The sequence below is a fragment of the Jaculus jaculus genome, chromosome 7 (genome assembly GCF_020740685.1).
Source record: "Jaculus jaculus isolate mJacJac1 chromosome 7, mJacJac1.mat.Y.cur, whole genome shotgun sequence".
Lineage (NCBI taxonomy): Eukaryota > Metazoa > Chordata > Mammalia > Rodentia > Dipodidae > Jaculus > Jaculus jaculus.
Window position 1 is genome coordinate 109,994,159 of NC_059108.1, and position 144,179 is coordinate 110,138,337.

General features: G+C 43.7%; 2 protein-coding genes across 2 annotated transcripts; both read right to left on the minus strand.

The window, feature by feature from the left end:
* Nucleotides 1-974: 974 nt before the first annotated feature.
* On the minus strand, nt 975-49,966 carry Atg14 (autophagy related 14). The gene is made up of 10 exons (XM_004649210.2): nt 49,746-49,966; nt 34,468-34,530; nt 31,373-31,415; nt 29,125-29,206; nt 24,049-24,286; nt 22,394-22,623; nt 17,984-18,101; nt 14,577-14,667; nt 14,416-14,501; nt 975-3,701 (listed from the first exon to the last, which is right to left on the minus strand). The coding sequence occupies exons 1-10, from the start codon at nt 49,964-49,966 to the stop codon at nt 3,392-3,394; spliced, it is 1,482 nt and encodes a 493-aa protein (XP_004649267.1). The 3' UTR covers nt 975-3,391.
* Nucleotides 49,967-53,801: 3,835 nt separating this feature from the next.
* Nucleotides 53,802-94,489, minus strand: Tbpl2 (TATA-box binding protein like 2). Its single transcript, XM_004649211.1, has 7 exons — nt 94,439-94,489; nt 90,203-90,609; nt 88,949-89,036; nt 85,039-85,130; nt 77,468-77,635; nt 68,151-68,245; nt 53,802-53,878 (listed from the first exon to the last, which is right to left on the minus strand). The coding sequence occupies exons 1-7, from the start codon at nt 94,487-94,489 to the stop codon at nt 53,802-53,804; spliced, it is 978 nt and encodes a 325-aa protein (XP_004649268.1).
* Nucleotides 94,490-144,179: the final 49,690 nt, after the last annotated feature.

Sequence of the window (144,179 nt, forward strand, 5' to 3'; positions counted from 1 at the left end):
TACACAAGGTGGCACATGCGTTTAAAGTTCAATTGTAGTGGCTGGAGCCCTGGTGCACCCATTCTCTCTATTTGCCTCTCTCCCTAATAAATAAATAAATTAAATAAGCATAAAAACCCACAATTATTATTACTGGGGAGAGATGGCAAAGAGGTTAAGAAGCAACTTGCTCCAAAGCCAAAACACCCAGATTCGTTTCCCCAGAACCCACGTAAGTCAAATACACAAGGTGGTGCATGTATCTGGTGCTCGTCTGCAGCAGCTGGAGGCACTAGTTTGCCCATTTTTCCTCTTTCAAATAAATAAAAACAAAGTATTAAAAAAGTTATTATTTTTGCCAGGTACATGCCTTTAATCCCAGCACTTGGGAGTCAGAGATAGGAGGATTGGTGAGAGTTCCAGGTCACCCTGAAACCACATAGTGAATTCCAGGTCAGCTTGAGCTAGAGTGAGACTCTACCTTGAAAAACCAAAAAACCAATGTGTGTGTGTGTGTGTGTGTGTGTGTGTGTGTGTGTGTGTGTGTGTTTAGTTTTTCTAGCCCAGGCTGATCTGAAATTCACTATGTAGTTTTAGGCTGGCCTTGAAATCATGGTAATCCTCCTACCTCTGACTCCCAAATTCTGTCATTAAAGGCATATGCCACCACACCTGGCTAAAAATTATTTTACGATTTATATAAAGCATTCCAAGATTAGCTCTTATTCTTCCTAAACTCAAAGTAGCAGTAGAAATGAATAGTTTTTTTTAATATTTTATTTTATTTATAGAGAAATAAAGAGGCAGATAGAGAGTATGGGCGCACCAGGGCCTCCAGCCACTGTAAACAAACTGCAGACACATTGGGCACCTTTTGCATCTGGCTTACATGGGTACTAGGGAGTTGAACCTGGGTCCTTAGGCTCCGCAGGCAAGAGCCTTAACCGCTAAGCCATTTCTCCAGCCCCAGAAATGAATAGTTTGAAAAAGACATATTATTAGCAAAGTACTGTTAAAAGATTTATTGCAGTAATACAATAAAAGTTTAGAAAACATTTGTATGACTCAAACCTGTTTCCAAGTCTCAGAGCAAAGGGAACTTCCTGCTCTAAGACACAGCGAGGAGATTCTGACACTCAGTTCTTTTAACAGCAGGACAGCAAGTGTTCTTTCCCAAAGTACACCTGGATCCTAACCAAATTCTGTCCACCATACCTGGTGACATAGTTTCCCCCATAAGCTACTCATGTGCAAAACTTTTCTTCATTATATTCTAGTACATAAGAATGTCTTTTGTAAGACCACTTAAAGCAGCCTACTTGGTGTCTGTGGGGTTTTATTATTACCTTGTTTCAATAAATCATTTTAAAATGGAAACTATGACCAAGTTCTATGGCTTTTTGTTTAAAGGAAAATCATCAGCTTCATTTTTTTCAGAAAGCTGTTTACACATGGCTCTGGCACCTACATGAAAGGGTTAATGAGCAGCAAAAAGAGTAGAAAAAACAGTGGCTGAAATGTAGATTTACAAATATTTACAGGTGGATCCAGTGCAAAATAATGAAACCCAAATATTTCAGCAGTGTAAGCCAGCATGTTGGTGTTCAAGCCGTCAGTGTCAGACCACTTACCCTGACGTAAAGTGAAGTCGACATAAAGTGCGGTACTAACAACAACAAAATATACCCTATCAATCCCTAAATTCCCCACATCCTTGTTTTGTTGTTCTAGACATGAGTTTGTAGCCTCTAGATTCTCTCCTGTAGCTTCTTCTCACTCCATGGTTTCTAGTCGGCTGCTATCTGTGCATCCCACAAGTGGGCAGGAAAATGCAAGCCCAAAAATCATGACGCTAAGCTCTCACAAAGGAGACCCTGGCTTAATGAGCCCGCAAGGGTTTGGAAAGCCTGTCTCTTCCCTAAGCAGAACATTCACAAAACCAGAGAACTTAGGACACCTGGGTAGGAATAAAGTACCTTCTTCAACCCTACCTCAAAGCCCTACTAACCACCACGTACACAACAGCAAAGGCTAGATAGCACCTCGGTTCTGAAGACCAACTGTCAACTATAGTAATTACAAAGAGAAAAGAAGTCAGGGCGTGGCAAACCTCTTGAGTCACTGATCAGAGGTACTATATCATGCTAGTCACACTAAGAAGATATGGTAATAATGCCTGCTAGGAATCTTTTTCATAGGATTTCTTTTTGTAGTTGTTACACAGGATTCTTTGCAGTTATTAAAAACAAAAGGAACTACTTACAAATTTGTACATAATGCCTCTCATAGTTTTCTGTAAGATTGTCATTAAGACATGTTAGCTAAAAGCGATCATTTGGTGAGGGAAAGCTCATGACAGCTGAACCTTCCCTGGGACAAGAATATAGTACCAGCCAGGGGGGTGTTCTGCACTTGGCACAGGCAGTGGCTTCAGAGCCACACGGTTCCCTTAGGGAGCAAGCAGGAGGGTGTCCTACACATGCATGCCATTTCCTAGGCTCCTCAGGAAGAAACTGGGCACTGAGAGGAGGATCAGAGGCCACTCAGTCAAGTGGCTTTAACTTGTGTCCAGGCAAGCATTTTGCTCACAAGGGAATGACTTTAATGACTGATTTTCACTCGCATATATTTCATTCCAAAATGCATACAGTGTGGATGGTAGAAATTCTGAATGAACTTATTCCCTCTCAGCAGACAAGAAAATACTTTAGACATCTCTAAGACATTATTGCAGCTGGGATTTCTTCCATTCACGGATGTGGGCCCTTTAGAAATAAAGACCTTAGCTTCTTTGGTGTGTGGGAAAGAAAACCAGGAATGTGATGAGCTATGACAGAGCAGCACAATGAGATAAGCTTTAAGCTACTACTGATCCCTCAAAAGACCACCCTTCACAAACAAGACCAAAATCCTGGCTCAAAAACCAAAGCTGACAAAATTGTCAAGAAATCAAATATTTCAAATTACTGCTGGCTCTTTGTACAAAAGAAAAGAGCAGAAAAACTCAATTTTAGTCTTTCAGGTCCTCATCACCAAGAGCCACTTCCTTGGGATGTGACCAACCTCTAGAACTTGGTGTCAGGAACAGGCTGAGTATCACAGGACCAGTGTGTTGTGGGGCCTGGCAGGCTTGGGACCCAAAGATATCCAAGGAGAATGTCTCGAACACACTGGCCGGTAGAAGCACGGGTCTCTCTGCTGACACTGGTCTGTGCAGAAGGACGTTTGTGCCCTCTCTTCTATTACCCCAAGCATGTCAGTCACCACGACAGGCCACCTGACAAGCAAGGTGCTTGTCTCCCTGTGGGAAACAGCAAACTGTGGTTTGGCCTCTTTGAGCTCCAGGCACGATCGTAACTCCACCACAGGGTCACCGAGTGCAGTGGGAGGTGGGAGAGCACTTTGTCCACGCTCACGAGCGGTGTCCAGTATAAGCTTTGAACCAGGAGGTCACAGAGGCTGCAGCGGAGGAGATCATCCCACCCGCACTGCTGCTGGAGATGGGTGGGGACGCCTGGGTGCTCTGGCTCTGGGAGACTTCCACAGGCTGGGACGGGATGTCACAGAACCGGGGACTCGGCAGGTTCTCCCAGTCTGTACCCAGGTCAGTTTCCTCGTCACTTACGTGCTCGTCTCCACTCTCATCTGAGTCTCCAGCAACTCCGGGGTCCACAAATTCCATGGACTCCTCGAGGTCTGCTCGCACCTCAAAGGGTCCCGACCTGTATGCAGACAGTGCGGGCTGCTGTGAGACACCTGCCATTCCCGCCAAGACCCCATGCGGCTGCCCTCCCCTCCCCACGCCACGGGGGTCACGGAGGGGGGAGAGCCACTCATCGCACCACTTCTGAATTTGCACTGTGCTCACTTGAAGAGCTGGAATTGAGTTATTTGAGAAAGACGGGGGGGGAGGGAGAGGGAGAGAAAGAGAGAGGGAGAGAGAGAGAGTGTGTGTGGGCATGCCAGGGCCTGTAGCCACTCCAAATGAACTCTAGACACATGTGCCACCTTGTGTATCTGGCTTAGGTAGGTCCTGGGGAATTGAACCTGGGTCCTTTGGCTTTGCAGGCAAGTGTCTTAACTGCTAAGCCATCACTCCAGCCTGTTTTTTTTAAACCAATTAACAGCCATCAAGGTCAGTAATAAAAATTAACAATTACCATACTACACTTCCCATACACTATAACTGTTTTTTTTTTTTTTTCCAAGGTAGGGCCTTGGTCTAACCCAGGCTGACCTGGAATGCACAATGTAGTCTTAGGGTGATCCTCTTAGTTCTGCCTCCCAAGTGCTGGGATTAAAATCATATGCCACCACACCCGGTTATTAATTTATTACTTATTTAATTTTTCTGAGGCAGGGTTTTACTGTAGCCTCAGCTGACCTAGGATTGACTGCATAGTCTTAGGCTAGCCTTGAACTCACAACGATCCTCTTATGTCTCCCTACCAAGTGCTGGGAGTAAAGGTGTACTCTACCACACCCAACTAACTAATGTATTTATGAAGACCATGGATGGGAAGGACGCTCATCCACTGACTTACTGTGCTAGCAGACCAAGTATGACTCCTAATGTGAAACAAGCTCAGTATTCATGGTGTGAACAACAGCACTCCAACAACACAATTCGGACAAAAAAAGACCACTTTGAGTTGGTTCTGGTCCTAGTGTACTACTATGATCCCAGCACTCAGGAGGCTGTGGCAAGAGGACCAAGAAGTCAATGCTAGCTTCCTGTGCTCTAAGCTATACAGCAAGTGAGGCTACCTTGGACTTTGTAAGGAGAATCCTGTCTTTACAAAATAGCCATGTGGCATATATGGTGGCAGACCATGTAGTGCGGCATGTAAGTAATCATATTTAAGAAGCTATGGAGATGCCTTAGCAGTTAAAGATGCTTGCAAAGCCTGCTGGCCAGGATTCAATTCCCAACAACATAGAGTGAGATGGGCATTCACTTGCAGAGGCAAGAGATCCTACATGCATTCATGCACACATGCCACACACACAAAAAACAGTGTTTAAGGGAAACTATACAGATGTTCCCCACCTGTCACAGGGCAGCCTTAAATCATGAACTCTTAACACTGAAATAGTGCACATTTCTGCACTGTATTTCAGAAGAACATTTTTATTTCCCAAAGGCCTCTAATTGCATCCTCCTGGCCAAGTCCAAGAGCCCTTTCTTGTGCCTTATCCTGTGCTGTGTTGTCTCCTGCAGACCACTGTGTCTTCCCTCCCATGAAAAGCCTGTCATGAAGCTGGAGAGATGACTCAGAGGTTAAGGCACTTGCCTGCAAAGCCAAAGGACTCAGGTTTGATTCTCCAGGACCCATGTAAGTCAGATGCACAAGGTGGCTCATGCGTCTGATGTTCATTTGCAGTGGCTAGAGGCTCTAGCACACCATTCTATCTGCCTCTCTCTTTTAAATAAGTCAGCAAGTAAATAAACAAGGAAACAAAACACAGCCAATTTCCCCAGCCCAATAAAATACTTTTTAAAAGCCTGTCAGCTCCTGCTTAGAGTCCGTCAGCCACCCACATCGTGCTCCTGCAGGGACTGCCCCAGTGTCTGCTGAAGTGCAGCACCAAGTCCTGCAGCTGCCCCTAGCTCCCTGCTGGTGCCCCAAGATAAGCACAGGAGAAAGCCTCAGTTCACTCAAGGATTTCACAGATAACTACTCTGGGGAACATAGCAGGGCTGGACAAAAATACAAAAATGAGAAACATCCTGCCATATGTTATGTGTATGATCCAAAACTCCTCCTTGTGTGGCCTCCGAAGCACCTCCCAGGGCAGACCTGGGGCGCAGCAGTGGCCGTCAGTACCTATGCCCCTGACAGCAGCGCTCGATGCTAAAAGTACGCAAGTAGAGATGCCACCACAGGCTGCTCTTCTTGGTCTCCCAAGAAGCAATTTCTTCTTTCAAGAGCCCATCAAAGCAGGGCCTCCCACCCTTTCCAGACATTCACCTGCCCAGTAGCCACTATTTGGTAAGAGTGGAGGAAGTAAGACTAGTGTGTGTGTGGAGGGAGGGGAGGGCCTCTCTCCTTGAAACTTCTCAAATAACTAGTGAGCATGGCGACCCACAGCTCGGCTCTATGGGTTCCTTCTGTTTCCTTCAGGCTCTCTTTAATCTTCCGTCTCCCAGCCCTTCTGCTCTTCTGTGGGAAAAAGGTATGAACTGCAAAGCCATCTTTCCAGATGTTTCTCCTAGTTCCACTGAGCATGCTTGGTCCACTCATCTCCTGAGCCATTCTCACTCCTGATCCATTTTGCACACATTTTGAGTCAGCTTAAGCAGCCCAGAGCGCAAGGTAGCTGGACTCCTTCCCTCTGCCTTCAGACTCCATGGCTGAGCTTCCAGGGGGTGGGAGCCTGGTAGCAGCAATAAGCCCTCTTTCCACTGCTAAGCTTTTAGCCAAGGTCACCTCCTACCTGTACAATTTGGAATTCTGCCTTTCACATAGGCATTTGCCTACCAATTTATATACCTTAGCCCTCCCATGGCACACAAGGCCTGTTGAGCCTGCTCTTAGCTTTTCTTTTTTCTTTTTTATAAATATATATATATATATTTATTTAAGATTTTTATTTATTTACTAAAGACAGAGAGAGAGGGAGGGAGAGAGAGACTGGGCATGCCAGAAACTCTAGCCACTGCAAACGAACTCCAGACGCATGCACCACCATGTGCATCTGGTTTATGTGGGACCTGGAGAACTGAACCTGGTTCCTTAGGCTTTGCTGGCATGCGTCGTAACTGCTAAGCCATCTCTCCAGTCCTGCTCTTAGCCTTTCCAAGAGGACTGACTCAGTAATCTGCTAAGACTCCTGACTCCCAAGGCTCCAGCTCAGGGTCTATTAGCTTTCACTGATGCTCCCTCCCTTTCTTCCTGCCTGCCAGTGCTGGAGCCTCAGCCCATCTTCTGGTCTTCTAGATCCTACCTTGTCTACTCAAAGGTCCTATTAGCATGAGACACGACTGTCTCCAAGTGGCCTCAGGGGTGACTGGTGTCCAGTAGAGTTCCCTGTGGAAACCTCACTGGACTCCAGTTCTTTTCTTGAAATCCCACAGGGCAGAATCTACTTGGTACAGAAGCAAACATTCAATTACCTACTAAAGATGGAAAATGAACAAATGGAAGTTTACTAAAGCAGCCAGTTGGAACAATTTTAGTTCCAATGGGTAACCTGCATTTCTAAGGTGCCTTGGATGTAGGACAGCCCCCAGAGATGCCCTCCACCCACCCAATGGCCCTCCTTCATCACATCTAGGGGAGAGACACAGTTCTTGTCTGGCAACACAGTATTCAGACAGCAGCAGAACTCACTGAAGAATTTCTTGGCCGGGACTGGTGGTGCACGCCTTTAATCCTACCACTTGGGAGGCAGAGGAAGGAAGATCATCGTGAGTTCCAGGCCACCCTGAGACTTCATAGTGAATTCCAGGACAGCCTGGGCTAGAGAGAGGCCCTACTTTGAAAAACAAAACATTAAAAAAAAGACAAAAAAAGATTTTATTTTCCCCGTAATGTCTAGGGAAATAAAGACCATTAAATTTTTTCTCTAATTTCCAGTTTAGTTGAAAAAAAAAGTAGCAACTTTTACTCAAGACCCTGAAGCCAGAGTACTCATTTTCTTATGTGCTGCAGGGAGTTAGTCAATAAAGGCAACAAAATGACCATATGGCTTTGCACAGTTAACTCCTTGTCACATCTTATTTGAAAATAATTATGTTAATGTAGGCACCAGTTTAGTTAAAGAGTTAAAGACTGGATTAGATGAAAACCATCAAGTGTCTGCCTGGGCATGACATGGAGAAGAAATGGAAATCATCCTGACTGGGGATCCAGCTAAAATCCTTAACAGGATAGAGGGACACTGTGAAGTCAGTGTACAGAGGTGTACACAGGAATACACAGGTTGAATTTGTCAGCAAACATCAGAAAAACCCCAAACGAAAATCTTAATAAGGGGGAGAGGGATCTGTGTCTTATATCAAAAATGTACAAAGATTAAAACAAGCCGGGAGTGGTGGTGCACGCCTTTAATCCCAGCACTCAGGAGGCAGATGTAGGAGGACTGCAGTGAGTTCGAGGCCACCCTGAGACTACATAGTGAATTCCAAGTCAGCCTGAGCTAGAGTGAAACCCTACCTCGAAAAACCAAAACCATAACAAAACAAAAACAACAAAAAAAAAAAGATTTAAAAGGCTGTGAAAATGTTCCAGGTTTAAAGAAGGATGGAGATAACTAACATTAACTGACTATAGGGAATCCTGGACTGGAGAGGGAAAAATGTTGTACCAGACATGATAAGGATAGTAGATAAAAACATCACTGTTGAAGTTGCTGAGGTTGATGGCTGCACTGTGGTTCAGAAAATACTAGGCTGGGGAGATGGCTCTGAACCCAGTGCTTGCCATTCAGATATAAAGACCTAAGTATGGATTCTCAGAACTCATGAAAAAGCTGGGCATAGCAGTATGTGCCTGTAATCCCAGCACCATGGAGGCAACAGACAGGAGAGTCTGTGGGGCTTACTGGTAGCCGGTCTCACTGAATCAGTGAGCACTGGGTAAGTGAACGACTCCATCTCAAGCAAATATGTGAACAATGTAAGATGACACCCAATGTCAACTTCTAGCCTCCATGTGCACACAATCACATGCACACATACCACATATGCACAAAAACATAGTATTTGTTTTAGTTTTTTGAGGTAGGGTTTCACTCTAGCCCAGGCTGACCTGGAATTCACTATGTAGTCTCAGGGTGTCCTGGAACTCACGGCAATCCTCCTACCTCTGCCTCCCAAGTGCTGGGATTAAAGTATTGTGCCACCATGCCCGGCTGAAAAATAATCATTTTAAAGAAATAAATATCAAAATATTTAAGGATCAAGAGCTATGATGTAGGTAGGTAGATGATTGATAAGCTGACTATAAATTATATATGGAAAATATTAGCAATAGGTAAATCTAGGTAAAGGGTATATGCAACCCTGAGCTATGTTATTCTTGATTTTTCTGTATGAACTTATTTAAATCAGGGAGAAAAGCATCCTGTCTGCAGAACGGGCTCCTCAGCCCTGATGACCTGGATGGCTGCATCCACAATCTTCTCTAAACCTAGATTCTGAGGAGGCAGCTGTGAGAAAGGGACTTCTGAAGCTTTCCACTTCCTGGCCTGTGAAATCAGATATTACCCAGCAGCCAGCTGTGTACACAGGTCTGAAGGACAGGTTCTTTTTTTGTTGTTGTTGTTGTTAAATTTTAAAATTTTTATTAACATTTTCCATGATTATAAAAAAAAAAAAAAGATCCCATGGTAATTCCCTCCCTCCCCCCTGACACTTTCCCCTTTGAAATTCCATTCTCCATCATATTACCTCCCCATCTCAATCATTGTACTTACATATATACAATATCAACCTATTAAGTACCCTCCTCCTTTCTGAAGGACAGGTTCTAAAGTAAGCTTTGCACTGTAAAGCAAGGCCACAGGAACCTTGTGACTCTCCAAGAAAATTTGACTCCAGGATAAGAGCAAGCCTGGGCCCCTATCAACTCTCCTGGGTACCAATCCTTTCCATTCTCCTGAAAATGAGCTTTGAAAGATAGAAACCTAGCTGGGTGTGGTGGCACATGCCTTTAATCCCAGTACATGTGAGGTAGAGATAGGAAGATCGCCGTGAGTTGCAGGCCACCCTGAGACTACATAGTGAATTCCAGGTCAGCCTGGGCTAAAGTGAGACCCTATCTTGAAAAACTGAGAAAAAGAAACCTGTTTTCAATTGCTTTTCAAAAATTTGTTTAAAGAGAGGGAGGGGGTGAGAATGAATATTGGCATGCCAGGGCCTTAGCCACTGCAACTGAACTCCAGATATTTGTGCTACCTAGTGAGCATGTGTGACCTTGCGCTTGCCTCACCTTTGTACAAATGGCTTTCATGAGACCCAGAGAGATGAACATGGGTCCTTAGGCTTCGCAGTCAAGTGCCTTAACTGTTAAGCCATCTTTCCTGCTCCTCAATCGCTTCTCCTACTTTGACTTCCACAGTGCTGGGATTACAGACAGCAGGACCACACCCAGCTGCATTTCTGTATTCTTGGTGGAGGTTGAAAATTGTTTGACTTGAATACCTTTTGCAGGATCAATTTGAAATCTTTGTCTATTTTTCTAAATTATACTGTCTGCTTTTACCTTATTGATAATGCAAGATTCTAATAGTTTAGATTTTAAACTGTTCTTGATTACAGATGCTATAAAACCTATTTATTGTCTCTTAACTTTGTTAAAAGATATGGCATTTCTTACTAGACTTTAGTTTTTACACAGTAAATGGACTTCTGTGACTAGGAAGAAAGCTCAGTAGCAGAGGCCAATAAGCTAAAAAGGAGACATAAAGGGAAGAGAAAGAGGGGGTGACTTAATAGGATGGTATTGGATATATGTAAGTAGAAGAACAGATTAATGGGGGTGAAAAGGCCTAAGTGAGGTCAGGGAAAGAGACTGAGTAAGGAAAGGTGGAGGGAGGGCTAATCAAAATCTCAGAGTTTGATATAAGTAAGTCATATGGAAACCTACTTTTTTGAACAATGGGACATACAGGAGCCATAGATTATTACTAGAAAATTTTCAGTACCAGGGATGGGATACCTTACAGTGAGTTGTTGGCCAGGGAAGTCCCCAATGCCCCCCAAACATTTACAGGCCATTGCTGAGGTCTTTTATATATATTTAAAAACTTGTTCTTTTATATCATCTGGAACTTATGTTTGTAAGTAGAGTATTCTATGAAGCCAGCTTTTTCCTTACTTGCATGCCAAATAACCCAATGCTACTGAGTTTGATCATCTGATTCAACTTACCACCTTATGACACAGTCTGATAGTTCCATAGGCACAGGATTTGCTTCATGGGGCTTTAGTTTCTTCCCACTGCTCTACCCATTTGTATGCTAACAGCACTTTGGTGATTTGGGTGGGGGGGGGTGGAGAAGGATACATTTGAGGTAGATCATACTATGCAACCCAGGCTAGCCTTAAACTTTCAATCCTCTTGCCTCAGCCTCCCAAGTGTTACAATTAGACATATCTTGTTTTAATTAACTGACAAAGTGCTTGGAAAGGGGACAACCCCATCCTTCATTATTCTTTTAAAATGTCCTTGCAACTACTTACACAATACCATCATAATAGGAGGAAAAGATCATAAAATCAAAATAAAAGAGAGACTTATTAAGAGGGGGAGGGGATATGATAGAGTAGAGTTTCAAAGGGGAAAGTGGGGCGGAGTGAATTACCATGGGATACTGATATTGTTTACAGTTATGGAAGTTGTCAATAAAAAAAATTTTTTTAAAAGGCTGGGGAAGCCAGGTGTGGTGGTGCACGCCTTTAATCCCAGCACTCGGGAGGCAGAGGTAGGAGGATCACTGTGATTTCGAGGCCACCCTGAGACTACATAGTGAATTCCAGGTCAGCCTGAACTAGAGTGAGACCCTACCTTGAAAACTGAAGAAAAAAAAGGGTGGGTGGGGGGCTGGAGAGATGGCTTAGCAGTTAAATGCTTGCCTGTGAATCCTAAGGATCCCAGTTTAGGCTTGATTATCCAGAATCCATGTAAGCCAAGAGGTGTAAGGGGCCGCATGCATCTGGAATTCATTTACAGTAGCTGGAGGCCCTAGCGTGGCCATTTTCTCTCTCTCTCTCTGTCACTCTCAAATAAATAAATAAAATAAAATAATTTTTTAAAAAGTCCTTGCAGACTATGTTTCTAGCTGAACTTTAGAATCACTTCATCAAAAGCTAGGAAATATCTGCTGCAATTCTCATCAACCTTCTTTTTGGGGGAGAAGTGAAATTCCTGCAATTCTGTGCCTTACCAGCCTAAGGATTTCATTGCCTCAGGCCTCTTTCATTCAGTCCTCTCTGTGTACAGGGCCAAGCAGGCCTTTAAGGAATGCATGTTGGGTAAAAGCCTCATTATTTCTCTCACTGCACAGATGCTCCCCAGCTTAAACATAAACCTGCCAGTTGAAAATACTGTGAGAGGGCTGGAAAGATGTTTTAGCAGTTAAGGCACTTGCTTGTGAAGCCTAAGGACCTAGGTTCAACTCTCCAGGTCCCATGTAAGCCAGATGCACAGGTGGTACATTAGTCTGGAGTTCATTTGCAGTGGCTAGAGGCCCTGGTGTGCCCGTTCTCTCTTTCCCTCTCTATCTCAAATAAATAAATTGCCGGGCGTGTTGGCACATGCCTTTAATCCCAGCACTCGGGAGGCAGAGGCAAGAGAACTGCTGTGATTTCAAGGCCATCCTGAGATTACACAGTGAGTTCCAGGCCAACCTGGGCTAGGGTGAGACCCTACCTTAAAAAAAAAAAATCCAACAACAAACTGTGAGGAGGACTAAACCCAGGGCTTTGTGCAAGCTGGGCAAGTGCTTCACCACGTAGCTACACAGTGCCCTTTTTTTTTTAAATTTTTTTATTTATTTATTTGAGAGCGACAGACACAGAGAGAAAGACAGATAGAGGGAGAGAGAGAGAATGGGCGCACCAGGGCTTCCAGCCTCTGCAAACGAACTCCAGACACGTGCGCCCCCTTGTGCATCTGGCTAACATGGGACCTGGGGAACCGAGCCTCGAACCGGGGTCCTTAGGCTTCACAGGCAAGCGCTTAACCGCTAAGCCATCTCTCCAGCCCCACAGTGCCCTTTTTGATCAGGATCTTGCTAAGGTACATGGGCTGGCCCTCATCTGTGATCCTCCTGCCTGGCTTCCCAAGAGGCTGGATTGGGAATGTGCTACCACAGCCTTTTCAAAAACACCCCTAACATACCTAATTTAACAAACATCAGTTCAGTCTACTCTAACTTAAATGTACTCAGAACATTTATATTAGAGGCAAAAATCATCTAACAAGAAGCCTGTTTTCAAAACGATACGTTAGCCATGTCTTCTCTATGTGCAGAAATGTGTGCACACGCAGATATAAGCAAGAAAAAAGAGTAAGAACCTGGAGCAGGGGTACTTGGATGGTACCAAAGATGAGCCACATCTATCTACGTTATGCCTTTAGAGGCTGAGAAACAAATGTTACCTAGAGAGACCACAAACCAGGCTGGTTTTTGTTTTTTACTCACTTCTGTTTTTAAGCCAATAGATTTCAAACTATTGTTCCAAAATTTCTAAGAGAACTATCAAGCAAACAGTGACCAGACTGGCTCTGGGATGAAGAGAAATCTGTAAAGATTAGTTATGACACACAAGGGCTAGAAAATGCAAAGACAGGATAGGTGCCAGACAGGGTAGAGTGGAAACAGAAGAGAACTTCCAAAAGAGCCTTTGATCTGCAGAGAAAACGCAGAAGGCCCAAGCCCAGGGATGCGGAAATTCTTCTGGCATATTTTACATGGGGAAGATGCTTGATCCCAGTTTTCTCTAAGGAATGAGACTATCCATTGTTTCTTTAGTATAGATCTGCTCAATTTTTGTCCCTTCTATAGAATTTGGGGCTTGAGAAAACTGGATATTGTCTACACACAGAACAACTCTACTTGAAAGAAGTCACAAGGGGAGACAGTCATGAAGCTCCAAGGATTAACAGAGAGTTAAAGGTTACTGAAAGGGCTGGAGAGGTGCCTCAGTGGTTAAAGGTGCTTTCTTGCAAAGCCTGATGGCCCAGGTTTGATTCCCCAGCACCTATGTAAAGCCAGATGCACAAAGTGGTGCAAAGGTCTAGAGTTCATTTACAGTGGCAGGAGGCCCTGGTATTTCCACTCTCTGTTTTTCTCTCTCGTAAATAAATAAATATTTTTTTTAGGGCTGGAGAGATGGCTTAGCAGTTAAAGGACTTGGCTATAAAGTCTGACAATCTGTGTTTGATTCCCTAGTACCCACATAAAACTGGATGCACAAAGTGCTGTATGCATCTGGAGTTTGTTTGTAGCAGCTAGAAGCCCTGGCATGTCCATTCTCTCATAATCTCTCTCTCCCCTAGCAAAGATATACATTAAAATATTTTTAAAAAATTTAAAACAAGGTTGTTGAAGGAGGGAGAGACATTTTCTTCAGTGATGTAGCCACTGATAAGTAGTAACCCATGCTCCTGTAAATAACCCTTAACCTGTGTTCTTGCAAGTAACCTGTATTAATCCCACTGGGTGACCAAAAAGAAAAAATAGACATAAAAATAGAAGGGGGTCTAGGGAAGAGAAAGGTAGTGAAATGGAGACAAGCAAGGGTATGGGGGGTGAATATGAGCAAACTACATTATACAAAAAAGAAATAAATTAACAAACCACATTATACATATGTATGAAAATGTCATGATGAATCACATTACATAATATATGTGCTAATAAAAATAATTTTAAAAAGTACCCACAAAAACAACACTTAGAGAAAAGCAACATACAGCATCATACCTGCCCAGGTGTTCAGAACTCGAACTAACCAGGTACATGAGGTTCCTGAGGGTGTGCAGTGGTTGTAATTGATCTAAATTTACATGCTAGAAAAAGCAAAGAGCTGATTAATACTTTTAAGTACGTAGTGGGTTACAAACTAGTTCACAGTGTGCCCATACCTGAGAAAAACAAAGGTAAAGGATATTGGTGTTCAATTTCTTCACTGCTCGAGTAAATTTCTGCTTGCTGAGATTTTCTCCACAAAATTCACTGTAAAAGAACAAAATTTTAAAGATTTTTTTGAAGAAATTCTGTGTCAAAATGTTCACTTTGAAGAGCATGTCTTACACTACTAGTTCAGTAGAAAATATGCCATGTTCTTTGCCTCCTTAGTAAGTTGCCCTTATCAGAAACTGTCAGAATAAGCTAGTGTCTCCTTGGAGAGCAATTTCATTGCATCTATTGAAGTTACAAATGCATTAATTCTCCAACCAAGCAATTCCACTTCAGGCCTTTATTCTACTCAAATACTGAATGCTAGGGAAACATTAATGTACAAAAGGATTTCCTGAAACATCAGTAAGGGACAGCCAAGATCCTGGTACATGAAGGAAAGAAAAACTGGACAACTGTCAACTTTAAACACAATGACATCTAGGGTCTTCATGGGCTTGGTCGGACCTCTTCCTCGGCCTTCCTTCTTTACAGACTTCTTACCTGCCCCCCCCCCCCCGAACCTGCCTTTTATTTCCTTTTCAAGGTAGGGTTTCACTGTCCAGGCTGACCTGGTGCTCACTGTGTAGTCTCAGGGTAGCCTTGAACTCATCGAGATCCACGTACCTCTGTCTCCTAAAACCTGGGATTAGAGATGTGTGCCACCACTCCCAGTCCTTTGCCTTTTTCTAGCATGCAAATTTGGATCATTTACAATTGGTACCCTCAGGGATCACACCTCCCAGGACTTGGCACTACTCTCACTGCCTGCTGCCTCTCTGCCTGGGCTTCCCACCCACAGATTGTCCTTTCCTCCTTTGAGCTCACATTCTGTCCACTGAAAACACGAGACCTGGCATAGGGGTGGTAGAGCCCTTGCCTCACATATGCAAAGCCCTGGACTCAAGCCTCAGCACCGAAACAAAATGGGGAAAAATAGAAAGAAAATGAAGCCAGGCACAGGGACACATGTCTTTAGTCCCAGCACTCGGGAGGCAGAGATAGAACTGCAGCGACGTTAAGGCCAGCCTGGGCTAGAGCGAAACTCTACCATGAAAAACAAAACAAAGCAAAACTAACAGACAAAAAAAAAAAAAAAAAAGTATGTATTTAAGGTTTACAGCTGAGGAGATGGTTCATTGGTTAAGAATTCTGTCTTTGCTTGCAAAGCCTGCTGGCTTAGGTTGGCCAAGGTTAGATTCCTCAGTACCCATGTAAAGCCAGATGCAAAAAGTGGCACATGCATTTGAAGTTTTGTTTGGTCCTGGTGCATCTATTTATTCATAATTCTCTAACTCTCCTTACAAATAAATGATCAAAAAAAAAAAAAAAAAAAGCCGGGCGTGGTGGCGCACGCCTTTAATACCAGCACTGGGAGGCAGAGGTAGGAGGATCGCCGTGAGTTCGAGGCCACCCTGAGACTGCATAGTGAATTCCAGGTCAGCCTGAGCTAGAGTGAGACCTTACCTCAAAAAACCAAAAAAAAAAAAAAAATAAAAAATAATAATAATAATAAAAATAATAAATGAAATAAAAATTTTAAAAATAAGGTTTTAAAAACTGGACATGCCTGTACTTCAAGCATTGGGGGGGAGCATCAAGAAGCCAAGGTCCTTGGTTAAGCAGCTGAGTTCAAGGCCAGCCTGAACTACATGAGACTCTAGCTCACAAACTGCAAAAAGTAAGGTCTAAGATGACAGGGATTTTGTTGTTTTCAATTCCTAGTGCCTTCAACAGTGTATGACACACAGCAAGAATTCAGCAACTATTCATTAGGAAAATAAATAAAACTTAATGAGACCCTGTCTCCAAAAAGTGGGGGTGGGAGAATCTGTGAAAGTGTACAACACTCAGATATAGCATGGAAGTATTTGTGTTTATAGGAACGAAAGGTAGGTGTGTTTGAAATGCAAGAATAACTGAAGGATGGGAGAAAGGTCTTAATATTAGCTGAGTGGGGCTAGAGATGGTTTAGTGGCTAAGGTGCTTGCCTGTGAAGCCTAAGGACCCATACTCGACTCTCCAGGTCCCACGTAAGTCAGATGCACAAGTTGATGCAAAGGGCACAAGGTGACACATGCATCTGGAGTTCAACTGCAGCAGGAGGAGGCCCTGGCATGCCACTTTTCTCTTTCTTTCATTAAAAAAAATACAAAAAAGTTAAAAAATATGAACTGAGTAGACTATATTTTTAATTTAACTTTTTTTAAAGTATTAAAAGCCTGTTTTTTAAAAAATTTTTTTATTTATTTGAGGGGGGGGGGAGAGAGGGAGGGACAGAGGGAGGGAGAAGGAGCGATACACAGAAATAGGCAAGGGGAAGGGAGGGAGGGAGAGAGAGAGGGAATATGAATATGGACATGTCAGGGACTCCAGCCACTGCAAACGAACTTCAGATACATGTGCCCCCTTCTGCATATGCCTATCGTGGGTCCTGGGGAGTCAAACCTGGGTCCTTTGGCTTTGCAGGTAAACTCCTTAAGCACTAAACCATCTCTCCCACTGTAAAAGTCTGTTTTTTAATGACCCAGTTAAAAAAAAAAAGTAACAGGAGGTTTTTATAAAAACAAAACCCCAACTGTCCCAATTCACTTAGTTCTTCTATGTAAGAATCTGCAGCAAACTCCTGGCACTTCCAGATTTTTCCTTATATTGTCTTTTTCCAAGGGATGGGTTTTCTGTGGTCTTCTCAGATTCCATGTGCAGTCATAATATAATCAATTTATTTATTTATTTATTTATTTGAGAGCGACAGACACAGAGAGAAAGACAGATAGAGGGAGAGAGAGAATGGGCGCGCCAGGGCTTCCAGCCTCTGCAAACGAACTCCAGACACGTGCGCCCCCTTGTGCATCTGGCTAACGTGGGACCTGGGGAACTGAGCCTCTAATCGGGGTCCTTAGGCTTCACAGGCAAGTGCTTAACCACTAAGCCATCTCTCCAGCCCAAAATTTATTTATTTATTTATTTAAATTATTTATTTATTTATTTGAAAGCGACAGACACAGAGAGAAAGACAGATAGAAGGAGAGAGATAATCAAATTTACATACAGTTTTTGTTGATGTTGTTTTTTGTTTTTTTTTTTTGTTTTTTCCGAGGTAGGGTCTCATTCTAGCTCAGGCTGACCTGGAATTCAGTATGTAGTCTCAGGGTGGCTTCAAACTCTGATCCTCCTACCTCTGCCTTCTGAATGCTTTGATTAAAGGTGTGTGCCACCATGCCCGGCTCCACAAATAGTTTTTAAAATAAGAGCCTTAATATTTCTGTCAGACTTTTCTTGGCTTGGTAAATACTAAAACTGTTTCTCATTGGCAAAAATAACACCACCTCAGAAATCAATGATAAAGACATTACTGCTTTCAGTGACTTGCCTGTTGCACAGCTTTTTGGGGAGATTGACATCCAGTATATGAGACAAAATGTTGACCAGCTGAGTGGCATAGCACAAGGCAGCACTGATGGTGTGGGCGGGGTTATTATGCTCCGTGTCTGTGGAATGAAGACAACAATCAGCACCAAACACTTCTAACATCAGCAGAATTAGTCATGAACTAGGACTTTGATTTTTATGATTTCATTACTGATGATTAAGTTTTCTTCTTTCCATATGGTCAGACACATACAGCCCATTGCTTTTTATAAGGTAGAGTCTCACTCCGGCCCAGGCTGACCTGGAATTCACTATGTAGTCTCAGAGTGGCCTCAAACTCATGGCAATCCTCTTACCTCTGCCTCCCTGTTCTAGGATTAAAAGCATGTGCACCACACCTGGCTTCTATTGCCATTTAAAAAAAATTTTTTTTTTGTTTTTCATTTTTATTTATTTATTTGAGATCGACAGACAGAGAAAGAGGCAGAGAATGGGCGTGCCAGGGCCTCCAGCCACTGCAAATGAACTCCAGACGCCTGTGTCCCCTTGTGCATCTGGTTAACGTGGGTCTTGGGGAATCAAGCCTTGAACCAGGGTCCTTAGGCTTCACAGGCAAGCGCTTAACCATGAAGCCATCTCCTCAGCCCTCTATTGCTGCTTTGTTGAGTGGAATGCAACATAAGCAAATAAGCCTAAATATGTCAGGCATAAATGAAATGAAAGTCTCAACTCCTTGCACTTGATAATGTATGACCAAGATAATTTGTCCAACTTTACCCTACAGATAGCTTACACCTGCACTTGGGAGGCTGAGGCAGGAGGGTCACGAAATTTGGGCCAGCCTGGGCTACAATGTGAGCCCCTCTCTGAAAAGTCAACGGCTGGGATGTAGCTTGTGGTAGGGCACTTGCTGGCCTAATATATGCATGGGTTCTGGGTTTGCTCTCTAGCATTAAACAAATATACACACTAATACCTAATTTAAATGTCACCTCCTGGGGCTGGGAGATGGCTCACTGAGAAAAGTGCTTGCTGTGCAAACGTAAGGACCTGAGTTTGGATCCCTAGTATCCTTGTTAAAAACACTGGGCTTGCTACCACACGCCTGTAATCCCAAGACTGGGGTGAGGGAGATGCACCAATAGGTGGATTCCCCCCAAGCAAGCTGGTTAGATAGTCTAGCCAAATCTTTGAGCCCTAGATCCAATGAGAAAATCTATTTAAAAAACAAACAAAAACTTGCCAGGCTTGGTGGTGCATGCCTTTAATTCTAGCACTCGGGAGGCAGAGATAGGAAGATCATCCAGTGAATTCCAGGCCAACCTGAGATACACCCTACCTTGGAAAACAACAACAAAAGCAGCCTGGAGAGATGGCTTACCAGTTAAGGTGCTTGCCTGCAAAGCAAAGGACCTAGTTCAATTTCCCAGTGCCCATGTAAAGTTGGATATACAAGGTGGCATATGGGCATCTGGTGTTTATTTGAAGTGGCTAGAGGTCCTGGTGTGCCCATTCTCTCTCTTTCTCTGCTTTTCTCTCTCTCAAATAAATAAACATTGGGGGGTGGGTGGGACTGAAGCAGGAGTGGTGGCACATGCCTTTAATCCCAGTACTCAGGAGGCAGAGATAGGAGGATCGCTGAGAGTTAGGGGACACCCTAGGACTACATAGTGAATTCCAGGTCAGCCAAGCTAGAGTGAAACCCTACCTTGAAAAACCAAAACCAAACCAAACCAAAACAAAACAAACAAAAAACTGGAAAGGGAGAGGAACTGAGAAAGTCACCCAATGTAGACTACTGTCCTCCACATCCATCTACACACACATGAACATGCAGGTACACCACACATAAAATCATCCCAATGGAAAAGTCCTTTCCTTTGCACCCTGGACCCAGTCCTTAATTAAGAGCTATCTCCTCCCACAGCACTTCCTCTGGGCACTGACTTATTGCCCACCTCCAGGAATAAAAAAAAGGCTATTGGGAGGGCGGGGAGGGAATCAAAGGGTGGAAAACAGTAATCTGGACCCAAACGGCAATGGTACCATAAAATTCTACTTCCTAAAAGACAGACCAAATGACTGAACCTTCACTAGTCCCTTACAGGAAACACCTGAACCACAAGACACTGGAGAGGGTAGGATCAAGACTGACCTAAATCTCCTACATCTTCCTTCCCTCCCTCTCCCCCTCTCCCCTCTATCTCTCTCCTCTCTAACTCTTGTATATTAGTTATCTTTTTCCTCAATTTCTTAGTGGACACTGACCTGTAACCCCCACTTCCAGCTTGGGCCTACAATCCACAATGAGCTTTTGATCAGAGAAACCTACAAGGTTTCCCAAAACAATGAAAGACTTCTGTCAGAGTAATTGATGACCCACCAAAGGCCAGTGGTAAGACCCTATTGCTGAAGACTCCATACACAGCTGACACGTAAAATGGAATGACATGGCTGGAAGCCAGGAGAGAGTCAGTCCCCAGACAGTCAGCGTGTCTAGTGCCAGAAGGCGCTACATAGGCGACTGGGGGAAGTGACCAAGATCTGTCCAAGCAACACATTGTTTAACCTAAGTAGCAACAATTAACCGGATGTGATGCCCACACAAGTGCAATAGTGGTACACAGCCATGGTGAGGAATCAATTGCTCTTGATTTGGCTAACTGATCCACTCAGTGGTACTAGACCCTTAGCTGGAGCTGGGAAACAAGTCAGAACCATACCCAAACACAAGCCCACTCTACAATATCAAGCTACCATCAATCACGGGGTATAAGAGGGCCTACACCTATCAAACTGTCTATCAAAAAAGTAAGTGTTATCTCAATTTTCTGGGTGCTAACTTACTCTCCGTTGGAGAATCTGCTTCTCTTTTCCAGATAGATGCAGATCCTAAGAAGAGATCTGCCCCAACATACCTCAGAAGGGGCCCAACTGAAACTAAGGACAACGGGCGAAATAAGCAAGGGTGATGTTTTCCTGTGAACTGGATACCAGCACAAAGGGGAAGGAGATCAATGCAGAGAAAAATCAACTCCTACTAAATCAGAGAGCCAGAGCCTTAGAGGCCCCCAACACCTCAGCACTGAAGCAGACCAAAAATGAACCCAACATGGCTCAGGGAAATCTTGCGGAAGAGGGGGCGGAAAGAATGTCAGAGTTACATGTTGGGTCATGATTTTCAGAGACATTTATCATACTAATAACTGGGGGCTAACTCCACAATGCACGACCCATTTTCAATAACAAGGAGGGTCTAATGGGAGGGGGTAGATCACAGATGAGCCTAAATAATGGTACCAAAATGCCTGTATTTACTGAAAAGAAAACTAATAAATTAAATTAAAAAAAAAAAAGGCTATTGGGCTATCTTGGTCAATTTGTTATCATCAGCACTTAGCATTGTATGACACAAAGCTCTACTCATTAAATAATTGCTGCCGGGCGTGGTGGCGCATGCCTTTAATCCCAGCACTCGGGAGGCAGAGGTAGGAGGATCGCCATGAGTTCAAGGCCACCCTGAGACTACAGAGTTAATTCCAGGTCAGCCTGGACCAGAGTGAGACCCTACCTCGAAAAACCAAAAAAAAATAAAAATAAAAAAATAAATAAATAAATAATGTGCTGGTGACTGAGTGAACAACACTCCGACCTAGAGATACTGCAGGGATATTTCTACTTCCATTTAGGACTGCTCCAACCATACAAAGCTGAAGACTCAAGTTGGAACTCAACAGTAAGAAGCCTTCTTAAAACAGGATAGGGCTTCACTCTAGCCCAGGATGACCTGGAATTCACTATGCAGTCAGTCTTAGGCTGGCCTTGAACTCACAGCGATACTCCTACCCAAGCCTCCTGAGTGCTGGGATTAAAGGTGTGAGACACTACACTTGACATCACTCTGCTTCATGACTATGGAATCCATGTGAAGTCGTTCCAAGTGCCTGCTGCCTTGCCTTCCCCACCATGAAGGAATAAATATAACTTTGAACTGTATGCTGAAATAAATTCTCTTTTGGGCTGGAGAGATGGCTTAGCAGCTAAGGCATTTGCCTGCAAAACCTAAGGATACAGGTTCAATTCCCCAGTACCCACATAAACCGGATGCACAAAGGTGACACATGCATCTGGAGTTCATTTACAGTGGCTAGAGGTTCTGGTGTGCCCATTCTCTATCTGCCTCTTTCTCTCTCTCTCTCTCTCAAAATAAGTAAATAAAATTAAGAAAAAAAACCCTCTTTAGTCAGGGTTTTTGATCACAGCGAACTGAGAAGTAACTAATACAACAGTCATATAATGCTGTGAATGTACAAAAATACCACTGAACATTGTTCATTGTTATGTAAATTTTACCTCAACTACAGATACACACACACACATATATATTTTCAAAAAATATTTTGTCTCTCACCAGGCCCCTGTGTAGTTTTCTTCTCTTCTACCCAATTATAGTAGGCAGAGTAGTCCCCATTGTTAGGAAGGCTAATCCAAGGCCCTGCAATGCTAATGCTGGTGTCGCCATTGTGATCATCACAGACCCATCTTCCAGAGAGATAGGTTGTCCTCCGGGCTTCAGCAAGCTTGCTCACGGTGCTGGAGGTCATGGCACTGTCACTCTCTGAAGACACATCTGCAGGATCTCTAAAAGCCAGAGGATATAGGGATTTCAGGAAACAGGTTTTAAGGTGGGTATGGTGCCACATGCCTTTAATTCCAGCACTTGGGTGGCAGAGGTAGGAGGATGGCCATGAGTTTGAGGCCACCCTTAGACTACACAGTGAATTCCATGTGAGCCTGGACTAGAGACCTACCTCACAAAACAAAAAACAGGGCTGGAGAGATGGCTTAGCGGTTAAGCGCTTGCCTGTGAAGCCTAAGGACCCCGGTTCAAGGCTGGATTCCCTAGTACCCACGTTAGCCAGATGCACAAGGGGGGGGCACGCGTCTGGAGTTCATTTGCAGTGGCTAGAGGCCCTGGCGCGCCCACTCTCCTCTCTCTCTCTTTCTCTGTCTGTCGCTCTCAAATAAATAAATAAACAAAAAAATTTACAAAAAACAACAACAAAGAAAAGAAGCAGGTTTTAAAGTCAGGTCATGTAATTTCCAAGCAGAGAGAGCACGAAAAAGCGGCACGTGAACACAGAACTTAACTGGAACACAATGATACAAGTAACTGTTCTCCCTCTCCGAGACAAAGATCCCTTCAGCTGTGGCAGGAGAGCCGCACAGTGGGACAGCATGATGCCTGGAGCTAGCTTCTATCGGTAAGGTTCTCAAATTATACCATGTCAAGTTTAAAATTTTATGAGCCCCCTGATATATTCTGCTCATGTGGCTTCAACTACAGATATTTACTGTACCAAAACTAAAACAAAAATAACTCACTAGAAGTAACAACCTCCCCACAACTCTATTTATGAAAAACAATTAGTAAAGAGTGCCATGGTTTCGCCTGTGCCACCACCAAGCCTGGAGGGAGCTAGTCAAGAGCAGCCCCGACACTATGACTATGAGCAGCGGGTGGGACTCCTGTCCTCAACCCCAGTGTGACTGAAGTGACTGAAGGCACAGTATCCAGCCTCGACAGCATCCAAGACAATGAAGAATGCCAGTCACCAGAAAAGGCTAAGCCACTGTCTGAGAGTGGGCGGGCATTAGGTGTTTTCTTGCATGCTGGTTCATGCTTTGTCAGTAATGTGGAATGTTTCAATCTCCATCTAACAGACAAGGAAATAAGGTGTGCAGATTCAAGGATGTGCCTCACAGCACACAATAATAAGTGGCCTGGCCAGGACTGTGACAACATGACCCAGTAGATGGTCCTTGACCAGGAGTGAGTCAACATCACCAGGAAGCTATGTGACAGTGCACATGTGGGCCCTGCCCCTCCACCTAGCCGCCTCCTCAACTCTGTACTATTTGCTGAAGCAGGTAAAACTTAAATTCCATTACCAGGAAAACCAATGACCAACAATAATGCCCAATGAATGAGGTGCTGACGCCTGACAAGAGTACTTCAACTAGAACTTGACCTGTTCCTAGAGTCCAAAGGCTTGCCTACTGTACCTCACAGCAGTCTTCACTTCATCAATTGGGAAGATGACAGAGGTGAGCTCTAGTATATGGGATCGCCGGAGACTCGCCAAACGCTCATAATGACTTCTCAAGTCAATAGTTTTCTTTTCCACCAGCTCACCAAGCTTGCGATTGTGCCTCTGAATCTTCTCCTTTTTCTCTTGGTGCCGCTGGGCTCGACTATAAAGTTTCTGGTTCTTTTCCTTGTTTTTGATGAGGCCTTCAGAATCTAAGATAAACACATCACATCAAGAACTGCCTCTAAAGAAGCCCGCCCCACAAGCACTAGGTGCTGCCCTTCCAGTTGAAGTGTAGAGCAAGGCCTCACTATAGCCAACCACTTCTCAGTTTAGTTCAAGCAGACAGAACTCTTAAAGAGGACTGCCGCTAAACTGACCCGATGTCCCTCTATAACCGTTAGTCCAGAGTTTAGCACAGGAAGTGCCGAACTTTTACCATAAGCACCCAAGAGTATCATGTTGGGTAGAAAGATAACTAATTCAAGTGTGACAAACTGACTGGTGTGATTTTTCTCAGAAATCTCCTAAGTATGTGGGTGTCTTAGGTTATAATCAGGGGCTTGGGTGATCATGAGGATAGGCAACAGAAACAGCCCAAGGCTGGAGCGCAGCAATGCCCAGTAGGTTGGAAACACACATATGATGAGTTATCTGGAGCACGTGAGCCCAGAATGTGATGTACTGCAAGCATTCAAGAGCCTGGCCTGTCGGCCAGGAGAGATGTGCTCTCAGCCTGGGAGAATGAACCTGTGGAGCGCCTGCAGGTTCGGAGCCCGAGACTTGCTGGGGCTGCTGGGCTGCAGTTAAGCTTCAGCTGAGTCAGTCACCTGCCCCCCGACTCCCGCAAAAAGAGGAGGAGGGTGTACACTCTAATCAGGCAAACTCTAATCAAGTTCAAAACCACGCAAATAATTTTTTCCAGGAAAATATCCAATTGATACATTTTAAGCTAGTTTCTGTACTTCAATAAGTTTTTTAACCTGTCAACTGCTTAATCAATCTCTAATGGTCAACTCCTTTAACTACTCTCTGATCTTTTGCAGCTAGGCCTTTCATTCATGCTATCATGATCCTAAGTCAACTCTCACCTCAACTCTGTCCATCTCCATTGTGGCTCAACTCCAAGCTCTGAGGCCCTCTTCACTCCACCTTTTTGTTGTTGTTTACTTAAGACCAGGTCTTGGTATGTAAACACAGGCTGATCTTGAATTTCCATGCAGCCCAAGCTGGCCTTGAACTCATGATAATCCTCCTTTCTCAGTCTCCTCAGTGCTAGGGTTATAGATGTGCGTTATCACACCAGGCCTTTGTCCCCAATCTTTAAATTGATAAGCCAATGCCTAGCAGTTTTTGGTATTTAGGAACATGTTAAGAAAAATAGCTGATTAAAATTTTAAGTTTGCTCCTTACAAATGTGCACATCCAGTATATTTTGTGAACATAGTGAGTGGGAGGATAGGGAAAGAAGGCGAACTAATGTTAAGTAACAACTTCCTGTGCTGCTGCTGAACCCAAGCCTTAGAGAATGCAAGCACAGATAGCCCAGGGGATCACTTCTCCTGTAGCCGAATACTTGGGCACCGTGCCACCCTGCTTCTCTAGCTTATCCATCCTGTGCAATTCCACATCAGCTCTTCATTAGGGATAAACATCTTTTAAGGAAGAGGATACACAATTGCACAGCACATTATGAAATAACTGCTTCTCCAGGCAATGAGAAGTCAAGAATGGGATTTACGAGACATGATGTGAACTCATTCTAGATTTTAAACTTCATAAATACACTTTTCTTCTACTTCTTTGCTAGCAAATAATATATATGCTTTAAAAAGTGAGAGTACAGGCTAAAGAGAAGGCTTAGTGGGTAAGGCACTTGCCTGTAAAGCCTAAGGACCCAGGCTTGATTCCCCAGGACCCACGTAAGCCAGACGCACAAGGTGGTACATGTGTCTAGAGTTCAGTTGCAGTGGCAGGAGGCCCCGATGTGGCCATTTTCTCTCCTTCTATCTGCCTCTTTCTCTCTCTCTCTCAAATAATAAAAATTTAAAAAGTGAGGGTATGGATAGAAGTATCCTTTGTACATGAATGGTGCACTCAGAAGCCATAGACTGTTACTAGAAAAATTTCAGTGCCAGGAATGGGATATTTTCCAGTGAATTGTTGGCTTAAGGGGGGGGGGGTCCTTGATACCCCCAAAACATTTCAGGCCATTGCCAAGGCTCTCGATTTTCCTCCAGAACTAGATGGCAAGACCCTATTGCTAAAGACTCCACATGCTTGGGCTACAGGACACTGAGAAATCAAGCTACTGCTGAGCTGGAGACCTTCTCCCTGTTGACTAGCTGTCAAGAGTGCTGTCAGACTTGGTAAGCAAGTGCCTTTAACTTCTAAGCTATCTCTACTGCCTGGTTGTAGGATTTATCAGAAGCCTTAAAATTTGACAATTATGAGCTAGGCGTGGTAGTGCATGCCTTTAATACCAGCACTTGGGAGGTAGAGTTGGGAGGATCATTGTGAGTTTGAGACCACCTTGAGAGTACATAGTGAATTCCAGGTCAGCCTGGGCTACAGTGAAACCCTACCTCAGAAAAACAAAAGAAGCCAGGCACGGTGGTACATGCCTTTAATCCCAGCAATTGGGAGGCAGAGGTAAGAGGAGACTGCCGTGAGTTTGAGGCCACCCTGAGACTACATAGTGAATTCCCGCTCAGCCTGGACTATAGCAAGACCCTACCACAAAGAAAGAAAGAAAGAAAGAAAGCTAGGGAGGGAAGGAAGGAAGAAAGGAAGGAAGGAAGGAACTCCACCCACCCCCCAAAAAGTTGACAATTGTAAAACCAGAAAGAAAAAAAGAAAAGCCAGACATGTGGTATATTCCTTTAGTCCTAGAACTCAGGAAGCAGAGGTAGGAGGATCACTATGAGTTCAAGCTCACCCCGAGACTGACTAGAAAGTGAATTCCAGATCAGCTTTGGCCAGAATCAGACTCTACATCAACAACAAAACAAAATAAACAACAAAAAACCTGACAATTGCCTTTGGCAACTTATGAAATATGCAAATACAATGTAAAATCAGACTAAAGATATAAATAAGAATGATAAGGGCCGGGCATGGTGGTGCACGCCTTTAATCCCAGCACTTGGGAGGCAGAGGTAGGAGGATCGCCGTGAGTTCGAGGCCACCCTGAGACTACATAGTGAATTCCAGGTCAGCCTGGGCTAGAGTGAGACCCTACCTCAAAAAACCAAAAAAAAAAAAAAAAAAAAAAAAAGATAAAGGGGGAAAGTAGCATCCTGTGCTTCTGGCAAGAGCTACTGAATCTTATGAACATCAAGTTAAGACTCTGCCTCTTGTTAGCTAAGGCAAAAAGGGAAAATATATTTCTGCCTTTTACTCTTATGATGCTAGAATCAAACCAAGGGCCCCATGTATGCAAAATTGTAAACTGAATTACACTCACAACCCTCCCTTTCCTCTCCCTCCTTCCCTCTCTTTTTTCTTTCCTTTTTTTACCCCAAGGTAGGGTCTCACTCTAACAAAGGCTGATCTGAAATTCACTATGTAGTTTCAGGTTGGCCTTGAACTCACATAGCCATCTTCCAAACTCTGCCTCCCAAGTACTAGGATTAAAGGCATGCACCACCACATCCGGCTTCCCTTCCTTTTTTTTTTTTTAGAAAAATTAAAAATATTTTTATTATTTATTTATTTGAGGTAGGGTTTCACTCTAGCCCAGGCTGACCTGGAATTTACTATGTGGTCTCAGGGTAGCCTTGAACTCACAGTAATCCTCCTACCTCAGCCTCAGTGATGGAGTGCTGGGATTAAAGGCGTGGGTCACCATGCCTGGTGATTTATTTAGAGAGAGAAAGAGAGAAATAATAATTTAAAAAAAGGGCAAGCCAGAGCCTTCAACCACATGCACCACCTTGTACATCTATTTGGCTTACATGAGACTGGGGAGTAGAACCTGGGTCCTTTGGCTTTGCTGGCAAATGCCTTAACTGCTAAGCACTTCTCCAACCCACTCTTCCTTTTTTTTTTTTCCGAGGTAGGGTTTCACTCTAGCTCAGGCTCTCCTGGAATTCCCTACATAGTCTCAGGGTGGCCTTGAACTCACAGTGATCCTCCTACCTCTGCCTCCCAAGTGCTGGGACTAAAGGTGTGCGCCACCACACCCGGCTGTCCACATTTCCTTTTTTAAATGAGAAAGACAGCAAGTTACTGAAGGCCTCTGTAATTCTGTGCTTATATAAATTGCTTATCTAATTGTCTTTTAAGGAGAAAGAAAGTTAAGTCCAAGTTCAGCATCCCTGAGCTATGGGACTGCAATGGTGGCATATACCTATAATCTCAGCACTGAGGAGACAGGAGGTTTGTGAGTTTGAGGTCAGCCTAACCTACAAGCAAGACATTGTCTCAATCAACTTGAAATCCAAAATGTTCCAAAATCCAGAACTTTTTCATTGCTGACAGGATGCCACATTTTTAATTTCACACTTAACCTGGCATTAAAGTCAAAATGCAAGCAGACTAAAAATACTTTATAAAAGTACCTCCAATCTACATACATAAGGTATACATGAAACACAAATGAATTTCCTGTTTAGATGGGTCTCAACACCAAATGTCTTATATGTAGTTCCTATTCAAAAATTGTGATCTGGGGCTGAAGAGATGGCTTAGTGGTTAAGGCCAAAGGACCCAGATTTGATTCCCTAGTACCCATGTGAAGCCAGATTCACAGATGCACAAGATGGCAAATGGGTCTAGAGTTCATATGCAGTGGCTAGAGGCCCTGGTGCATCCATTTTCTCTCTCATAAATAAATAAATAAATAAAATATTCTAAAACATTGTAATCTGAAACATATCTGATCCCAAGCATTTTAGACAAGGAACCTGAAATTTTCACCTGCAGTAAACTTTTCCAAGACACCAATGCCTCAACTTCACTACTCTGTCACTATCGCTCTAATGGATCAATCCCACAAAATTCCACATAAGCCCTTTATTAGGGTGAGAAGGAAAAGAAAATGACTTACTTTTCTTCATTTCTTCATTTCCTTTACATATTGTTTGTTTCAGTTGTTCAATCCTCATCTTGCAGGACATTATTTTCCATCTCTTACATAAGTAGGCAACAAATAAAACAAATGTTAGTCTCAAATTATCTACCTAGGATTACTACTTATTTCCAGGTCTATCTTAGGAAATATAATGAGAAAAGGCTATTAGATATATTATGGTTTTTACAACTATGGTATGTTACAAAACAGAAAACACTTCCCTAGCCGGGCATGGTAACCCACACCTTTAATCCCAGCACTCGGCAGGCAGAGGTAGGAGGATTGCTATGAGTTTGAGGCCACCTTGAGACTACATAGTGAATTCTAGGTCAGCCTGGGCTAGAGCGACACCTTACCTCAAAAACAGAAAAACAACAACAACAAAAAATCAAAGGTCTTTGAGTTATTATTACAGGTGTTTGTTTAGAGTGTGTGTGTGTGTGTGTGTGTGTGTCTGTGTGTGTGTGTGTAGGGGCACATGCATGTGGAGATCAGAGGCCAATTTTGGAATGCTGGTCTTCACTTTTCACCTTGTGTGACTGAGACGGTCTCTCTTGCTTTGCCGCTGCAAACATCACACTAACTGGCGCACAAGCTCCAGGATTCTCCTGACTCTGCCTTCCAATGTCTTATACTGTTGGAATTGCTGGTGTGCACACTACTTCTATGTGGCTTTGGGGATCCAACTCCAGTCAACAGACTTGATACAAAGCACTTTTAACCACTGAGCCACCTTCTCAGCAGTTTTCTTTTTTTGGGGGGGAGGAATGGTGGAGGGTAAGGTGGAGGGTAAGGATCTCACAGTGATCCTCCTAATCCTAGCACTTAGGAGGCAGAGGTAGGAGGATCAGCCTGGGACTACAAAGTGGATTCTAGGTCAGCCTATCTCAAAAGCAGAAAAATAATTTTTTAACTGGTGTAGAAAAATGGCTGAACAAACTCTGTATGACCTCCAGATGCCATCACCACCACCAGACTGTCCTCAAACTAAATGATGTGATACTCCTGTGCTAGCAAACCCTCTTATTTTATATTTGCATTCATCTTTTTCTCAGTTTACCTGTTAATTTTGTTTAGCATATTTAATATCCTGAACTTTGAAACTTTTACATACTCTGCCAAAACGCTTTCCACTATGAATTACAAAGATTCCACCCGCCCTCAAATTACACACACACTACTATAGTTTGTTTTTGTATTGTTTTGAGACAAGATTTTAAAAATTTATTTATTTTTCAATTGGGGGGGCAGGGAGGGAGAGAATATTGGGCATGCCAAGGCCTCTAGCCACTGCATATGAACTCCAGATGCATGCACTACCTTGTGCATCTGGCTTTACATGGGTACTGGGGAAATGAACCCGGGTCCTTTGACTTTACTGGCAGATGCCTTAACTACTAAGCCATCTCTCCGGGCCATTGAAGACAGGATTTTATACACCACAGGCTGGCCTTGAACTCCTGATCCTCCTGTCTGAACCTCCCATGTGCTGGGATTATAGACATGTACTATTTTGTCTTTTCCTGTATTTTCTTTTGTTATTTATGTGAGTTTACATTTAACATTTAATCATAAATCTACCTGGAAGTATACATTTATTATGAGTCATTTTTCTAAAAAGGATGGTCCACTGACTTTATAGTCCTATATCGATCCCAGACATATCCTTTATGGAGGGCTCTATAGTTTAACTGCCTATGCTCTATTTCATATAGCTGGATGGAATACTTTAAAAGGCCACACTACAAATATATTTAAATATAAGAATGTCAAATGTGATTTAAAATTTTTAAATACAAAATGAAATTTTTGTTTTTTTTTTGTTGTTGTTGTTTTTCAAGGTAGTGTCTCACTCTAGCTCAGGTTGACCTGGAATTCACTATGTAGTCTCAGGCTGGCCTTAACCTCATGGCAATCCTCTTACATCTGCCTCCTGAGTGGTGGGAATAAAGGTGTGAATCACCACGCCCAGCAGATGTTTTTTTTTTTTTTTTTTTTTTTTGTCTTTTCAAGGTAGGGTCTCACTTTAGTCTAGGCTGACTGAGAACTTACTCTAGTCCCAGGCTGGTCTCAAACTCACAGTGATCCTCCTACTGCCCAGTCAAAATGATTTTTCTAGGCTGTACCAATTTAAAAACATGCAGCTCCAAGTATAAAGAGTATTATTAAAATAATAGTAAAAAATTTTAAAAGAGTATTATTAACAAGTCTTCTTTGGACTTACCAACTGATCTGTTAGCCGTTTTCCTTCCATGGCTTTTAATACTCTAGATAGAAAAGAGACAAATTATTAAAAAGAATTTTTTTTTTTTTTGGTTTTTCGAGGTAGAGTCTCACTCTAGCCAAGGCTGACCTGGAATTCACTATGGGTCTCAGGGTAGCCTCAAACTCATGGAAATCCTCCTACCTCTGCCTCTCGAGTGCAGCACCACGCCCGGCTAAGAATAAAATTTTGTAAAGCTCAAAAGATGTAAATCAGCAGGGCATTTTGGCACACACACTTTTAATCTCAGCACTTTGGAGGCTGAGGTAGGAGGATCATCATGAGTTTAAGGCCAGCCTGAGACCACATAGTGAATTCCAGGTCAGCCTGGGCTAGAGTGAGACCCTACCTCGAAAACAAACACAAATAAACAAAGATGTAAGTCAGGCTGAAGAGGTGGCTTATTGGTTAAGGCAATTGCCTGCGAAGCCAAAGGACACAGGTTCGATTCCCCAGGACCAATGTAAACCAGATGTACAAGGTGGTGCCATGTATCTGGAATTGCAGTGGCTAGAAGCCCTGGCCCACTTATTCTCACTCTCTCCCTGTTTCTTTCTTTTTCTCTCTCTCAAATAAATAAATAAATAATTTTAAAAAGATGTAAAGAAAAAAAAAGTTAATCTTGCCTTCCACCTTGTTTTGAGGCAAAGTCTCTTATTTGCCACTGTTTGTGCCAGGATAGCTTGGATAGAGAGACAAGCCACTGTGACTGGCTTTATGTGGGTTCTGGGAAACTGAACCCACATCTTCATGCTTACACAGCAAGCACTTTGCTTACTAAGTCACCTTTCCAGCCCTCCTTTTGCTTTTGAGACTGGCTCTTACTATGTGCCCAGACTGGTATTAAACTTAAGTGATCCTCCCACCTCAGCCTCCTGAATGCTAGGATTTAATTTTTTTATTAGAGAGAGAGGCAGGTAGTCAGAGAAAGAGAAAGAAAGAAAGAAAAAGAAAAAGAGAGAGAGACAGAGAGAGAGGAAGAAGGGAGGAAGGAAGGGAAGGAGGGAGGGAGGGAGGGAGAGAGGGAGGGAGGGAAGAAGAAGGAAGAAAGCTGGGCATGGTGGCACACACATTTAATACCAGCAATCAGAAGGCAGAGGTAGGAGGATTGCCATGAGTTCAAGGCCACCCTGAGACTATGAGTTCCAGGTCAGCCTGGGCCAGAGGAAGACCCTACCTCAAAAAACCAAAACGAAAAAAAAAAAGAGAGAGAGAAAAGGAGAGAATGGGTGCTCCAAGGCCTCCAGCCTCTGCAAACTTCAGACACATATGTCACCTTGTACATCTGGCTTACACGGGTACTGAGTATTCTAGCCTAGGTCCTTAGGCTTCGCAGGCAAGCACCGTAACTACTAAGCCATCTTTCCGGTCCTAAAATCAACTTAAAAAATTTACATATGTGTGTGTGTGTGTGTGTATGTATGTATATATATATATATATATATATATATATATATATATATATACACACACACAAATTAATATAATATATTATATATATTATATAATATATAATTAATATAATATAAAAAAATATTATATATATATATATATATATATATTTGAGAAAGAAAAAGAAGGAGGGAGGGAGGGAGGGAGAGAGAGAATGGGCACACCAAGGCCTCCAGCCACTGTAAATGGATTCTAGATGCATGTGCCCCCTTGTGCATCTGGCTTATATGGGTCCTGGAGAATCCAACCAGGATCCTTTGGCTTTGCAGGCAAACACCTTAGCAGCTAACCCATCTCTCCAGCCCAACTTTTTAAAAGTAGGTGTTTAGAGCTGGGAATGGTAGCTAACACCTTTAATTCCTGCACTCAGAGGCTGAACTAGGAGGATTGCTGTGAGTTTGAGGTGACCATGGAAATCTGTCTTATGGAATAAAGTTGGCTATGAGAAAAAGCTTCTATAAGTAAGCTAGAAAAATGACTGAGTCAAATACATTTAGGCATTATTTTGATAATGTAAGTTTATCTTTGAGATTTTCATCCATTCGTGAATGTTTTCACAGATCACAGCAAACTTCTTGCAAAGCTTGGATCCCACTACAAGAATCACCAGCTGTTATCAACTGTCTTCACAGGTGGAATGATGCCTTTTACTGGCTTGGTTTGGGAAGGCCTGGCAGAGGAGCCTTGATGAGACCAGAGAGGAAGGCAAGACTTGCAAGGAGAACAGCACAGAGGTGAGAGGCTAATGCCTGCTGTTCATTTGCACATGAATGATTGGGTCAACCTGGGGCAGAAGGTTCTACTGGAAAATTCTCAAATTGCTAAGGTTGCTGTTAACAACTCAGATTCTTAAGTTTCACCCTGACCTGGTACATTTGGAATATCTGAGGAGTCCAAGAATCTGTACTTTTTTTTTGTTGTTGTTGTTTGTTTTTTTGAGGTAGGGTTTCACGTTAGCCCAGGCTGACCTGGAATTCACTATGGAGTCTCAGGGTGGTCTCAAACTCACGGCAATCCTCCTACCTCTACCTCCCGAGTGCTGGGATTAAAGGTGTGGACCACCATACCAGGCAAGAATCTGTACTTTTTTTTTTTTTTTTTTTTGGTTTTTCAAGGTAGGGTTTCACTCTAGCCCAGGCTGACCTGGAATTCACTATGGAGTCTCAGGGTGGCCTCGAACTCACGGCGATCCTCCTACCTCTGCCTCCCGAGTGCTGGGATTAAAGGCATGCGCCACCACGCCCAGCTAAGAATCTGTACTTTTAACTATTATCTCCATTACTGAATTCTTGTAAGAGATAGTTGGAGGGCACACTGCTCCCAACAGATACCAAAGAGAAAGGTAATATGAAGCAGTGAGGTCTTATGGGAGCCACCAGAATCAACACTAACGTGTCTCATCAAACCAACTGCTGTGGGCCCACTTGTCACATACACTGGCAAGCAGCACCAGGGATTTGACTCGTGTGTCCAAATACTAAGTGCCTATGATGTAAGAGTTAGCAACAACCCACGTAGCTGCAAACCACAGCCAACAGGTTACACCCAGTGATGACAGATGACCTCTGCAATAAAAAAAATAAAATGAAACATTTTAAACTTACTCTTTCTGAAATTCTTCTTGCTTGTTCTTAAGTCGGCTTAACCTTTCTTTCTTGTCAATAAATCTGTAAGAAAAAGAAATCTGATTTAAATGTTCCTGTTTTTTAAAATTCAACAAGACTATACTAATTCCTGTGAGTTGATCATTTCTGTGGACTCCTGTGGAAATGCGGTCCACACAGATGCTCACTAAATTCAAAACTTCGACTTTGGGCTGGAGAGATGGCTCAGCAGTTAAAGGCATTTACTTGCAAAACCTGATGGCCCAAGTTCAATTCCCTGGTACCCACATAAAGGCAGATATAGCAAGTGATACATGCAGCTGGGGTTCATTTTCAGTGCTAGGACACCATGGTGGGCCTATACTCTCTCTCTCTCTGTCTGCCTCTTTCTCTTTGTCTCTCTCAAATTAAAAAAAAAAAAAAAACTTTAAAACTTCAACTTTAAATTTATTTCCTGGCTTGTGAAATATGTTTGTATGTTCTTCCCTGTACACACATAAGAACACTAGTGTGAATTTAAAAACAAGGGGCTTGAGGCTTAATTTAAGCTGCTCTCTTCCACAGACTGAGTCCTGGTAACTTTTAAAGTAGTATTTTTTCACTAATTTTGTTTGTCATTGCAGACTTACAAGTTACCTAAAAACATGACCAAAAGGAAGAAGCATTCATTACTGCTATTTTTTTAAGCTTATTAGTATTCTATTCCATTTTTTTTCTAGGTATTCTAGGGTTTAATTTGCTTCTTTTCTCTTTTGGGGGTTGTAATTTAACAAGTTTACCTGCCTCCCTTTTAAATTTAAAATTAATTTAACGGACACAAAAAAGAAACTAAAAATTACCACATGGTGTTTGGATACATTAATGGATTGTGTAATGTTTACATCCATTAAACATACCTATCTCCTCAAACATCATTTATTTATGTTGAAAATATTCCAAGTCTTTCTAGAGTTTTAAAACACACGTGACATAATGTGTTATCTACAATCATTCCACAACTAGCACAGCAGAACTTCTTGCTCCTGTCTAACTATGCTGATCAGTCTTTCCCCGCCTCTTCCTCTCACCCTCCCCAGCCTCGGTAACCACCAGAACACTCTCAACTTCTGTAAGATCAACTTTTTCCTTTTTTGAGGTAGGGTCTTGCTCTATCTCAGGCTGACCTGGAATTCACTATGTAGTCTCAGGGTGGTCTTGCACTCATGGTGATCCTCCTACCTCTACCTCCTAAGTACTGAGATTCAAGGCATGCGCCATCATGCCTGGTTCAAGATCAACATTTTTACATTGTACATATGAGTATAGGATGGTGGGGATACTTGTCTTTTCCACGCCTTGCTAATTTCATTTACTCTGATGATTTCCAGTTCTAAGTATATAATTGGGAAGGCTCATTTTAATATAAACAAATAAAGTTCAGCTGATATGGGATGTTTTCATCATTAGTTTGAAACTTCTAATTTTTCACAAGATTCCTTTCTTATTCTGTAAACTATTTAGAAGTGTGCCATTGCATTTCCACACATGTGGGATTTTCTAGGTAATTTACTGTTAGTGTTTTCTAATTTAATTCTGCTACATGCACAAAATATATTCTGTGAATGTATTTCAGTGTTTGAGACTGTCATGGCCTTGCATTCCCATCCCCACGAAAGTCCTACATGCACCTGAAAGAACATGTATTCTACTGCTATTGGGCGCATGAGTGTATGGGTAAGCTCGGTGACAGTAGCTGACAATGTCATTCACATCCTCTGGATCTGTGCTGCTTGGTATGATTGCCTACTGCACCTAAAACGTGGCTTATTGTGAAATTAGGATTTGAGGGTGAAAGTATGGCTAACATCATGCAGCTGATTAGGAACTAAGCAACACTGGCTCACTATTTTAAAGGAGGGAATGGTAATGTTGCACAATGTAGTAACATGGTATGGAGTCCAAAAACAGGCTTTTGGTGTTTCCTTAAATACTAGCCTAAGTCAAAACAATTTTTTTCCCCCGAGGTAGAGTTTCACTTTAGCCCAGGCTGACCTGGAATTCACTATGTAGTCTCAGAGGGGCCTTGAATTCACAGCAATCCTCCTATCTCTGCCTCCCTAGTGCTGGGATTAAAGGCGTGCACCACCACGCCTGGCAAGTCAACAATGTAACAGAACTATCAGGGTGGTAAAATAATCTAAACAAGTAAGTTTCTAAAATACTTCACTAAAAATGTATACTACAAATTAAAAGTACAAACCAAGCAATAGCATATGTGTCAAAATTATAAACTTATGCTGTGATAGATTAAATGACTGAGATGCGCTTACTTGGCCTACTGGGATAGCACAGACTCTGAAAGTCCCCATCATCGCACAGTGTTCTATGAACAGCACTGGAGTGTCTGGTAACAGGGTCACCAGCATGAAGCAGAATTAGAAACCAGTGTAAAAGGTAACTGAACGTAAACAAGCTCACAGACGTATGCACGGATCAGGCAATCACCATGTGCCTGAAGAACAGAACACAAGCATTCTTCAATTACTAAGAAATACAGCTACATTCTTCTGCCATCGTGTATTCTCTCTCAGACACACCATTTGTTACATGCTTTCACTGCCCTGAGTCAGAAATGAGAAAGAAAGCCAGTTGTGTGGTAGTACACACCTGTAATCCCAGCACTCTGGAGTCTGAGGCAGAAGGATAATGAGTTCCAATCCAGCCTGTGCTATAAGCAAGATCCTGCCCAGGTTTGATTCCCCAGGACCCACATAAGCCAGATGCACAAAGTGGCACATCCATCTAGAGTTCATTTGCAGTGGCTAGAGGCCCTGACGTGCTCATTCTCTTTCTCTCCCTCATAAGTAAATTAAAATAAAATAAAACAAACAAATTTCTTAAACATACAGATGGTAACCACAACAATAAACCAAAGAAAACAAAAATAAACTCAACAAATACTCTGGGAGTCATGACATCCTTCCTTCCTGAAAGAAATTAAAAATAGGTGGTGCCACCAGGCTTAACAACAGGTGACATCAAGGAATGTCACTTGCTCTCTGGGCACACTCATCCAGTCTTGGCATCTTCTGTCCCAATACTCATGGAAATATTGATGACAACACTGGTACTTTCTGGATGTGGTTTCCAGGAAAGACGTGGAAGACAGTCACCACACTCAAGGAGCCTAATGATAACATCTACCTTAAAATAGCATGTGTGGGAGGTGGATTCCTATTTTATGTTCTGCAGGTTAGTTTGTCTCATAAAGCATCTCGTATCTCTTTCTGTGCTGAAACAGAATGATGTACCTCACTCTGAGACAGGTGCACAGCATAGCACTGTGCTAGCTGATACCGTAAGGCTGCTTCTATCAACCCTCCTGAGGAACAGTTATTATCAAAAAGTAGAAATAGTGTGCGATCTTTCCTTTAGGTTTTACAATAATCATTTACTTGAAACGTCAGAAAAGAAAAAAAGACTATGCTCAATCCATTAAACTTACTCATGTTCCCTTTAAGATTCATACCCACTATAGAAATATATACAGTTCTTCCTGTCTACAGTTCTTTGGTTTGCCAGGTATGGTAGTTAATTCTAACACTTGGGAGGTGGAGGCACGAGGACCAGGAGTTCAAGACCAGCCGGGATTACGTGAGACCCTACCTTAAAAAAAAACCTAACTAAATTAAATAAATAGAGAAATCAAATTCTTAGCATTTTTGAGACAGATTATACTCTCTAGGTCCCTTAAACTTGGAGAAAGGGGTGAGACAATGAGCATTAGCAGTTTCCAGATTAGGGGTAAGGAACTTGCCCCAGCCCTAATTTCAACATTAAGTATAGTTAGTAAAAGCATTCATGACAATTTTTGGCTCCAAAAACAAGACAGTGAGGCATCTGAGCTAAGTGTGTAAGCTCAAAGATGAGCCTGGAAAAGTGAGGAGAGCTAGCTAGCTCTTTCTCTCTTTCTTTTTGGGGGGTGGGGGGAGTTAAGGTAGGGTCTCACTCTAGCTCAGGCTGACCTGGAATTCACTGTGTATTCTGAGGATGGCCTTGAACTCATGGTCATCCTCCTACCTCTGCCTCCCAAGTGCTAGGATTAAAGGCGTGCGCCACCACGACTGGATTGCTAGTTCTCTTTTTGTATTGCCAAAGCTCAGCTGAAAACAGGGATAAGGTGCAACATGGTTAATTACATATTTAGAAATGGCTAAAGATCTAAGTATTTTCTGAGGGCTGGAGAGATGGCTTAGCAGTTAAGGCACTTGCCTTCAGAGTCCAAGGACTGGAGTTCAATTCTCCAGTATCCACGTGGAGCCAGATACACAAAGTGGCACATGAACCTGGAGTCTGTTTGCAGTGGCTGGAGGCCCTGGCATGCCCATTCTGTTTCTTTTCTCTCTCTGCTTTCAAATAAATAAATACTAAATATTCTCTGAAATGGGATACTAACATGGGAACAATTACTAGCGATCAAAATGTTCTCCCTTTAATTCTAAATTATGATTGAACCCAAAGCTTCACAAATGTCTATCATATAGTATACCACAGAGCTAAACTCCTGACCCCTTCTCTCTCAAAATCTTAAGGCAGGAACTGGAGAAATGGCTCAGTGGATGGGGATTATCACAGAAGCGTGGATACCTTCAGTTCAGATCCTGGGACCCACGTAAAAACCAGACGCTATAGCAGGCATCTGTATCCCAGCATGCTTACAGTAAAACGGGAGGCAGAGACAAGAGCATCTCTTAGAAGCTTGTAGGCCACTTATCCCGGTGAATGTGACAGTAACCAAGAGACCCTGCTGCAGGCTCAGTGGTTAACCGTGCTTGCCTGCAAGACTGACAACTCAAGGTTGATTCTCCTCAGCACCCAAGTCATGCTGGAAACAAAGTGGTGCACATGTGGGCAAACCTGCTCACTATCAGCAGCCAAACAAGAGAAGCCCTGTCTCAAAAGAAGACAAACACCCTGATGTCCTCCAACCTACACACACACACACACACACTAAAAAAAAAAAAAAAGCTTTTAGGGCTGAAGAGATGGCTTAGCAGTTAAGGTGTTTGCCTGCAAAGCTAAAGGACCTCAGTATGATTCCCCAGGACCCATGTAAGCTAGATGCACAAGGGGGCACGTGCATCTGGAGTTTGTTTGCAGTGGCTGGAGGTCCTTGCTGTGCCCATTCTCTCTCTGCCTCTTTCTCACTCTCTCAAATAAATAAATAAAAATTTGAAGAAAACAAAAAGAATTTTTAGAAAAAGGGACTCTACCTCATGCAAGGTAGAATGTGAAGACTGACATCCAAGGTGGTCCTCTAGTCTCCACATGCATGCCAGGACATGCCTCTCCCCCAGAAGAATTCATACAAGGGCACAGCACCCAACAAAACATGGTCCTTAATCTTGTCAACTGCATGGGATTTAGAACTTGTATGGAAACAGATCTCTGGGCATATCTGTGAGGGAGTTTCTAATTCGGTTCCTTGAGGTAAGAAGACCCCCTGATGTGGCAGCTTCATTCCATGGGTCTGGTCTGGCACTAAATGAAAAGGTGGAAGCAGTCTGAGCAGCAGCATTCACTGCTCTCTGCTTGCTGACTGTGGACTGCATGTGACCAGCTGCTTCTAGCTTTTGCCACTTGGCTTTCCCACCATGATGGACTGATTTTCCTTGAACTATACATCAAAACAAGCCCATTTTCTCTTAAAGCGCTTCTTGTTGGGCATTCTGTTGCAGCAACAAGGAAAAGTGCCTAATACAGTCTGTATCAGGAAGGTACTTTCACTTTTCTGCCAGATTAAGTAGGATATGTGAAAGCCCAGAACATGAACAGAAAACAAGGCACTGATCTGTGTCCTCGCTCCCAAGAGCAATGCCTCCATACTCCTTGGCCAGAGTGACTGAGAAGGAATTGAAAGCATCACTAAATCTGGGTGCGGTGGTGCATACCTTTAATCCCAGCACACTCAGAAGGTTGAGGCAGGAGGTTCATGATGAGTTGGAGGCCATCCAGGGCTAAAGTGAGGCCCTGTCTTACAAACAAAAGAAAAAGGAAAAGAAAAAAGAGCCAGGCGTGGTTGCACACGCCTTTAATCCCTTCAGAAGTAGGAGGATCGCTGTGAGTTTGTGGTCAGCCTGAGATTAACATAGTGAATTCCAGGTTAGCCTGGGCTAGAGTGAGACCCTACCTCGAAAAACAAACAAAACAAACAAACAAACAAAAAAGTTATTTCACTCAACTCACTCTAAATTAAGACATCCTTTAAATTATAATGGGAAGATTTAGTCTTGTTCTAAGATAGTACACAGAAAAATAAAAGGGAGATTTCTGTATTTTTAACAGGGTAACTCTGAATGACACTAACTCTGGATTTTGAAAAGATCAAGTTTATAGTTATAAAGGAGTAATATTGTGGTTTTTTTTTTTTTTTTTTTTAAGGTAGGGTCTCACTCTGGTCCAGGCTAACTTGGAATTCACTATGTAGTAGTGTCAGGATGGCCTCGAACTCATGGCGATCCTCCTACCTCTGCCTCCCAAGTGCTGGGATTAAAGGCGTGTGCCACCACACCCAGCTCCAGGAATAATATTCTGTTTATTGACATGAAGGATATTCATGCCAGGCATGGTGGTGCATGCCTTAAATCTCAGCACTCAGAAGGCAGAGGTAGGAGGATCACTGTGAGTTTGAAGCCATTCCCTGAGACTACATAGTGAATTCCAGGTCAGCCTGGCTAGAGTGAGACCCAATTTCAAAAAACAAAAACAAAAGATGCTCATGTATGTTAAATACAAATAATATTTAAAGCCTGAAAATAGTTTATATTGTGTAGTCTCATCTTGGCATAGAAAAAAAAAAAAGCTCATCTCACAGAAGATGAGAAACTTTCATAATTCTATGTCTAAGATAAGCATCTAAACATTTTAAAATGTTTAAATGCAACATTTACATTCAGTTTTCTAAGAGAGAAGCATTTTATATTTATGATTTTATGGTATAAAAATTCAAAATATAGAGGCTAGTAGTGTGACTCATTATGTACAGTGTTTGCTTAGCATAGGTGAAGTCGAGTTCAGATACCCAGCCCCACGTAAAACTGGGTGTGGTGGTATACCCCTGTAACCTAGCACTTGGGAGGTAGAGAAAGGAGGATCAGAAGTTCAAAGTCATCCTAAGCTACACAGAAAGTTGTAGGTCTGGAACTACATGAGATTCTGTCTCCAAAACAAAACAAAACAAAAAAACCTCCAAAATAGAAATGTCTTTAAATTTGGTAGGCTGTAAGTTGTCATGGAGTGACTATCTCCCAAGGAGGACCCACAGAACAGACTTCCCAGAACCAGGATTCCACTGTTTATTTACTTCAGGTAGGTTGGCCCCAGGGGCGCTCACAAGCATGTTGCAAGAGGAGTGATTACTACAGAATGAAGTTTTCAGTTTTAAAGCACAACTGCACTGAAAAATCAGACTGGAGCCTCTTACCTGGCTCTGAGTGGAATACATCAGTCTTGTTTAAAATACACTTACTTGGGCTTAGTGGTTAAGGCGTTTGCCTGCAAAGCCAAAGACCCAGGTTTGATTCCCCAGAACCCACATTAGCCAGATGCACAAGGTGGCGCACATATCTGGACTTTGTTTGCAGTGGCTGGAAGCCCTGGCGGGCCTATTCTCTTTCTCTCTCAAATAAATAAATAAATAAAAATAAAATACACTTACACCTCTAATCTCCCAGTAGTATCTTTCCCAATGATCTTGACCTCCAAAGCATCACACTCCATTCTGACAGTCTCTAAAAGCAGACCTGGCTCTTCAAGATGTGCCCTCACTGCTCTGCCTGCTACACTCCCGTAGCGCTCAGCTGGCGGCGCCCAGTTCATCACATCAATCCAGTGCCTGCCCTAGCAACAGCACACAGAACATCCCCGGATTGTGCTCATAATTATCTGAAAAGTTTTGGTGTTTGGAAGAGATTTTAGATTATGAAACTCTTTTGGCTCAGGACAGATTTTTAAAACATACAGTGTAGGTATCTTGGGGGTTGGATAAAATCTGAATGCTGGGCCTGGGGACCTTCAGAATCTGGCCAAGTAGCAGATGGAGCTGTCTGGAGAGGTGAAAGCAAGCCCCATCCTGGGAACCCTCTCTCAGCAGTAGGGTAGATACGCCTGAGGCACTGGCTGTCCAGGCTTGTCCCATTCATTAGAGTACTGGTGACCCTCTGAGATGCATCTCGATTTAACAAAGCAGGATGAGCCTCTTTCCTGATATTCTTTTCCACACGTGCACACGATATAAAAAATGTGCAAATGTAGAAGTAAGTTTAAGAATGAGCATAGCCCAGGAGTAAAGTCATCCCCAGCACTGAGCCTGTTTCCTCATCTTTAAAACAGGTTCATACCTGTGGTAGGGAACTGAAATAGTAAATGTGAAAGCCTCTTATAAACTCTGAAAGGATAATGACACCAGTGGAAAACAAAAGTAGCATTTAGCAAATCCATATCTTCTGGGAGTACTAATTAATAAAAAGCTGCATAGGATGGGAGCTAAGATGGTTTCTAAAGGATGTGATAAGGCAAGAAGTAATAAGGTTGATCAATTTCCTACAGCGGAGGGTGCACTTACCCGCAGTGCCTCTGTTCTGCAGGATAAAGCACACAGAAGCGAATTCTCACAACAGGTTTTTCCACTTCGACCAAGTGGCCTGTTTAATTTTCTGGTAACCAAGTCTCTACATACCCAATGCATTTATGTTTATACAACAAAAGCATTAGCAATTGAGCCAGGAGTCGTGTTGCTCGTCTTTAATCTCAGCACTCGGGAGGAAGAGGCAGGAGGACTGCCATGAGTTCAAGGTCAGCCTGAACTATAGTGAGGGCCATCAGCGAAGGTAATGCATCATTCCCAGAAATGTTACTTTATAAAAGCCACATGTTATAGTAAAAAATGTCTTTTTTTTTCTTCTATTCCACTGGCTCCTAAAACCATCAGGCAGACTTCCCGAATTTCTTCAGATCACATCTCCAGTCCTCTTCCTCCACATATCATGAAATGGTAAACAGTTTCTTTCCAGTTTTGCGGGAAAGATTACTCAGTGTATCAGTCATCTATTGCACAATGATGCTATTTTTGGAGTTAGATAAATATATAATCCAGAAAGTATGCTCCTTTGATAAGAACATCAACGTCCACTAGTACAAGATCTAAGGAAAACTGTGTTGGGGAAGTGATTAATGTCATCTCTCATCTTCACTCCTTAAAGAAACACAAAAGGCAGATGAAAAACCAGACAGGAAGGAGATACAGCTTGAGGACTAGAAGCAAGATGGATGAAAGGATGATATGAAAGCATACCTATCTACCTCACTGAACAATGAAAAAAAAGGAGTAAGTTTTGATATTTTTCAATCTATCAGCCAAACTCACACTGTCCACAAAAGTATCTAAAGACACATGCTTCATAACCCCAAAACCTGGGAGGCTAAGGCAAGAGGATCACTATATATTTCGGGCAAGTCTGGACTATACAGTGAGTTCCAAGCCAGTCAAGGTTATAGCATGGCACCCTATCCCAAAACCAAACAAAATAAAACTAAGTTAAACAGATATTATGTTCCCTTCTTAGGAGTCAAAGGACCTAATCTTTTTTGTTTTTCATGGTAGGGTTTTGCTCTAGCCCAACCCAGGCTGACCTGGAATTCACTATGTAGTCTCAGGGTGGCCTTGAACTCACAGTGATCCTCCTACCTTTACCTCCTAAGTGCTGGGATTAAAGGCATGCACCACCACGCATGGCTAAAGAACCTAATTTTTATGAGATATATTGCTTTAATATCTAATATTCCTTGAACCATCAAGCCAATAAACTCCATATGTACATCTAATTTATGAATTAAAACAGAAAAAAATACATTCAGAAAAACTTTGATATGCATTATCACATTTGTGATCCAAGCTAAGTTAGCTAATTTACTGGAAATCAGAGGCTAAACAAAGATTTTGAATTATTCTGTAAGGCTTCATATTTTATTTCCAAGTAGATTTTGATAGTGAAGCTTTCCATGAAGTTATAAGGAAAAGGAGTACAAAAGTAGACACAGAACACAGAATTTTCCACAAATAATGAAGACAGGAGCACAAGCAACCTTTGTCCATGCAATTCCAACCCGATCAGCAGTTGGAGTAAATGCTTGAGAGCAGCAAACTGCCTTTCTCCTCTGTTACGTGCCATACTACTTTGTGCATACTGGCACCCAGTGAGAACCTGATAGCAGTCCTGAGGTTGAAGAGATCCTTTCCCCCTGCTGGACACTGGGCAACATTCCATTAAACAAAGACAAACCAACAAATTACTCAATTCTTAAAAGACACCTACAGCTCAGAAAAGGAACAGATGACAGTGATGTAAGGTTAGCATACTTCTGTGACAGTCCTGTTTTCCTTGAAATTTTTATAATTCCAAATTGTGAATGCTGCCAGGTGTGGTGGCCTTTAATCCCACCATTTGGGAAGCTGAGGTAGGAGAATCACTGACTTCGAGGCCAATCTGGGACTACAGAGCAAGTTCCAGGATAGTGTGGGCTAGAGTGAGACTCTACCTTTAAAAAAATATTATGGATATCTGCTTGGTTGGAAAAGAAATCCACTTCCCTCATTTGAAAATTCACTTTTATGCTCAGAGTGAGCAAAAAACTTCTATGTAAAATTTTGTGTTGTTTGCAATGCTAAGATGAAACCAGGGACCCTGTCCATGCTAGGCAACACTCCACTAAGCCGCAATCCAGGTCTGTGGCCACTCCGTCAACTACATGTCTGTGTGCTTCTCCCTGCTGCGTGCTGATGTGACAGAACAAAACCACGAGTCACACCTTCTGGGACTGGCATCTGGATGCTGGTATTTTGCTCAAATGAACATTGTACATCATGCATGGTGCTATAAGTAAATAAATACAGGTTGAATGTTGTGATTTTGGTCAATGGTGAGAAAGGTAATGGTGAGAAGAAAATTAGGGAAGGCCTCACTGAAGAAGTGACATTTAAGTTCAGAGAGGAAAGATAAGGTGTTAGTAAAGAGGGAAAATGTTCAAAGCATATTCCAATGACAGGAGTTCAGAGGAAGCTCGCAACTGTGGAGTCTATTTCTTGAGAGCTTAAGATATGCTAGACATCATGCTAACACTTTAAAAACATGTGCTTACATCATCACTATCAGAAACCTCTAAAAATTTAGATACATCCACCATTTTCTTTTTAAAATTTTTATTTATTTTATTTGAGGGGGGGTAGATCAAGAGAGAATGGGCATACGAGGGCCTCTAGCCACTGCAAACGATCTCCAGATGCATGCGTCACCTTGTGCATCTGGTTTATGTGGGCACTGGAGAATCAAACCTGGATCCTTTGGCTTCACAATTAAATGACTTAACTGCTAAGCCATTTCTCCAGTTCATCCCCCACCATTTTCAAATTGAAATAAGCACGGGAGAAGTTGATCAAAATCACATGGTTGCCAAGTGTGGTGGTACACACCTTCTAGCACTCAGGAGACAGAGGTGAAGTCTGTGAGTCTGAGGCCAGCCTGAGACTACATAGTGAATTCAAAGGCAGCCTGGGCTAGAGTGAGACCTTACCTCAAAAATACCAAACTCAAGTGGTTGTGGAAGTTGGATTCAATTCAAGTAACTATGACACTAAAACCCACATTTTAAACTCAACTTTACAGCCAAAGTAAGACATAAGAGTAGCCAAATCACATGGACTTTTACCTGCCAAGGTAAGGAAATTAGAATTTATTTTTAATGCAGTAAGATAGTCACTGAAAAGTTTTGAGTAACAGAATGAATCCCATTTATTTTTCTGCTGAGGCTACCAGAACACAGGCCAAAAGCAGGGGTCAGGAGTGTCTGAATAGAGAAAGGCCTGACGATAAAGTCCTAGTGGTGGTCAGGACAACAGGTACACAGATGGAAGAGATACTTCAGACTGAATTAGACTGGGATGATGATTTAAGTAAAGTCCAAGGTAACTCCCAGATTTCTGGCTTCAGTAAGTAGTGGATCAAGATGAAGGATACTGAAACAGTCCAGGAATAGATCTCAAAGGAGGGCCAGATTAACTCAATTCCTTTGATCTTTTCTGTGAAGATAACACAGTGCACCAGAGATTGTGGCTTGCCCTCATACTGTTTACATCTTTGAGTGGGAGACATTAAACAAGTCAACAATCCCTGAGCTATGAGACAGTGGTGCCAGGGGAAACAATAACGTGGGTTAAGTAGGTCATTAGTTGAAGGATTCAAAAGAATCTAATGTATAAGCTGATGCCTGAAAGAAGGCAGCCATGAAGATTTCTGGGAGAGAAGCGTTCTAGGTGGTCGAGTCTGACTGCAATGGCCTGGAGGCAGGAATGTCCTTGACTGACAAGGCAAGGTGGCATAGGGAATAGGTAAAGGAGAAAATGAGACCAGGTTAGAGAAGAATAGATCATGCAGAATTTTGGCTCAGGACTAAGGCTTTTATTTGAGTAAAACAGAAAACCCACAGGTTTGAAGAGAATAGAGGAGGCATGGCTCTGACTGCAGGGTGACATTTATACTAACAGGAGGCAAGGGTACAACAAACAACAATCCTCTGGTGGGTCAGACTGAGTAATGGTGAAAGGACTCAATTTAGGACAGGCTTTGAAGAGTAGATAAGGATTTGTTGATGAAATTAAGCTACCATGGTAGCTTAAGGAGGACTGGAAGATTTATTTTTGGCCTAAAGAAGGGTGGCATTACCATTTACTGGGTTGGGATGAGTTGTGAGGAATAAATTTAGTAAAGTAAAAGTAGGAGTTCAGTTGCCATGTTAAAATGGTGATAATAATTATTACATATTCAAATACAGATGTTGTACAAGGAACTGTGTCCTGGACCTCAGATATAAGACTGGAAGTTTTCAGCACTCTTTTTTTTTGGGGGGGGGGGAGTATAGGGGATCCAGAACTTTTTTTTTTTTTTTAATGAAGTGTCTCATTCTAGCCTAGGCTGACCTGGAATTTACTATGTAATCTCAGGCTAGCCTCATAGTTACAGCCTCAGCCTCCTGAGTGGTACCATTAAAGGCGTGCACCACACCCTACAGGCTCTCTTCTTTAAGAAACAGATGGCATGAGCCGGGCGTGGTGGCTCACACCTTTAATCCCAGCACTTGGGAGGCAGAGGTAGGAGGATCTCCGAGAGTTCGAGGCTACCCTGAGACTACAGAGTTAATTCCAGGTCAGCCTGAGCCAGAGTGAGACCCTACCTCGAAAAAAAAAAAAAAAAAAAAAAAAAAAAAAAGAAATAGATGGCATACTCAAATTCAGCTATATATACATATATATAGTATTTTTATTTGCAAAGACAGAGAAAGGATGGGCACACTAGGGCCTCTAGCCGCTGCAAACAAACTACAGATGCATGCTCTACTTTCTGCATCTGGCTTTATGTGAGAACTGGAGAATCAACTCTTAGCTAGCTGATGGGCAAACAAGTATCTTTGACTGCTAAGCCACCTCTCCAACCCATCAAGTAGACCTATCCACCCTATTCCAGTTTTTTCATAATAAAGCTGGTTAGTGTTTAAAGTTGCCACTGTGGCATTAGTTTCTTTTTGGTTTTCCGGGGTAAGGTCTCACTCTGGTCCAGGGTGGCCTGGAATTAACTATGTAGCCTCAGGATGGCCTCGAATTCGGGATTAAAGGTGTACACCACCATGCCTGGCTTGCATTAGTTTCTAAAGTAATCAAGTGCCCCAATGAAATACAACAATGAACTGTAAAGACTGTGTGACCCCTATCACCTTGGAAAGGAACTCTAACCATGATCAAAGGGCTATTAGGCTTAAAACATCCCTAATCCAGAGACTGTATAGTCTAGTAGTTAAACACACAGGTGTATGGCTTGGGGCTGCTTAGGTTTTAATACTGATCCCTACACCCTGTGTGACCTGGGACAAGGCACTTACTATGCTGGTTCCAAAGAGGTAAGTGGGATAGTAACTTACAGGGTTGGTGTAAAATAAGTGTCTTAACTTTTCTCCTCAAAAATTTAGCTACTTATGGGCTGGAGAGATGGCTTAGCGGTTAAGCTCTTGCCTGTGAAGCCGAAGAACCCTGGTTCGAGACTCGATTCCCCAGGACCCACGTTAGCCAGATGCACAAGGGGGCGCATACGACTGGAGTTCGTTTCCTGGAGGCCCCGGCGCGCCCATTCTCTCCCTCTCTCTCTCTATCTGCCTCTTCCTTTCTGTCACTCTCAAATAAAAATAACAATTTTTTAAAAAAATTAGCTATGTATGAAAACTAAATTGCTGAAACAAAAAATGAGAAAAGACCCTGTAGCTAGTTACACTTAGTTTTCCAACTCTATTAACCAAGGGCTTTGGTTCTCCGTTTAGATTTTTTTCTTTTAAAGTCAAGGCATTTTTTAAAAATGTATTTATTTATTTATTTGAAAGGGGGGGGGGGAGAGGGAGGGAGGGAGGGAGAATATGGGCGCTCCAGGGCCTCCAGCCCCTGCAAACGAACTCCAGATGTATGCGCCCCCTTGTGCATCTGGCTAACGTGGGTCCTGGGGAGTCGAGCCTCGAACCGGGGTCCATAGGCTTCACAGGCAAATGCTTAACCATTAAGCCATCTCTCCAGCCCTCAAAGCATTTTTTTCACAGTTCAACTCCCTTAGCCAAGAGCTTGCAAATCCCCGTTTGAATTTTAAAACAAAATCAAAACACTAAATCCCTAAGGATCCAAAACCATCTTAGGAGGCAAGGAATGAAAAGAACCAGCTAGTCCATTAAGCACATCTGACAAGGTCCGTCTCTAACACAGACAAGCGGGGACCAAACCCTTCCTAATCCCTACCCGCCTTTTCTCTAGAAGAACTACGAGTGTGCTTTCAAAGACAGAAGAGGGTTCAAGAACGCTCCCGAACGGGAGTACGGAGAACCAGGAATCCAAGTCCACAGCAGCGAAGAGGAAGACGTCTCTAGAAAGTCACTATTCATCTCCCCCACCCTCCGCCCTGGGTACCCGTGAAGAGCTCGGAGTCAAACTCCTTCCTCTCAGGTGGGGTGATGGAGGGGGGAACAGCGACCTTCCTTCACCTGGCCCCCAACCCCCACCCCGTCCACTGGCAGCCCGGCGCCGGCGCAGAGCACGCTCTCTCCCTGGGTCGGTCTCCGGGCTCCGCTCGCAGCGAGGGCCCCGGCTCCGAGCCCGGCGTCGCTCAGCCTCCGGAGCCCGAGGGCGAGAGACAATAGAGCCGTGGCGGCCGCCGTACCTCTCCCGGTCGCGGCCGTCGAAGTAGACGAAATCGCCGCTCTGGACGCACTTGGCGCAGGTCAGGCGGCGGCGGGTGGTGTTGCACAGGGGACACCGCTCCACCGCCACGTACAGCCCCTCCGCGTCGTCCACCGAGTCCACCAGGTCTCGGGCGAGCGGCCGCGGCCCGCAGCCAGGAGCCTCGGGCGCCCGGGCTCCCTTCCCACTGGGAGACGCCATGATGGCCTGAGCGCAGGGCCAGTCACGTGGGATTTTGTTTTTAACCAGGTGCATCCTGGGCTGGGGGCGGGGCCTGCGGCCCGGGGGCGGGGCCTGGAGGCCGGGGACGGGGGGCGTCTTTGGAGATAGGGCTGCGCATTGTGGTCCGGCCCGGTGCGGGCGAGAGGGCGGGGTTGGGAATCGAACCCTGGGACTGGGATGTCTGCCTAGGCAAACAGCAGCTGTGGGATCAGGCCAAGGCTGCGAGTCAACGCCTTGAAGTTATGCAAATGATACAGTGAGTGTCCAAGTGTTCTGGCAGAAAGGTATGGGAACAAAATAAGAGAATTTGATACACTAAGGAAGTTTTCAAGTTTGGCTTAAAAAAATACAGGACGGGCTGGAGGGATGCTTTAGTGGTTAAGGCGTTTGCCTGCAAAGCCAAAGGACTCAGGTTCTATTCCCCAGGACCCACGTTAGCCAGATGCACAAGGGGGCGCACACGTCTGGAATTCGTTTACAGTGGCTGGAGGCCCTGGCACGACCATTCTCTCTCTCTCTCTCCCCCTTTCTCTGTCAAATAAGTAAATAAAAATATTTAAAAAAAAACAACTACTTGCTTGTGAAGCCTAAGGACCCAGGTTCAATACCCTAGAACCTACGTAAGCCAGATGCACAAGGTGGTGCATGCATCTGGAGTTCGTTTGCAGCGGCTGAAGGCTCTGGTGCATTCTTTTTTAAAATTTTTTTTTTTAATTATTTATTTATTTAATTATTTGAGAGCAACAGACACAGAGAGAAAGACAGATAGAGGGAGAGAGAGAGAATGGGCGCGCCAGGGCTTCCAGCCTCTGCAAACGAACTCCAGATGCGTGCGCCCCCTTGTGCATCTGGCTAACGTGGGACCTGGGGAACTGAGCCTCGAACCAGGGTCCTTAGGCTTCACAGGCAAGCGCTTAACCGCTAAGCCATCTCTCCAGCCCATGGTGCATTCTTATCTCAAGTAAATAAATTAAAAAAAATTTTTTTAAGACTACAGGAAACAAAGTTGGGTGGGGAAATGGACCTCTGAACTAGTTTGAAGTGGGCTCATCCCTCCACTTAATAGCTGTGGTTTTCTCATGTTTAATGAACACAATTGCAGTGTCTATATAACCTCAAGAGGGTTAAACATGTTCCACTAGGCAATCTTAACACTTTAGTAGAACAATGTTCAAGTCGACGTTGTATCTTTATGAAAGATTTTTCTTTTTTGGTTACTTTCGTCTAGCCTATGCTGGCCTCAAATTCCTAATATTGCTACAATCTCCTGAGTGTTGGGATTACAGTACAGGTGTGTCCACCAACCCAGTGAGAAACTTTAAGGCAAGCCCAACAGATTGGCTTTTTCTTTTGTTGTTGTTGTTGGTTTTTTTTTTTTTTTGTTTTTCGAGATAGGATCTCACTGTAGCCCAGGCTGACCTGGAATTCACTCGGTAGTCTCTGGGTGGCCTCGAACTCACAGCAGTCCTCCCACCTCTGCCTCCCGAGTGCTGGGATTAAAGGCCTCGCCACCATGCCTGACTTGTTTTAATGAGAGAGAGAGAGAATTGGCACTCCAGGGCCTCCAGGCACTGCAGACAGACGTGGACCACCCTGTGCGCATGTGCAACCTTACTTCACCTTGTATGTCTGGTCTACTTGAGACCTGGAGAGTGGACTTTGAGTGCTTAGGGTTCACAGGCAAGTGCCTTAACCGCTAAGCCATCTCTCCAGCCCAAGACTGGCTTTTTCCCCCCCTCTTACTTAGAGAGAAAGAATGAATTGGCAAGCAAGGGTCTCTAGTCACACAAACTCCAGAAGCATCGGCCACCTTGTGCGCATGTGCCACCTACCTTAAGTGGGACCTGGAGCGTCAAACTTGAGTCTTTAGGCTTAGGCAAGCCCCTTAACTGCGAAGTCATCTCTCAAGCCTAAGGAACTGAATTTTGTTGTTGTTGTTGTTGTTTTGTTTCTCAAGGCTGACCTGGAATTCACTCTGTAGTCCCAGGGTGGCCTCGAATTCACGGCATCCTCCTACCTTTGCCTCCTGAGTGCTGGGAGTACAGGTGTGTGCCACCATACCTGGCAAGAAACTGAATTTTAATAAACTGGCCAGGGCCCTTCCTACCCTAAGCCACATTCTAAGAGAATTTGAACTAGGTAGATGACTAGAATTTCCTTTAAGTTTCTTTCTGGTCGGGTAAGGGGGTGGGTGAGATTTATATCAGAGTAATTAGTGATTAAATGCCCAAGTCAAACTGGGCATGGTGGCACATGCCTTTAATCCCAGCACTTGAGAGACAGAGGTAGGAGGATTGTCATGAATTTGAGGCTACCCTGGGACTACAGAGTGAATTCCAGGTCAGCATGGGCTCAAGCAAGATCCTATCTCAAAAATAAATAAATAAATGCCCAAGTCAAAGTCATAGAGGGGCAAAAAGAAGTGGGACTGTAGGTCAGATCATGCTGTGATGGCCTTGATGTCTCTCCAGCTGGGACTTCCCCAAGTCCACCCTAGGACTCAGAGGTGGTGTTGCAGGTAATGTTCCTCTGCTTCAAAACCAAAGTGTAACTTGGCAAAGGACAGGGTCATTTGCCATGGGCCACTCTATCCTCCTCCCTCGCTGGAAAATTTTCCATCCCTGTTATCCATTTTATCCAATCTAGTGACTACAATCTAGTGAGATCTTTCTTCTGAGCCCATTGACCCTTCACCCTCTGTTTAAATACAGTCACATAGGGGATTACAAGAGTGATCAAAAGGCCAATATTTCCCTGTTAGTTTCCAAACCTGAATGGTTCCTGAAAAGGCTTTTTGTTTTTTATGATGCAGGGTCTCTTGCCCAAGCTGGTTTTGAACTCAGGACAATCTTCATACTTCAGCCTCTTCAGCGTTGGGATTAAAGGCATAAACCACCAGATACCCAGCTGACTCCTAAAAGTGTTAAGACTTATTTTTTTAAGTGATTTGAGAGAGAGAATGAGAATGGGTATGCTAGGGCCTTGAACTCCAGGTACATGTGCCACTGTGCATGCAGCTTTACATGGGTACTGGGGAATCGAACCCAGGCCAGTAAACTTTTTTTGTTTTTTTCAAGGTAGGGTCTCACTCTAGCCCAGGTTGACCTGGAATTCACTATGTTGTCTCAGGGTGGCCATGAACTCACTGCAATCCTCCTACCTCTGCCTGGGATTAAAGGCCTGTGCCACGACATCCGGCTTGCAAGCAAGCACCTTTAACCATTATGTTATTTCCCCAGCCCCCTAAGATTTATTTTTAAGTGATAAATAATTTTCTCTGGTTATTTCAGATGAAAGGATTTTTATTTTTTTAAGGTTTCAGACATTGCATTGGCATTACTACAGCAACCTTCACAGTGTCTGTTACCTAATGGTCAGTATTGTCTCTTCAATACTTTAAAGGGAGAAAAAAAAAGGCATGAATTTCTACAGTACCAGGTGTGATACTATAGATAGTATCTAGTTTACACACTTATCTGAAATTTCTACATATTGCTATTTTCCAAGAACACATATTAATGTGTTACATATTTAACAAGCAGACATTAGCTTTTAACCAATGTTTCTCATTCTAACCATGAGTGAAATCTCTCAAATTCTGAAATCAGTTAACTTGCTCCATTTAAAAAACAAACAAACACACTTTTAAGTAAGTGATTTTCCCCATTTCCTAGGTTATTCACATAGAATCACCCTGTAACAAGTCAAAGCATGCTTGACATGCATAATTACAGATAGAAGAACTCAGCTCTTTCTCTGCTGGGCTTATGCTCATATCCAAACCAGTAGAACACCGAGAGGTTGAATAACATACTTAGGCTTTTTTAAAACCTTTTAGAATAGGATAGATATTTTCAAATGCTTCATAGATCTCAGCACGTTCTTTGGCACCTATAAGGAAATCCAAGTTTATATAATCTTTAACAAAAACATACCAAAATTGCCACTAAAATTTTTTGATGTTTTTATTTGAGAGACAGATTGAGTATGGACATGGCAGGGCCTCCTGCCACTGCAAACAAACTCCAGATGCATGCACCACTTTGTGCATCTGGCTTTATGTGGGTTCTGGGGAATCCAACCCAGGCCATTTGGCTATGTAAGTAAGTGCCTTTAACTACTGAGTCCTCTCTCTAGCCCAAAGTATAATGTTATGCCATGTTCATTTATTGTTTAATTTTTTTTTTGGAGACAGGGCTTCACTAAGTCGTTTAGGTTAGCCTCAAACTCATGCCCCCTCTGCCTCTGCCTCCTGAAAGCTAGGATTATAGGTATGTGCCACCATGTCTGGTTTTCTGGTAGCTTTAATATGATGACATCTCTTTACCTTTACCTGAGAAGTGGCATTTCTCTTCAGTAAAGAATCGGGGACTTGGGCTGGAGAGATTTCTTAGTGGTTAATGCACTTGCTTGCAAAGCTTGACAGCCCAGGTTTAATTCCCCAGTACCCACATAAAGTCAGATGCACTAAGTAGTGCATGCATCAGGAGTTCATTTGCAGCAGCAAGAAGCCTTGGAATGTGCATTCTCTTTTTCCCTCTTCTCCCTTTCCCCTTCTCCTTGAAAATAAATAAAAATGTTGTTGAAAAAGGAGCTGGGAGACCATCTCCTAGTCTTACAGGACACGTGCCCTAGAGCACAGTGTGGTACATTTCCACTTTGTGGTGTTGTCTTCAGCCACACAGTGTCCAACAGAAGTATGGATGGAGTGTCGTCTGCACCACACACAGTGCCCAATGGAAGTGTGGATGGAGTGTCGTCTGACTACGCCACACACAGTGCCCAATGGAAGTGTGGATGGAGTGTCCTCTGACTACGCCACACACAGTGCCCAATGGAAGTGTGGATGGAGTGTCGTCTGACTACGCCACACACAGTGCCCAATGGAAGTGTGGATGGAGTGTCGTCTGACTACGCCACACACAGTGCCCAATGGAAGTGTGGATGGAGTGTCCTCTGACTACGCCACACACAGTGCCCAATGGAAGTGTGGATGGAGTGTCCTCTGACTACGCCACACACAGTGCCCAATGGAAGTGTGGATGGAGTGTCCTCTGACTACACCACAACAAGCCCCAAGAGTGACTTCATCAGTGCCTGTGACACTAAGTCACCAGCAAAAAGACTTCCTTTGAGGGCTGGAGAGATGGCTTAGCGGTTAAGCCCTTGCCTGTGAAGCCTAAGGACCCCAGTTCGAGGCTCGATTCTCCAGGACCCACGTTAGCCAGATGCACAAGGTGGTGCATTCATCTGGAGTTCGTTTGCAGTGGCTGGAGGCCCTGGTGCGCCCATTCTCTCTCTCTCTCTCTGCCTTTCTCTCTCTGTCTGTTGCTCTCAAATAAATAAATAATAAAATTAAAAAAGGACTTCCTTTGATCCATTTATCGATAGTTAATATCTTATTTTGCTATGATTAGATTGGGGAAAAGTGGAGCTTTCACTCTTAACATATGAGAAGGGATTAGAGGGAAAAATTGTACCATTGCCAGCCTTAGAGTCATAGGTTTCAGGGGATCTTTAATTATGACATAACTGCCTGAGATAAAAACATGAATTAGTCACTACCTACACAGGACACTAACATAACATGAAGGCAAAATAGTGATGTCATCAAAGTAGAAGACGGACCAGTTAAAAAGAAGGAGTTCAGTGCAGGGTGCATAGAGGAGGGGGACAAAGTACATTTTGTATCTTTATGGAGGTTGTCAATAAAGAGTTTAAATTAATAAAAACACAACTTATTAAGCCCGGTGTGATGGCGCACGCCCTTAAACCCAGCACTCGGGAGGCACAGGTAGGAGGATCACCATGAGTTCGAGGCCACCCTGAGACAACATAGTGAATTCCAGGTCAGCCTGGGCCAGAGTAAGACCCTACCTCAAAAAAACAAAAAACAAACAAACAACCTTACTAATATTGAAAAAAGGTTAATTAGACATGCTACCCTTGAAAATGTCTACCCACGAGGAATATCAGTCTCTATTCACCTTTCACCACCAACCACCACTCCACTCTCTCCACCCTAAAAGTAAACAAGGCATAAATAAATTTTATTTATTGAGATGGGCGTGATGACGCATGCCTTTAATCGCAGCACTCAGGAGGCAGAGGTGGGAGGATCACCATGAGTTTGAGGCCGCCCTGAGACTACATAGTGAATTCCAGGTCAGTCTGAACTAGAGTGAAACTCTACCCTGAAAAACCAAAATAAATAAATAAATCTTATTTATTTATTTATTTGACAGAGAAAGAGGGAGAGAGAATGAGAGAATGGACTTGCCAGGGCCTCCAGCCACTGCAGACAAACTCCAGATGCATGCACCCCCTTGTGCATCTGGCTAATGTGGGTCCTGGAGAATTGAACTTGGGTCCTTTGGCTTTGCAGGCAAATGCTTAACCACCAAGCCATTCCTCCAGCCCATAAATAAATTTAAAAAGGGGGGTTGCTGGAGAGAGGGTTTAGCAGTTAAGGCTCTTGCCTGTGAGGCCTAAGGACCCAGGTTTGAGTCCCTAGTACTCACATAAACCAGATGCACATGGTGGTACATGTGTCTGGAGTTCATTTGCAGTGGCTACAGGCCCCAGTGCGCCAATTTTTTTTCTCTCTCTCTTCTCTCTCTCTCTCTCTCTCTCTCAAATAAATAATTTTTTTTAAAAAGTGCACTGAACATAATGGACTGGTACTTTATATATGTGTGATGATGCATGCCTTTAATCCCAGCACTCGGGAGGCAGAGGTAGGAGGATCGCCATGAGTTCAAGGCCACCCTGAGACAACAGAGTTAATTCCAGGTGAGCCTGGACCACAGTGAGACCCTACCTTGAAAACAAAAACAAAACAAAACAAAAAAAGGATAATGATTGTATTATTCAGCCACAAAAATGAGTGAAAAATGGACACAGGCTGTAACATGAGTGAACTTCAAAAACATGCTAAGAAATGGAACCAGCCTAGATGGTCCCTCCACAGATGAATGGATAATAAAGATGTGGTACATTTACACAATGGAGTTCTATTCAGTGGTAAGGAAAAATGAAATTATGAAATTTTCAGGGAAGTGGATAGATCTGGAATGGATCATACTAAGTGAGGTAACCCAGGCCCCCAGAACGCCAAACACCGCATGTTTTATCTCATACATGGATCCTAGTTGCAAATGTTCAGACTTGTGTGCGAGTTGGAGTAAAAATTGGTAGAAGAGGCCAGTAAGCTAGAAAAGGGCGATCAGGGAGGGAGGAGAGGGGTGGACTTAGGGGATGGTACTGTGTATATGTACCAGATTACTGCTAGTGGAATAGCCTCAGTGAAGTCAGAGGAAAAGATTGAGTAAAAGGGGAGTGGGGGAGAGGGGTAATCAAAATTCAAGATAGTGTAAATAAGCCACATGATAACCTACTTTTTGGATAATAGCACACCCAGAAGCCATAGACTGTTATTAGAAAAATTTCAGTGCCAGAGATGGGAGACCTTCCAGTGAGTTGTTGGCCAGGGAGGTCCCTGAGGCCCCCAAAACATTACAGACTTTTGCCAAGGCTCTTGATTTCCCATCAGGAACAGATAAGACCCTATTGCTGAAGACTCCACTTGCCTGGGCTGCAAGGTTGCCAAGAAATCAAACTGGGACTAAGCTAAAAACCTTCTCTGGGTAGACCAGCCAACAGAAAGCTGGAAAAAGCTGCACTGCATGTGCCTTATGGGAGGTAAAAGCCATCATGCCTTAAGTTTGGCCAGCCAGGCCAAATGACTGAACGGTGCAATAGTGGCATGTCTGTTATGGAGGAAGCCAACTGCTCTCTAACTGGACTAGAGACCCACTCGATGGGAGGGAATACATGCCTGGTACTGAAAACCTAACAAAAAGCCTGTGGTGGGGAGGTCATGAGCATTAGGAGTAATGCCTGCTCTTGTCTGGCTAAATGCATATATTGTACTCACTAAACTGCACTGTAAACACTTTACTTAATGTTCATACCCATATATTAATGCTACTGTCACTTTTGGTTAGAGAAGCTTCTCTTTTCAGATGACGGTGACCAGTGGGATGACCCAAAGGCACCAGAGTGCTGAGAAGACATGACAGAAGAATGCTCAGCACCAAAACATCCCTATCACACCTCCCAAGGCTCAGGGTCCATTGCAGAAGAGGTGGCAGAAAGAATGTAAGAGCTGAAAGAAGGGTAGGACTCCTTACAATGCAATCGACCACACAGAAATTGGCCTTGATATCCATGACCTCACAGTGCCTAGCACTATCTTCACAAGACCCTCATAACAGGAGGAAAAGATGATGACATCAAAATAAAAGAGAATAACAGAGAGAGGGAGAGGATATGATGGAGTGAAGATTGGGAAGGGGAAAGTAGAGAGGACAGGGAATAATGGTTTGACTGTAAGTATGAAAACTATCAATAAAAAGGAAAAAAAATCTAAATCAAGCTGGGCATTGTGGCACATGCCTTTAATCCCAGCACTTGGGAGGCAGAGGTAGGAAGATCACCCTGAGTTTAAGGCCACCCTGAGACTACAGAATGAAATCCATGTCAGGCTGGGCTAGAGTGAGACCCTACTTCAAAAAAAACAAAAAAACAAAAAAAGGCAGGTGTGGTGGTGCACGCCTTTAATTCCAGCACTCGGGAGGCAGAGGTAGGAGGATCACCCTGAGATGACATAGCAAATCCCAGGTCAGCCTGAGCTACAGTGAAACCCTACCTTGAAAAACAAACAAACAAATGAAATGTAAGTCATGGGGCTAGAGAGATGGCTTAGCAGTTAAGGCACTTGCCTGCAAAGCCAAAGGACCCAGTCTCGGTTCTCCAGGACCCATGTAAGTCAGATGCACAAGGTGGCGTGCATATCTGGAGTTCATTTGCAGTGGCTGGAGGCCCTGACATGCCCACTCCTTCTCTCTATCTCTTTAAAAAAATAATTTAAAAAATCTAATTCATGTTCTTGTCCTTTGTACTTCAGGAACAGATTTCAGGGTTACCGATTTCAGGGATGGCTGGCCCAATGCCATATGACATCATTTGGTTCTGTAGGAGCCAGTGCTGTGCAACTTGGTTCTCTGTCTTCTCCAGGACTGGACTCCTGCCAGATGGGGCATTGCATCCCTGGCACCCACACTGTACTACAGCAACTTACACTGGCCAATCCTAGTCTTACCACAAGTCCTAAGTATACCACAGCTTGTTTTCCCCAAATTACATCACAGTTGTGTGCACATAGGTCTAAATCTCACACATTTAAATAAACAAACCCCTCAAGGAATTCATTTTACAGGATATACTAATTTTCTATTCATGGTGGGGAGGTGTCCAACTTTGATTGACAAGGATGTTCCATTCTCTTTCTGGCCTGCAGCCTAGCCATTTTCCTGCTGCCCTCTGACCTGCTCATTTCCAACAGCCACTGATGCTGAGCTGAGTGAGAGGTGTCCTCAGTAACAATGACCTAGTTTCTTAGTCCTTTGTTTTGGAGGAAAATCATTAAACACAAAGCAATTAAGTCCTCCTTACAGTTCATTTTCCTATCCTCAGGGCAAGGCCTCATGGCCAAGTTCCAGTCTGTCTTTTGAAAATATTTCTTTATTTATTTGAGAGAGAGAGAGGGGGGGGGGGGAGAGAGGGAGGGAGGGAGGGAGGGAGGGCAGGCCAGTGCAGATAGAGAAAGAAAGAAAGAAAGAAAGAAAGAAAGAAAGAAAGAAAGAAAGAAAGAAAGAAAGAAAGAAAGAGGGAAAGTAAGTGCACACCAGGGCCTCCAGCTGCTGTAAACGAACTCCAGACACATATACCACCTTGTGCATCTGGCTTATGTGGGTCCTGGGAAATTGAACCTGGGTCCTTTGGCTTTGTAGGCAAGTGCCTTAACTGCTAAGCCATTTTCCCAGCCCTAAATATTTATATTTTTATTTATTTGCAAGCAGAGAGAGAAACAGAGAATGAGAATGGGGGTACAAGGGCCTCCAGCCACTGCAGAGAAACTCCAGAAGCTTATGCCACTCTGTGACTCTGGCTTTACATGGGTACTGGAGAATAGAAGCTAAGTCATTAGGCTTTGTGGGCAAGCAAGTGCCTTAACTGCTGAGCCATCTCTCCAACCCCTAGTTCCAGTCTTTTTTGTTTTTAATTTTTTTATTTTTATTTATATTTGACAGTGACAGACAGAGAAAGAAAGAGGCAGAGAGTGAGAGAGAGAATGGGTATGGCAGGGCTTCCAGTCTCTGCAAATAAACTCCAGACACATGCGCCCCCTTGTGTATCTGGCTAACATGGGACCTGGGGAATCAAGCCTCGAACTGGGGTCCTTAGGTTTCACAGGCAAGCGCTTAACCGCTAAGCCATCTCTCCAGCCCAGTTCCAGTCTTTTTTAAGCATAGGGGAACAGCCAGGAAAGAGGGTTTTCTCTGAGATGTTAATGTCCATGTGCCAGGCACTGTTTCCTGTGTCATGATACTTAGTGAGTAGTTTCTATGGTAACTTGTATTTTACATATATGAAAACCAAAGTGGAGAACTTTGGTTACTCAAAGTCACATGGTCAGTACATTCTACCCCATTAGAAGTCTGATCTCCAGAGTCCATCCTCTTGGCCAACACACCTGCTCATTCTCCAGAGAATTATTGATCATTCCTTCAGCTAACAAGGACATCGGGAAGGAGGTGTTGTGGTAAAGCACACCAGTGTTGTCGCAGACTAAAGAGCTGGGGACGGGACAAGAAGAAGATAGAGGTTTGAGGCCAGACTACTTATGTCCCTTTACTCTGCAGCACATGTAGCCATCTAGCATTGTTAAGGTTCTGGATGACACCATTGCCCCCACTTTACAAGTGAGAAAATAGGTATAACGTGCAATCTCTCAGAACTAACTGGTACCCAAATAATAAGTACCAAATAATAAGTACCCAAACTGGTACTTATCACAGAACTTGGTCTCTAGTGTCCAGCATATAAGCATATAATTATGCCTGATCTTTGAAGAAAAAGATAAAATATTTGCTTTTACTTAGATTGTGCCAGCCGAACCTAGGGAGGCTGTCAATCTTACTGTGGCTAGAGGAAAAACATGCATCCTCAATGTGACAACAGCCACAGACAATAGCCCGACACCTGGGAGACAGTGTAAGCTCAGCCCAGGCCCTTGTCGACTGTCAGGGACTGTGACTGAGAAGGGAAACAGGGCTTCTGTCCTCTGCTCACATGAAATCAGTTCAAACCTTCAGATAGAGCCTTGACATAGTAGCTATAGCTTTGGTCCCTCAAAGGAGGGAGACAGTTTTACTTTGAAAGAATTTACTTGAAAGACTTCGGTACACAGTTCCATGATCCCTCTTCTTCCTCCTCCCTCTTCTTCTCTCTCAAATTCATGGCAATCCACCTGCCTCAGCCTCCTGAGTACTGGGATTACATGTCCAGCCACAATGGTTTTAGGTAGCCACATGTACACTAAGCACATTGGTGTTCTGTACTTTATACCTAAAGAATGGAGTCCATTATTACACTATTTATTTATTTATTTGTTTTGGTTTTCCAAAGTGGGATCTCATTCTATCCCAGGCTGACCTGGAATTCACTATGTAGTCTCAGGGTGGCCTCGAACTCATGGTGATCCTCCTACCTCTGCCTCCTGAGTGCTGGGATCAAAGGCGTGTGCCACCATGCCCAGCTTCTTCAAAGTGAATTTTTAACTTCAACTCTTGACCATTTTCTAGGCAAAAGATATTTGTTGCTGTTGGGGGGACCTTGCTTTCAAAACACCTCTGCAGAGTACTGGCCTGCCCATGGCGCTGAAGGCCATGTGTGGGCTTCTTGTACTATACTAGACACCCCTTACTCAAGCACCCCAACTTCTGTCTAGAGACACAGCTGAAAGAGGTCCTTATTGGTTCCTTTGCTAAGGTGTTTATGTGTTCCAAATTGGGCCTGTGAATTTTTTTTTTTTTTTTGGGTGTTTGGGCCTGTGAATTTTTAAAAATTTATTTATTTATTTATTTGCAAATAGAGGGGGAGAGAGAGAGGGAAAAGAGAGACAGACAGAGAATGGGCATGCAGGGCCTCCAGCCACTGCAAACGAACTCCAGACACATGTGCCCCTTATGCATCTGGCTTACATGGGTACTGGGGAATTGACCCTGGGTCCTTTGGCTTTGCAGGCAAACACTTTAAATGCTAAGCCATTTCTCTAGCCCAGGCCTGTGAACTTTTAAACCCTCTGGAGGTAAGATGAGTCTAGGTACCTAAGATAAAGGAGTAACATCTGTCTGTAAAGTGAGGCAAAACTAACCTGAACCACTTAGCCACAGGCAAAATGGTGTGAGACAGTGTGGGGATAAACAGGTTAAAAACCCCAGTGGATGATCATCCATCACCATAGCTTCTAAATCACAACTTGACTTTTACTTTTGTGATGGAAGCATTTAAATTTCAATTAAAAATAACTTCATCTCAGCTGGGCGTGGTGGCGCATGCCTTTAATCTCAGCACTGGGGAAGCAGATAGGAGGATTGCTGTGAGTTGGAGGCCAGCCTGAGCCTACATGTTTAATTCCAGGTCAGCCTGGGCTAGAGCAAAAACCAACCTGGAAAAATAAAAACAAACAAACAAATAAAACCTTCATCTCTGGGGCTGGAGAGATGGCTCAGCAGTTATGATGCTTGCCCACAAAGCCTAAGGACCTGGCTTCCACTCCCCAGAACCCATGTAAAGCCAGATACACTAAGTGACACATGCATATGGAGTTCGTTTGCAGTGGCTAGATGCTCTGACATGTCCATACACACACACACACACATACACACACACACACAAATATACTTCATCTCCCCCACAAAGGGTATGATCCACACCTTTTTAATAATGAAGAAGTTTTGGGCTGGAGAGATGGCCTAGCAGTAAAGGTACTTGCCTGCAAAGCCTAAGCACCCAGGATCAATTCCCCAGTACCCATGTAAGCCAGATACCCAATGTGGCCCGTGTTTCTGGAGTTTGTTTGCAGTGGCTGGAGGCCCTGATGTGCCCATTGTCTTTCTTTCTCTATCTGCCACTTTCTATAATAAATTTTTATTTTTTTATAAATAAATTTTTAAAATTTTATTTATTTATTTATTTATTTGAGAGTGACAGACACAGAGAGAAAGACAGATAGAGGGAGAGAGAGAATGGGCGCGCCAGGGCTTCCAGCCTCTGCAAACGAACTCCAGACACGTGCGCCCCCTTGTGCATCTGGCTAACGTGGGACCTGGGGAACTGAGCCTCGAACCGGGGTCCTTAGGCTTCACAGGCAAGCGCTTAAACGCTAAGCCATCTCTCCAGGCCATAAATAAATTTTTTACATGAACCTTAAGAATGAAGAAATTTGGGGCTGGAGAGATGGCTTAGCAGTTAAGGCACTTGCCTGCAAAGCTGAAGGACCCGGGTTTGATTCCCCAGGACCCATGTAAGCCAGATGCACAAGGTGGCACATGTATCAGGAGTTCATTTGTAGGGTCTGGGGGCCCTGGTGCACCCATTCATTCTCTCTCTCCTCCTCTCCCCTCTCAAACAAATAAGTAAAAATAAAATTTAAAAAGATGAAGAAATTTTAAGTTTTTCCTATTCTGTGTATTTACTGCAAAGTTTAAAGTAAGTAAGTATATTTGTAAATCTTTCAAATTTTCTGTAAATGATATTCCTTTACTATTATGATTTGAAACTTATACCAAATGCACATGGGGCCATCTACTTTGAGTGAGGGCTATTAACAGCAGAAGATAAAGACATTAAAAATTAAAAATCAGGGCTGAACAAATGGCTTAGCAGTTAAATCATTTGCCTGCGAAGCCAAAGGACTCAGGCTCGATTCCCCAGGACCCACGTAAGCCAGTGCATATGGGGCACATACATCTGGAGTTCCTTTGCAGTGGCTAGAGGACCTGGTGAGCCCATTCTCTCTCTGTGTCTCTCTTCTCTCTCTGCTTGCAAATAAATAAATTTTTTAAAAAATTCTTAAAAAATTTTTTTTTGTTTATTTATTTGAGAGCGACAGACACACAGAGAAAGACGGGGGGGAGGGGGGGAGAGAGAATGGGCGCACCAGGGCTTCTAGCCACTGCAAACAAACTCCAGACGTGTGCGCCCCCTTGTGCATCTGGCTAACGTGGGTCCTGGGGAGTCGAGCCTCGAACCAGGGTCCTTAGGCTTCACAGGCAAGTGCTTAACCGCTAAGCTATCTCTCCAGTCCTAAAAATTCTTTAAAAAATTAAATTTGCACTTATTGGCTGCCTTTTGGGTGCCTGCTAGAGTAGCCATAATCCATTGTCTGGGTCATCAGAAGGGGGAGACCACAGAAGCAAGAGGGAACGGACTGGCAGAACTAGCAGCAAAGAGTGCTGCCTCTCAGCACCCGTCAGATTGTCTGGTCACCCTTCCAGTACCTACTCTTCCTGAGCAACCAACATACAAGGAATAGGACCTACAGCTCACCTCTCATCTGATAAAGGAACAGACCCCACAAAGATGGCACCAGCTGGAGAATGGACAGCTGATGCTGCCCCAAGCCTTAGGGTGGAGACTGGCTAAGCAGCTACATGAAGGAACTCACTTAGGAAACAACAAGCTAGCCAAGTTTTTCTTCCCAGGTACCGACACAATCAAGGACATCACCACCTGGGTCAGGCCTGCCAACAGACAAATGCCTCCTCTGGTAAGGTGCCACCAATGGAGGCAAGGGAGTGGGGAACACAGCCAGGTAGATACTGGGAAGTTGACTTCACAGAGGTAAAGCCAGGTCAGTATGGATATAAATATCTACTTGTTTATGCTGATACCTTTTCAGGATGGGTGGAAGCTTTCCCGACCAAGTCTGAGACAGCCCAAATAGTGACTGCGAAATTGTTAGAGGAGACAATTCCCCACTATGGGTTGCGCCTCAGGATAAGATCAGACAATGGGCCTGCCTTTGTGTCAAAAATCACTAAGGAAGTGACCAAGATTTTGGGGATTAATTGGAAATTACATTGCACCTATCATCCCCAAAAGTTCAGGACAGGTAGAAAGGATGAATCAGACCTTGAAGGAGACTTTAACTAAAGTAACCCTAGAGACTGGCGAAGGATGGGTGGGACTCCTTCCCTTTGCCCTGTTAAGGGCCAGGTGTACCCCTTATGTAGAAGGAATTACTCCATTTAAAATTATATATGGAACCCCCCACATCCTGCCCCAGATGTGTCATTTTTTTTTTTTTTTGGTTTTTCAAGGTAGGTTCTCACTCTAGCCCAGGCTGACCTGGAATTCACTATGGAGTCTCAGGGTGGCCTTGAACTTGCAGCAATCCTTCTACCTCTGCCTCCCAGTGCTGGGATTAAAGGCATGCACCACCACACCGGGTCCCGGATGGGTCTTGAACAGATACCTGACTTTACTAATGAAAGACTTCTTTCTATCCAAGCCTTACAGAGAGTCCAGGAGTCCATTGCTCTGGCAGTCAAGGCTGCTTTTCAGACACACCCTGTTTGCCCCCATCCCTTTCAGCCCTGCGACCTTGGGGTTGGGATGTTGGAAGGGCCCCCACCAGGTCATCCTAACCACTCCAATGGCCGTGAAAGTGTAGGGTACAAAATAGAAGAGGATTAGACTTACTTTTTATGAAACAAGGGGGCCTATGTATGGTTTTAGGTAAAACTTGTTGCTTTTATGCCAATCAGTCAGGAATGATCTGAAACACACTGGCTTTAGTTAGAGAACATCTCAAAGAGAGAACTTCAGAGACAAGCCACTAGTAATTGGTTTCAGTCTGTGATTAGTTGGTCTCTACAATTAACTTCCCTTGTCTCTTCTATTGCTGGCCCCTGATACTGCTGCTCTTAGGCCTTACCATAGGACTCTGCATTAGTAATGCTCCAAGTAGATAGATAAAGAATAGAATAGAGCTGGGCGTGGTGGCCCACGCCTTTAATCCCAGCACTCGGGAGGCAGAGGTAGGAGGGTCACTGTGAGTTTGAGGCCACCCTGAGACTACATAGTGAACTCCAGGTCAGCCTGGGCTAGAGTGAGACCCTACCTCAAAAGAAAAAAAAACAAAAAGAAAGAATAGAATAGAATAGAATAGAATAGAATAGAATAGAATAGAATAGAATAGAATAGAATAGAATAGGATTCTGTTAAACTCATGGTATTGTGGACACAATACACCCCCTTAGATGAAAACACCCTAGACACTGTTCTTCACAAGTCAAGGATTTGACTTAGTGTCATATCAGAGGGGGAAATGGGAAATGGAATGTGAAAGGAATGGGATGATCCCTCTGTGCAATGTACCATGACCTCCCTGTATCTCTTTGTTTCTAAATATCTTTGTGATTACATAGCATAGAATGTTTCTTGCCTCAGTTCTGCCTATGTGACCTATATAACCTTGTGACTTCTTTTAATAGTCCCCCCTTGTTTAACAGTATGTAATTTTGTGGTTTAACTCTCAATCCTGTTTTTACTACATACATCATGTTGTTATTTCCAATAAAAGCTGGCACTCTGAACAGTTCAGGGCTGCATCCTGAGATCCCTGATGGGATGCAGACCTGGTGCACCGGCTTTCTTCTTTTTCTTTCTTTTTACCCAATAAAACTTTGCCTCACCAAAAAAAAAAAAAAAAAAAAAAAAAAGCCAGGTGTGGTGGTGCATGCCTTTAATGCCAGCAGAGGTAGGAGGATCACCATGAGTTTGAGGCCACCCTGAGATTACATAGTGAATTCCAGGTCAGCCTGGACTGGAGTGAGACCCTACCTCAAAAAACCAAAAATAAATAAAGTAAAAATAAAAATAAACAAAAGTTTGAACGTCATGGGAAAGTCTCAACCATTTCCCTTCAAATTTGAAAAAAAAAACCCAACTTTACATAAATACTTGAAAAAAAATTCAACTGGAAAAAGTTATAAATATTGGAAAGAGTAATTAAGCTTTTGGGAAGTGAACAAATCTCCAGGGAAAAACTAGTGAAAGTTAAGTGGGCAAAGGGACAAATTATGCACTCAGTACTTACAAGAAATAACATACTACTTGTTGGATATGTAGAAAAGTCTATTTTTATCTATCTCTGATTACCAGTGGGACTAAAGCAGAGATCATTTTCACTTACAGAATTTAAAAAGTTTTTTTTTTTTTGTAGTTTTTAAAATGCTGCTGAAATTTTGGTAAAAGTTGTTCAGATACATTGTTGGAAGGATTGTGTGATTAGGAGAGCTGTATTGTATATCCCTTTAAAAGAATTTGGCAGTTTGTACTAAGAACCTTGAAAATAGTCATTCCTTAAATAAAAATTCCATTTCTGAGCATCCGTACTAATCATTTTCCACAAGTAAAAATAGCCAAATGTTTGTGCCACTTACAAGTAGCAGGCAGAGCAGGAATGTAGGAGCATTGACAATGGGAGAGTAAATTTGATTCAGTGACTCTGTCAGAACCGGAATCAGGAAATGCAGGCAGGACAGCCAAAGCCAATTTAGCCTGTGATCCAAGAATGACTTTTATAATTTTAAGTGACGGAAAATGAAAGAGCGCTATTATGTGACATGTCTACATTACATGAGATTGCCCATTTCAAAGCCCATTTCTTTGTGTGATGCTCATAACTGCTTCTGTCCTTCCATGGTAGAAGTTCAAACACAGTTCTATGGGTCACAAACCTAAGCATGTCCTATTTGTCCCTTTGCCGAATGGTCCCCAATCTCTGTCTTAGAACACTGTGCAGCCATTATGAAACCTTGATGAAGCCTTTGTGCCAGTGAGTTAAGCTGCATATATTATAATGGTTAATAAAAGGCAGGATACCTGGGCGTGGTGGTGTACGCCTTTAATCCCAGCACTTGGGAAGCAGAAATAGGAGGATCACCATGAGTTCGAGGCCACCCTGAGACTACATAGTGAATTCCAGGTCAGCCTGGGCCAGAGTGAGACCCTCCCTCAAAAAACCAAGATAAATAAATAAATTAAATAAAAGACAGGATGTCAAGATGAAACAAAGCATGGAAAAAGCCTCATTTTGGGGTGATGGATTCCTTTCTATTTTTCATTTTTCCAGTAATCTGTAATAGCAAAATTACCTTATAATGGTGGAAAAGCTATTTAAAGGAAAACAAAGCACACACACAGTTAATGAATTTCATGAAGGACAGTCAGTAATCTTAGAACTTACCTGTCAACACAACTTTTCCAGATACAAAGATAAGCAACACAATTCGTGGTTTTACCATTCTATAAATAAGGCCAGGAAACAGCTCAGGTTCATAGCTGTTAAGACACAAAAGGAAAAAGTTATATATAGAACAATTTATCAAATTTTACAAAACCTTCAAGACCCAGCATATTAAAGCTATATATCACAACAGTTATAAATAAATGCTGTTTTAGTAAAAACAAGTATCTTAGCTAGTATCTTGGATATAGACCCATTTTTTAAAAACTGCAGTACTGGGATTGAACCAAGGCCCTTCTATTTCTATGTAAGTGATCTATCACTAGGCTATAACCTCAACTCTGAATATAAACACTGATGGCAAGAACTGAATTAACTTTTGGTTAAACTAAGCATGGCAGTACATGTCTAGAATCCTGGCATCTGAGGGCTGAATCTGGAGGGCAAACACTTCAAGCCCAGTCTGGGCTACATGATGAGATCCTATGTCAAAAAATGATTTTTTTAAAGATATAGTTTTAAACGTTTTATTTATGTATTTGAGACAGAGAGAGAGAGGGAGCAGGGGGAGAGAGATATATATAGAGAGAATGGGTATGCCAGGGCCTCTAGCCTCTGCAGATGAACACCAGACACATGTGCCACTATGTGCATCTGGCTTATGTGGGATCTGGAGAATCAAACCTGGGTCCTTAGGCTTTGCAGGCATATGCCTTAATCACTAAGCCATTTCTCCAGCCTAAAAAAATATATATTTATTTATTAGGGAGAAGGAGAAAGAATGGGCACACCAGGGTCTCCAGCTACTGTAAATGAATTTGATGCATACGCCAGTTTGTGCAGCTGGCTTTATGTGGGTATGAGGAATCAAACCCAGGTCCTTAGGTGTTTTTTGTTTGTTTGCTTTTTGAGGTAGGGTCTCACTGTAGCTCAGGCTCACCTGGAATTCACTATGTAGTTTCAGAGTGACCTCGAATTCATGGTGATCCTCCTACCTCTGCCTCCCAAGTGCTGGGATTAAAGGTGTGCACCACCACACCCAGCTGGGTCCTTAGGTTTTGTAGGCAAGCATCTTAACTGTTGAGTCATCTCTCTAGTCCTCCAAACTAGTTTTTGTTTCTTTTTAAAAAATATTTTATTGGGGCTGGAGAGATAGCTTAGTGGTTAAGTGCTTGCCTGGGAAGCCTAAGGACCCCAGTTCGAGGCTCGATTCCCCAGGACCCATGTAGCCAGATGCACAAGGGGGCGCACGCGTCTGGAGTTTGTTTGCAATGGCTAGAAGCCCTGGCGCACCCAATCTCTATCTGTCTCTTTCTCTCCCTCTCTCTCTGTCACTCTCAAATAAATAAATAAAAATGAACAAAAAATATTTTATTTATTTGAGAGAAAGAGGCAGAGAGAGAGAATGGGTGCACCAGGGCCTCTAGCTACTGCAAATGAACTCCAGATGCATGTGCCACCTTGTGCATCTGGCTTTATGTGGGTATTAGGGAATCGAACCTGGGTCCTTTGGCTTTGCTGGCAAGCACCTTAACTGCTAAGCCATCTCTCCAGCTCAGATTTTGTTTCTTGAGACAGGGTCTCCTGTGCTTCTGAGGATGGTCCAGAACATGTTATATAGCCCAGGTTGGCCTTGAATTTGGTTCCTGCCTCAGCCTCCCCAGTGCTGAGATTTCAAGCATGTGATATCATGTCTAGCTTGAGAATTTCTGGCTATTGTTTTTGTTTGTTTGTTTGTTTTTGCAAGTCATCCTAGGTTAAATAACTTAGGGCATCAGATTTAATGTATTAAAATCCTGTTGGTAACATGTTCTCCATCTTTCATAAAAGTCTGCTAAGAGCTGATCATGGTGGTGCATGCCTTAAATCCCAGCACTTGGGAGGCAGAGGTAGGAGGATTGTTGTGAGTTTGAGGCCAGCCTGAGATTCCATAGTGAATTCCAGGTCAGACTGAGCTAGAGTGAGACCCTACCTCAAAACAACAAAAAACCTGCCAATGTTAGTCCATAAACATTTTTTCTAGATATTCCAGGTTCCAATAAACACATTATGTATGTATGTCCACACGTGTGTGTGTGTGTGTGTGTGTGTGTGTGTGTGTGTTAAACATTTTTAACAGAACCTAAAACATTTTCACGACCACATCTATTTGGATAGCTGCTATACAAAGAAACCTGACTATGCTAACCCATATGTAAGATTCAGAAGTTGTTCCTATAAATAGCAACTTATTTTTTGGTATTTACTACTAAAGATAAGTTGGCTTTTCCATGGAGCACAGGATGATGGGGCTTAAGAAGTGCTATCTACACTCCAGCCCAGAGAAGAGCAGAGTCCTGCCAAGGACTGGGGAGTCTCTCCAAAAGGAGCTAAGAGGAGGTTGTGGAAATAGAGCTATTCTTTACACAGAAATCAGTAGCCTTCATATACGCTAACAACAAACACACAGAGGATGAAATCAGAGAATCACTCCCATTCACAATTGCATCAAAAAATAAATAAATAAATAAAGTACCTTGGAATAAACCTAACCAAGGAAGTAAAGAATCTCTACAATGAGAACTTTAAAACACTCAAGCGAGAAATTGCAGAAGACACTAGAAAGTGGAGAAACATCCCTTGTTCCTGGATTGGAAGAATCAATATTGTGAAAATGGCAATCTTACCAAAAGCAATCTACACATTTAATGCAATCCCTATCAAAATTCCGAAGGCATTCTTCATGGAAATAGAAAAAAAAAATCCAAAAATTCATTTGGAATCACAAAAAACTCTCAAATATGAAGTTATGAAATTTGCAGAAAAATGGATGGACCTGGAAAGGGTTATACTAAGTGAGGTAACCCAGGCCCAGAAAGCCAAGCGTCACATGTTCTCTCTCATATGTGGATACTAGCTATAGATGATTGGGCTTCTGTGTGAAAATGAAAATACTTAGTAGCAGAGGCCAATAAGTTAAAAAGGAGACATAAAGGGAAGAGAAAGGAAGGGAGGAGGGTACTTAATAGGTTGATATTGTATATATGTAAGTACAATGATTGAGATGGGGAGGTAATATGATGGAGAATGGAATTTCAAAGGGGAAAGTGGGGGGGAGAGGGAGGGAATTACCATGGGATATTTTTTTTTATAATCATGGAAAATGCTAATAAAATTTTTTTAAAAATTAAAAAAAAAAAGAAATAGAGCTATTCTTTTTTGGGGGGTAGGAAGAGGGAGATTGAAATAGTGTCTTGCTCTAGGCCCAAGCTGACCTGGAATTCACTATGTAGTCTCAGGCTAGTCTCGAACTCACAGTGATCCTCCTGCCTCAACCTCAAATGTGCTGGCACTAAAGGCATGTGCCACTACTCCTGAGTGTGCCAGAGAGATTATGTGAATGAGGATGGGTACACCAGGACCTCTAGCCACTGCAGATAAGCTCCAGATACATGTGCCACTTTGTGCATCTGGCTTTACATGGGTACTGGGAAATGGAAGTTTGGCAGTTAGGCTTTGTATGTAAGCGCCTTAACTGCTGAACCATCAGCTATTTGTAAAACAATGGCTCATGAAGAACAAATAGAAGAATAGGAAATCTGATAAGGGCTGGAGAGAAGGCTTAGCATAGCAGTTAAGGCACTTACCTGCAAAGCCAAAAGACACAGGCTTGATTCCCCTAGAGCCACATAAGCCAGATGCACAAGATAGCACATGCATCTGGAGTTCGTTTGCAGTGGCTGGAGGCCCTGGCGCCTATTCTCTCTCTGTCTCTCCTTCTCTCTCAATAAATCATAAATAAAATAGAAAACATAAGAGCCAGGCATGGTGGCACACGCCTTTAATCCCAGCACTTGGGAGGCAGAGGTAGGAGGAGCGCCATGAGTTCAAGGACACCCTGAGACTACCAAGTGAATTCCAGATCAGCCTGGGCTACAGCGAGACCCTACCTTGAAAAACCAGTGTGTGTGTGTGTGTGTGTGTGTGTGTGTGTGTGTGTGTGTAATTTGATAAGTGGAACATGAATCTTTGCATTTCAGGGGTGAATCCAGGCCACATGGAAAAGTACCATTCAGTTCTACAATGAATAAAGTCATATCAGCAGACGTGAAAGCTCTTGGTACCAGAAATGTGATCACCATTGTGAGGTGATCCTCCTGAAGGATGTGGAGATGGCAGTGGTGGACGTGACTTCGGGACCATCAGTCCACCTCCATGGAGGAAGCCTATCAGGACTTCCACCCTACTGTCCATCTCCTGGCCCTGAGAAGATCACTAGCTGGAAGCTAAAAAGAGAGAGAAAAGAAAGGGAAAAGAGAAGGGAAGGGAATGACTGGGCAGCCTAGGGATTTCTGCCATTGCAAATGAACTCGAGATGCTTGTGCACCGGGCTTTATTTATTTATTTTGGTTTTTCGAGGTAGGGTCTCACTGTGGTCCAGGCTGACCTGGAACTCACTATGTAATCTCAGGCTGGCCTCGAACTCACGGCGATCCTCCTACCTCTGCCTCCGAGTCCTGGGATTAAAGGCTTGCACTACCACGCCCGGCGTGCACCTGGCTTTAAATGTGTACTGGGGAATTAAACCCAGGCTGTGAGGCTTTGCAAGCAAATATCTTTAACCACTGAGCAATCTCCATAGCCCCTATCTGCATGATTTTTTATTTTATTTTATTTTATTTTTTTTGAGGTAGGGTCTCACTCTGGTCTAGGCTGACCTGGAATTAACTCTGTAGTCTCAGGGGGGCCTTGAACTCATGGCGATCCTCCTACCTCTGCCTCCCGAGTACTAGGATTAAAGGCATGTACCACCACGCCCGGTTCTGCATGATTTAAAAAAAAAAATTATTTATTTGTGAGCAGAGAAAGAGCTGAATATGGGTGCACCAGGGCCTCTAGCCACTGCAAACAAACTGTACCACTTTGTGCATCTCTCTTTTACTTGAGCAATGGGGAACTGAACCCAGGTCAGCAGGCTTTGCAAATAAGTGTCTGTAACTGCTGAGCAATCTTCCTAGCTCTATCAGCACTTTTTTAAAATTAAAAACTGGCTGGGTGTGGTAGTACACGCCTTTAATTACAGCACTTGTGAGGCAGAGGTAGGAGGATCTGCGTGAGTTTGAGGCCACCCTGAGACTACATAGTGAATTGCAGGTCATCCTGAGCTAGAGTAAGACCCTGCCTTGAAAAACAAACAAACAAACAAACAAAACAAATAAATAAATAAATAAACTGAAGAGAAACAGGAAATGTTCGTAGGAAACTGGGGACAATTATGACATAGAAAGATTGACAGAGAAGTAACAAAGGGGAGACCTGAGGTAGGGACATAGATCAGTGGTAGAGCACTTGTCTAGGACAAGGCTCAGGATTCAATCCCTTGGTTGTACTGACTGTGATCGTGCACAGTTGAAATCCCAACACCTGGAAGTATGAGGTAGGGGGATTATTGCAAGTTTGAGGCCATCCTGGGCAACACAGCCAGACTATATTTTTGTAGACACGTTTATACAATAAAGTTGAAATCTAAGTTTGTAGAACCTGGCAAATTAAAAAATGAACCTGAAGTTGATTCTTTTCTTGTTGTTTTTGTTTATATGAGGTAGGCTCTCATTTTAGCCCAGGCTCACCTGTAACTCATTCTGTAGACCCAGGCTAGCCTCAAACTCACAGTGATCCTCTTACTTCTGCCTGTTTGGATTAAAGGCATGTGCCACTGTGCCCAGCTGTGAACTTGAGGTGTTTTTTTTTTTTTTTTTTTTTTTTTGCTCAAGGTAGTTTCTCACTCTAGCCTAGGCTGACCTGAAAAATCACTGTAGTCTTGCGGTGGCCTTGAACTCACGGCAATCCTCCTACCTCAGCCTCCTGAGTGCTGGGATTAAAGGTGTGTGCCATCATACCCAACTGCAAATTTGGGGTTTTAACACAAGACAAATGACTTCATTTTTATTTATTTATTTATTTCAGAGCGACAGACATAGAGAGAAAGACACATAGAGGGAAAGAGAGAGAATGGGCGCGCCAGGGCTTCCAGCCTCTGCAAACTAACTCCAGACGCGTGCGCCCCCTTGTGCATCTGGCTAACGTGGACCTGGGGAACTGAGCCTCAAACCGGTGTCCTTAGGCTTCACAGGCAAGCGCTTAACCGCTAAGCCATCTCTCCAGCCCGACAAATCACTTCATTATCGAAGTGAATGAGTAGCATGTAGCCCACAGAGCTATAGGCAACTAAAAGGAGTTAAAGAGATGCCCCTTCCTCTGCTGAGAAAGAGGTGGTGTTAAGCTGCCAGTGTCAAGGGCACACACATTTGGAGCTGTCATATAACCCAGGCCCAAGGGCCTGATGGAGAGACCTGCAGGAGCCTGAGCCCAGAAATGACAACTGCAGAAACAGAAACTTTCCAGCCAAATCAAACAAAGATGGCCAATGTCATAAAACCTTTAGCCAAGGAGCATGGGCCTGGAACGGACCCTCTTGAGGGGGTAAAAGCCATGCATCTGGCGAATGCCCAGACGGCCCTTTGGCAATTTCATCCTTCAGGTGAAAATGGTGACAAGGGCACTCCTACTCTCGCCTGGAATCTGCTCAACGAAGAAGATGTGCTGTTGAGCAAGAGATAAGGGGAGGCAGAGGAACCGAACACATCAGGAAGGCTTCAGCAGCTATTCCTGCTAGAGTTCAGGCAGAGCCCCTTTGCATGCTCCGCAAAAGGTTCTGAGACAGGCAGGTTGCAGGTCCATAACTTGAAATTCTGGAAGGTAAGGTGGTTGTGTTCCCATATTTAAAAATGAAGGGTTTGGGCTTAAGAGATTGCTCACCAGCTAAGGTATTTGCCTGCAGAGGCTAACAACCTGGGTACAATTCCCCAGAACCCATGTAAAGCCAGATGCACAAAGTGGTGCATGCATCTGGATTTCGTTTGCAGTGGCTAGAGGCTCTGGCCCCTCCATTCTTTCCCTATGTGCCTTTCTCTCTCTCTCTCTTATTAATAAGTAGGGGCTAGCCAGGCGTGGTGGCGCACGCCTTTAATCCCAGCACTTGGGAGGCAGAGGTAGGAGGATCGCCATGAGTTCAAGGCCACCCTGAGACTACAGAGTTAATTCCAGGTCAGCCTGGACCAGAGTGAGACCTTACCTCAAAAAACAAAAAACAAAAAAAAAAAAAAAAAAAAAAAAGGGGGCTAGAGAGATGGCTTAGCAGTTAAGCACTTGCCTGTGAAGCCTATGGACCATGGTTTAAGGCTCGATTCCCCAGGACCCATGTAAGCCAGATGCACAAGGTGGTGCATGCATCTGCAGTGGCTGGAGGCCCCGATGTGGCCATATTCTGTCTCTCTCTCTCTCTCTCTCTGCCTCTTTCTCTCTCTGTCTGTCACTCTCAAATAAATAAATAAAAATAAAACAAAAAAATAAATACACTTCTTTAAAAAAAAAACGAAGGGCAGTTGGGTATGGTAGTGCACGCCTTTAATTCTAGCACTCCAGAGTCTGAGGTAGGAGGATCACTGTGGGTTTGAGGCTAGCCTGAGACTACAGAGTACACATTCCAGGTCAGCCTTGGCTACAGCAAGACCCTACCACAAAAACAAACAACAACAACAACAACAACAACAACAAAAGGAAGGCTTAACTAGGAGGCTACATGCCATCATCCCAAGGTGGAATAAAGAAAAACACAGCTTAAGTAGAAATTTTGCATGAGGAAGGGAGAGGGAACTTCCCAAGCTCAGATTTTGGGGGGAAAAAAAAAAAAGGTATCAGGCTGGAGAGATGGCTTAGCGGTTAAGCACTTGCCTGTGAAGCCTAAGGACTCCGGTTCAAGGCTTGACTCCCCAGGACCCACATTAGCCAGATGCACAAAGGGGCGCATGCATCTGGAGTTTGTTTGAAGTGGCTAGAGGGCCTGCCATACCCATTCTCTCTCTGTGTCTGCCTCTTTCTCTCTCTGTCTGTCACTCTCAAATAAATAAATTATATTTTTTTGTAAAAAGGTATCTACTGCTGGGACTAAATAAGTAAATTGGTGCCAGGGGAGGGGAAAAACAGTGCCCAGTGTATATCGTATCATAAAAACTAAATCTCTCAAACTGCTCAGTAAGCACTTCTCTTAATGTTCATATCCATATATCAATGCAACTCTCACTTTTGGGGCTCAAGCCACTGCAAATGAACTCCAGGTGCATGGGCCACCTCGTGCATCTGGCTTATGTGGGTCCTGGGGAATCGAGCCTGGGTCCTTAGGGTCACCTTAACTGCTAAGCCATCTTTCCAGCCCCCATGCCTAGATATTTTTAACTTTTTTTGAGATCATGTCTAAAAGGAAGTAACAAATATTAGGGAAATCCTGCTTCTGCTACCTTTATATACTCAATTAAACAGAATGTGGTTCACTGGTGGAGAGGAGGTCAATTTTGAAAAGACTTAAGTCTGGCTTGACCAAGAGAATTCAAAAGCATCTGTGATTCTACACCAGGTCAGGCACTTTGGCATAGGTGTGTGTCTCAAGGTGAGGAGGGGCTTGATGCTCACCTGTCAAGGCCTAGCATTCCTCTCTGAGGACTTGAGCTGAGGACCGGGAGCCACTCTAGCTGTCAAGAAGCCAAGGAGGCTAGGATGATCCTCTAAGAATGGGAATACAGGGCTAGAGAGGTCCTAAGCACCTGGGTTTGATTCCCCAGTAACCACGTAAGCCAGATGTGCAAGGTGATGCATGCATCTGGAGTTTGTTTGCAGTGGATGGAGGCCCTGGCATGTCCATTCTCATTCTCTCTCTCTCTCCCTCAAATAAATAAATGTGAGGAAAAAAGAATGGGAATTCATTAAAGACAACATTGTCCTGGCTGTCACAGCTACATAAAGTAGCTCTTACATTAAACCATACATAGGGTCACATTCATTCTCTTCCCCTTCTCTCCAGCCCTTCCTGTACTCACCAGTTGTCAGCTCCTTGCTATTTGTTTAATCAATCCTTACATCCCTACCCCTTCTGGTCCCCCACCCACTGTCATCTACAGAGCCACATGCGCCTATTTTACGTCTGTCAATTACTGGGTCATGGGGCAGCAGCACTGGCATTGGCAAACCCTGCCTGTGGTGGTACAGTCCTGCCGGGGATGAAGGCTTCCTAACTGTACCAGCAAGCACTGAGCACGGTGTTTCCAAAGACTGGTCCACACCGTACCCTTTGAGGGCTTGGGCACACTGTCTGGACCCTTTTGTTCTCCATCATATTTCTGAATAGTAATTACTTTTTCTTGAAGATCCCTTATATAAGCAGCCCGTATTTTATAACTGTAGTATCTCAGTAAACGCAGAGTGAAGAAAGCAAGCCACCATACCTACTGAACTGCCGGTGGGTGAGCACCAAGCCCTCCAGCCTGATGGGAAATTTCACATCACAGCTTGCGACCATGTTCTGAATCTTAAAATCCAGGAACCTGGCGGGGAACCCGAGCTTCTGCACCACGCGAGCGTACTTTCTTGCCGCCAGTCGGGACTGCTCTTCGCTGGGGAGGTGCAAATATGATTAAAAAAACATGTTTTTGTTTAGGTTTTAGAGAGTCTAGCTCTGTAGCCCAGGCTGCCCTGGAACTTACTATGTAGTGCAGGCTGGCCTCAAATGCACAACAATCCTCTTGCTTCAGCCTCCTGAGTGCTGGGATTGCGAGTGTGCACACCACACCTGGTCAATTGAAGACATCTTGGTCACCACGTTCCTGTTACTATTTGTTTGGTATTTACATCTCTCACTTTTTTTTTTTTTTCGAGGTAGGGTTGCACTCTAGCCCAGGCTGACCTGGAATTCACTGTGTAGTCTCAGGCTGGCCTCGAACTCACAGTGATCTTCCTTACCCCTGCCTCCTGAGTGCTCTAATTAAAGGTGTGCGCCACCATGCCCAATTGCATCTCACACTTCTAACTGTATTTTTATATTTTTATTCTTTGTATTATGTTCATCTTTCCTTTTTCTTTTTTTCGAGGTAGGGTCTCACTGTAGCCCAACTGATCTGAAATTCACTATGTAGTCTCAGGGTGGCCTCGAACTCACGGCGATCCTCCTACCTCTGCCTCCCGAGTGCTGGGATTAAAGGCGTGCACCACCACGCCTGGCTATGTTCATCTTTCAATGTAAGTATGAAATTGTAGGCTGGGGTTGGGGATATGGCTCAGTAGGCTGGGTTTAATCTCATGCATCATCAAAACAGAATAAAAATTTAAAACAAACAACCAGGGACAATATAGGCTCTGTGAGAAAGACCTACCTATTGCACCTTTGTCCCCAGCATCTTGTCAAAGGTCTGGTTCAATGTGCCATTGTTGAACTGAACCATAAAAAAAAATGTTGTGGTTTTCATTTGTTACATATAATGTGCCTCTTCTCTTACTTGTAATGTGTTATTTGATAAAAATATAACTTACTGCACTGGTTCTCAACCTGTATCTTCAGACCTGAAAATCTGTCACCAAAACCATGGGCCAGGTCCTACCTATGACACAAATTTTGTTGATGTTCACAGAATCTGGAGAACCACCCATCTATGTAAAAAGGATGTGTGGCATTTGTATGGAAAGTACAACAAAAATATGTACAAAAGTCTGCAAAAAAAGAAAACACCCTATAACATGAGGGCACTTGCCTTCCAGATCTAACCAAGATGACCAGAGCTCAGTTCTCCAGTACCCACATAAAGCCAGATGCACAAAATGGTGCATGGATCTGGAGTTCATTTGCAGCTGCTGGAGACCCTAGTAAGCCTATTTTGTCTGTCTCTCGTCTATCTCTACGTGCAAATACTTGTTTTTTAAAAACATGAAGAAGGGGTGCAGCGGTGTCGAATTCTGCTTCTCTTTTTCAGATGGGAGCTGGACCCGAGGAGATAAATGACCCAGCTCACCCGGCTCCCAGCTGAAACCACAAAGGAATTGGGGAAATGAGCAAGAGTGCTGCTTTCTCTGTGAACCTGAGATCAGCACAAGGGTGAAGGAGACAGACACTGAGGATACTCAACACCTACCAAACCAGAGATCCAGAAGCTCTAAGAGCCCATCACTGAAGTAGACTTAAAATGCACCCAACATGGCTCAGGGAATTTTGCAGAAGAGGGGGAAGAAAGATTGTTAAAGCCACAAATTGTGACATTTTGCACAGAGACATTGCCTCTCCCCATAAGTGACTGCTCCCCCACAATGCATGGCTTACAATCCCCATGGGGTTGACCTGCATCCCCAATGAGGAAGGCCTCATCAGAAAAGGGGCAGGGAGGAGGGAGAGGATGGTACCACCATGTGTTGCTTACATACTAAATATGTCCATCTCTTAAAAAAAATTTTTTTTTTAAAAACATGAAGGAAAGATAAGTGCCAGTTCAAGTGGCATAGATTTAGGTCTTTATGGGACAAATTGTCAAAAATAAAAACCTTAAAAACAACTCAGTTTTGCTTAGGGTTCCACTGAGCAACTGTTGTTCAAGTCAAGCCCAGCATGGGAAACTCACCCAACTCTGTAGCTGAGATTTTCAGATATTTGACAAATTTCAACCCAAATTTGTACCAGAAAATGGGAAGTCCTCAGACCTGAGGCTTCATTTTTTCATTACTTTTCAATTGCAACTTCCAAAATAACTAAGTAGCAGGGGCTGCGAGAAAGCCTAACAGCTGGTGGATGAGCTATGTGAGCCCTGCTCTCCTGGGGGGCTGTCCCCGGCTTTCAGTCTCTTGAAAGAAAAGCCAGTTTGACCCTGCTTGCCTGGACCAAAGTAGTGCTGGATTCTTTTATCTGTGTCTCTCACCACTGAGCTTCTGACATGAGCTTAGCCAAGATTGCAGGTCAGCAATGAAATAAACAGCTTCCTTTCTGTCTCTCTCTTCCCATCTCCCTTTCTTCCCTCTTCTCTCTCTCTTAAGTCAGGGTCTTGCCTTGTAGTTCAAGCTGGCCTTTTACTTGCAATCTTCTTGATTCTGTCCCTTAGGTCCTGGGATTATAGGCATATGCCACCATGCCTAGCAATAGCTTCCACTTTTGAAAACTTACATTTACCAAGTGTGGTGGTGCACATCAGCACTCGAGAGGCAGAGATAGGAGGTTTGCCATGAGTTTGAGGCCACCCTGAGACTACATAGTGAATTCCAGGTCAGCCTGGGCTAGGGTGAGACCCTACCTTGGAGGAGGAGGAGGAGCAGGGGGAGGGAAGAGATGGAGAAGGAGGAGGAAGAGAAGGAGAAGAAGATGAAGAAGAAAAAGAAAGAAAAATTACATTTGACGGCTGAGGAAATGGCTTAGCAGTTAAAAGTACTTGCTTGCAAAGCCCGCTGGCCTGGGTTTGATTCTCCAGTACCCATGTAAAGCCAGATGCACAAAATGGCATATGCATCTGGAATTCATTTGCCCCAGAAAAAGGTCTTGTGTCATACCCATGCTCCCTTGCTTGCTCACATAGGCAAATACTTAACCACTAAGCCATCTCTCTAGCCCTTTCTTTTTTAACTAAGTAAAAAAGAAAAATTATATTTCACCTAACTGATTCATTTCCCATTTTTCTTTTCTTTTTTTTTAATTTTATTTTTTTCTAAACAAACTCCAGATGCATGCACCCCCTTGTGCCTCTGGCTAATGTGGGTCCTGGGAAATCGAACCTAGGTCCTTTGGATTTGCAGGCAAATGCCTTAACTGCTAAGCCATCCCTCCAGCCCCATTTCCCATTTAAAAAAAAATATTTTATTTTTATTTATTTGACAGAGAAAGAGGAAGAGAGAGAGAGAGAATGGGCACACCAGGGCCTCCAGCCACTGCAGACAAACTCCAGACGCGTGCACCCCCTTGTGCATCTGGCTAACGTGGGTCCTGGGGAATCAAACTGGGGTCCTTTGGCTTTGCAGGCAAGCACCTTAACTGCTAAGCCATCCCTCCAGACCCCATTTAATTTTTTTAATTGATTAATTAATTTATTTATGACAAAGGGAGAGAGAGAGGGAGAGAGAGATGGAGAGAATAGGCGCACCATGGCTTCTGGCCACAGCAAATGAACTCCAGATGCATGCGCCACCATGTGCATCTGGCTTATGTGGGACCTGGAGAATAGAACCCGGTCCTTAGGCTTCACAGGCAAGCACCTTAACTGCTAAGCCATCTCTCCAGCCCCTCCCACTTTAATAAGTTCAAATTATGAAAATTTTCATGGCTCTTTAGTTTCTTGAGTTATTGGCTCTGAACTTTATAGAGATGTTCTCAATTTTTTATTATTGTTTTTCAAGGTAGGGTCTTGCTCTCTAACCCAGGTTGACCTAGAATTCCCGATGTAGTCTTAGGGTGGCCTTGAACTCTCAGTGATCCATCTTCCTCTGCCTCCAGACTGCTGGGACTGAAGGTGTGTGCCACCATGCCCAGCTAGATGTTCTCGATTTTTTCTGCATGCGTGTGCATACTTCTTTGTTTGTGTGGGCGCCAGTGTGTGTATGCACATGCATGCGCCCGTCTGTGGAGAGCAGCTGACATAGAGTATGTGACTGGATCCCTCTCCACCTTATTCTTTGAGGTAGTCTCTCACTGAGCCTCCACCTCACTGACTTGGCTGGACTAGCTGGCCAGTGAGCTCCACAGAGTCCTTATTTCTGCCTCCCTAGAACTGGATGTCAGAGACCTAACCTCGGGCCCTTATGCTTGTGCAGCACCACGTCCCCAGCCCAAGAAATTCCTGTTTTTCAGAGTCTAGTCTACATGGTCGTCACGCCTTTCATCCCAGCACCCAGGAGGCTGAGGTAGGAGGATCACCATGAGTTCAAGGTCAGCCTGGGTTCTGTATTAAGTTCCAGGCCAGCCTGTGTTAGAATGAGAATCTGCCTCAGAAGAGAAAATAAAAGAAGGAAAGGGAAAGAGGAAGGGAGGGGGGAAAGGAGGAAGAAATAGATTAAAAACCATGCCATCTTGAGCTGGGTGTGGTGGCTCACACCTTTAATCCCAGCACTTGGGAGGCAGAGGTAGGAGGATCTTTGAGTTCAAGGCCACCCTGAGACTACATAGTGCATTCCAGGTCAGCTTGGGCTACAGTGACACCCTACCTTGGGCGGGGGGAGAAAAACGACCTTGAAGTCTCATACCAGTGCCAATAATTACCCAAATTTTCCCTTCTCACCCATCCTAAGCAAACACAGTCTCCTTCACTCTTGCTGTTAAAATGAAAGAGTAGGTTTGAGCGCAGTTTTTTTAAAATACTGGTATCTCTTGTATGAACCAAATGTTGACAATTCACTATGCAAAATTCTAGAACCAAAAACATGTATATAACATCTATCTCTGTTAAGGCACTACCCAAGGTTGCCATTAGATTTTGTCAATCAAATTAAGGTAGGAAAATGTACTCATGAATGTATATAATATGAGCATATTTTATAATCAAAGTTAGTTGATTACAATTTAGTTGTCTGTATACCAGTCAATCCAATGTAACATGTTGTGACATTCCTAATTCAATATATAAGTATATGGTCACAATTTTACTTTATGACTTAAATCATTTCCTTCTTATTAGATATTTAATGTGGCTTTTCCCATCTTAACCACACTCTTGTGAAACAAACTCCCTTGCATATATCTTACTCAAGTATCCAATAATCATGTAGGATTGGAGGTTCCTGGGACCAGAGATCCACAGACCAGTATAATAGAAAAGCCCAAAATTTCATTCAGGTGCATATATTAGATACATAAAATCAAGTGGGAGAAAATGGGATTATACAAATGTCAACTGTCCTTTCCCCAGTTCACATAGGGGCTGAAAAAGATCATAAAAACTTCTGGAAGTCAATATTTGTGTAATGCTGGACAAGAGCTATGTCTTCCTAAACAGGAAATGAAATGTTAAAACCATATAGAAAAAATTAACAGACCATATATCAAATATGTCGCCTGGTGTGGGAGTGCACACCTTTAGTCCCAGTCTCCCTTTAGTCTCAGGAGGCACAGGTAGGAGGATCGCTGTGAGTTCGAGGTCAGCCTAAGACGACATAGTAAATTCCAGGTTAGCTTGGGCTAGAGTGAGACCCTATTTTTTTTCAGAGAGAGAGAGAGAGAGAGAGAGAGAGAGAGGGAGGGAGGGAGGGAGGGAGGGAGGGAGGGAGGGAGGGAGGGAGGGAGGGAGGGAGGGAGGGAGGGGGAGGGAGGGAGAGAGAGAGGGAGGGAGAAAATTGGCATGTCAGGGCTTCCAGCCACTGAAATTGAATTCCAGACACATGTGGCCCCTTGTGCCCTAGATCCTACCTTAAAAAAAAAAAAAAAAAGGCTTATGGCTTACCAGTTAAGGCGCTTGCCTGTAAAGTCAAAGGACACAATTCCGACTCCTCAGGAATTGTGGTGTATGCATCTGGAGTTCATTTGCAGTGGCTAGAGGGCCTGATGTGCCCATTCTCTCTATATATATTCCTTCCCCTCCCTCCCTCCTTCCCTCCTCCCCTCTCTCTATATATATACATACCAAAATAAAATATATGTAAATATAAATAAATAAATTATTATTATTAATTTTTTTTGGGTTTTTGAGGTTGGGTCTTGCTCTAGCCCAGGCTGACCTGGAATTCACTATGTACTTCCAGACTGGCCTTGAACTCAAGGTGATCCTTCTATCCCAGCCATATGTGCCACCACACCTGGCTTAATTATGTGTATTTTTTCCTATTTTCTTTTTTCTTTTTTTTTTCTTTTAGGTAGTGTCTCACTGTAGCCCAAGCTGACCTGGAATGCACTATGTAGTCTCAGCCTGGCCTCAAACTCACAGCAATCCTCCTATCTTTGCCTCCCGAGTGCTGGGAATAAAGGTGTGTGCCACCACGCCCAGCACTATGGTTTTTTTTTTTTTAAGTCCCATTTAAAATGCTATAAATAGTAATATAGGAAAATATTTATGGTAAAAATGATAAGGACAAAAACCTATTAATATCTATACAGAATATTGGGCAGAGATGACTCCTGAACTAATGCTCAACCAAGAGTGTTTTATAGCTGAGTGTGGCGGCACACACCTTTAATGCCAGCACTCAGGAGGCAGAGGTAGAGGACTGTCCTGAGTTCAAAGCCAGCCTGGGACTACAGAGTGAGATCAGGTCAGCCTGGGCTAGAATGAGACTGACCCTACCTCAAAAAAATTACTTTTAAAAAAAGTGTCTTAGCTGGGCATGGTGGCACATGCCTTTAATCCCAGCACTTGGGAGGCAGAGGGAGGTGGATTGCTGTGAGTTCGAGGCCACCCTGAGACTCCATAGTGAATTCCAGGTGATCCTGGGCTAGAGTGAGAGCCCACTGCAAAAAAATCAAAAGCAACAAAAAAAGTGTCTTACTTAGAAAGTTCTACCCATTTTTGAGAAGTGATGAAAATCCACAATAATGTTTTCCCAAGGTTTATAATATCCTGTCATCACTGCAGGGCTTTTGACAAAAAAAATACATCTTTAAAAAACACATTTAAGGGCTTAGTGATGAAGTGCTTGCCTGTGAAGCCTGAGGACCCCAGTTCAAGGCTTCATTCTCCAGGACCCACGTTAGCCAGATGCACAAGGGGGTGCACGCATCTGGAGTTCAGTTTGCAGTGGCTGGAGGCCCTGGCACACCCATTCTCTTTATCTGCCTCTTTCTCTCTCTCTGTCACTCTCAAATAAGTAAAAATAAAATAAAATGAAATAACAATAATAATAAAAAGTTTAAATAGTTCAGTTAAGCTTCCTTAGCTTGGAATTATCAGTGGGGACAGTGTGGGAGATAACTTAGTACAAAAAGTAGGAGTGCTTTTAACTTCCAATCTGTCACCTCATTGTTAGCTACTCAGCAAAGAAAAATCTTTGCCCTTACTACAGATGAACGCTACATCTCTTTGTTTTACATTGTGAGTCGTCTGGTGCATGGGGCGGAGACTGGTCCTCATACCTTTTGGCTCCTGTGCAGACCATTTTCCCAGAGCTAAATATGAGGGCGGTGGTCCTGGGCTCTCGGATCCTCATGATCACAGCAGCAAACCTCTGGACACAGAAGCCAACAAGAGACTCAGCCTCGTGGCTGGGATTTAACACTAGTACCATTCAAAATAACCTTCTAGAAACTGAGGTTGGATGGGAAAGCCAAGCAATGTCTGGGGCTGTTCTTCCCATATTAACCAAAGTGATCGTGATTCCAAAATATACTTCAAAACAGGTGAAAAATAATGGCAACACTTGTAATTAGAGTACTCATTACATTTCAGATCCAATACTTAGAACTTCTCTGCTTTTCTCCAATTTATCCTCATGGCAGGAATCCTTTGTTATCCTCAATGCACAAGGAAAAAAGTAGTTATTTAACCTTCAACATTGCACAGAAAATGGTAAAGTTGAGGCTGGAGAGATGTCTGAGTGGTTAAGGCACTTGTCTGTGAAGCGTAAGGACCCAGGTTTGATTTCCCAGGACCCACGTAAGCCAGATGCACAAGGTGGCACATGCGTCTGGAGTTGGCTTGCAGTGGGTAGAACCTAGACACCCTGGTGTGCCCATCCTTTCTCTCTCTCTGTCTGTCAAATAAATAAATAAATAAATAAGTAAATCTTTTAAAATGGTAAAATTGGACTATAAAACCACAACTAGTCAGACTTATGTTGACATACTTCCTCCACATAATCCATCAAAATATGAGTAAGAAGTACAGATGACACTGGTGTGGTAATGCATGCCTATAATCCTAGCCCTGAAGAGGCCGAGGCAAGAGAATCACAAGCTTAAGGCCAACCTGAGCTACTTAGTGACAGCCTATTGTAAACAAAATAAGCAATACAGAGGAACCCTATGTTATGTGTGCTATTGTCAAGATCTTGAAATGTACCAAGTCACTGGATGTGCTGGCAAATGTCTTTAATCCTAGTACTTGGGAGGTTGAGGTAGGAGGATCATAGTGAGTTCAAGGCCAACCTGGGCTAGAGTGAGACCCTACTTCCAAAAAAAAAAAATGTGGGCTGGAGAGATGGCTTAGTAGTTGAGGCACTTGCCTGCAAAGTCAAAGGACTCAGGTTCGATTCCCCAGGACCCACGTAAGCCAGATGCACAAGGTGGCACATGTGTCTGGAGTTCTTTGCAGCAGCTGAAGGTCCTGGTGCGCCCATTCTCTCTATCTGCCTCTTTCTCTCTCTCAAACAAATATAATAAAGTTTAAAAAAATTGAAAACAAATGTGGCTGGACAGATGGCTTAGCGGTTAAGGCTCTTGCCTGTGAAGCCTAAGGACCCACATTCATTCCCCAGAACCCACATAAGCCAGATGCATATGGTGGCTAGAGACCCTGTCACTCCCATTCTCTCTCTCTCTGATAAATAAATAAAAATAAAATGTCTCTCTCTCTCCCTCTACCTGTTTTTCTCTCTGTGTCTGTCGCTCTCAAATAAATAAATAAAAAATTAAAATAAAATAAAATAAAATAAAATGTAAGCTGGGTATAGTGGCACATGTCTTTAATCTTAGCACTTGAGAGGCAGAGGTAAGAGGATCGATCGCCTGTGAGTTTGAGGCCAGCCTGAGACTACAGAGTGAATTCCAGATCATCCTGGAGTAAGACCTGAGCTGGAGGGTGCAGGATGGGAGGTAAGCCTGGCTGGAGAGATGGCTCAGCTGCTACAGATACTTGCTTGCAAAGCCTGGAAATCCCCAGTACCCACATAAATCCAGGTGCATAAAGTGGCACATGCATCTAGAGTTTGTAGTGGCAGGAGACCCTGGCATACCTGTTCCCTCTCTCTCTGTTATATTTGGGTACTACCCAAGTAACATTAAATTCAGATGTCATAGGCTGGAGAGAGATGTCTTAGCAGTAAATATGCTTGCCTGCAAAGCCTAAGGACCCAGGTTCAATTCTCCAGGACCCACGTAAACCAGATACACAAAGTGGCACATATGTTTGGAGTTTATTTGCAGTGGCTGGAGGCCCTGGCATGTCCATTCTCTGTCTCTCTCTCTCAAATAATAAATAAATAAAATATTTTTAAAAATTCAGATGTCAATAAAAATATAACTGCAAAAGCAAATGGTTAATCCATAAGTAACTAATGTACCCAAGGTCTTTCCTACTATAGGGGTCTTTTTCATCTGATTCCATAAACCTTCCCAGTGGGAACCAGGTTTTACTCAATTTGTACTCCTCAGTACAGACTAGCAAATTATTAAATGCTGATTGGATTAACAAATCCAGATCCCCTAAAAGTAAACAGGTCAGTGAGAACAGGACACCTGTCCTTGGCAAAACACACAGAATAGGTTTTATTAAACCTTAGAGGGACTGGCAGGGGATCCCTGAATCATGTGTTATAAGTAGAAACTTGAACTTTAAATTTAGCCTTTTCTAAAATATTTTATTTATTTATTTATTTGCAAGGAGAGAGAGAGAGAGAGAGAGAGAGAGAGAGAGAGAGAGAATATGACAGTAAGAGTGCTAGGGCACCCAGCCACCACAAATGAACTCCAGCTGCATGCGCCACCCTGTGCACGTGGCTCTACATGGGTATTGAATAATCAAACCCTTGTCATCAGGCTCTGCAGTCAAGCGCCTTAACCGCTGAGCCATCTCTCTAGCCCAAAATCAGCTTTTTCAAAAGTAGAAACTGTAAATGAAAAAATATTCAACTGTTAGCTACTTTGAACATTTAGAAAAATTATTTTCAGCCAGATATGATGGTGCATGACTGTAATCCTAGAACTCAAGAGGCCAAGACAGGAAGATTTCAAGCTGTAAGAAGCCCTGTGATCAGTCCTCAGCATCATATAAACCAGACATGGTTAAAAAAAAAAAATCCACAAATATGTTGGCATTTCAAGAAAGCTAGTGTCCTAATAGGCTGAAAATAAGCATCAAGAAAAATCTTTCTGGATAACAAGGCAAAGATCTAGATTTAGGACTGCTTAATTATTGCATTTTTTTCAGTAGAGTGAGCATCTTTTGTAACTTCAAAATAGAAGTTAACCATTTGAATTACCAAAGATTTTCACAAATATATATACATATATATCTGTACACACACACACACATATATATATATGATTTTAGAAAACAAATATAAAGAAATGATAGGCTGGAGAGATATCTTAGTGATTAAGGAACTTAGCTGTGAAGCCTAAGGACCCAAGTTTGATTCCCCAGTACCTATGTAAGCCAGATGCACAAGGTGGCACATGCATCTGGAAGTGTGTTTGCAGTGGCTAGAGGCCCTGGCATGTCCATCCCCCCCCCCCCCGATGCCTCTTTCTCTCTTTCACATGCATACATAAGATTTTTAAAAAAAATAATAAACAGGGTTGGGCTGGAGAGATGGCTTAGCGGTTAAGCGCTTGCCTGTGAAGCCTAAGGACCCTGGTTCAAGGCTTGATTCCCCAGGACCCATGTAGGTCAGATGCACAAGGTGGCACATACATCTGGAGTTTGTTTACAGTGGCTAGAGGCCCTGGTACACCCATTATCTCTTTCTCTGTCTGTCACCCTCAAATAAATAAATAAAAATAAACAAAAAATTAAAAAATAATAATAATAAACAGGGTTGAAGAGATAGCTTAGCGGTTAAGGCACTTGCCTGCAAAGCCTAAGGACCAATGTTTGACTCTCCAGATCCCACCTAAGCCAGACGCACAAAGGTGAGGCAAGCACAAGGTTGCACATGCCCATTAGGTGGTGCAAGCATCTGGAGTTCAATTGCCACGGCCCTGGTGCACTAATTCTCTCTCTAAAGTAAAAGTTAAAAATAATAATAAAGAAATGAGTACATATCATAGTAAGGAAAGTAAGTCTAAATAGAGGCCAACTGTTGAAAGGGGTGTTGAGAAATCTTACCTTTGGGTTATATTCTGCATTTTTGGCATGCAAAGCTATTTTCTTCAGATCCAGTTTACAGGCCAAGTTTACAGTGGAAACTATGTTCCTGAACAAATATGTCAACTTATTAAAATTATTTATGTTCCATATAATTTTCTAAGACAAACAGCTTATTAACTTTATTTCATAGGTCATATCTTACCAACTTTACTAGGGGAGACTTCTCAATGCAAAATATGTAGTAATACAATTGCTTAAAAAAGGTAAAATTGGGCCGGGCATGGTGGCGCACGCCTTTAATCCCAGCACTCACTTGGGAGGCAGAGGTAGGAGGATCACCTGAATTCAAGGCCACCCTGAGACACTACATAGTTAATTCCAGGTCATCCTGGGCTAGAGCTAGACCCTACCTTGAAAAACCAAAAGCCCCCCAACCCCGCCACCAAAAAAAAAGAAAAGAAAATGTAAAATTGGGCTGGAAAGATGGATTAGTGGTTAAGGTGCTTGCCTGAGAAACCTAAGCGCTCTCCAGGTTTCACATAAGTCAGACACACAGTGATGGCAAGCGTGCCATCTTGCACATGCGCACAAAGGGGCACATGTGTCTGGAGTTCATTTTCAGTGGCTGAAGGCCCTGGTGTACCTATTCTGTCTGTCTCTCTCTTTCTCAATAAATAAATAAATAAATAAAATAAAAAGGCAAAAACCCCAAAGTGCTAAAACAGCATTTTCTTAAAATTACTTTTCAAGGTAGGGTCTCATTCTTGCCCAGGCTGATCTGGAATTTACTCTGTAGTCTTGGGGTGGCCTCGAATTCAAAATCCTCCTACCTCTGCCTCCTGAATGCTGGGATTAAAGGCATGCAACACCACACCCATATCCTTAAATTAAGTTCTAAAACAAACACTGTGCTTCAGAACAGAACCCCTAATTCCAAGTTAATTTGCATATCAAAGTCACTTATATATTTTTATATCCTGTGCGTTTATCCAGCCCCAACTATGATTTCCCACAACTTTGGTGCTTTAGTATAAACAATACAATCCTTCAAAAATGTTTCTTCTAATCTTAACTTCATTTTAGAGACCAAGGGGTATTGCTGTGTTTTATCGAAAATCAAACTGTCATCAACCATAATCTACGAGGAACTAAGGTCTATCTCAGCCTGAAATTCCCTTCCCTGCACTATTATCCTGAAATCCGTTGCCAGCACCTTCAGAAATATAAACCATGTGCCCAGAAGCATCAATTGATTAAGAAACACACACTTACTGGAGTTGAGGCACAATTCCAGAACATTCTGAGACAGGGTTCATTGGGGTCATAGAAGCTATGGGTGCCATAGGCAAAGCATCTGGTTTGTCAGGCAAGGGCTGGAGGGAGGCAGCACCACCAGGCTGCAGGTGTGAGTGGGCACTGGATAAGCCGCTGCCACTGAAGCCCTGCCCAACGTCCTGTTCATTTTCTTCACTTCCACGCTGGTTTCCAGTGGCACTCTCCTCTTTATTTTCTTGGGTGAGTTCATCTGGTAGGAAGCTGAGATCCACAGACGAGAAGTCTCCAGATGTTTCTTTGACTTCAAGATGTGCACTGAATGCAGTCTCTGGATTGGATGGGTTATACACGTCATAAGGAGCCGCTGGGCTGAACAGGGGAGGTACAGCTGGGCCAAGGTCGTCCTGGGAAGTCCCCAAAATGCAACAAGCAAAACAGGGTTATGTCAAAGGGATTCCACTGCAGCAGGAAGGCAATGGCTTCAGTGTAAATAGCATGTCACTGATACCCTGCCTCTTTGTACAAAGTGCTACTAAGATTCTACTAGAGAGCTGGAGAGATGGCTTGCATAGCCTGGTGGCCCGAGCTCAATTCCCCAGTACCCACACAGAACCAAATGCATGAAGTGGTCCATACACACACATTCTCTCTCTCTCAACTAAATATTAAAATGATTCTACTAGAGAGACTATATATGACATTCAAGTAAATCTTTAGATGCAAAAATGTATTTGCAGGGCTGGGGAGATGGCTTAATGGTTAAAGCATTTGCCTGCAAAGCCTAAGGATCCAGGTTTGATTCTCCAGAACCCATGTAAGCCAATGCACATAGTGGCACATGCATTTGGAGTTCGTTTGCAGTGGCTGGAGGCCCTGGTGCACCCATTTTCTCTCCCTTTCTCTCTCTCTCATAAATAAGTGAAAAAAATTAAAAATGTATTTGTCATACGATATTTTTTCCTGCTTCAGTTAGAAAGTCAGTAAGCTGCCACTATAGATCCATTTGCAATAGAAGTAACTAAGCCAGCCTGCTTTAAACAACTATAGGAAGTGAATAAGTTTGCTGTACTATTTAGCTATAAGCTTCAATTGATTTCAAATGTACATTTTAGGAAGAACATGTGAACTTCAAGATACAGTTCTGGGGACTGGGGAGATGGCTCAGTGGTAAGGGCACGAGCTTGGTCTGCTGGCTTGGGTTCAATCCCCTAGTTCCCACGTAAAGCCAAATGTACAAAATGGAGCATGTATCTGGAGTTTGATTGCAGCAGCAAGAGGCCCTGCTGTGCCCATTCTCTCTCCTTCTCTGTTTTTATTTTTAATTTTTATTTATTTATTTGCAAGCAGAGAGAAGAGAGACAGACAGAGAGAGAATGGGCACACCAGGGCTTCCAGCCACTGCAAAGGAACTCCAGATGCCTGTGCCTCTTGTGCATCTGGCTTATGTGGGTCCTGGGAAATCGAACCTGGGTCCTTTGGCTTTGCAGGCAAATACCTTGACCATTAAGCCATCTCTCCAGTCCCCCCTCTCTGTTTTGTTAAAAAAAATTTTGAGGTAGGGTCTCTCTCTAGCCCAGGTTGACCTGAAATTACTATGAAGTCTTAGGGTATCCTTGAACTCATGGCAATCCTCTTACCTCTGCCTCCCAATCCCTCTCTCAAATAAATAAAAAGTTTTAAAGATGCAGCCTTGTGCTAGGAGATGGCTCAGTGATAAGAGCACTGGCTTACTTGCTGCAAGCATGAGGGCTTGGGGAGTCCTGAGACTGCCTGAATCCAATTTCCAAGGACCCCCACACCCCTGTAACCCCAGTCCTGTGGGGCAAAGAGACTCAAGATTCACTGTGGCTCCTGGGAAGGTGGGGAAACCCACAGCTCCACATTCAGAGAGATTCGGTCTCAACAATGTCCCCCACATTCACGATAAAAAACCAGCATTCCTCCTCTGGCCTCTATGTTCCTGTGAACATCTGCACATTCATGCGCATATACCAACACAGACACCACTCCACATACTACACATGCAAAACAAAAGATAGTTTTGAACGCTAGCCACCAAAGGCCCAGTGCTCTATTTTTCTAGTCAAAAGTGAAATAAGAAAACATTCTATGTGCATTTACAATCAAATCAGATACCAAGTTAATAATCTTAAATCATTAAGATTTTTTTTTTTTGTAGTTATTTGCTTTGTGACAAGATCTCACTGTAGCCCAGGCTGGTCTGTACCTCCAGAGTGCTCAGATTATATGGGTACTAAATCAGTGTATCCAGGGAAATCTGCTCCACTGCCAGCCCCCAGCAATTGTGGGAATTGGAGTGCACCTGACAGAAGCTGATGTAAAATTCATGGCTACGCTACTTTGCTACACGCATTGTCCCCCATGTCACACAAGCTGCAGACCTAGCTTCCACACTCCTGCTTACAGGAGAACCCCCCGCCTCAGCTGTTATGTCTGGCAACTGCATGGCCATGCCCCTGACCTGTTACATCCCTGGGGTGACGAAGCCACCTCAGCTAACACACGTAGCTGGATGCTAGGGAACTGTTCTGTTATTACAGATCCAGCAGATGGCAGGGGTGACTAATTATTCAAACATTGCTAAGCGCGTAGCTACTCTCCTGAGATAAGGATTTCTAACCTCTGTTTTCATGTTGAATTAGTCTCCATCTCTCCCCCTTTCTGTGCAACGGCCTGAAAATGTAAGGTGGGAACAATGGGTCCTGGTTCCTCCTTATTATGATTTACTTGACCTCCCCTGTCCCAGTGGGCAAGGGCCTCAAACAATTCATACTGACAGCGGTCAGGGGCTCCGCTCTCCCCGCATGACGTTTTCACAGGGGCCAAGTTGTCACTGAAAGACACTGAACTTTGAAACTCAGAGACAGTGAAGGGGCTCGTCTGCCAGATCCAGCCCCAGGCCCCTCCAATCCAGAGCTCACCTATGGAATAGCACTTATCCTCACAGCTGAAGAAACCGTTAGACAGCTTTTGCAGGACCACCAACGTGCCTTTCCCAGAATCCTTCCTTCCTCCCAGGCTCTCCCTCCCGTCATGTCTTAAATACTATGACACCCCACCATTTTTACTGCAGCGCTGACCTTTGCCTTAAAAAATAAAAACCTTGCACTAACAGTCAGGCATGGTGGAGAAACATTTAATTCCAGCACTTGGGAGGATTGCTGTGAGTTCAAGGCCAGCCTGAGACTACACAGTGAATTCCAGGTCAGCCTGAGCTAGAGTGAGACCCTACCTCAAAATAAAACAACAAGGGGGAAAAAAAAGTTGTTTTTGGGGCTGGAGGGATGGCTTATTGGTTAAGGTGTTTGCTTGTGAAGCCTAAGGACCCAGGTTTGATTCCCCAGTACCTACGTAAGCCAGATGCACAAGGTGGCACATGCGTCCTGAGTTCATTTGCAGAGGCTAGAGGCCCTGGTGAGTCCATTCTCTCTCTCAAATAAATATTTTTAAGTTATTATTGGAGCTGGAGTTATAACTTAGAATGCCTGCCTAGCTTGTAATATCAACAAGCAAGAGGTGGAGAAATTAGGATCAGAAGTTCAAGGTTATTCTCCATTACATAGTGAGGCCAGCCTAGCAACATGAGACCATGTCTCACCAAAAAATAAATAGAAAGCTTTAAAAAAATGCTTTCTTTCCCCCTGCAATAGTGGACTAAAAATTTTAAGAATGAGCCTGGTAGAGTGGCATGTGGTACAATGCACTGTAGCTCTGAGTGCTGGGGAGGTTGAGGCAGGAGAGAAACTTGAGACCAGAGTTTAAGGTCAGCTGCTGGAGTACAGTAATACAACAGGCTCAAAATGAAATCAGCTGGAAGATGCCACAGGTGTGCCTAAATCACATTTTTGCAAATTCCACAGTCAACCAACTCCTTCCTCCAGGAAGCCTAAACTGGAGCCTGTCCTTTGGTTGGGATGAAAGGCTGCTTGTGGACCAGGCCTGGCCCGCGGGAACCCAAGGCCAATGGGGGGGGAGGGAGGGTAGGGAGAAGGGAAAGGGGGATTCGAACTCAGCTTGACCTCCAGAGTCTGGCTGAGAAACTTGGTTGTTTCTCCTCTCCAAGCTTCCAAGTTCAGCTGAGCGGCCTGGATAATGGAGCCCGCCTGTTTAAGGGGGGGGGGCTTTGAGTTTTCAAGGTGATCAAGTCGTGGCCCTCGGCATAAAGCTCGGGGACCCAGGCCCCGGGAACGGCAGTGTGGCCTCCAGGCTCACCTGGCCGGCGCAGCCGTTCAGGTAGAGGTCAAGGTATGCGTCCTCCTCCATGTACTGCGGGAGAGCCGGAACCTCGCCGGTTCCGAGGCGCGGGAGCCTTTTATGTGCCTGGGCCGGGCGGCGTGGGCGAGGCGGGGCCCTGGGCGCCGGTCCGCACAGGTGATGTGCCCAGGCCGGATGCAGCCCGGGGGGTCGGGGCCTGGGCGAGGGCGGGGGGCGCACGCGCGCGCCTCGTCCCCAGCGGAGCCCCGGTCCTGCGAAATTGATCTTCAGACTTCGAGATGCGGCCTTTGCCTCCGCAGGAGAGTCCTCTGCGCTAGTGGCATAACAAGTAAGGGGGCAGAGGCTGGGGAGATGGCTCAGAGGTTAAAGGCACTTACTCACAAAAAAGCTATGGACCTGGTTCAGTTCCCCAGTGCCCTCGTAAAAGCCAGATTCACAATGTGGCGAGTGCATCTGGAGAATCTTTGCAGGGACAAGAGGTTCTGGCTCTCTGTCTTTGTCTCTCTCTCAAATAAATCAAAGTATTTTTTTTAATTACTTAGTTTTTTTATTTATTTATTTGAGAGCGACAGAGACAGAGAGAAAGACAGATAGAGGGAGAGAGAGAGAGAGAATGGGCACGCCAGGGCTTCCAGCCTCTGCAAACGAACTCCAGACATGTGCGCCCCCTTGTGCATCTGGCTAACGTGGGACCTGGGGAACCGAGCCTCGAACCGGGGTCCTTAGGCTTCACAGGCGAGCGCTTAACCGCTAAGCCATCTCTCCAGCCCAATTACTTAGTTTTTGAGAGAGAATAAGAGGCAGATAGGGAATGGGCACACCAGGGCCTCTAGCCACTGCAAACGCACTGCAGACGCATGTGCCACCTGTGCATCTGGCTTCACGTGAGTACTGGGGAATCAAACCCAGGCCTTCAGACTTTGCAAGCAAGTGCCTTTAACAGCCGAGACATCTCCCCAGCCTCTAGGTGCTCTGGTGTTGCAGATGTAATTAAGACTTCCTAACAGGTGGTATTAGGTAGGAGAGATTCTCAATTGAAGCTTGGCCTGACATGATGAAGGGGATGATGGAGAGATTTCAGAGTGTGAGGTGGATTCTCCAGGAGGAAGATTCTTTGCTGCAGGCTGTGGAGGTGAATGGGCGGGGTTGAAAGGAATGTAGGTGGCCTCTAGGGCCTGAGTGTGGCACCACTTGACAGATAGGAAATGAGACGTCAGCTCTATAGCTACAAGAACTGAGCTTGCACATCAATAAGCTTGGAAGTGATTTCTTCCCAGAGCTTCCAGAAAGGCCAACCGTTCTCTCTCTCTCACACACTCTCTCTCTGTGTTGTTCTTGTTATTTAGCTCATATTAAGGATACAAAATACCAGGTTTCATTGAAACATTTTCATATATGCATATAATGGACTTTGATCATATCCCCCCATTACTCCTTTTTTGTTTGTTTATTTTTATTTATTTATTTGAGAGCTACAGACAGAGAAAGAGGCAGAGAAAGAGAGAGAGAGAGAGAGAGAGAGAGAGAGAGAGAGAGAGAGAGAGAATGGGCTCACCAGGGCTTCCAGCCACTGCAAACGAACTCCACATGCGTGTGCCTCCTTGTGCATCTGGCTAACGTGGGTCCTTGGGAATCGAGGCTCGAACCGGGGTCCTTAGGCTTCACAGGCAAACACTTAATTGCTAAGCCATCTCTCCAGCCCTCCCCCCATTACTCTTACATACTCTCTTTTCTCTGTTAGCTCCTTCTACTTTCATATCTCCTTTCTCTGGACTCCACATTTGATAGGAAATATGTCATACTTGTGTTTCTCTGACTGGCTTTGTTGGGTAGCTGCTTTCCCCAAGTTGGACGTGACCATGACCAACTTAAATCAGAGCTGCTGTGAGGACCTTGATGTGTGACCCTCAGGGGACTGGGCCTCCTCCTTGAAGGAGGGTGAAGCTCAAAGGGCCCAGGACCCTCAGGAGCCTTCACAAGATTCTCCCAAGGGGCTGGAGAGATGGCTCAGTGATGGCCTGGGTTTAATTCCCCAGTGCCCACACAAAGCCAGATGCACAAAGAGGCGGATGCATCTAGAGTTCGTCTGCAGTGGCAAGAGGTCTCCACGCTGATGTCCACAATGGCTGGACCAGTTTACATCCCCACCAACAGTATAGAAGGGTTCCTCTTTTTCCACATCCATCCAGCATTTGTTTTCTTTGTTAAAAAAAAAAAAAAAGTTATTGGGCTGGAGAGATGGCTTATCAGTTAAGTGCTTGTCTGTGAAGCCTAAGGATCCTGGTTTGAGGCGCGATTCCCCAGGACCCATGTTAGCCAGATGCACAGGGGGGTGCACATGTCTGGAGTTCATTTGCAATGGCTGGAAGCCCTGGTGCACCCATTCTCTCTCTTTTTTTCTCTCTTTGCATCTTTCTCTCTCTCTCTGTCATTCTCAAATAAAAAAAATTATTTTTTTATTTTTAATTTTTATTTATTTATTTATTTGAGAGCGACAGACACAGAGAGAAAGACAGAGAGAGGGAGAGAGAGAGAATGGGCGCGCCAGGGCTTCCAGCCTCTGCAAACGAACTCCAGACGCGTGCGCCCCTTGTGCATCTGTCTAACGTGGGACCTGGGGAACCGAGCCTCGAACCGGGGTCCTTAGGCTTCACAGGCAAGCGCTTAGCCGCTAAGCCATCTCTCCAGCCCAAAAAAAAAATTATTTATTTGCAAGGAGGGAAAAAGAGAGAGGAAGAGAGAGAGAGAAAGACAGAGAGAGAGCGAACGGCAGAATGGGCACCCTGAGGCCTTTAGCCACTGCAAATGAACTCCAGACACATGTGCCACCTTGTGTGTTTGGCTTATGTGGGTACTGGGAAGTTGAACCTGGGTCCTTTGGCTTTGCAGTCAAGCACCTTAAGTGCTAAGGCATCTTTTCAGCCTTTCATTTGTTTTCTTGATGAGTGCCATTCTGACAGGAGTGATATACAACCTCAAAGTAGTTTTAATTTGTATTTCCCTGATGGTTAAGAATGTAGAACATGTTTTCAGATGTTTATAGGCCATCTGAATTTCTTCTTTCCTTAAAAAGGCTGTCTTTTCTTCAATGAATATTTTTGTCATTTTTGTTAAAAATCATATGGCTGTAGTGCCTGGGTTTATATATGGATCCTTTATTCTATTCCATTGATCTACATGTCTGTTTTTGTGTCAATACCATACTGTTTTTGTTACCATGGCTCTGTAATATATCTTAAAGTCCTATAGTGATACTGCCAGCCTTATTTTGACTGTTTGAATTTTTTTTTAATTTTTTTGTGCTTCCAAATGAATTTTAGGATTGTTTTTTCTATTTCTGTGAAGAATGCCATTGGAATTTTGATGGGGATTGCATTAAATGTGTAGATTGCATTTGGTAAGATTGACACTTTCACAATATTGATTCTTCCAATCCAAGAACAAGAGATGTTTTTCCGTTTCCTAGTGTCTTCTATAATTTCCTCTCTTGAGTATTTTAAAGTTTTCATTGTAGAGATCCTTCACTTCCTTGATTATGCTTATTCCAAGGTACTTGATTTTTTTGAGGCAATTATGAATGGGAGTGATTCTCTGATTTCATCCTCTGTGTGTTTGTTGTTGGTATATAGGAAGGCTACTGAGTTATGTGTGTTTATTTTGCATTCTGCTACATTGATAAAAGTGTTTATCAGCTCTAACAGTTTGCTGGTAGAGTTTTTAGAGTCCCTTATGTATAGAATCATATCATTAGTGAATAATGATAATTTGGCCTCTTCCTTTCCAATTTGTATTCCTTTTTTGTGTGTCTCTTGCCTTATTGCTACAGCTGTCAGTACTTCTAGAGCCATCTATTTTCTTGTGAATTTCACTATTTCATTTTTCTCTACAGGTGAATAAAAAGACACCATTGTGTATATGTACCACATGTCCATATCTACTTATCAGTTGATGGACATCTCAGCTGAATCCACTTCCTAGCTGTTGTAATAGAGCAGCAAAAAACATGGACGGGTAAGTATTTATGTAATAAAGTGCAGTCCTCTTGACATGAACTGACTGGAGCATTTATTACCCCCGCAATGGTTATCAATACCTTCATAAGACCAGCAAGGTTCTGAATCCATTACCATTTTAACATGGAGGACAAAAGGGAGGAGACAACAAAACAGAGGAAGGACTACCTTGAAAGAGGGGGGTCCTCGGGAGATAGGGGTGGGGAAGAGGCAACAAATATTGACAAACGGATGGAATAGTAGTCAGCCCTATGTGCTGGGGTGAACTTCCAAGCCAGGCACCGTTATGGAGGAAGGGATGTATTGAAGCTTACAGATAGAGGGGAAATTCCATAATGGTGGAAGAAGCAGAGACAGAAAAGCAACTGCTACCAGCACAACCAGGCACCCTTCAGGAACTCTAGGTAAAGCTCCAGCACTTTGCATATCCAGCTGTAAATCTCCTTAGGGCTGGACGCTAGGAACCTTCCACAGTACCACCTCCTGCAGCCTGGCAGCTGGAGCTTAAACCTTTACTGAAACTGAATCTGCTGGGGGATACCCATTCAAACCATCACATTCCACCCCTGCTCCCAGTAGGATTTATAACCATCGGCAACGTGAGTTGTATTTGGTCCAACTTCAAAGGTCTCCAGATTTTTTGTTGTTGTTGTTTTTAGTTTTTGTTTTTCGAGGTAGGGTCTCACTCTGGCTCAGGCTGACCTGGAATTCACTATGCAGTCTCAGAGTGGCCTTGAACTCATAGTGATCCTCCTACCTCTGCCTCCTGAGTGCTGGGATTAAAGGTGTATGGCACCACGCCCGGCTTTAAAGGTCTCCAATTTTTTTTTTTACCAATTTAAGATCGTTCCCAAGTTCCAAGTCTAATCTGAGATTTAAGATTCTCTCTTAGCTGTGAGTCCTGTAAGATCAAACAAGTTGTATACTTCCAACATATAAAGGTACTGGGCTGGAGAGATGGCTTAGTGGTTAAGCGCTTGCCTGTGAAGCCTAAGGACCCCCGTTCGAGGCTCGGTTCCCCAGGTCCCACGTTAGCCAGATGCACAAGGGGGCGCACGCGTCTGGAGTTCGTTTGCAGAGGCTGGAAGCCCTGGCGCGCCCATTCTCTCTCTCTCCCTCTATCTGTCTTTCTCTCTGTGCCTGTCGCTCTCAAATAAATAAATAAATAAAATTTAAAAAAATGTTTTTAAAGGTACAGAGTAAACATTTTCAACTGCTATAAGGCATAACAAAGAGACTAGAACTATGCAAGCTCAATGACCATCAAGCAAATATCAAACATCTGTGGTTCTGTTATGGGGTCCAGTGTTGCACAAGTAAGACCATCGAGTCACAGAATGTGAGGCAAAGTTTTATTGGGTTAAAAAAAAAAAAGAAAAAAAGTCTGGCATACCAAGTCTGTTCTTCAGTGGTGGGGGCGGGGCAGCAGCCGGAACTTTTCGGGAGTGTCAGATTTTATTGGAAATAACCACATGATGTTAGAAACAAACAAGATGGGAGTTAAACCATAAATCACAACTTACATGTGACGCTTAAAGCCATAAAAATAACAAAAAAAAGGGGGGGCTGGAGACTTGTAAACAGATCTGTTGGTCAGTTACTTGAAACACCACGTGGGGGGGGGGGGTGTGAGGTAGGCCTGTGACCAGGAGTCCTGCTTATCTTTTTTTTTAAAATTTTTAAAATTTATTTATTTGACAGCGACAGACAGAGAAAGAGGCAGATAGAGAGAAATAGAGAGAATGGGCACGCCAGGGCCGCCAGCCACTGCAAACGAACTCCAGGCGCGTGCGCCCCCTTGTGCATCTGGCTAACATGGGTCCTGGGGAATCGAGCCTCGAACCAGGGTCCTCAGGCTTCACAGGCAAGCGCTTAACCACTAAGCCATCTCTCCAGCCCAATCCTGCTTATCTTAAGGAGTTTGCTCAACAATTCAGGCTCCAGGAAATGCTATTCATCCCAGCAGAGCCTCCTACAAGGAAGTGACTTCTATATTTCTTTAGGCTAGGTATAAAGAAATGTAGAGAAATACAACATTTTGCTCCCTTTACAGTTATAGTTCAATATAGTAAGCAGTGACTGACAGTCTCTGGGTTTTCCAAGTCTCCCCCTCCAGGTGAGCTGAATAGCCAGGGAAAACTTCCAATCTGGGTCAACAGAGCTCCTTGTTAGCCCTTGCACGGTCCTAGTATATCCAAAACTTCGGGTCTCCATGCAAACCATGGTATATCTTCTAATGGCTTCATCAGCCTCTCCATCAAGGTCATCATGTCCTGCATATATGCTGTGTCTCAGCAGCAGCTCCTGGAACCATGTCCCCTTCATGACCCACTCCGTGTGTTTTTCATGCTTCCAGAATTGGTACCAGCTATGCAGGACACAGCCATATTTGAAATTCAGGGAGGGAATAAATCATGGCCTTGAAAAGCAGGTTCATTCTTTTTAGCTATCTTCTTTCAAAAAAGTTTTCCTTCCTACCATTCAGTCTTTCTGGAGAACACCTCAAGCATTCTCTCTATTGTTTTAATGTAAAGCAGTTGGGCCATCTTCCTTACCAAATGCTAACGTATTTGACAGTAGCAACTTCAGCAATCAGTCTCAGTGCCTGTAATTTTAAACTTGCTTAAGTTGTTCCAACTTTAACTCTTAAATCTCTTAGTCCCATATCTTTAGCCAAGCACATCAGTCCACTACAAATTTAACCTTGATCAAACTGTCTGGGCATGGGTCATAGAACATAGTCAGCCCTATGCCAGTAACCCAGTTCCAACAAAGGTTTCTGCTGTCTTTCCTTCCCCTTAGAAAGTTCATAAGCAAAGCCTCCAAATGCAATTCTCTTTGCGCATTTTCAAACTCTCACTAGAATAGCCCATAAAACTTGGCTTACCACTCTGGAAGGTGTCTTCAGTTGCATGTACCAAGTCCATACCCATTCCTCGAGATCAAAAGTTCCAAAAGACCAAAATCCACATGGTCAGATTCACCATACAACAACTCCCCACTCTCTGGTACCAGTTCTGTAGCAGTCACCCTCACATGCTGGGATGGTCTTCCAAAGCAGGCACCATTGTGGAGGAAGGGAATTATTGAAGCTTACAGATAGAGGGGAAATTCCATAATGGTGGGAGAAGTTGGCCCCCTTTCACAGGTCCATGCTGGGACAGGAAAGCAACTACCTCCAGCACAAGCAGGCACACTCCAGGAACTTTAAGCAAAGCTCTAGCATTTTGCATCTCTGTCTGGAAATTCCATATCTGCCCACAGTGACATTTCCTCCAGCCAGGCAGCTGGAACTTTAAACCTTTATTAAAACTGAATCTGGGCTGGAGAGATGGCTTAGCAGTTAAGCTCTTGCCTGTGAAGCCTAAGGACCCTGGTTTGAGGCTTGGTTCCCCAGGTCCCACGTTAGCCAGATGCACAAGGGAGCGCACGCGTCTGGAGTATGTTTGTAGTGGCTGGTGGCCCTGGCGCGCCCATTCTCTCTCTCCTGATCTTTCTCTCTTTTGCTCTCAAATAAATAAATAAAAATGAACAAAAAAATTTTAAAACTGAATCTATTAGTGCACAACCATTCAAAGCATCACATGTGGGAACATGATTGAATTACTGTATGTTCATATATTATAGTTCTCAAAAAAAGGAAAAAAATCAAATTTCAATTTGCTTTTAAAATATTTAAGACAGGGCTGGAGAGATGGCTTAGCGGTTAAGCGCTTGCCTGTGAAGCCTAAGGACCCCCGTTCGAGGCTCGGTTCCCCAGGTCCCACATTAGCCAGATGCACAAGGGGGCGCACGCGTCTGGAGTTCGTTTGCAGAGGCTGGAAGCCCTGGCGCGCCCATTCTCTCTCTCCCTCCTCTGTCTTTCTCTATGTGTCTGTCGCTCTCAAATAAATAAAAAATTATTAAAAAAATATTTAAGACAGAAACAAAAGGATCTTTAAAAATAAGACTTATTTATTAGAGAGAGAGGGAGGTAGAGAGAGAATGATCACACCAGGGCCTCTATCCACTGTAAATGAACCAATGTGCCACCTTGTGCATCTGGTTTACATGGAATTGAACCTGGATCCTTAGGCTTCACTGGTAAGTGTCTTAGCCGCTGTGCCATCTCTCCAGCCCGGAATGATTTTTAAATTTTTTTAAAAATTTATTTATTTATTTGAGAGCGACAGACACAGAGAGAAAGACAGATAGAGGAAGAGAGAATGGGCGCGCCAGAGCTTCCAGCCTCTGCAAACGAACTCCAGACGCGTGCACCCCCTTGTGCATCTGGCTAACGTGGGACCTGGGGAACCAAGCCTCGAACCGGGTCCTTAGGCTTCACAGGCAAGCGCTTAACCGCTAAGCCATCTCTCCAGCCCTTTTTTTTTTTTTGAGGTAGGGTCTCACTCTAGCCCAGGCTAACCTGGAATTCACTATGGAGTCTCAGGGTGGCCTCAAACTCACAGCAATGCTCCTACCTCTGCCTCCCCAGTGCTGGGATTAAAGGTGTGTGCCACCATGCCCGACTTCAGAATGATTTTTTAAAAAATTTATTAAAAATTTTTATTAGTATTTTCCATGATTATAAAAAAATATCCCATGGTAATTCCCTCCCTCCCCCCCCCCACACTTTCCCCTTTGAAATTCCATTCTCCATCATATTAGAATGATTTTTTAAATTAATTAATTTTTTATTGATAGCTTCCATAATGATAGACAATAAACCATGGTAAGCCCCCCCCCCACACACATTTTCCCTTTGCACCTCCACTCTCCATCATATCCTCTCCCCCTCTCTGTCAGTCTCTATTTTATTTTGATGTCATCATCTTTTCCTCCTATTATGATGGTCTTGTGTAGGCAGTGCCAGGCACTGCAAGGTCATGGATATCCCGGCCATTTTGTGTCTGGAATATTTTTATTATCATTTTTATCAGAGAGGAGAGCAAGAGAGAGGGAGAGCGAGCAGAATGATTTTTTAAAAATATATACTTAAGGCTGGAGAGTTGGCTTAGTAGTTAAGGTGCTTTCCTGTGAAGCCTAAGGGCTCATGTTCTACTCTCTGTATCCCATGTTAGCCAGATTCACAAAGGTAAGGCAAGCACAAGGTCACACATGCCTACTAGTGTCTGAGTTCCACTTCAGTACCCATGTGAACCAGATGCACAAGGTGGCACATTGCATCTGGAGTTCATTTACAGTGGATAGAGGCCCAGGTGTGATCGTTCTCTCTCTACCTCCCTCCCTCCCTCTCTCTCTAATAAATAAGTCTTATTTTTAAAGATCCTTCTGTTTCTGTCTTAAATAAATAAAATATTCAGAGGCCCTGGGGTGCTCATTCTCTATCTCTGCTCTCTCTCTCTCTTACTCTCTCTAAAATTAATAATATTTCATTTATTTTCAAGCTGAGAGAGGAGAGAGAGATAGAATGGGCACCCCAAGGCCTCTAGCCAGAGACTCCAGATACCTGTGCCACTTTGTGCACCTGGCTCTATGTGGGTACTTGGGAATCGAACCCATATCCCTAGGCTTGGCAGACAAGCGCCTTAACCACTGAGAAATTTATCCAGCCTGAGAACTATTCACAACTTATCTCAAACTGGTTTAAAATTTGCCACATAATGGGGTAACCTCATAAGGGACGAAATATAACCATTTTAAGTAAAAAGAAAAAGGCCCAGGCCTGACTTAGATAGAGAACTAGCCGGCCAATGTGCTGACCTTTTGCTTCTGTAAACTTTGCTTGCTTAATTGTTGCCTTTCCCCCTAACGTTTCTGAGGAATCTCCTCTTCAAGGACATTGCAGAAACACTCCACTGCGGGGGGAGGGGGGAGGGGGGAGGCCTCAGGCCTCCGACCACCTGCTTAGATAAGAAACTGAGGAATCTCCACTTCAAGGACAATGGAGACGACTTCATCTGCCTGGAGTGCCCCTAGCTCCTGCCCCCAACTTTGCCCGCTGAAACCCCAAGCCAATCAGAACTGTTTAAATCAACCAATCATGTATCTATTCACTACTTCTTTGTTCGAATTCTGTTATGAGCATGTAAGGACCAGCATATGGTCCAGGGACAGTTTAGATAAATAAGTTTGTTTTTCTTTGTGTGTGAGAGTAAAATTGCAAAGTCAACCTTTGTAAGCAAAAATCTAAGAAAAAGCTGAGTACAATGACATAGTAAGAGATTACCAGAAGGTGTGTGCAACCCTAGATAAGTAGTGGAAAATACAAAAAACCCAGCTGCTTAGCAGCCGTTGTCCCAGTCCTCCCGACACTATGACTGACTGAACGGCTGCTCAGCGGTCCGGACTGAGACCTCCGCGAGACGCATCACTGATCCGAATTCATCTGCCCGACACGCTGTCTGAACGACCGAGACGACTGAGACTCGCCTTGAAAACTGCGAACCGAGAGAAAGTCGGAGCACGGACCCCGCGTCGCCAGGTTGTGACGTCAGAAATCTCACAGACCGAGTCTCGCGTTGAGACTGAGTCCCGCGATATTGCGTCCCAAGTTTCGCGATATCAGGTTGTATACATTTTAGACTCATTAGAAATATTCTTGTGTTAGTAGTGATGAATATAATTTGGATATATATTATATTAGCTATAATATTAGTTGTGATAGTTTGGACTTGCTTGTGTGTGACTTTCATCCCAGTAAACTCCTTTGCGAGTACACCAGCGTCTGAGTATTATTGACCTTCGTGGGCGGAATCCTCTCAACCAATCATCTTTGAGAGTGCTCGCGACAAATTCCTATATGAACCCCTTCCCCCAAAAGAAAGGGGCTCTCTCCCTCACTACCGCTGTGCCGGACTGTGGGGATGGGGCCCAGGCCTAGGCTTGCAATATAAAAACTGTTGCTTTTGCATTCGAGTGTCTCGGCTTCTGTGGCGGTTCTCTGGGTGACTCCTGGGTGACTGGGGGACTTGGCTCCTGGTCAGGGGTCTTGGCACAACACTCACACTTATTGCCACATAACTCAGGGTAGCTTCACACTTGTGATCTTCCTGTCTTGGTCTCCTGAGTGCTAGGGTTACAGGCAGGTGCCTTCACATCTGAGTATGGAGGATGTTTAGGAGAGGTCAGCTCTATGGAAAAATCTGCTTTTAATTTACAAGAGACTTATAAAATGATATAAAATAATGAAAACTATTTAAATGGGACATACCCCAGATTAAATATTATTTTGCATAAATAACTATCAATATTTTGAAGCATTTACTCATATTTGTTAATTTCAGTTTGATAATTTAAATAATGAGGGAAACAATAGTTTATTTATTTATTTATTTTTGCTTTTTTTTTTTTTTTTTTTTTTTTTTTCCTAGGCAAAGTCTCACTCTAGCTCAGGCTGACCTGTAACTCAGTCTGTAGTCCCAGGCTGGCCTCAAACCCAGTGATCCTCCTCCCTCTATCTCCTAAATTCTGGGATTCAAGGAGTGTGCCACCACACTGGGTTTATTTATTTTTCCCAAAGCTTTCAAACAATTGCAAAAAGTTTCTAGGTTCCCAGCGCTGGTCTCAGCCTGGCAAATGCAGTCATACCACTTTTGGACCTGAAGTTTCTGGCAAGCAAAATGCAGATGGTTGGTCAGCAGATACAACTTACAGTTAAATAGGATGAATGGAGTCTCTTATTCTATCACTCAGTACGCCAACTACAGTTGACAGTAATGTAATGTGTTTCACCCACAAAGAAATGATAAATGTTTTAGGAATAGACATGCTCACTACCATGATTTTCATTGACTATGTGTATTAAAACATCATATGGGGGGGGGTGAGGAGGGAGTGGTGGCACACACCTTTAATCCCAGCAATAGGGAGGTAGGAAAATCACTGAATTCAAGGCCAGTTTGAGACTACAGGGTGAGTTCCAGACCAGCCTGGGCTCCAGCAAGACCCTACCTCAAAAAAAGGGGGGAGGGGCTGGAGAGATGGCTTAGCGGTTAAGCGCTTGCCTGTGAAGCCTAAGGACCCCGGTTTGAGGCTCGATTCCCCAGGACCCATGTTAGCCAGATGAACAAGGGGTTGCATGCATCTGGAGTTCGTTTGCAGTGGCTGGAAGCCCTGGCGTGCCCATTCTCTCTCTCTCTGTCGCTCTTAAATAAATAAAAATAAACAAAAAAATTTTAAAAAAAGCAAAAAGGAAAGCCAGGCGTGGTGGTGGCACACGCCTTTAATACCAGCACTTGGGAGGCAGAAGTAGGAGGATCGTCATGAGTTCAAGGCCACCCTGAGACTACATAGTGAATTCCAGGTCATCCTGAGCTAGAGTGAGACCATACCGCGTAAAGCCAAAAAAACAAGCAAGCAAACAAACAAAACAAAAACAAACAAACAAAAAAACCTCAAAAAGAAACCCATCATATTATGTACCTCATGAATCTATAGTACCGTTGAAGGCATGTTAAGAAAAACGACTCCACTAGGGGGCGTTCCTGCCTCTCCATGAAGAGCGTTTCTTCATGTTGGGAGCACACAGGGTTTGGGTCCAGAGCCGGAAAGGGTGTGCACATTCCCTAGATGTAGAAAACCAAAGAATAATTCTAAAACTACATCGTATCAGTTACAGCATCGGTCAGTGCAGGTATGTTTGTACACCTTATATTAGCCAGTCCAATTCACAACAGCTACATGGAAAGCCTTCTCCCCACTTGGATGGGAATTAAATGTAAGGGGCAGTTTTGCTTCCTGGGAAATAACAAACTAAGAATGTGCATAAATGCAGGTAGGTTTCTGGAGGGCATGTTAGGAGAGAACGTTCTTTTCAATTTGGTGGCAATTTTGTTCAATGCAAACTCTTCCTTTCCGGGAGCCACGGGCATGGCTTTGATGAATGTCTGTCTGTAAGAGCTGTTAGTTTGCACACAGGGATTTTATAACACAAGAACACGGAGGTGGATTTGAACATCATTCGAAGGCCTTTTCTGGATCAAAATTCAATGAATTCTTGTCTCTGTAATCACCTGGACTCAGAATACCCTGCAGCAATTCATTTTGCTTCTTTTGTATGGATATGGAACGTAGATAGCAGTAACGTAATATAGGGAGGAGTCTATTCTTAGTCCCCATAGTCTTGGCTCCCCGGCCTCAGTCCACGGAAAACCCTGAGTCACAATGACACCTCCTTCCTCCCTACACATGCCACAGCTCTCAGACACTATTGTGCCAGTGTTTCACATGCTGGCCATAAAGAAGACTTACTAAATTCAATGTTCCCAGAAAAGAAAAAAAAAAGCTAGATTTCATGTAAAATTAAAGATAAGAATTAAAAGTTCACGAGTTCCTTCTTTCTTTGGATTAATCACTTTTTTTTTTTTCTGTGTGAACACCTCCATCAGGGAGTTTCTACAGTTAAAGAGTGCACTTTTTTAAAGCTTATTATCACAGAGAAGTGTTATTTATAAGCATAGTTTTGGCAGCTGTAGAGAGAGACAGAGCTACATCACTCAGCACTGATGCTGGGTAGGAGAGACTTGCTTCACCCTTTCCCATGCTGAGCAGAGGCAGGGAGAGCCACCTGCCCAGGCTCTGCTTGGCACTGCAGGCTCAGTAGAGTTTACATTGGTTTGGGAAAGTATGTGTAACGATTTCAGCCTCTGTTTCCCCATGGTACTTTATTTTGTACATACATCCCTAAAAAAAAAAAAAAATGAGGGCTGGAGAGATGGCTTAGCGGTTAAGCGCTTGCCTGTGAAGCCTAAGGACCCCGGTTCGAGGCTCGGTTCCCCAGGTCCCACGTTAGCCAGATGCACAGGCTGGAAGCCCTGGCGCGCCCATTCTCTCTCTCTCCCTCTATCTGTCTTTCTCTGTGTCTGTCGCTCTCAAATAAATAAATAAATAAAAATTTCAAAAAATTAAAAAAAAAAAAAGAATCTTTGGAAGCTTGGGTGGTGCTCAATGACAGAGCACTTGCCTGGACTGTATTATGTGTTGTGTTAGGAGAGCGAAGTTAGAGGTAACTTTGCAGCGTGGTCTTTCCCCCACCTCCTGAGAGTCACTGTTTAAGTGCTGTCGACTTGAAGGACATTTACGTTTATTTCCCAAAGTCACATCACCGTCTGGCAGTTAGCTGCTCCCTCGTGGAGAGTCTGCCCTGACGTTTCCAGCACAGGAAATGCAGCCGCGTCCTTGCCTGTGGCGTACAGCAGTCAGTAGTGGCCCCTCCCAGAACTGTAGCGAGGATCCCGAGAGATCATTTGTGCAGTCTGCAGGACAGGGCCTGATGTAGACTGTGGACTGAATGCCACGGGAAAGTGGGAGTGCCCCCATCCCTTAATCCCAATGGCACTGTGTATCTAGAACATTGGCCTCCTGAAGACAACTTCACAAGGTGCTCATAGGGAAAGATGATGGTGTCTATAGGGAGGGAGGAGAGCTATAGCAAACATTCCATCACCACCCCTCCCCGGGCAGCAGCCTTGGAGAGGAGGCCAGAGGCCAAGGTGAGTCAGCACACCTACCTAGTTCCTGAGGGAGGCTCCCTGTGGCCACTGAGTCACTTTTCCCTTAAATTGAGACTCCACCCCTCCCCCACCCCTTTCTACCCTTCTATTTCAGAATGGTGCCAGTGCTGAAAAATACAGTATGAATAATAAAGTGTAATGGTGCGATGACAAATCAGCAAACAATGTTCTTTACGGAAAGGAATTCTGCTTTTATTTATTTATTTATTGTTTGAGGTAGGGTTTCCCTCTAGCTCAGGCTGATCTGAAATTTACTATGTAATCTCAGGGTGGCCAAGAATTCATGGCAATCCTCCTACTTCTGCCTCCCAAGTGCTGGGATTAAAGGCGTGCGCCACCATGCCCAGCTGAATTCTGCTTTTAGATAGGCTACACCTCCTCAGAAGGACACTGTGCTTCTTGTAAGCCAGAGGAGGGACAGGTCTTTCAAATGACCAGGACAAGATCCTCCTCCTTGGGGGGTGCTTTCACTGCTGATGTGTTAGGTAGAGGAGTGGCTCTCTTTGATGACATTTCCAAACATGTCTCTGGAATGACTAGTTTATTTTCAGATGACTTATCACCCCTCTCCCATGCATTCATTCATCCTTGCCAGACACTCTAGATCCCATGCAAGAGACAAAGCCCCTTCCCTTGAGACATTCACAATGCAGTAGGAAAGATACATGATATAAAGGCAGCCATGGTGATAGCATGTGTGGACCCATGGCTTACTAAGCACAAGCACTGTTCATCCCAAGTCTCTTGAAAACTCTTTTGTTGTTATTGGGGTTTTTTTTTTGTTTTCTCTTTTCATTTTTTTAAAAAAAATTATTTATTTTTAAATCTTTTATTTATTTGTTTGACAGAGAAAGAGGGAGGGAGACAGAGAGTGAGAGAATGGGCGCTCCAGGGCCTCCAGCCATTGCAAACAAATTCCCAGATGCATGTACCCCTTGTGCATCTGGTTAATGTGGGTCCTGGGGAATCGAACCTGGGTCCTTTGGCTTTGCAGGCAAATGCCTTAACCGCTAAGCCACCCCTCCAGCCCTAATTTTTTTTTATGTATTTATCTGAGAGTGACAGGCAGAAAGAGAGAGATTTAGAATGGGCACACCAGGGCCTCCAGCCACTGCAAACGAACTCTAGATGTATGCACCACCTTGTGTATCTGGCTTAGGCTTCACAAGCAAGTGCTTAACTGCTAAGCCATCTCTCCAGCCCCTATTTTTCTTGCTTTTTTATTTTTATTTTTATTTTTTATTTTTCGAGGTAGGATCTTACTCTAGCCCAGACTAATCTGGAACTCACTCTGTTCCAGGATGACCTCGAACTCACAGTGATCCTTCTACCTCTGCCTCCCGAGTGCTGGGATTAAAGGCATTCACCACCACGCTTGTAAACTATTTTTTATCAAAGTAATGCTATGAGTAGAGGGGTTGCCATCTCAGTTACTGGGATGAGGATATTAAGGCCTGTGACAGCGAGGTCAAGCTTCACCTTCAGGCATACAATAACAAAGTGAGTTTAGGGAAGTGTCTTGAAGGGTTCTCGAGGGAGAAGTTACTTCCTGCGGCTAGAAGACAGGACACTCTCTACAAAGGAGGCAACATGAGAACAAACAGGATGACTTAGGGATACAGTGGGTTGAGCTGTGGCCTTCCAATGGGCATGTCCGCCTACAACCTATGAACGTGATCTCATTTGGAAAGGGGAATTTTGCTAATGTACATAAGATTCTCAGGATGAGTTCACCCTGGATTAAGCAAGAGCCTTGAATCCAATTCCATCTGTCTTTCATGAATTAATGAAAAGCAGAGAGGACCCCTTAAAGACAAAGGTAGAGATTGGCAGCTCCAAGCCAAGAATCAGCAGCCATTGCCAGAGACCACCAGAACCCAGAAGGGAAGCATGGAATACACCCTCTCCTCCAAACACACATGCACACACACACACACACACACACACACACACGTTTTTGTTTTTTTCCACTCTAGTCCGGGTTGACCTGGAATTCATTCTGTAGTCTCAGGCTGGCCTCGAACTCACAACAGTCCTACCTCTGCCTCCCAAGTGCTGGGATTAAAGGCATGTGTCAGCACACCCGGTTTATACTTTCTCCTTCAGAGCCTTTTGCAAGGACCAAACCTATTGATACCTTGATCTTGGACTTGAGACCTCCTAAACTGTGGGAAAATAAGTTTCTGTTGTTTTAAGCCATATGGTGTGTGGTAATTTGTTATGCTAGCCCCAGGAAAGGAATACAAAGGCTATGTGAGAGCTGGCTGGGAAATCACAAATCAGACACTGAAATGGAAAAATCTACAGCCTTGGATTTGCCGCCTTTGATATATAAGGATCATGACATAGAGTGGGTTGTTTAAGAATGTGGGTGCTGTGATACAGGACATAGGACGTCAGGGTGGGAGGTTTAGATTTTATTTGACGAGCAACATGATCCTTAATGAGTTGTATATTTAGAAAATGCAAGTGCCCCTGAGAGCTGGTAGGAGGTAATATGAGCCTGAATTAGGGCAGAGACAGAGGGGGATGAAGGAGAGGGACGCAGAGAAAATTATCTGTAGGAATCTAAAAGACTTGGCAATCAATGGATTCTCAATCTGACTTACTAAGTAGCTTGATTCATGTGTTACCTGCTATTGTTGACGCGGTTTGTCTTCCAGGCTGCCTGGCACCCACACGTAAACGAACCACCCCAAGTCATTTGGCTGCCTGTCAAGTTGCATTATTAATTTGGTCTGGCTTCCTGGCAGTCAGTCTGTTCTCCGCGAGGACTTTTCCTCTCTTGAATCTCAGGCGGCTCTTTTGCCTTCTCTGCCCATTTCTCCAGCATACAGTGGAGCCTTTAGAACTGGATTCAGGTCCCCAGGGTGACGTTGGCCCTTTCCAGCCTAAGCTGGAGCAGGGGGCAGAACTTCAGGGCCACTGTGCTGGCCTCAATCCAGCATCTTACTTGAGTCTAAGTGTGGTGTAGAGGTGCAGTTGATTTCAGACGAATGCAGATCTTAGAGCCGTGTAAGAAGTCCGACATGACCAATGCCTGGGGGACCTCTAATGTGGTCTGAGGCTTCAAGCGTCATTAGCGTCCCATTTTGTTGGCTCGCGTTCCCAAATCGCACCGACCCTTTTGCTCCCACTTCCTAATACGAAGTTAATGGCAGGAAGAGAAGGAGGAAGCTGTGTTTGCCCAGGCCGGGACTTAATGCCAGATATCATGTAGCTTGCATGGATTATCTTGTTTAATCTTTACCCCAGAACAATGAGGCAGGTGCTGTTATCTTTGTTTATCAGGTGAGGTAGCAGGAGTGCAAAGCAATCAAATCACTGCACAGGGTCGGGTCACTCCCGGAATGGAGATGCCAGCTTCCCATCTTGGATTGCATGATCCCTCCATACCCCATGGCATCCTGCCCTGCCCCCTGCCTCCTCCCTCCAGTCACTAAGGTGGCCACGGTCAGCATGCTGGTTGTTTGCTCATCTCTGTCACCTGCGGTTCCGCCAGCACAAGCACTGACTTAGCAGTTCTGGACATCAGTTTCCAGAATGTTTGAGGACTTTCTGGACTAATATAATCGATATATTCAGTCTCTTAGTCAAAGGCACAAATGCCTGAGTCACCATAGGATGATAGTTTCTGGCTGCATCCCTAGGCTTGGTTGCATAGGAAAGAGTGAACAAAATGGGTCCTCTGTCACTGAACTGGTCTTGGGAAAGGATGGTTTTGACACAGGGCAGTGGAGGGTGCTGATTGCAAAATCTGTTGAGGTAGTTTAGGGGTAACAGGGCCTCACGAAGGTAGAAGCAAGGATGGGGCTGGGGAGATGGCTTAGTGGTTAAGGCACTTGCCTGCAAAGCCTAAGGACACAGGCTTGATTCTCCAGGTCCCACGTAAACCAGATGCACAAGGTGGCGCATGCATCTGGAGTTCGTTTGCGGGGGCTAGAGGCCCTGGCATACCCATTCTCTCTCTCAATCTCTCTCTCTCTCTCAATCTCCTTCCTCTCTCTGTCTCTAATAAATACATAAAAAACAAAAATAAACCTTAAAAAAAAAAGTAGAAGCAAGGAATGGTTTTGAGCCTCTCTGGGGAGAATCGAGGTCATTCCACTTTGCTAGAGGTCAGAAATGTTAGAACAGTCTGGCCCTTTCTTATCTCTGCCTCCTAGGGGAGTCCTTCCTCTCCCTTCTGAGAAGCCCCTTTCTTGAGGATTAATGTTTCTTGGAAGATTGCCCTTTCCCAGAAAACCTGACCCCAGATGCCTGCTGCCAGGAGTGAACTGACTGGTCCGGCTTCCCATCCGGAGGGCTGACATAAAAGCCTCCAACCCAGGTCTCTAGGAAGGTTCCTTGCTTTGGGGAACCCTGCTCATGCCTCCCCCTGGGCGCGTGCTGTCTTCTTTCTTCTCTTAAATTCCATCTGTGATCTAATAAAACCGTCAAACTTACCCTCTGATTGGTGGGTTTCAGTTCTTTGAATTCATAAGACAAGAACCCAGAGGCCAGTGACTCCGTGAGAGCTTCACGTAACTGCTCAGTTTTCTGGGGCCATAGTTTCTGAGTTACTGCTACCCAAAAGCAGAGATAAGGCTCTGACACTCTCAAAAGCACCCCAGATTCCTGCATCACATCCTCTAATCTCCGAACAGAACCAGTATTCTCAGGAGCCCAGGCTCCCTGCCCCACTAGCCCTTGCCCATGCTCCTTTTGGCCCATGTTCTTGCAGCCAGTGTCCCAGCGGGCATCTCTCTCTGTGCAACTCAAAATCTCAGCTTTGAGCCGGGCGTGGTGGCGCACGCCTTTAATCCCAGCACTGGGGAGGCAGAGGTAGGAGGGTCACGGTGAGTTTGAGGCCACCCTGAGACTACAGAGTGAGTCCCAGGTCAGCCTGGGCTAGAATGAGACTCTACTTCCCAGGTGGCGTGGGGGCTCATCTTTGGCTCTGGCTCAGCTCCAGCTCAGCTCCTCCATTAAGCTTCCCCTGAGCTTCTATTCTCCCCCCAGTGTTTACAACGGGTTTACCCATGTGCCTGTCTTCCTTAGCAATTTGATTCATGATCCGTGTCTTCTCTCCCCATCCTTCCCTCCCTCTCTCCCTTCTTTTGCAGTACTGAGGATTGAACCTAGAGCCTCTCCCGTGCTAGATAGGTTCTCTACTCCAATCCTTTTTAAAAAGGTCTTTTTTTTTTTTAAAAATTTTGAGACAGGGTTGTTAAGTTGCCCTTGCTGGCCTTGAACTCACTCTATAGCCTAGCCAGACTGTGCTTAAACTTGTGATCTACTGCCTCAGCCTCTCAAGTAGTTGGGATCACGGGTCAGTGCCACAGGCCGACTCTACATTGTCTCTTTTGTTGATTTCTTTGACCCCATGGTGCCTGGTAGAGTGGTGAGCTCTGCAAAGGCTGAGTAACAAAGGCATTAATTACTGAGTCCCATCTGTGGAGCTGCGCTCTCAGTAAAGGGAGCAGAAGTAACAAACTGTCAATCAGGTTGGGCATGGTGGCGCACGCCTTTAATCCCAGCACTCAGAAGGCAGAGATAGGAGGATATCTGTGAGTTCGAGGCCAGCCTGAGAGTACATAGTGAATTCCAGATCAGCATAAACTAGAGTGAGACCCTACCTCAAAAAACAAAAACAAACTCCTGGCATGAAATGTACCTGCATACATAGGAGATGTTTCTAAGTTGTGCATCTAATGGTGGGTTTCATTTCCTTTTCCGTATTTCCCTAATTTTCTACAATAAACGTTTTTTATTTTATCTATTTTTCTTTCCCCAAAGGGGTATTTTATAAAGATATGTATTGGGTGCATCAGGGCCTCCAGCCACTGCAAATGAACTACAGATGCATGCGCCACCATTGTGCATCTGGCTTACGTGGGACCTGGTGAATCAAACCTGGGTCCTTAGGCTTCACAGGCAAGTGCCTTAACCACTAAGCCATCTCTCCAGCCCAAGACATATTACTTTTATAGGACAATGTGGAGCTGGAGTGATGGCTCAACAGAAAAAGGCACTGCTTGCAAAGCCTGATGATCTAGATTTGATTCCCCAGTACCCACATAATGCCAGATGCACAAAGTAGTACATGAGTCTGGAGTTGGTTTGCAGTGATGGGAGGCCCTGGTATGTCTATACCATGCTTTTTTGGTCTCTTTCTGTTTTTATTCTCTCTCAAATAAAAAGTTTTATATACCTACACACACACACACACACACACACACACACACATATTCAAAAATAGTGCCCTCTCCACTATCCTTTTTTTTTTTTGTTTTCTTTTCTAAGGTAGCGTCTCACTCTAGGTCTAGTCCAGGCTGGCCTGGAATTCACTATGTAGTCTCAGGTTAGCCTTGAACTCACAGTTATCCTCCTACCTCAGCCTCCCAAGTGCTGGGATTAAAGGTGTGTACCACCATGCCTGGGAGAAAGAGAAAGAGAGAGAGAGAGAGGGAGAGAGGGAAAGAATATGAGAATGGGCACACCAGGGCCTGTAGCTACTGTAAATAAACTTCCGATGCATGTGCCACTTTATGCATTGGGCTTTACCTGAGTACTGGGGAATCAAACTCAGATAGTTAGGCTTTGCAGGCAAGTGCCTTAAGCACTGAACAATCTCTCCAGCCCCCCACTGTCTTTTTGATGCTCATAGAAATATGAATTTTTATTTATTTAAGAGAGAGGGGGAGAGAATGGGTGCACTAGGACCTCTAGCCACTGCAAATGAAATCCAGACTCATGCGCCCCTCTTGTGCATCTGGCTTTACATGGGTACTGGGGAATCAAACCTGGGTCCTTTGCTTTGCAGGCAAGCACCTTAACTGCTAAGCCATCTCTCTAGCCCAGAAATATGATTTTTGGTTGAAACATGTGCTTTGAGATCAGGGATCTGTTCTCTTGTGACCTCTGCTACTGAGTTAAGTGAGCAACTCCTTAAAAATTGTTTATTTGACAAAGGGGAAAGTTGTGGGGGGGAGGAAGGGAATTACCATGGGATTTTTTTTATAATCATGGAAAATGCTAATAAAAATAAAAAAAAATTGTTTATCTGAAAACAGAGAGAAAGAGAGAAGGAATGAATGGACATACCAGGGCCCCTTGCCACTACAAATAAACACCAGATGCACATGTCATTTTATGTGTCTGGCTTTGCATGGGTACTGAGGAATCAAACCCAGACTGCTAGGCTTTGCAAACAAGTGCCTTTAACTGCTAAGCCATCTCTCCAGCCCTTAAAGTGAGCAACTCCCGAGACTCATCGCTTTGGGTCTTGCATGTGGAAACTGGACCAATGATAAAGGATCAATTGTTTATCACCCATCCCTTCCGGAGACACTCGCTACTCCATGAGGAAATGTTGCAAATTCTCTTTAAAACCATCTGGGGAGAGCCAAGTTATTTGGCTGAGTATGATCTAGATTTCTGTGTGCCCCTCCTCTGTGTTTCTTCTAGGTAAGGCACTTATGTTAGGGATGTGACCTTGTTTATCATTCATTAGCCTCCAAAGTACTGTCTAAAGAATATGAGGCCAGGCATGGTGGTGCACACCTTTAATCCCAGCATTCAGAAGGCAGAGATAGGAGGATCACCGTGAGTTTGAGGCGACCCTGAGACTCCATAGTGAATTCCAGGTCATCCTGGGCTAGAGTGAGAACCTACCTCAAAAAACAAAACAAAACAAAACAAAACAAAAAAAGAATATGGGGGTGCTGGGGAGATGACTCAGTGAAAAAGTCATCAGCAATTGAGAGGACACAAGTTCAGATCCCAGCACCCACATAAATGTGGGCAGGCTTCTACCTGCAACCCCAGCTCAGGAGGTGGAGATGAGGTTCCTCTGGGCAAATTGCTTAGCTATACTAGCTGTGTTGGTGAGTTCTGGGGTGAGAGGCCCTGCCTCAGTAAATGAGGTGAAGACAAATCGAGGGAGACATTTGCCATCAACTTCTGGCCTCCATACAAGGCACATAAGCAAGCACACACACACCTACACAGTAAATATGGAAATAAAAGTTGGATGTGCTGGCGCACGCCTTTAATCCCAGCATTCAGGAGGCAGAGGTAGGATTATCACTGAGTTCGTGGCCAGCCTGGACAACAGAGCAAATTCCAAGTCAGCCTGAGCTAGAGCGAGACCATATCTTGGAAAAAAACAAAACAAAAAGAGAAAAAGAAAAAACACTGGAAAATATGTAAGGTCTTTTATTCCCTTTCCTTCTTCCCTCTTTTCCTCCACCTTCCCTTCCTCCCTCCCTCCGTTCCTCCCTCTCTTTCTTTCCTTCCTCCCTCCTCTCTCTCTCTTCTTTTCAGACAGATTTTCATTATGTAGCCCTGGCTGGCCTTGTACTCACTGTGAAATCCATATTGGTTTCAAACTTGTGGCAGTTCTCCTGCCTCAGCCTCTTAGTGCTGGAATTCTAGTGTATGAGAATCTGACAAAAAATTCTCCACCTGCACTACATTCAAGGAGGCAGACCAAAGAGAACTGTGCTAGGAGAATTGACTTTGAATCTGTGTCCCTGGCAAGATGGTTAATCTCTCTAAGCCACAGTCTTCTCGTCTATTGAAGAGGGATAGTGAGGAGAGATGGCTTAATGGTTAAGGCACTAGCCTGCAAAGCCGAAGGACCCAGGTTCAATTCCCCAGGACCCACATAAACCAGATGCACAACGTGGCTCATGTGGTTGGAGGCTCTCTCCCCTCTCTCCTTCTCTCTCTGCCTTGTTCTCTCTTTTAAATAAACAAATAAAATTAAAATTACAAAATGAGGTAGAGGGAAAACAACTTCCCCTGGGCATGGTGACACACACCTGTAATCCCAGCACTTGGAATGCCGAGGCAGAAAGGGTCAAAAAATTAAGGCTAGCTTGAATTACATAGCAAGACCCTATCTCAAAACAAGCAAAGAAACTGCCCCCAAAGACAATATTTAAAACCTTTAGCTCAGTGAGTAGCCATGTTCAAGGCTCAGGAAGTTGCAGATATATTTTGAGAACACAGATCATGTTGCTAAATCAGATGGTTTCCTTTGCTCTAGGCTTTAAAAACAAGTCTGCTATTTTCCTCACTGTGTTTATAATTAAGTAGAAGTTCTCTTGGGCTGGAGAGATGATTCAGAGATTAAAGGTACTTGCTTGCACAGCCTGACAGCGTGGGTTCTATTCCCCAGTACCCATGGGGAGCCCGATTCACAAGGTGGCACATGTATCTGGAGTGCACTCTGGGGTGCTCTCTCCCTCTCTCTCTTTCCAGATAAATATTTTTTTTGTTTATTTTTATTTATTTATTTGAGAGCGACAGACAGAGAGAGAAAGAGGCAGAGAGAGAGAGAATGGGCATGCCAGGGCCTCCAGCCACTGCAAATGAACTCCAGATGTGTGTGCCCCCTTGTGTATCTGGCTAACGTGGGTCCTGGGGAATCGAGCCTTGAACCAGGGTCCTTAGGCTTCACAGGCAAGCGCTAAGCCGCTAAGTCATCTCTCCAGCCCTCTAGGTAAATATTTTTAAAAAATTAAAAAGAGTTGGAAACATGGCTCAGAGGTCAAGGCATTTGCTGGTAAAGACTATCGACCCGAGTTTGATTCCCCAGTACCGATATAAAGCCAGATGCACAGTGGCACATGCATCTGGAGATTGTTTGCAATAGCTAGAGGCCCTGGTGTATGCATTCTCTCTCTCTGCCAGGACATGGTGGTGCATACCTTTAATCCCAGCACTTGAAAGGCTGAGGTAGGAGGATCACTGTGAGTTCAGGGCTCGCCTGAGACTGATTCCAGATCAGCCAGGGCTAGAGCAAGATCCTACTTTGAAAAATAAAATAAAAAAGAGGGATAGAGAGATGGTTTAGCAGTTAAGGCAATTACCTGCAAAGCCTAAGGACCCAGGTTCAATTCACCAGTCCCCATGTAAAGCCAGATGCACAAGGTGGAGCATGTATGTACAGTTCATTTGCAGCAGCTAGAGAGCCTGGTGAGCACCCCCTCTCTCCTTGCAAATAAATTTTAAAATATTTTAAAAATAAAAAGAAATTCCTAAGCATGGAATTAAAAACAAACCATCCAGGGCTGGAGAGATGGCTTAGTGGTTAAGCACTTGCCTGTGAAGCCTAAGGACCCTGGTTCGAGGCTCAATTTCCCAGGACCCACGTTAGCCAGATGCACAAGGGGGCGCATGCATCTGGAGTTCGTTTGCAGTGGCTGGAGGCCCTGGCACACTCATTCTCTCTCTTTCTCTCTCTCTCTCTCTGCCTCTTTCTGTCTCTGTCTGTCTCTCTCAAGTAAATAAATAAACAAAAAAGTTAAAAATAAAAACATCCTTGCCAGGCGTGGTGGCACATGCCTTTGATCCCAGCACTTGGGAAGCAGAAGTAGGAGGATCACTGAAATCTTGAGGCCATCTTGAGACTACATAGTGAATTTAGTTCAGTTTGGGCTATAGCAAAACCCTACTTTGTAAAGAAACATCCCTTTTCTTTTTTTGTTGTTGATGTAATATCTCACTCTAGCCCAGGCTGACTGGGAGTTCACTATGTAGTCTCAGGGAGGCTTCAAACTCACAGTGATCCTCCTACCTCTTCCTCCTGAGTGCTGGGGTTAATGGTGTGCATGACCATGCCCAGCCCAAATCACCCCTTTTCAAACAGTATCTCCAGCCTCTAAAATGCTATATTTGTATTCCTCCCATCCCCCACAGCCTCAGAGGCAATGCCACTTCCCGATTCTCTACCTTTAGAATTCCTTCCTATGCCACGTTCTTGATTTCCCAGAGCACAGCCAAGACGGCTTTTCTTTTTCTGGATGCCCACCCACACCATGTCACTTGAGTCCATTAGGCCTCACTTCATGTCACTGCGTCCTGTATTTCACTGCTTCCCCCTCCCTTCTGGATTGCATACTTCTGAGGAGTAGAAGGCGGTTGATTCCAGTTAATGCCAAATGTAAGATAGGCAGCCTTGCCTAAACGCCCACCATGCTTGGTATCTGCTAGGGATCTGCAGCAGCTCTGGTGATTTTTGTCAGACACAGTTTGCTTGTAGAGGGGTTAGAAAGGAAGGCAGGGCTGGAGAGATGGTTTAGCGGTAAGGCGCTTGCCTGTGAAGCCCAAGGACTCATGCTGACTCTCCAGGTCCCTGGAAAGACAGATGCATAGTGACGCAAGCACAAGGTCGACCATGCACATAAGGAGGCACACGGGTCTGGAGGCCCTGATGCACCATTTCTCTCTCTCTCCTTCTCCCTCTCCCTTTCTCTCTCTCTCTCTCTCACACACTTTTAAAAAAAGGCAGTCTGTTGGGCTTGCCTCAAAAAAAAAAAATATATGTATATATATATAAAGGAAGGCAAAGAAAGACTGACTTCCCTTTCTCCCTCCTTACTGCCCTCCTGCCTTCTCTTCTTTCCCTCTACCCTGCAATCTAGCAGCAGCAGCAGCAGAGACAGAGCTCTGGATGTTGGCTAGCCTCCCGCAGCAGCCTCTCAGCTGGAGAGGAAATGGAAATCCGGGGGATTTAAGTTGCACATGGACTCAGAGGCAGCCCAGGGCCCCTGGTCCTCTGTGTCAACAGGCATTAAACTAAGCCCTCCCCCCACCACAATCTGCCCCAAAGGCCCACGAGGCAGCCAACTCATATGTCAGCACAGCAGATCCCGAGGGTTACTTCGACTAAAGAGCAAGCAGCCTGCATGCAGTCTTCAGAAGGAGGCAGTGAGCCGGGTTGCCTCCCCTCACTCATCACATATATTCCCCCCAACAGTGACATTGGGAGCTGGATGTCAGCCTCCAGATGGTTCCGACCTCAGCTTTCCGCACTCATTTGGCCCTTTATGATGTAGTAAAGCTGGTCTCAAATCCCCATCCTTATGTGGTAGGCGGCCCAGATACTTTCTCAAGGACTCCTGCAAGGTGGGACACAAGGAAGGAGCCTGTTCCATTATGGCCACTTCTGCCTTCCCTGTCTCCACGCTGCATGCCCACTTCCTCTGGCATCTCTTGTTTAACTCCTGGGCTCCTCCACCAACTCCAAGTCCTCACGTGCCACTATTCATGGCTGTGCCCATTTTAGTAAATATTTGGGCAATGGAGTGTGTATATGTGTGTCTGCGTGGCGTGCATGGTGTGGTGTGATGTGCTGTGTGACATGGTATACGCATTGACATGGTGTATGTACGTGTGTACCACTTCCCTAGGACTGCTGTAATTAAGTAATACAAACTGAGTGGCCTAACCAAGAAGGTATTATCTCACTGGTTCATTGTTCTGGAAGCATCTGAAATTAATGCATCAGTATAGCTGTGTGCCCCCTACAGACTCTGGGACGGATCTGTTCCAGGCTCTCCTCTACCTTATGGTTGTTCTTGACTTGTGGTCACATCATTCCAGTTGTCATGTGGCATTCCCCCATATATCTTTGTCCAAATGCCCTCTTTCATATGGACAACCATCATATTAGATTACGAATTCACCCTATTTTAGGAGGACCTCATCTTAACTCCATTTACAACAATTCAGCTTCCAAATGAGGGTAAATTCTGAGGTACTGGGCATTATGATTTCAACATAGGAAATCAACCCATAATTTTATGTTTTAGTGCATGTGTTAGGGTTAGGGATTTGTATTAGTAATGTGTGTTTTACTGTGATCAAATACATTACATAAGCAACTTAGAGAACAAAGATTTATTTGAGAGGGGGCTGGAGAGAGGCCTCAGCAGTTAAGGCTCTTGCCTGCAAAACCTAATGACCTGAGTTTGATTCCCCAGTACCCATATAGAGCCAGATGAACAAAGTGGCTCATGCATCTGAAGTTCATTTGCAGCAGCTAGAGGACCTGGCCTGCCCATTCTCTCCCTCTCTCCCTACTTCTCTGCTGGGTGCACACCTTTAATCCCAGTACCAGAGAGGCAGAGGTAGGAGGATACTTGTGAGTCTGAGGCCAGCCTGAGACTACGTAGTGAATTCCAAGTCAGCGTGGGCTAGAGCAAGATCCTATCTCAAAAAAAAAAAAAAAAAAAAAAAGGGGGATTGGAGAGATGGTTAAGGCACTTGTCTGCGAAGCCTAGGGACCCATGCTTGACTCCCCAGATCCCACATAAGCCAGACATACAATGTAATGCATGTGCAAAGTCATGCATGCACACATGGTGGCACACGTGTCTGGAATTTGATTACAGTGGCTGGAGGCTCTAGCATGCCAATTCTCTCTTTCTCTCTCACTAAAAAAGGGTGTGAGGGGGGTTTGTAGAGACGTCTTAGAGGCTAAGGGACTTGCCTGTAAAACCTGAGGATCCAGATTTGATTCCTTAGTACCCACGTAAGCCAGATGCACAAGGTGACGCATACATCTGGAGTTCATTTGCAGTGGCTAGAAGCCCTGACATGTCCTTTTTTTCTCTACCTCTCTACCTCTCTCGCTTTCTCAAATAAATAATAAAACAACAACAACAACAAAAGGTTTATCTTGGCTCATGGTTTGAAAGGGTTAGTCCATGGTCATGCGGCTCCATGCGTTTGGGCCTGGCTTGAGGGAGAACATCACGGCAGGAGGGCCTGAGGCAGAGGAGCTTCTTTGTCCAGCCCTGAGCAGGAAGGAAGGAGGGCAGGAGCAGGGAGGCGGAGAGGGAAGAGAAAAGAAAAAGGTAAAGAAGAGCAGAAAGAACAGGAAATAAAAGGAACCCATACACAAGACATTGCTTCTAAGGACAAGCCTACTTCCTCTCGTTAGACCCAGGGCCCTAAAGTTTCCAGAACCTCCAAAATGGTGCCATCAGCTGGGGGGGCCAAGAATTCAACACAGGAGGGCTGGGCAGGTGGCTCGGCAGTTAAAGGTTTGTAAAGACCGTTGGCCTGGATTTGATTCCCTGTCACCTATGCAAACCAGATGCAAAGTGAAGTTTGCATAGGATGTGCGCCCGTGCGCACACACACACACAGAGGTTTTTGAAGAGAGGCTGGGTGTGCTGATGCACGCCTTTAATCCCAGCATTCAGTAGGCTGAGGTAGGAAGATCACTGTGAGTTTGAAGTCACCCTGGGACTACAAAGTGAGTCCCAGGTTAGCCTGGGCCAGAGTGGGACCCTGTCTCTAAAAAAGCAAACAGAGCTGGAGAGATGGCTTAGCAGTTAAGGCATTTACCTGTGAAGTCTATGGACCCAGATTCAATTCCCCAGAACCCATGTTAGCCCGATGTATATAGTCGCACACATGTCTGGAGTTCATTAGTTGTGGCTAGAGGCCCTGGTGCACCCATTCTTCCTCTGTCTCTCTCTCAAATAAATACTTTTTATAAAGCAAGCAAGCAAACAAACAAAAACTCCACTGTGTGAAGGTACCACATCTTCATTATCCATTCATCAGTTGATGGGCATCTAGGCTGATTCCATTTCCTAGTTATTGGGAACAGAGCAGCAATAAACATGGATGAGCAAGTATTCCAGTAATGGAGTGCAGAGTCCTTAGGAGTCAGCATGTACCCAGGAGTAGCATCGCTGGTTCATACGGTAGTTCTATTCTTAGCTTTCTGAGAACCTCCACACTAATTTTCATAATGGCTGCACCAGTTTACATTCCCACCAGTAGGGAATAAGTGTTCCTCTTTCCCCACAACCTCATGCGCATTTGTTGTCATTTGATTTCTTTCTTTTTGGATATATTTTTATTTATTTCTTTGACAGAGAAAGAGAAAGAGGTAGCGAGAGAGAGAGAGAGACAGAGAATGAGCACGCCAGGGCCTCCAGCCACTGCAAATGAACTCAAGATGCATGCACCTCCTTATGCATCTGGCTTACATGGGTCCTGGGGAATCAAACCGGGGTCCTTTCACTTTGCAGGCAAATGCATTAACTGCTAAGCCATCATCTCCAGCCCTTGATTTCTTTTATTAAAAAATATTTTTATTTATTTATTTGCAAGCAGAGAGAGAGAGAGAGAGAATGGGTGCACCAGTTCCTCCAGCCCCTGCAAACAAACTCCAGATGCATGTGCCACTTTGTGCATCTGGCTTTACATGGGTACTGGGGAATCAAACTTGAGTTGTTAGGATCTGAAGGCAAGTACCTTAACTGCTGAGTCATCTCTGCAGTCCCATCATTTGATTTCTTGATGATAGCTATTCTGACTGAAGTGGGATGGAAATTCAAAGTAATTTTTTTAGGCAAGCCCAACCGACTGCCTTTCTTTTCTATGGGGGGGGGGGGTGGTGGAGGGCTCGGGGGAGGAACTGGTGCACCAGGGCCTCCAGCCACTGCAATTGAACTCCAGATGCATGCACCTCCTTGTGCACATGTGTAACCTTGCACATTTGTGTCACTGTGCATCTGGCTTACGTGGGACCTGGAGAGTTGAACATGAGTCCTTAGGCTTTGCAGGCAAGCACCTTAACCACTAAGCTATCTTTCCAGCCCTTCAAAGGAATTTTAATTTGCATTTCCTTGATAGCTAAGGATGTCAAATACTGTAAAAAATATTTATTGGCTATTTGTACTTCTTTTTAAAAATTAATTACTGGGACTGGAGAGATGGCTTAGTGGTTAAGCACTCGCCTGTGAAGCCTAAGGACCCCAGTTTGAGGTTCAATTCCCCAGGACTCACGTTAGCCAGATGTACAAGGGGGTGCATGTGTCTGGAGTTCATTTGCAGTGGCTAGAAGCTCTGGCTCTCTCTCTCTCTCTGTCTGTCTCTTTCTCTTTTGCTCTCAAATAAATAAATGAAAATAAACAAAAAATTAATTATTGAGAGAGAGGGTATGGGCATTCCAGGGCCTTTTGCCAGTGCAAACAAACTCCAGGCACATTAGCTACTTGCTGTGTCTGGTTTTATGTGGGTCCTGGGGAATTGAACCCTGGGCCAGAGGCTTTGCAATCAAGCATCTTTAACCACTGAACAATCTCCACAGCCCTTGTATTTCTTCTTTTAAGAACTCTCTGTTCAATTTCATAGCCCATTTTTAATTGGGTTGTTGGATTTCTTATTGTTTAGTTTTTTGAGCCCTTTGTATATTCTAGATATTAATCATCTGTCAGATGAATAGCTGGCAAAGATTTTCTCCCTTCTGTCAGCTGCCTCTTTGTTCGATTACCAGTTTCCTTTGTGTACAAAAGGTTTTAATTTCATGTGGTCCCATTGGTTGACTATTGGTCTTATTTCCTGAGCAACTGGAGACCTATTCAGAAAGTTCTTACCTATGCCTTTATCTTGAATTGTTTCCCCTGCTTTTTCCTCTAGTAGTTTCAGATCTGATATCAAGGTCTTTGATCCATTTGGATTCTTGTACATGGAAATAGATAAGGATCTAGTTTCAATCTTCTATATATAGAAATCCAGTTTTCCCAGCACCATTCGGTAAAGGGGCCATATTCTCCAGTGAATGTTTTTGGCACTGCTACATGACCAACTCTTTTAGGTGATCTTGTGTGTGGCTCTATTAGGACCCAGCTTCTTCTTTTTTTCTTTGGTTTTTGGAGGTAGGACACAGGGTCTCACTCTAGCCCAGGCTGACTTGGAATTCCATTTGTAGTCTCAGGGTGGCCTCCAACTCACGGCGGTCCTCCTACTTCTGCCTCCTGAGTGCTGGAATTAAAGGCATGTGCCACCACACCTGGCTAGGGCTTAGCTTCTTCTCCCAATTTTTTTTATTATTAACAACTTCCATGATTATAAAAAATATCCCGTGGTAATACCCTCCCTACCCCCACTTTTCCCTTTGAAACTCCATTCTCCCCATCTCAGTCTCTCTTTTATTTTGATGTCATGATCTTTTCCTCCTATTATGATGGTCTTGTGTAGGTAGTGTCAGGCACTGTGAGGTCATGGATATCCAGGCCATTTTGTGTCTGGGGGGAGCACGTTGTAAGGAGTCCTACCCTTCCTTTGGCTCTTACATTCTTTCTGCCACCTCTTCTGCATTAGACCCTGAGCCTTGGAAGGCGTGATAGAGATATTGCAGTACTGAGCACTCTGGTCACTTCTTTCCAGCACCATGATGCCTTCTGAGTCATCCCAAGGTCACTGCCATCTGAAAAGAGAAGATGCTCTACCAAAAGTGAGAGTAGCATTAATATAAGGCTATGAACATTAAGAGAAGTGCTTACTGGGCAGTTTGATAACCATAGTATATACATTTATCCAGACAGCAGCAGACATAACACCCCCAGGACACATGACTACCTCTGTTTTAAGTTTTCAGTATCAGGGATGTATTCCCTCCCATGGAGTGGGCCTCCACTCCAATTGGAGGGCAGTTGGTTTTCACCATGACAGATGTGCCACTGTTGCACCCATTGGCTCATTGGCCTAGCTGGCCAAATATAAGGCTTGCAGTGTCCACTGTTGAGTATTTTCACTGGTGTTTTCTCTTTCTCCCATTGTGCTGCATGCAGAATGGCTTCTTCCAGCTTTCTGTCAGCTGGTCTACATGGAAGAGGTTATCAGCTCAGGTCCAGCAGGATTTCTCAGTGGCCTTGCAGCCCAAGTATGTGGAGTTTTCAGCAATAGGGTCTTGCCATCTATTCCTGGTGGGAAACCAAGGGTATGGCTCAGCTTCTTAAATTTTGAGTCACAATCCCATGAGGGTCATGTAATAAATGTGAACAAATGGCAATAATAAAACATTTCTGAATACACAACAAATAAAATTAATTCAAAAGCAATCACATAGTAAATCTGAGGCATTTTACCCATAGTGTATTGTGTGACCTTACTGTAGCCTTGCTTCTGAACACACAACGTGCACACTTTCAACACCTCAGCTCAGATTCCAGACGGTCAAAGGTCATGAATTGCAATGGTTTTAATATGCTGCTTTTGTAGAAACACAATGCCTTAACTATGGAAAACAAAGACAATCTTTTTTTCTACTCTTATTGGCAAATAACATATCAGTGTATGTTTGGATATATTATGTTAGAGGATTTAATTTAGGGGGCTAGTGCTGTGGTTAAAGGAAGTTCTTCTGGGAACATTAAGGCTTTTGTCATGCAATTGAAGTCTTCATTTTGGAAGTTTTCTTCTGTATTTTTTTCAGGAAAAATCAAAACAAATATTTGTGTGGTCCTATTTTCTTCTTTGGTATTCTATAGAGGACTACCACCCATATAGACGTTAGATCTCCTTTGGCTACTCCATTTTTTGGGGGCAGGTTTTCATGTAGCCCAGGCAGGCCCCAAACTTGGTATGGAGCTGAGGATGAGCTTGCATTTCTTTTTTGGTTTGTTTAGGGTTTGTTTTTTCCGAGGTAGGGTCTCACTCTAGCCCAGGCTGATGTGGAATTCACTATGTAGTCTCAGGGTGGCCTCGAACTCACAGTGATCTCCTACCTCTGCCTCCCGAGTGCTGGGACTAAAGGCGTGCACCACCACGCCCAGCTGTTTAGATTTTTGTGAAACATATTTTATTTATTTGAGAGAGAAAGAGGCAGAGAGGGAGGGAGAGAATGGGTGCATTGAGACCTCCAGCTGCTGCAAATGAACTCCAGATGCATGTGCTTCCTTGTATGTCTGTCTTATGTGGGTCCTGGGGAATCAAACCTGAGTCCTTTGGCTTCGCAGGCAAGTGCCTTAACTGCTAAGCCATCTCTCCAGTTCTTTTTTTTTTTTTTTAATTTTTATTTTTTTGAGGTAGTGTATCGCTGTAGTCCAGGCTGATCTGGAATTCACTATGTAGTCTCAGGGTGGCCTCAAACTCACAGCAATCCTCCTACCTTTGCCCCAGAGTGCTTTTTAAAATATTAGAAGAAATGGCATACACATTTATTAATGTGCAAAAAAGGAAACGTTTAAAGCACAGGGGAAAACCACAGGACTATGCCTAGCATAACTCCAAACTTACTTATCCCTTTTTCTGTAGGATAATAGGGACCACAGGGGAACAGTATGTGATGTTCTTAGCAGAACTCAGTAGGTTTGAAGAACATACTGGGATAAATTGTCTTGCAGAATAGGCGATGGCTTATGAATGATTCTGCTTGACAGATTCTCTTTAGGAGGAACAGAATATAGCAGAAGTGATGCCAAGTTAACTTCTTTAAAATATATATATATATGTTTTTTACTGACAACTTTCATACTATGGCATATAGACAATAAGCCATGATAATTCCCTCCCCTCCCCCACATTCCCCTTCACAACTCCGCTCTCCACCATATCTCCTCCCTCTCTCCCTTGGTCAGCTTCTGTCTTGTGTTCTCTCTCTTTCCTTCCCTCTTCAGCTCCCTTGCATAGAGAACAGTGGTACGTGACAGAAGTCTGTCCAGGTATGCTTCCCACGCCAGTCTTCCTTCCTGAGATGCAAATTAGGATAACAAAAGGGTAGAGAAAGGACTGGAGGTAATTGTTTCTTCTTTAGCAGACCCTGACTTTGGGTCCATAATGGAACTTCCAGAAAGCTTTTCCCTATGCTGTGCTGGTCGTCAGAGGAGACTCTTGATTTCCTTTAGCTCGAATTTCCCAATATGCCAACAAATTATCATATTTGGGGGTTATCGCCCTCGGAGTCCCCAGAGTCTTTTACGTCTCATTCTCTTTTTCAATGTGATCGTCTTTAAAAGCTTCTTATGTTGCTTGCTTATTGATTGATTGGAAGTATTCCCATAAATTAAAACCATTAAAGTGTGCATAACCTCCTGACTAACTTCTCTCTCTACTTCATATACAGAGTCAAAAGAAGTACCATGAAGCTCAGAGAATGAACTTGAGATTTCAGGTGGGACTGGGGCAGTTTGTGGTATGAACTTGACAGTCGCCAAATGAACTCCTGTGTGGTCAACAGAATGTTCTGTGGAGACCTTATGACTGGGCTATAATATGAGCTGGAGGGAGGGTACCAGGGCTACCAGACAATCACCATCATGGGATCTCTGGTTGGTATGTCCACATTGCTGGGAAGGACTAGTTTTGCCCCCACTCTCAGGTAATTGCTGGTTATTATTTTTCTTAGGAAGATTAAATTTTAGGGGCTGGAGAGATTGCTCAGTGGTTAAAGGTGCGTGCTTGCAAAGCCTGATTGCCTGGGTTTGATTCCCCAGTAAAACCAGATGCAGGGAGCGACAAGTACTTCCAGAGTTTGTTTGCAGCGGCAAGGGGCCCTGGTGTGCCTATACTCACTCCCTCTGCCTGCCCACCCCCATGAATAAAATAGTTTAAAAGTTGTTTAAGTGGGCTGGAGGGATGGCTTAGCAGTTAAGGTGTTTGCCTGCAAAGCCAAAGGATCCAGGTTTGATTCCCCAGCACCCATGTTAGCCAGATGCGCAAGGGGGCGCATGCATCTGGAGTTCACTTGTGTGCCCATTCTCTGTCTATCTGTTTCTCTCTCTCCCTCTATCTCTGTCAAATAAATAAATAAATAAATAAAAATAAAATAAAAGTTGTTTAAGTTATTCCAGCAATTTAAAAAAGGATTTCAAAAAATCTTTTTTTTTTTTTTTCTCGAGGTAGGGTCTCACCCTGGCCCAGTTTGACCTGGAATTCACTCAGGGTGGCCTTGAACTCAAAGCAATCCTCCTACCTCTACCTCCTACATTTAATCCCGAGTGTTGGGATGAAAGGCTTGCGCCACCACGCCCAGTGAAAATCTTGCCTTTTATGTTTTAGTTGTCAAAGCAGAGAACTGGCCCCACGTTCTGGCTCAGGCTCAGAAAGTTCTCTACTACTAACATACACTCCAGCCCTACATGTTGCTCTATTGATTTTCTCTCCGCCATTCTTGCCCCAAACTTGTAGTACTGTTGGATCCATGTTTATTTTGAGGCTATTTCTTTAAGGCTGGAGTTGAGGTATTTATTTTTGTATTTGAGATGCTGGAGATCAAATTCAAGGCCTCACACTTGCAAGACAAGCACTAAGCTACATCATCCTTAACCCCGAGGAAATAGGTTTTTATTAAATAAGGTATAGGTTTTATTGAACAAAGCTTCTAGTTGTTTCCTTGTGAAGTTCATTTCTGTTGTGAAAGCTTTCTGTGTTTGCCCTTAAGGTTTTTGTAATCCAATTGGATGCCTATGTTCAGTTCCAGTGATCAACAATTCTGAATTTGAATAAACTTGATAATGCAACTTCAAAGTACATAAATCAAAAATTATTGGGGAGGGGGTATGACAGAGAGTGGAATTTCGAAGGGGTAGGTGGGGGGAGGGAGGGTATCACCACGGGGTATTTTTTATAATCATGGAAGTTGTTAATAAAAAAATTTAAAAAATTAATAGACCAACAAATAGACAAGTTTCTCATAATGGTGGAAAATAAACTCATTACACTCAGTAATTGATAGATCAAATAGATGAAAAATCATTAAAATAAATAAGTTTTGAATAAAACAATAAACAACTTGGTCTAACTGACATTGAGGATCGCATAAAACAATTGGAGAGGGGTCTTATGAGAGAGGAGGAAGAGGTCTAATGGGAGGGAAATGGGGAACAAAGAGAGTAATGGAATATATATATCATGAAAACAGAAGTAGGTACTTCTGGGGGTGAAAGGGACTAGCAGGTGGGGAGACAGGGGAAGGAAGTGGGGGGCAATGAACAAAGTATAATGATGACATATATATGTATGAAATGGTACACTGGAACACACTGCAGACTAGAAAATTTATTTCTTTTTTCCAGGATAGGATCTCGCTGTAGCCCAGGCTGACCAGGAATTCACTGTGTGGTCTCAGGGTGGCCTCAAACTCACGGTGATCTTCCTACCTCTGCCTCCCAAGTGTTGAGATTAAAGACATGCACCACCATGCCCAGCTGTAGGTTTGAAAATTTAAAAGCATGTTTCTAAATAATTTATAGGTCAACTAAATAATAGTGAAAATATTAAATATGTGGAACTGAAAACAAATGCTGTTATGAAAATTTTGGTGTTGATTTTTTGGGGTATTAATGAACCCATGGCTTTAGCATGTGCTCTGCAATGTAGGAAAGGAAACACAGATAATCCGATTTTGCTAATTATGAGTTTACTTATTCTAACTAACGAATGAAACAGTTACACATTTATTGTATGTAGCATGATGTTTTATTTTATTTATTTATTTATTTTGTTTTTTCAAGGTAGGGTCTCACTCTGGTCCAGGCTGACCTGGAATTAACTAGTAATCTCAGGGTGGCCTCGAACTCACAGTGATCCTCCTACTTCTGCCTCCCAAGTGCTGGGATTAAAGGCGTGCATCACCACATCTGACTTAGCATGTTTTAAAACATGCATAAGGCAGGACGTGGTGGCGCACGCCTTTAATCCAGAGAATTGCTGTGAGTTTGAGGCTACCCTGAGACTACACAGTGAATTCCAGGTCAGCCTGAGCTAGAACAAGACCTTATGTCAAAAAAAAAAAAAAAAAAAAAAAAATGAAAAACAAAACACAAAATATGCATACGTTGTAGCGTGGTTAAGTGAAAGTAATACCTCACATGCTAGATATTCTTTTTTGTGAAAACACTTAAAATCTAAAATAACACAATACTAAATACAGCCCTCCTTTTACAATAGCATAAAATTTAATTATTTTTATTTTTATTTATTTATTTGATAGCAAGAGAGAGAGAGAGAGAGAAAGAGAGAGAGAAAGAGAGAGAGAGAGAATGGGCATGCCAGGGCCTCCAGCCACTGCAAATGAACTCCAGACGCATATGCCACCTTGTGCATCTGGTTTACATGGGTAGTGAATCGAGCCGAGGTCCTTTGGCTTTGCAGGCAAGTGCCTTAACCACTAAGCCATCTCTCCAGCCCCCTTTTTAAGTTTTTAAAAAGGAACTAGTGGAGGTTGAAGACATGGCTCAGCAATTAAGGTGCTTGACTGAAAAGCCAATGGACCCAGGTTTAATTCCCCAGTACCCATGTAAAGCCAAATGCCTATTTCTTTTGCTTGTTTGTTTGTTTTTGTTTTTATTTATTTATTTGACAGCAACAGACAGTCGGAGGAAGGCAGATAGAGAGAGAGAGAATGGGTGCACCAGGGCCTCTAGCCACTGCAAATGAACTCCAGATGCACACGCCCCCTTGTGCATCTGGCTAACGTGGGTCCTGGGGAATCGAACCTTGAACCGTGGTCCTTAGGCTTCACAGGCAAACACTTAACCACTAAGCTATCTCTCCAGCCCTCTCTGCCTATTTCTGTATCTCTCTTTCAAATTAAAAGAAAAAAGGAAAGGAAAAATCATAACTTTCCAGTGGAGTAACCTAAGAAACTTCCTCAGCTGGTGCTCATTCAGCATCCACAGTCATAGGTCGTGGGGACACTATCACTATTACATGTGATAAAAATGGCTCTTCACTTCTATAATCTTCTCCCTAGACCTTATAACCCCCATGCAATTGTGAGAAAAACATCAGCCAAATCTGGTTTGAGGGACAATCTCGTTACCACACTTCAAACTGTGAAGGCTATCGAAAACAAGGAAAGCCTGGGATACTGCCACAGACAAGAAGAACCAAGGGAGAAATGAATGTTAAATGTAGTGTGATATTCTGGGTGGGAACCTGGAGTAATAAAGGATGTTAGGACAAAAAACTGAAGAATGAATAAAGCATGGGATTTATTAATAATAATGCATCTATACTTCTTCATTACGAGGAATCAGTACACTGTACTAAGGTAAGATATTAACAACAGGGGGAATGAGAACTGTGCTAGGGTTGGTGAGAACTCTCTGCATCACCCTTATGATTTCTCTATAAATAGAACCTATTAAAAATAAAATTTATAGCTGGGCATGGTGGCACATGCCCTTAATCCCAGCACTCAGGAGGCAGAGATAAGAGGATCGCCGTGAGTTTGAGGCCACCCTGAGACTACATAGTGAATTCCAGGTCAGCCTGGGCTAGAGTGAGACCCTATCTCAAAAAAACCAATAAATAAATACAATAAATAAAATTTATGGCAGGGAGTGGTGGCGCACGCCTTTAATCCCAGCACTTGGGAGGCAGAGGGTGGATGATCGCCATGAGTTCAAGGCCACCCTGAGACTACATAGTGAATTCCAGGTCAGCCTAGGCCAGAGTGAGACCCTACCTCGAAAAACAATTATTGTACAATGTTTGACTGGAATTTGATCATACACACACACACACACACACACACACACACACGGGAGACAGAGTCTCACTCTATGGCCCAGGATTGCCTCGAATTCCTGATCCTCCCAGTTTCTCAATCTCTGCGGAGCGGATCCCTCCACCCCTGGCAGTCATACGTTCTACCATCTCCTTTCACGCTGATTTGTTGGTTGCCTGCTGTTCTCTGTGAGCAAATCAAGCGTGTGCCGGCCCTCGGGTGCAGCACCTTTTGTTTGAGTGCCATGCCTGTGACATACTTGTGTGGGTCTTTGTCGGTGATCACCTCGGCATACTTTTCATGTCAATATTATGACTTCAAGAAGTCTTGGGCAACCAAGTGATTAATCAGCAAGAATTTCTAGGGACATGAAGAGAGCACAGTCATCCCGCACTTGTTACTTACAGATTATGTCACAATGTGTCAAGAACTAATTTCTACCCTTACGGTCTTCGGGGAGCTCCTGCTGTAACCTAGCATGATCAAGCAATGCTATCTATTCTACCTTGTACAAAATCATTATTATGCTCGTTCAATAAATGATGTCTGCTAGTTATTTTTATTTATTTATTTTTTAATATTTTATTTGGGGGGCGCTGGAAGGATGGCTTAACGGTTAAGGCATTTGCCTGCAAAGCCAAAGGAGCCAGGTTTGGTTCCCCAGGACCCATATTAATCAGATGCACAGGGGAGATGCACATGTTTGGAGTTTGTTTGCAGTGGCTGGAGGCCCTGGCACGCCCATTCATTCTCTCTCTCTCCTTCTTTCTCTGTCAAATAAATAAATAAATAAATAAATATATTAAAACTATGTTTTATTTGGGCTGGAGAGATGGCTTAGCGGTTAAGGCACTTGCCTGCAAAGCCTAAGAACCCAGGTTTGATTCTCCTGGTTCCAGGTAAGCCAGATTTACATGGTGGCGCATGTGTCTGGAGTTCTTTTGCAGTGGCTAGAGGCCCTGGTGTGCCCATTCTCACTTACTCTCTATCTCTCTCACCCTCTCTGTCTCTAATAAATAAATAAAATACTTTATTTATTTATTTATTTATTTGACAGAGAAAGAGGAAGAGAGAGAGACAGCGTGGGTGTGCCAGGGCCTCCAGCCACAGCAAACAAACTCCAGAAGCATGTGCTCCCTTGTGCATCTTGCTAGCATGGGTCCTGGGGAATTGAACCTGAGTCCTTTGGCTTTACAGGCAAATGCCATAACTGATAAGCCATTCTTCCAGCCCCATTTTTATTTTTTAATTAAAACAAGTTTTTAGAGCTTGTGTACACACAAGAATTGGCAGGGCCTCAGCCACTGCAATTGAACTCCAGACACTTGCACCACCTACAACCTTGCTCTCGCCTCACCTATGAGCATCTGGCTTATGTGAGATCTGGAGAGTCGACCATGGGTCCTAGTTGCTTGAGAGGCTGAGGTAGGAGGGTCTTTTGAATCCAGCCTGGCCAACATAGCAAGACTCCATCTCAAAAAAAAAGGGGGGGGGCTGGAGTGGCTCAGTGGTTAAAGTTACTTGCTGGCAAAACCTGATGGCTTGAGTTCAATTCCCCAGTACCCACATAAAGCCAAAAGCAAAAAGTGGTACATGTGTCTGGAGTTCATTTACGTGGCAAGATGCCCTGGAATGTCCACATGCCCATTCTCCTCTCTCTTTCACTCTTTCTCCTTACAAGTAAATAGTAATTTTTAAAAAAATTAGAAAAAGGAATGGGCTGGAATTCAGGTCCTTTCCCAAACTCACCTTAGGGCTGGACCCCAGGATCCACCCCCAGTGATACCTCCTTCAGCCAGGCAGCTGAGGACCCAAGTTACAAGCTTTAATAAAACACCTGAGGGCTGGAGAAATGGCTTAGCAGTTAGGGTGCTTGCCTTTGAAGCCTAGCAACCCAAGTTCAATTCCCCAATACCCATGTAAACCAAAGGCACAAGATGGCGCATGCATCTGAAGTCCATTAAAAGTGGCTAGAGGCCCTGGCACACTCATTTTCTCTATATATGTATCTGCCTCTTTCTCTCTTTCTGTTTCTCTCAAATAAACAAATTAAATATTTAAAAAAAAAAACCTTAGTCTATGGGGGACATACATTCAAACTGCCACATGTTTGGTTGTCATACCTTAGGTTTCTCTTGGATGCGGCAGTCTCTGAATTGTTACTGTTTTCAACAGCCTTGGCAATATTGAGGAATATTACTCAGATATTTTGTAGAACATTTTTTTTTGCAGAACTTTTTTTATTGACAACCTCCATATGTATATACACACACAATCTACACTGATCATAATCTCCTCCCTCCACCATTCTTTTTCTCGCCTCCCATATCGCCCCTCCTGAACACTTTTTCCCCAACTAGTTGCTCTTCCATTTTGATGTCATCATTTATTTTTTTTGCCTTCATATACGGAGATGCTGTGCATGTAGCACTAACCACTGTGAGGTTATAAATGCACTGGCCTCTTTGTTTCTGGAAGACAGCATCCCAAAACACTTCTTCCCATCCCTTGGCTCTTTCATTTTTTTAAAAGGTAGGGTCTCACTCTAGCCCTGGTTGACCTGGAATTCACTATATCTTACATTAAATGTTTTTAAAAAAATCTTTATTTATGTATTTGAGAGAGAGAAAGAGAGAGAGATAGAGATAGAGAGAGAGAGAGAGAGAGAGAGGGAGGGAGAGCATGGGCATGCCAGGGCCTCTAACCACTGCAAACGAACACCAGACACATGCACCACCATATGCATCTGGGAATCGAACCTGGGTCCTTAGTGTTCACAGCCAAGTGCCTTAACCACTAAGCCATCTCTCTAGCCCTCTTTTCTTTTCTTTTGGATTTTCAAATTAGGGTCTCACTGTAGCTCAGGCTGACCTGGGATTTACTATGTAGTCTTAAGGTGGCCTCAAACTGGCAATTCTCCTACCTCTGCCTCCTGAATGCTAGGATTAAAGGCATGTGACACCACGCCCAGCTCCCTCTTATATTAAAAATTATTTATTTATTTATTTGCTAGGAGAGAGAAAGAGGGGGGGGGCGGTTCATAGGCAAGCACCTTAACCGCCAAGCCATCTCTCCAGCCCTCCAACTTTTTTTTTTCTTTTTGTTTTTTTGAGGTAGGGTCTCACTCTAGCCCAGGCTGACCTGGAATTCACTATATAGTCTCAGGGTGGCCTCACACTCATGGCGATCCTTCTGCCTCTGCCTCTGCCTCCCAAGTGCTGGGATTAAAGGCATGCGCCACCACACCCAGCTCCAACTTGGTTTTTTAATATCCTTCAGCCAAAGCAAGTGGTGTCTTCAGCAATAAGTTTCACCATCTAGTTTTGGTGGGCAACCAGAAACCACAAGTCTTGGCAATAACCTGTATTGTTTTGGATTCCTTGTGGGCCTCCCTGCCCAACATCACTTGGGGAGATCCCATACTTGGTACTTAAATTTTTCTGTAACAATCTATGGCTTCTGGGTAGAACATCCTTTAATTAACGTTTTCCTCATGATAGTCTATGTTTTTAAAGTTCATTTTCTAGCATGTATTCACTTTTATTGTATAGTCTGCAATGGTGAGGGGGGAAAAAGATATTTGGTAAACTTCTGAACTACTGTTATTTCAGGCTTAGCATTTTATTTATTTATTTATTTATTTTGTTTTTTTGAGGTAGGGTTTCACTCCAGTCCAGGCTGACCTGGAATTTACTATGTAGTCTCAGGGTGGCCTCGAACTCATGGTGATCCTCCTACCTCTGCCTCCTGAGTACTGGGATTAAAGGCATATGCCACCATGCCCAGCTTAGATTTAGCATTTTAAATTTCTCCTAATAAAACTATCCATTTATATTTGCATATAGTTCTGTTTTCTTTTTTTTTGTTTTCTTTCTTTCTTTTTTTTTTTTTCTTTTTGTTTTTTCAAGGTAGGGTTTCACTCTAGCCCAGGCTGACCTGGAATTCACTATGGAGTCTCAGGTTGGCCTTGAACTCAAGGCACTCCTCCTACCTTTGCTTTCCAAGTGCTGGGATTAAAGGTGTGCACCACCACGTCCAGCTCAGGAGTTCTGTTTTCTGAGTCAAAGTGTTAGGCATGGGGTTTTGAAATTTGAATCCTAAGAAAACACAAATTACCATTTAAAAAATATTTTATCCATTTGTGAGCACAGAGAGAAAGAGAGAGAGAGAGGAAAAGAGAGAGAAAGTGCAGTATGAGCACACCAGAACCTCTTGCCACTGCAAATGGTCTCCAGACCCTGTGCCACTTTGTGCATCTGATTTTTGCATGGGTACTGGGGAACTGAACCCAAGCCAGCAGGCTTTGCAAGCAAGCAAACTGCAAAGCTATTTCTGTAACCTCAAATTACTTTTTAAAAAGGTACTTGAGGGGCAGAGGGATGGCTTAGCAGTTAAGGTGCTTGCCTGCAAAGCCTAAGAACTCGTTCAAATCTCTAGGTCCCACGTAAGCCAGATGCATACTGATGCAAGGGTGCAATGTCGTACATGTGCATGAGAGGGTACATGCATCTGGAATTTGTTTGCAGCAGCTAAAGGCACTGGTGCACTCATTCTCTCTTTCTCTCTGCCTCTTTCTTTCAAATCAATAAATATATAATTAATCAATAAATAAATGTTTAAAAAGAAGGTTTTCAAGCTGGAGAGATGGCTTAGTGGTTAAGGCCCTTGCCTGCGGAGCCTAAGGCCCTGTGTTTTACTCACCAGGTCCCATGTAAGCCAGACACACAAGGCGATTCAAGCACATAAGGTTTTACATGTGCACAAGATGGCACACGCCCGGAGTTTGAATGCACTGTCTGGAGGTCCTGGCCCACCAGTTCTCTCTCTCTCATTTGCACTCTTTCATACAGAGTACAGTTCTCTTTTTGGCTACCTATGTGGTCAGTAAATCTTTATGTCTTACAAAATATGAGAAAGAACAAAGAAATTCTCAGCTAGGAAGCAAATGTATTGTTTCTAAGTCAAGATCTTATGCAAAGCCTTTGTAAAATTGAAGTCAGCAGTACTAGAAACATCACGTAAAGCAGGACAGACAGTCAAGTCCCTGGTTGGGTTGTCCGGCGACAGTGTGTTTGTTTTCCTTGCCCGACTCCCTTAATCCCACCAGAGCAAGCATCCTGAGCCAGGCTTCACTCATGACATCACGTCGTCTTCGATTTCCACACCTCTTCAGCCTTTCTTTTAGAATGTCTCCTCGGATCTAGCATCTTGATGATATTAGGAGTCCTGCGAACCCTGTTTCTTGGGGGGGGTGGGCGGAAATCTGTCTTTGATCTCCTCGTGCAGATGAGCCTGTCGTGGGCTTTGATGTGAAAAACTTCCCTTTCAGTGTGTTTCCTCTCTGCAGCTCAGCTCTTCCATTTGCAGAGCTTGTGCAAAACAGGCCACATAAGCCATTGTATGCCACTTCCTTTTGTTTATTTTTATAATTCATAAAAATGCAGTCCATTTTCTTCTTTGTTTACTATCATAACCTTTAATTTTTAGCTTTGTTTTGCTTTTGACCTTGTTTTCAAAACTGACTTCTAATTTCTTGTCTCAGTCCTTACTTATAATGGGTACAGGAATAAACTTGAATTCATTTTTAGTGATTATCCAATAAATCAGTTGAGTAGCAAGGGAGATTTTTATTTTCCTCATATTAAAACTTCTTACTGGGGAAGCTAAAAAAGAGATACAAAGGGAAGAGAAAGGAAGGGAGGAAGGTACTCAGTAGGTTGGTATTGTATATATGTAAGTAAAAGAATAGATTAACGGGGGTGAAAAGGCCCAAAGTGAGGTCAGGGGAGGATCTTTGAGTAAAGGAAAGGTGGAGGGAGGGCTAATCAAAATCTAAGAGGATATAAATAAATCATATGGAATCCTCCAGTTTTGGACAATGGAACACTCAGAAGCCATAGATTGTTGCTAGAAAATTTTCGGTGCCAGGGATGGGATACCTTCCAGTGAGTTGTTTGCCAGGGAGGTCCCCGATGCCCCCAAAACATTATAGGCCATTGCCAAGGCCCTTGGTTTTCCACCAGGAATCAATGGTAAGATACTATTGTTGAAGACTCCACATACTTGGGCTGCAAGGCCACTGAGAAATCCTGCTGGAACTGAGCTGATAACCTCCTCCATGTAGACCAGCTGACAGAAAGCTGGAAGAAGTCATTCTACATGCAGTTCAATGGGAGAAAGAGGTACCACCAGTGAAGATAGTCAACAGTGGACACTGCAAGCCTTATAATTGGCCAGCCAGGCCAAATGAGCCAATAGGTGCAATAGTGGCACATCTGTCATGGTGGAAACCAATTGCCCTCCAGTTGGACTGGAGACCTGCTCCATGGGAGGGGAAACACATCCCTGATACTGAAAACTTAAAACAGGGGTAGTCATGAGTCCTAGTAACATCTGCTGATGTCTGGATAAGTGTATATACTATGCTTATCAAACTGCCCAGTAAGCACTTCTCTTAATATTCATACCTTTATATTAATGTTACTGACACTTTTGGTAGAGACTCTTCTCTTTTCAGATGGCAGTGACCTTGGGATGACTCACAAATTATCATGGTGCTGGAAAGAAGTCACTAGAGTACCGAGTAACATCTTGATCACACCTTCCAAGGCTCAGGGCCTAATGTGGAAGAGGTGGCAGAAAGAATGTAAGAGCCAAAGGAAGGGTAGCGTAGCACTCCTTACAACATGTTCCTCCAGACACAAAATGGCCTTGATATCTGATATCCATGACCTCATAGTGCCTGATACTACCTATACAAGACCATGATAAGAGGAGGAAAAGATCATGACATCAAAATAAAAGAGAGACTGATTGAGATGGGGAGGGGATATGATGGAGAATGGAATTTCAAAGTGGAAAATGGGGGGAAGGAGGGTATTACCATGGGAGATGTGTGTGTGTGTGTATTTTTTTTTTTTTTTTTTGAGGTAGGGTCTCACTCTGGCTCGGGCTGACCTGGAATTTACTATGTAGTCTCAGGGTGGCCTCAAACTCATGGTGATCCTCCTAACCTCTGCCTCCTGACTGCTGGGATTAAAGGCATGTGCCACCATGCCTGGCTTATGGGACATTTTTTATAATCATGGAAAATATTTTAAAAAATTGAGAGAAAATAAAAAAAAATAAAAGAAATCGTATGGGGGGGGAAAAAAAACTTCTTACTGGGGGCTAGAGAGATGGCTTAATGGTTAAGTTATTTTCCTGCAAAGCCAAAGGATCCCAGTTTGATTCTCCAGGACCCACATAAGCCAGATGCACAAGGAGGCGCATGTGTCTGGAGTTTGTTTGCAGTAGCTGGATGCCCTGGCATGCCCATTCTCTCTCTCTTTCTCTCAAATAAATAAATAAATAAAATATATTAAAAAAAAAAAAAAACATCTTACTGGGCTGGAGAAATGGCTTAGTGGTAAAATGCTTGCCTGTGAAACCTAAGAACCCAGCTTTGATTCCCCAGGACCCAGGTAAGCCAAATGCACAAGGTGGCACATGCTTCTGGTGTTTGTAGTGGCTAGAGGTCTTGGCATGCCTATTCTCTCTCTCTCTCAAATAAATAAAAATTTAAAAAAACTTTTTATTGACAGCCTCCATACAAATACATAATGTACTCTGATCATAATTCTCTCCTACCTCCCTCTTTTGCCCCCTTTTTTTCTATCCTTTCTTAAAGTATATTTTATTTTTACTTATTAATTCCAGAGATAGAGAGAGACAGAAATAGGTAGGGAGAGAGAGAGAGAGAATGAGCGTGCCAGGGCCTCCTGCCATTGCAAACGAACTCCAGATGCATGTGCCCCCTTGTACATCTGGCTTACGTGGGTCCTGGGGAGCCAAACCTGGGTCCTTTGGCTTTGCGGGCAAGCGCCTTGGTGGCTAAGCCATCTCTCCAGTTCTTCTATCCCTTCTTTATGGAACCCCTTCTTTCCCAGAAGTCCCTCTTCTAGTTTGATGATATCCTTTCTTTTTGCCCTCATATTATGTATCTCTTGTGTAGGAAGCAACAGCCACGATACGATCATAAATGCAACAGCCACAAACACACACAGACACACACACACACACACACACACACACACACGCACACTCATGCGCTCTCTCTCTTTCTGGAACTATGGCAACAACGCTTTTGAGTCTTCATGCTGCATAGCTGCTGAGATGAGAAGGGACACTTCTTATTTTTGCTGTCTTTAAACTCTTTGGAAGCAGATGCTTTTTTTGTTTTTTATTTTTATTTTTTATTTTTAATATTTTATTCATTTATTTGGAGAGAGAGAGAAAGAGAACGGGCACATGCCCAGGCCTCTTGCTGCAGCAAACAAACTCCAGACACATGTGCTGTGTGGTGCATCTGGCTTTACATTGAACCCAGGCCAGCCAACTCTGCAAACAAGTGCCTTTAACCACTGAGCTATCTCCCCAGGCATAGTGAGAAAGTTATATGTCATGACTGATGGACAGCAGGAAGCAGATGCTTTTTTTTTCGAGGTAAGGTCTTACTCTAGCCCAGGCAGACCTGGAATTCACTGTGGAGTCTCAGGGTGGCCTTGAACTCATGGCGATCCTCCTAACTCTGCCTTCCGAGTACTGGGATTAAAGGCGTGCACCACCACGCCCGGTGAAGCTGCTTTTTTAATAATCTTTTTTCATGCTTTCTTTTACTTTTTTGCGGGGGTGGGGCAATCCAAAAAGACTGGTCTTGTTTTTCTTTTATTTTTCATGTGTTTGTGTGAGAGGGAATTGGCACTCCAATGCCTCTAGCCACTGTAATTGAACTCCAGATGCATGTGCAACTTTGCACATACATCACTTTGTTTGGCTTACGTTGGATATAGGAAGTTGAACCTTGGGTCCTTAGGTTTCACAAGCAAGTGCCTTAACCACTAAGCTATTTTTCCAGCCCTCACTTTTAAAATATTTTATTTTTTATTTATTTGAGGGAGAAGGAGGCAGAGAGAGAGAGAGAGAGAGAGACAGACAGACAGACAGACAGACAGACAAAGAGAGAGAGAGACAGAGAATGGGTGTGCCAGGGCCTTCAGCCACTGCAAACAAACTTCAGATGCATGTGCCACCTTGTGCATATGGCTTATGTGGGTCCTGGAGAACTGAACCTGGGTCCTTTGACTTTGCAGGCAAGTGTCTTAACCACTAAGCAATTTCTCTCGTCCCTCATTTTTTCAAAAAAATAAAAATAATCCAAGATCCATGTTTGTTCACATGGGCTCCTGGGCTGCTTGAATATATCTCCCTTCTCCCCACTTCACCTTCCATTCCTCAGCCCTCAGTCCTTTCACTTCCCATCTTTGTGATATCTGAATAAAATGTGGTGATTTAAAAATCATTTTTTTAGCTGGGTATGGGCCTTTCATCTCTGCATTTGGGAGGCAGAGGTAGGAGGATCGCCATGAGTTGAGGCCAGCCTGAGACTACATAGTGAATTACAGGCTAGCTTGGGATAGAGTAAGAACTTATCTTGGAACCCCCACCCCCCAAAAAATTCATTGTCTTGAATCTGGAATTGCCAATTCTTTGGTTAATTTATAGATATGAACTCAGGGTTTGGGGTTCCACGAAGCATCCCCAAACCTCATATGTATGTATCTGTTACACCCCTCTTTTTTTTTTTTTTTAAATTTTTATTAACATTTTCCATGATTATAAAATATATCCCATGGTAATTCCCTCCCTCCCCACCCCCACACTTTCCCGTTTGAAATTCCATTCTCAATCATATTACCTCCCCATTACAATCATTGTAATTACATATATACAATATCAACCTATTAAGTATCCTCCTCCCTTCCTTTCTCCACCCTTTATGTCTCCTTTTCAACTTACTGGCCTCTGCTACTAAGTATTTTCATTCTCACACCGAAGCCCAGTCATCTGTAGCTAGGATCCCCATATGAGGGAGAACATGTGGCGCTTGGCTTTCTGGGCCTGGGTTACCTGACTTAGTATAATACTTTCCAGGTCCATCCATTTTTCTGCAAATTTCATAACTTCATTTTTCTTTACCGCTGAGTAGAACTCCATTGTATAAATGTACCACATCTTCATTATCCACTCATCTGTTGAGGGACATCTAGGCTGGTTCCATTTCCCAGCTATTATAAATTGAGCAGCAATAAACATGGTTGAGCATGTACTTCTAAGGAAATGAGATGAGTCCTTTGGATATATGCCTAGGAGTGCTATAGCTGGGTCATATGGTAGATCAATCTCTAGCTGCTTTAGGAACCTCCACACTGTTTTCCACAATGGCTGGACCAGATTGCATTCCCACCAGCAGTGCAGAAGGGTTCCTTTTTTTCCACATCCCCGCCAACATTTATGATCATTTGTTTTCATGATGGTGGCCAATCTGACAGGAGTGAGATGGAATCTCAATGTAGTTTTAATCTGCATTTCCCTGATGACTAGTGACGTAGAACATTTTTTTAGGTGCTTATATGCCATTCGTATTTCTTCCTTTGAGAACTCTCTATTTAGCTCCTTAGCCCATTTTTTGATTGGCCTGTTTGATTCCTTATTAGTTAACTTTTTGAGTTCTTTGTATATCCTAGATATTAATCCTCTATCAGATATATAGCTGGCGAAGATTTTTTCCCATTCTGTAGGTTGCCTCTTTGCTTTTTTCACTGTGTCCTTTGTGGTGCAAAATCTTTGTAATTTCATTAGGTCCCAGTGGTTAATCTGTGGTTTTATTGCCTGAGCAATTGGGGTTGTATTCAGAAAGTCTTTGCCAAGACCAATATGTTGGAGGGTTTCCCCTACTTTTTCCTCTAGCAGTTTCAAAGTTTCCGGTCTGATGTTAAGGTCTTTAATCCATTTGGACTTAATTCTTGTGCATGGCGAGAGAGAAGAATCTATTTTCATCCTTCTGCAGATATTTATCCAGTTTTCAAAACACCATTTGCTGAAGAGGCTGTCTCTTCTCCAATGAGTATTTTTGGCATTTTTATCGAATATCAGGTGGCTATAGCTACTTGGGCTTACATCTGGGTCCTCTATTCTGTTCCACTGATCTACATGTCTGTTTTTGTGCCAGTACCATGCTGTTTTTGTTACTATGGCTCTGTAGTATAGGTTAAAATCAGGTATGGTGATACCACCAGCCTCTTTTTTGTTGCTCAGTATTATTTTAGATATTCGAGGTTTTTTATGATTCCAAATGAATTTTTGGATTGTTTTTTCTATTTCCATGAAGAAAGCCTTTGGAATTTTGATAGGGATTGCAT

Excerpts from the sequence above, each read along its gene's own strand:
- Atg14 (XM_004649210.2), bottom strand. The coding sequence starts at position 49,966 with ATGGCGTCTCCCAGTGGGAAGGGAGCCCGGGCGCCCGAGGCTCCTGGC. Across the intron at positions 14,668-17,983 it reads CCCAAAAAGCTGTGCAACAG|TGAATTTTGTGGAGAAAATC; the intron begins GCAAGTCACTGA and ends GTTCTTTTACAG. Across the intron at positions 3,702-14,415 it reads AGTTCTGAACACCTGGGCAG|GTCGGGACCCTTTGAGGTGC; the intron begins GTATGATGCTGT and ends GTCTGCATACAG.
- Tbpl2 (XM_004649211.1), bottom strand. The coding sequence starts at position 94,489 with ATGGAGGAGGACGCATACCTTGACCTCTACCTGAACGGCTGCGCCGGC. Across the intron at positions 77,636-85,038 it reads GTCTGCACAGGAGCCAAAAG|CGAAGAGCAGTCCCGACTGG; the intron begins GTATGAGGACCA and ends GCACCTCCCCAG. Across the intron at positions 68,246-77,467 it reads ACCCACCGGCAGTTCAGTAG|CTATGAACCTGAGCTGTTTC; the intron begins GTATGGTGGCTT and ends GTGTCTTAACAG.